We start from the raw sequence: 121,896 nt of genomic DNA, 5'->3' as shown, positions 1-121,896 counted from the left end.
CCTGTGAGAGCACAGTGCCATGGCAAAGTCATCCCAACTCTGCAGCCTGCCTTGCAGCCAGCCAAATGACTGCAGCCCCTGGACCCCACCTCTTGCTGGCCACCTTGCTCTATGTCGGAGCTGTGTCAGCCCCAGAGTAGCCCACTGCAGAGTAGCAGCTCTTGCTACAGACCCCTGAGCGAGAGCCAGAGACCATTGCCATTACCCACTCTGCACCCAGCCACATCCCCTGGGCACCTCCATGGCCCAGCAAAGAGAGGAGTGTGGCCCCAGCTCAGCCTTGAGCCCCTCCCCCCCAGCTCAGCACCAGACTGAGCCGCAGCAACTCCTGGAGACAAGTTCAATCAAGTTGTAATTGCAAGAACAGGGCAGCATGGGTGGCTCTGTGCCCACCCAGAGGAGTCCTGGCACTCCCAGGGACAGGCAGCCAGCAAAGAGAGTGGGTGCCGGGCCCCGTGGGGCTGCTGTCTGTGTCAGAGGAGTCCGGGCTGCCATCAGCATCAGCTGGTACAAATACTGTTGATGGAGGCCACGGCCGGGTCGACAAGCCCCAGCTCCTCCTGTTCGTTGACGCAGAGCTGGTACCCGCAGCCCTTGCGCCGGGGCAGCGGCCCCAGGCGCCCACTGGGCTTGGCACGGGGTGGCAGCAAGAAGCCGACGCTGCCAGCGATGAGCAAGTGCCAGATGCTGTGGATGTAGAAGTAGTTCTCCTCCGTCTCCACAAAGGCGTAGAGCAGCACAGCAGCCGCCGCGATCAGCGCTCCCGGGCACAGGTAGAAAGCCCAGCGCTTCCAGGTCGGTGGGTAGCAGTGGCGGCGTCGGATGGTGCGAGCTGTCTGTGGTGGGGAAAGGGGGGGCTGGAAGAGGCATCCCCGGCAGGGACGGGCACGGGCCCTGTGCCATGGTGCCGCATCCCCCCAGGAGCCAGGGAGGGGGGTCCATGGAGAAGGGGAGATGCTGGCAGGGGAGTGGGACTAGACAGCTGGGCAGGATGCTGAGCACAGCCAGGGTGGAGACATAAGAGGACAGGGACAGCATCTCCTTACCCAGGCGATGGCCATGATCCCTAAGGCGAAGAGGCTGGGGCCCAGCAGGTTCCAGAGCCCGTGGCGGTCCATCTGCAGAGCCATGGAGAGCAGCATGGCCCCCAGCAGGTAGAGCACCTGTGGGGCACCCATCAGGATCAGTACCCTCTATGTACACCTTGCACACCCCCTCCCCGCACTTGCCTGCTTGACCACAGGCTGGAGCCGGGCCATGGCAATGACAGTGACCCAGACGGACATGAGGGAGCCCAGGAAGTCACAGAACTGCAGAACATCATACTCCATGATGCAGAACACCACGATGCCTGGCTGGTCGCAGGCGTGGTAAAACTGGGGTCGGAGGAAAAGGATGTGAGAACCACCCCACAGAGCCCCAGCCCCTCGTCTGCCCCCCCATCTGCCCCTACTCCATCCTCACAGTGGAGAAGAACATGGTGAAGATGTAGACAGCAGCTTCCATGAGGTAGTGGCTGCGGACAGCGATGGCCACGGGAGGCACGAACATGACATTGCTGAGGCACAGCAGCAGGGTGGAGAGGAGCTGGAAGCCATAGGAGAAAGCCTCGGCGTTGTCTGTGCAGCCCCAGCCGTTCCAGCCTGTGACCACGGAGAGCCACCGTCACCCCTGCAGCACTTGCAGGGGCTGGGCAGGGACTGGGGAAGCCCCTTTCCAGCACCCTGCAGAGAGCTGGCACAGGGGGACTCATGGGGTGCACAACCCCCGGGGAGGAGGGGAGGATGCTGGGGAAATCCCTGGACGCAGTGGGCACCGTAAGTGCCCGGGGCAGCTCTCACCAGCTTTGCACTCGCAGGCAGCATACAGGTAGTTGTTGGTACGCAGCAGCTTGCACTGGCCATAGATGCCACAGTCGTTGATGCAGGGCGAGAGGTAGGCACGCAGGTACACCTCAGCCGTCACGTTGGTGCAGGGCTCAAAACTGCAGCACAGGAGAAGGGGCTCAGCCCTTACCCTGTGCCCCTCGAGCAGCTCCTGCCTCCAGCACAGGCAGCCATCGCACCCAGACTTGGCACGTGATGGGAGACCCAGGGACTGGGCAAGCACGGAAATGAGCTGCTTTGGTGATACATATGGCAGCTGAGAGCGGGTCCCCAAGGATCTTGTGGGCTACAATTGTCTGTGCCAGGCTGGGTGAGCAGGAGGAAGGGGGCCACACTTAGAGCCACTTTGCCTTGAGCAACACACTCCGCTGGCTCCTATTTCGTTTGGATTTTGCTGTGCAAACACCGTGCCCTGCAATGCCTGCATGTGACCCTGTTGGGGAAGGACCGACTGCAACTGGCAATTCAGTGTGAACTAGAAATGCAGCAGAAGAGCCAGAGCAGGCACAGCACCCCGCTGCCCCACGCCACCCACACGCAGGGCTCCAGGCACACCCAGCATGTGGGGGCACAGACCGGCCCACGTCCCGACAGCACACACCAACTGCTGCACCCCAGCATGCACAAACACGCACACAGCCCTGTCTGCACACACGCACAGGGTGTGTCTGCACGTGTGTCTGCTGCCCCTGCATGTTCTCCACTCTCAAATCCCCACACGTGCATGCAGAACACACACAGCGCTGTCCGACTGCACAAACCCAAACACGTACACAGAGCTGTCTGCATGGGTACCCCCAAACATGCATGCAGTGCCATCTGCATGCATGCACCAAATGTGCATGTGCATGCAGCACCATCCGCATGCATGCACGGGACACCCAGTGCTGTCTGTGTGCATGCGCTCAACACGCACAGAGCACCGCCTGCACTGCCCAGAGCCCCACAGACACAGGCACACAACAGTCCTTCTCCTCCACAGGGCTCTCAGGCAGACACAAGGGCCAGGAGCTGAGCTGCAGACACAGGACTGGTCCTGGCAGATGCTGAGCAGAGCAGGGGCACAGCAGCCTGACCAGCGCTGTCCCCTCATACGAACAGCCAAGCCCCATCCTCGCAGTGACTGCCCAATCTCCTCCCGGGCACGGGTACAGATGGCCACTGCTGCGGAGACGGGCAGGCACCAACAGACGCCTGGCGTTCGCACGCTGACAAGCACTTCCTAACCACAAGACAGAGGGAAGAGCCGCGGGGACCCACAGATGGCCAGGCAGGCACAAGATAGAGCCGTCCGTGCCCACGCAGGCACTTACACGGTGACACACAGCTTGTGAAGCCGCGTGCACACACGTGAGCGCTGACACGCAGCACAGGGCCCAGGCACACCCACGGACACACAGCGCACGTGGATGCAGGCCACAGTGGGGACATCTCCTCTGGGCATGCAGGGAGGGGACTTGCCGGGGCTCTTACCCGTGGTCTGTGGCACAGAGCGAGCGCAGGCTCAGGTACCAGCTGCCCGTCTGGGGGTAGGGGATCCGCAGGCGGCTGAGGCTGGCCGTGGCATTGACAGAGAGCAGGAAGCCTGCCAGGGACTCTGTGGGCCGGGAGAGCTCCGGGTGAGCTGGGCAGGGGGCAGCCCTGTCCCCTGGACACAGCTGGGACAGGGACAGAGCACCCTGTGCCAGGCTCCAGGGCCAGATGCCCCCACAGTCTCTGCCATGTTCCACCCAGCCTCTCACTAGACACGTGGAGGGGTGTGACCCCCACAGCCACGGCACAATGGACACGCACAGCCCAGCCTACCTGTCTCACAGGTGACTGATGTGTTGTCACCAGACGTCAGCGGGACTTCATGGTTCAGACATCCAAACACCGTCACATTCTCGCCACACAGGGAGCTCTGACGGCAGAGGAGGAGATGGCCCTAAACCATTGCGGGGGACCTCCCCCACTTTGACAGCACCCGGATCACGGCACACCACCTAGCAGTGCCCTAACCCACTGCCCATCACCCAAGAACACCCCAACTCCAGGTCATCATCCTGCCCTTGGAGCACCCTAATCTGTTCTCCATCACCCAAGAGCTCCCAAACCATGGCCCATGACCCAAGAGCACCCCAAATCCTGTCCCGTGCCCTGCTGCAGCCTTGACATTGCCCATCTCCAAGCCAGTGCCCCACCCCCAGGCTGCCCTGCCCTCTCTGGGATGCAGCGTGGTCACCTTACCACATTAAGCCGCAGCTCCAGGTTGAGCACCCCACCACTGTCCAGCACCGGTAGGAGGTTGATGACGAAGACAGCGGGGCGGTCGGGCGGCACCGACACGTTGGGCCCGAAGAAGATGTAGAAGTGGACGGAGAAGGTGTCCAGCTCATTGCGCAGCGTGGGGCGGACCGGCCAGCACCGCTCACCAGCAGATGAGGCGGTGGGGATGGGGTCCGGGTGCTTCGTGCCATTGGGGCTGGCAGGTGGAGGGCTGTCCCCCAGTGCCAACCCACCCAGGGCGCCGAAGGAGTGGGGCATGTTCATGGAGGCGCTGGAGGGCAGGAAGGGTGGCCGGGCCAGGCTGGGTCGGGAGCAGTCTGGGGGGCAGAGCCATCAGCCTGGGCACCACACAGCCCTTCCAGTCCCCTCTTAGGTCCCACCTCCCCTTCTTGCTCACCGCTCACCTCCACCTGCAACCCAGCCACAACACCTCCCAGTGTTCCCATCCCAGCAGAGCTCCCAGCTGGGGCCAGATCCCGTGGGCATCCTTTACCCCCCAACCCAAGCAGAGTCAAGATCATGCCACCCACCCATACCTCCCTGTGCGCCCTCACCTGTGAGCTGCACGGTGACCTGGAAGGAGACTGTGCCCAGCACGCCGGGGTGTTTCTCCACCAGCACGTAGTACCAGTGCTGCCAGAAGGGCAGGTCCAGCACCAGCTGGCAGGGAGTGTGCTCCCGGCAGTCCAGCGCTGTGGAGTTGTGCAGGGGGGGAGCCTTGGCTCGCACACGCAGCCAGAGCGGGCAGCCCTCAACCCCGCGGCACCGCAGTACCTCCACCAACACTCGCGACGTGTAGCTGGGCACAAACACCCTGCGGGACAGTGATGTCAGGTCCTGCCCCCCCAGCATGGACCAACGGGATGGGACACCCTCAGCTCCCCACCCTGAGGGTGCCCTCTCCTTAGGAGACCCTCCCACACTCACTTGTAGAGGCAGGAGCGGTTGTGGGGGGCCATGCTCTGCTCGGTGATGTAACCAGGGTACAGCACGGCAATGTTCACCAAGCGCTGCACGATGAGCTGTGGCTGGAAGAGATACTGGCACTCCTCATAGAGCCCCTGCACCAGCAGGACAGTCAGCACGGGGCAGGGGGCACAGGGCACTGTCCCCACCTGGGACACCTGCCCCAGGCACTGCCAGCCCAGGACAGTCAGAGCCCAGCAGAGCCCTGCAGCGAGCCCTACCAACCCACGGTCCCCCCAAGCCCTTCACCTTGACGGAGATCTTGCCTTCATCTTTGGGCAGGTGGGCAGCCAGGAACCAGTCCCCGGGCAGTGGGCTGGTGACATTGAACACCCCCGTGGTGCGGTTGGGCAGAGTCCAGGTGAGGGTCAGTGCGAAGGAGCCAGGGACTGCCGTGTCCCTGGGGAAGTGTGTGTGCAGCGGGTTAATGACGGAGGGAGCCCCTGAGCGGAAATACCTGCAGGAGAGACAGCAGTTAGCAGATAGCAGAGACAGGGGGTCTGTCCTCCGTGCTATTAGGACGCTCAAAGACATCAGGGGAAGCCATCTGTAAGCTGGGACCTTGCTGGAGACTATGAGCTTCCCCAAGTGGGTGTTCAAGCAAAACTGTTCATGTATGAGATGCACAAAAGAGTGGAGCCTGCAACGGTCCTGGGGAGATGAATCATGGGGAGTGAGCATGCATGTCTATGTGTGTGTGTGTATATGCACATATGCATGTGGGTGCACGCATCTGTGCACATGTGTGTACCTGCATATGCATGTGTGTGCATGAGTGCTCCTCTGTATGTCTGCATGCCTATACACACGTGCACACGTGCAGGTGCAAGCAAGAAGCAGACAAGAGCAGGCAGGCTCCAAGGCAAGTCCAGGCAGGGGGCAGCAGGGGCAGGCAGAGGCAGGCAGAAAAGAAACAGACAGGGCAGGCTGCTTACTCACACGGTGATGCTACGGTCTGGACATTGATCCCCAAATGTGCCACCCTGCTCCTTGAAGGTGATAAGGTTCCAGACGGCGATGACCGTGTCCTCGGGGATGTGGAAATGGAAGAGCTCAATGCTGGCAAAGGAGCGGAAAGGGCTGAGCTTGCGTGGCGTGCGGGTGAAGTAGTCTGTCACAAAGAGCCCATCTGCAGAGGAGACCCAAGGGACTCTCAGCAGGGTGGAGGACTGGGGTGGATGGTGTAGCACCCCTCCCAGAGCAGGCTCACCCACCCAGGCTTTGAACATGTCCCAAAACCAGCAGGAGGGGCTGGGTCAGTGCCGTTTCAGTGAGTCCCCAGAGCTGATATCAGCTGTGCCCAGCTCCATTTCCCAGCCCTGGCACAGCATTGCCTTAAGCCCAGTTCCTCAGGCTGTGGGCACTCATCCTGTGGAGCCCTCGGAGCCCTCAGCCCTGGCTGCTCAGGCTCTGCCCAGGTGCAGCCCACCTCTTTCAACTCATCGTCCGCTTCAGTGAGGACCTGCTGCCTGCATTTTACCAGTAATAAAGGGCCATTCCTCACGGCTCCAGCCCAGCCCCAACAAGTCAGCTCCCACAGGGACATAGATTCCCCCCTTCTCTGCCTGCTGAGGCGGCTCAGCGCAGAGCCCATCATAAACCAGAGTCCCACCCTAGAGCAAAGAGTAGAAGCAGCGAGCAGCACACTTTCTGCACAGGCTCTCAGCTCTCCCATGGTTTGTGGAGGAGGAATGGTGCACATATGTGTGCACATATGCACACGTGGGTGCTGTCTGCGTACACGGCAAAGTGGAGGCTTGCACACCCACGTGCATGGGTGTGCAGGGCTGTGCACAGCCCCATGTCTGCAAGACACTTCCTGCAAGCCCACAGCATGCACTGGGGCCACCTCCCCCTGCCCAGCTGTCTGAGAGTTTGACTTTCATGGATTTCCAGGAGCCCCGGCAGCAGAAGGGCAGCCACTTCCTTGTCACAGTAGAGGAAAGGGAGACCTGGTATCCAGACAGCAGCTGTAAGTTCACCCTAACATTGCCACACTTCCCCAGTGCCAGCCTGGGAGACCCATCCATCACGCCCCAGAGACGCACCAAGGATGAGATGCCCCTCTGCACAAGCTGCCAGCAAGAGGGATGCCAGCAGAGGAGGGGCTGGGAGAGGGCTGTGCCCAGGAGAACTCGTCCAGTGGAGAGTGGGATAGCTGAAAAGAAGGGCAGCTTTGCACAGCACGCGCCTGGCTGGGAGTATGTGCATGTGCTTGTGTGCACGTGTGTTTGTGCTGCGTGTGTGCAGCCCCAGCCGGCTGTACACTGACATGCATCTGCTCCCTTGCCTGGAACAAAGGCAGCTCCCCCTCCCCTTCACTTCCAGCCGACACAAGCCAGGCATGAAATACCTGTCTCAGTGCAAGAGCACCCAATCCTAATTTCCCTGCCATGAATCACCAATCCACTCCACAGCTCCCCTCCCCACGTGCGGGCGATGACCTGGCAGGGGACCCCGGGGAGGAAGAGATGTTGAACGCAACTCTAGGAGGTGGCATGGGGGAAAGCTCTCGGAGCTTCCCGGTCCCAGCGCGGTTTCCCCTCTGCCCACTCGCCCAGGGCAAGGCAGGGAGAGCCAGCTGCAGGCAGAGGGTGAGTCTGAAGCCCCGTGGCGGTGTGACCAGAGCACGGGAGAGTCGCTGGAGGACGGAGAGGGATTCCCTATCCATGGAATCGGGGGGAGAAGGAGGAAAGCAAGCGCCCCTCTGCCTCAGGACAGTGGACGGAGACGCGGGACCGCCCACCCCGGCCCCACAGCCCCGGGTCGCGCCGGGCGCTCAGCACCGCGGACAGCTCCCGGAGGGCGGCCAGCACCGCGGACAGCTCCCGCGGCCGCCCCACCGCTGCCCCACGGCGGCCCCGGCAGCCCGCGGGCAGCTGCCCCCCTCCCCGGGGGACCCCCCCTCCACCCCAGGGGGTGCCCTTCCGCATCCCCGCCACCAAGCCATCTTCCCCTGCCCCACAGCACGCCCATCGCCTCGCACAGTCCCACCGGTGTGTCCCCCCCGCGCCCCCGCGCATCCCCAAGCCTCGCTGCGCGCACATCCCCCTCTCTGCAGGCTGTCCATCGCCGCTGCCCCACGGCACGCACGCAGCTCTCTGCCCTGCCTCTGCAGCCCCCCCGGGCCCACGGACATGCCCCCCCCCGCCCCCAGGGTGTTCTACTGCGTGTGCACCGCCTGTGTCCTCCAGGCACGCACACCCCTTCGCCCCACTGCACGTTTACCTCCATGCCCCACTGCAGGGGTACCCCACGCCCCACGGCATGCTCATCGTCATGACCCACTGCACGCACATCCTCGCGCCCCATTGCGTTGGCATCTGGTACCCTCTGCACATGCCACCCCGTGCCCCGTTACGCCAGTACCCCACCGCACACGCATCCCTGCGCCCCATCGCGCTGTCCACGTGCATCTCCTGCCCCACCGCGCACACCCCCACAGCCCGCTGGGCGCACCTCTGTGCCCCGCTGAACACCCAGACCCCCGCTCCGTGCGCTCCCCATCCCTGGCTGCACAGACTCACCGTGTCCCACCGCACGTGCATCCCGCACCCCGCAGCAGGCGGACGCTGCGCCCCCCTGCACACACCCCCCGCGCCCCACTCTCACCCACCCCCGCGCCCCGCTGCCCGCACACCCCCCCCGTCCCCATCGCTCTTGTACCTCGCCCCCACCGCAAGCTCATGCCCCCGCCCCGCGCCACGAGCACCCCGCACCCCACCGCCCCCACGCCCCCCCCGCGCCCCACAGCGCGCAGACCTCCTACCCTCGCACACACCCACCCCGCGGCACACGCACCCCGCGCCCCGCTCCGCACGCACCCACTCCCGCTCCGCACGTACCCCTTCCCGCGCATCCCGGCGCCCCACGGCGGCACACGCACCCCGCGCCCGCGCCCTCCGGCGCCCCATCCCGTCCCCGCCCCCCCCCGGCCCCGTCGCGCGTGTGCCACACACCCGGTGCACGCACATCCCCGGCCCCGCGGCACTCACCGGCGGGGGGCGGCGGGAGGAGGAGCGGCAGGAGCAGCAGGGGCAGGGGCAGGGGCAGGGGGAGGAGGCGGAGGGGGGGGGCGAGCGGCCGCCGCTGCCCGCCGCCCCCGCCGCCCCGCCGGCCCATGCCGCCGCGCCGGCTGCCGTGGGGCGCGCGCCGCCAGCAGCCCCGCCGCGCACCGGCGCCCATGACGTCACCCGCCCCGCCCCCCGCGGGGCCGCCCCCGCACCACCATTGGCCCCCACGCGTGTCACTCACTGGCGGCAGCGACCCGCCCCCCCCCGCGACTCGACCCTCACACACCGCCCCCCCCGTCGGGATGGTCCCGCCGCTGCTCGGGGCACCGCGGGGCAGGGACACGGGTGGGCACGGGGGACAAGGGGCTGGGGACGGGGAGAGTGACTGGGGCAGGGGACACGGTCTGGGGAGAGGGACACAGGCTGGAGACAGAGATACAAGGCTGGGGACAGGGACGTGGGCTGGGAACAGGGATATGGGGCTGGGGAAAGAGCTGTGAGGCTGGGGGACAGGGATATTGGGGCTGGAGACAGGGACGTGGTCTGCGGACAGTGGCTTGGGATGGGGACAGGGACACAAGGCTGGGGGACAGGGGACATGGAGCCGGGATGCAGGTGGCCATGGGGTCCACAGGCTACAAGGGTGTCCTGGGTTTGGCTGCAATAGAGATAATTGGGGGTTTTTTTCCTTCCCTCTTACTAGCTAGAACAGTGCTGTGTTCTGGATTCGGTCTGGGATTCGCTGTGAGAACATTGACAATGTACTGATGGGTTTAGTTGTTGCTCAGAAATCCAGGACTTTTCAACTTCTCACGTCCCGCAAGTGCGCAGGTACACAAGAAGCTGGGGGGGAACACAGCCAAAACAAGACCCCAGCTGGCCAGTGGAATATTCCACATCACCTAACGTCATGCTCAGCGTATAGAGAAGGGTTGGTTGGGAAGCTCCACTCAGGTGTTCAGGACGGTGGTTTCACGATTCTCTCCTCTCTGGGATCACAAGCCAGGAATGGGCTGGGCATCGGTCAGCGGGTGGTGAGCAATCACATTGTGCATCACCCATTTGTATTTTCTATTATTATTATTGGCATTCTTACCATAACTTTATTTCAATTATTACATTGGTTTTAATCTCAGCCTCTGAGTCTCCTCATGGATACCCCTCCAAGTCCCTCCCCCATTCCCCGGGGGCAGGGCAGGGGAGCGAGTGGCTGCGTGGTGTCTTGTCTGGTGGCAGACAGGATGGCCCTTTCTGGCACCCAACTGGGACAGAGGGATGCAAGATAAGGATAGTAATTGGGAGAGGTAACAGGCGATATACAGCCTGACTCTGTTAGCAGATTAACCATGGGAATCTTCTGTTGTAACTGTGGTGAAGGAACAAGGGGTGGATTGTGTTGCGGTACTGTGATGATGTTATTTTTATTTTAATGTGTCATGTCCTGCTCAAACGAGGGACACAAGTGACTTAGATTTGTAAATCCCCAACGGAATGGACAACGGTGAGATAGGTCCAGACATTCATTAACTTCCCGCAATGTACTAACTGGATACAGGATTAATTGGCTATGTATAGAACAAGTTATGACAAGCAGTACAGTATGCCTTGCATTACTTAATGGTAGTGAGGGAAAAGGGGAAAAAGGAAAGAAGAGAGATAGAGAGAATAGAGACATAGAGATCAGTGGTCCATGTTCCTGTGTTGGTCCCATCGAGTTCGTCAGGGATGTATCCATCTTCTCTACTTCTTCATGTCTTCTTTTTTCTTTCTATCTTTCACTCCTTGCCCCCCCTCAATTTATACACAATTTCCTTGGGTCCATCCCCCAGGTCAACCCACATACCTGCTTATCCCATGTATGGGGAGGGGTAAGGTGCTTCATGGGATGATGTAATTAGCATGATCTCATTAACTTCATTAGCATATTCAGGGTGTTAACTTTAATAGGCATTTCATAGATAATGAAGCAAAGGTCATGCACTAGACAGATGGTCCTTGAAACTTGACCAGATGCACCAGAGCAGAGACGTCCTGTGTCCTCAGGGCTCCCTCCTCCTGTGCTATCCAGGCAGCCTTATCAGCTCCAAACTCCACACGATCCACCCCGTGACTATAGTTCCGCTACTTGCGAGTGTTTGAGACATTCCTCGGCTTGAAGGGCCTCTGCTCACCCCACATCCCCAATCTCTTTCCCAGGCTGGTTTTCTCAAGCTTTCTTTCAGGAAGCTACAAGTCAGCTCTCACATAATGTGAGGAAGTTTTTGCTTTAGTTTGGGTTTTGGTTGTAGTTTTTTGGGTTGCTTTTTTGTTTTGTGATGATGTGAGCGAAGTCTATGACCACCGGTGAGGGTCCTGCCCCATGGCACAGCAGGGGCCACCAACTCACCGAGCCGGTAGCCATCAGCCAACCCCTCTGCCTGCGCCGTCTGTGCCGCCACCACCAGCAAGTGGCCCAGGAGCTGCGGGGAGGGGGGGGGGCGACAGGGTCAGCACCGTGTGTGTCAGTGTCCCTCCATGTCCCAGGGACCCCCCAGGACTCACCTCGCTGTCCTGGGGACCCACGCGGCTGAGCCGGGGGATGGGGCGCTTGGGGATCACCAGGAAGTGGACGGGGGCTTGGGGGGCCACATCGCGGAAAACCAGGCACTGCCGGGGAGGAGGGGGGGAGCAGGGTGAGCCCCGCGCCCGGGGGCGCTGCCACCCGCCCCGCCCCGGGAGGGGACACGCGCGCTGCTGTCCCCGCTACCTTGTCGTCTTCATAGAGGATGGCGGCGGGCACGCTGCGGGCGATGATCTTGCTGAAGATGGTGGGGGCCCCGCCCGCCCCCTCGCCGGCCGCCGCTGCCCGCCGCGCCTCGCCCACCTCCCCGTCCTGCCCGCCGGCCGCCGCCACGCACCGCTGGGGGGGACACACGGGGCCTTAGGGGACCGCGGGGACGGCGCGGCGGGGGGGACACGCGTGGAGGGGGGTGTGCGGGCGCGGGGCAGGCGGTGGGGACGGAGGGGGCAACCCGGAGCGGGGGGGGATGCACACGGTGCTGTGCCGAGCCGTGGGGGTGCGCTCGGGGGGGGCTCACGGCCCCCGCGGACCTTGCCCGGGGTGGGGGAAGCAGCAGCGAGGGCGGCCCAGGGCGAAGGCCCGGCCGGGCCCCCCCGTCTGCCCCCCCATTCTCCCGCCGCCGGCCCGTGTCCCGCCCCCGGACCCGTCCCATTGGCGCCGGCCCCCGCGTCACCACCGCCGCCATGGCCGCCGCGTCGGCCTCGCCCCGCCGCCCCATTGGCTGTCTCTACCGTCACTCCCGCCCGACACACCCACCTCCTTCACGGCGCGTTAAAGCGCCCGCACGCGGAGCCCCAAGACGGGGAGTCGGGGGGTGCCGTGACCTCGCCCCGGCCGCCGCCGCGCCCCTTCCCCCGCTCCCGAGGCCGCCGGGGGGGGTCGTTGGGCGCTCAGGAGCTGGCTCTGGGAGGGGGGCGCAGAGCGGGAGGGCCGGGGGGGCTCGGCCCGCAGCCCCAGGTGGTCCCGCAGCGGGGCTGCCGTCCCGTGCCGAGCTCTCCCGTGGGAGCGCGGGGGGGCAGCGGGGGGCCCGCACGGCTCAGCCCCGACGGCTCGGAGCGGCGGCTGCGGGAGCAGATGGAGCGGCCGAAAGGCTGCCCCGGCCCCGGGTCGCTTGTGCCGCCGCTCCCGCGGCCGCTGCGCCATGCTGAAGCTCGTCCTCCCTCCCACCGCCGGGCCCGGTCCCGGACCAGGCCGCCATGAGGCGGCTGCTCGGGGGGTCCCCGGGACACCCCGCCGGCTCCGGGGGCTGCGGTGGGGCCGGGGGGTCCCGGCGCTGGGTGCGGCCCCTTCCCGCATGGCCCGGCGCAGCCGCTGCCGTGCCCGCCCGTGCAGGGCGCTGGGGCCCGCCGGCGCCTCCGGCTCTTTGCGGGTGCAGAGGCGATTCCGGCTGGGGAGGGGGCACCGGGCGTGCCGGGGGGGCTCCCCGCAGCCCTCGGGAAGACCCTTCAGCCAGCGGCGGGACCGCAGGGCCACGGCAGGGCCGGGCACCGCTGCGGAGGGCCGGCGGCTGGGCCAGCGCTCCCGGGGCGGTTCCGCTTCCTCCGGGGCCGCTGCCGTGCCCGCTGCCTCCTCCGCCTCCTCCTCTTCCTCCTCCTCCTCGCCTTCATAATTGGCTCACGGTCGGACGGCTGGAAATTTTGTTCTTCCTCCTCCTCCCCTTTGATAATTACCCACGGTCGGAGATAAAATACTTGTTTTGCGTGCTCCGCTTAGATAATTACCTCACGGCCAAACAAAAGATATGTTTTGCCTACTCCTACTCCTGCTCTTCTTTCCCTTCTCCCTCGCTGCCCGGGACCAGCCGGCCGCTGGCTGCAGCCTCGAAGAAGGGGAAGAGCCGGGGGCTGCCGTGGCCTCGTCCCCCACCGCGGGCGCAGGGGGCTGTGCTGCCTCGTGGCTCGGCCTCTGGCAGAAACATCCCCGGCCTCGGAGAGCTGGAAAACCAGCAGGGACTCCTGCAGCCCGTCCTCCTGCAGTGCGGCGGCCAGCCCTGCGGGGACAGGGGAGACATTGCCACCGTGGGCCCTGCCCTGGGGCCTGGCCAGCAGTGGGGGATCCCTCCACCCCCAGGTGCACTCACTGCTGGCTCCCACCCCCTTGTCGTTTTCTGGGCCATGAATCTCTTGCACAGGGTTGTTCAGGGCTTGGCCTTTGCTGTTGCAACCACCAACCCACCAGGGCACAGCAAGAGCTGTACCCACCCCACCCCCCCTCCCCAGGACCTGCTGCACCCCAGGGTGACAGGGGACATGGCTCAGAGGGGCTCACCCCAACATGCCGGGGCAGCCCCACTCAGTCCCCCACAGTTGCTGGCAACTAGCACTGTGCCAGGGTGTCCCTCCTGGCCCTGGCTGTCCCCCAAGGTGTGTTGAGACTCCCCTGGGTTGTGACAAGGTGCTGGGAGAAGTGAGCCTGTTACTGATTTATTATTACTTTGACCTGATTCTAATGATGGTGATTTGGATTTAAATAAGGAATGATTTAGAGTAACCATACAACCAGTTATGCTGCTACAAAGCCCTTTGTAAAGTCCTAGGCTAAGGCCGCGTAGGCTGGTAATAATCATTAACCAGATTTCTATTCAAAGAATAAGACTCATGAGAGGTACTATTGTTAGGCTGTATTGCATTTAGGGTGAGAATAAATTTGGTAAAAGCTAAATCCCCTTGTGTTCAAGCCAGTGCTCAGAGATTAGAGGCGCTAGGGGCGGCTGGACTTATCTCTTAATAGGTATGCCAGTTGGGGCCGTAACTATAGGTCTGACCCGGATCCCTGAACAGCCCATATGCTGTAGGTGCAGTTGCATTCAAAAGAAGCCGTCAGATTCACGAATAGTGCGGATTAGTGGCCGTCGCTATAGGTCTGACCCAGCCCAAACAGCCCATACACTGTAAGTCTGGTTGCATTCAAGAGAAGCAGTCAGATTCACGAATAGTACAGTTTGTTTTTATGCAACATCTACAGATTCTTTAAGACTGCCTACGATAAATGCACAAACTGCAGGTTGGCTATAGAGCACTGCACAAAAAAACCCCGATTGCAATCACACACACTTAGTGTTAGTACACACTTGGCGTGGCCGAGGAAATCTTACCAAAAGGCGTCCCTTCTGGGGGGGGGTGAGAGCACAAACCCGTCGATCTGTCCCTCTGATTTGGTGTTGGATTATCATCCCTCCAAGTTAGGTACAAACTTGGGGTAGTACTTATCTTAGTTTGTATGTGTGAGTGGGTGGGACTGTAGTCAAGCCATTATCTTTTGAGTAACGACACAGCACATTCTTTGGTACCAGGGGTACAGCTGGGTTTTTGGGGAAAAAAGGGAGGATGAGAAATAAGGTCAGCTTGATGCAAGGGGTGCAGCTGGTTTTTGTGAGAAAAAAGAGAGGATGAGGAACAAGGCTGGCAGGCTACTGCAAAGAGCAGGAGATAAATCTGTCCTTGAAATGAAAGAATGGGACCACGCGGCCTACACCCCGCTTCGCATTCCTCCTTGGTGCCACGACAAACACAAATCACTGGACCTCCATCCCGTCCTGTGCTTGCTCTGGGCACCCTGTGTCAAGGAAATACGTGTTTGACAGATTTCTCACTGTTTTGCTTTTCTCACGTTTCCAACACCTAACAGGCTGTTCAGGTAAGGACGATTTATTGCCCTGTAGACCAGGTGTTCTAAAAGATACAATGTGAAAGGGCCCCGAAGCATGTTAAAATTGTAATGTGAGCCAAAGTCCTTGAGACAAAGACATTGGAGGGCCTTTCTCAAAAGTCAGTAGTCTGTAGTGGTCACAAAAGCAGTCCCCCAACTCAATTCAGGACTCAAGTGCGCATGACTGGAAAGGGGTGGGAATAAGAAAATGAGTCATGGGAATTATCATATTTATGTATGAGAACTTGTTTATTATGTATTACTGTATCCTTTATAATCAGCACGCCACATGAGTTAGATGTGCGCTGTTGGTGAGATGACTCCCCTACGCACCCCGGACGTTAATGAGGAGTGTCTGCTTATCTACATCACATTGGTGTCGATAAGCTCTTTTGTCCCGAGTGGTGACAAGCCCTGCCCAGGTACATTGGCAGCACCACACGCTCGCCCTGCTGACAGCCGGCTTCCTCGCCCACCTTGAACAACTCCAAGTGGTATCTCTTGGGGGCCTGCAGCGGCAAATTGGGGTGCCGTCAGCACCCCGGGCTGGGGGACCCTCTCCCCTGCCTGCCGTCAGCCCTGTGGTTGGCACAGCTTAGCATCTGTGGGCGGGCGGTGAAGTGACTTCACATTTACTAGTGGCCATGGTTAATAACTGTGCTAGTAGCCATAGTTACCACGCATATGGGAACAATTGTGAGGTTTTGAAGTCTGGCAGAGCAGGGCTTTGAAGCGTGGTCAAGTTGACCTTGATCAGTGATAAGAAGTTTTTTAAGAACAAGCTTTGATCTCCAAACCCTAGAAAATAAGCAGAACATCCTGGACCATAATAGAGAATATCTGGGATTGTGTTGATGATGAGTTATTTGACAATCTGGCAAAGCTACTATCCGATCACTTATCTTAGCAATGAAACTAACTTCTGAGTATCCTGGAAGTGAACTACGTTCATTAGAATACTAAAAAACACACCCGCAGGTCAAAAAAGCCCCTGCCCAGGTTAAGACCGTTCCCCTGAGCATGCATAGTAGTAGAAGCATTAGTATTATAACTGTATGTTCATCATTAACCAAATGCTATCTCATAGGTATGCTTGCAAAAGTACTACCCTCTGATTTTTGTGTATAAAAGGAGCATGAGAACCTGCTGTTGGTGTGCTTGACCAGTGGAAAAGTCCACTGAGCACCCAGGCCTAAATAAAGGACAGGCTGAACAGGGACATGGACTGGGGACAGAGATAGGAGGCTGGGGGCCTGGGGCATGGTAGCTGGGGACAGACACACGGGCCTGGGGGCAGCAATATGAGGCTGGGGGCCAGGGGCCAGGGACAGTGATAGGGGTCTCAGGAAAGAGATATGAGGCTGGGGGACAGGGATATGGGGGCTGGAGACAGGGACATGGTCTGCGGACAGGGGCCTTGGGATGGGGACAGGGACACAAGGCTGAGGACAAGGATACAGTCTGGGGCAGGGATAAGGGCTGGGGTCCGGGACACAAGGCTGGGGGACAGGGGACATGGAGCCAGGATGCAGGTGGCCATGGGGTCCACAGGCTACAAGGGTGTCCTGGGTTTGGCTGCAATACAGATAATTGGGGGGTTTTTTCCTTCCCTCTTACTAGCTAGAACAGTGCTGTGTTCTGGATTCGGTCTGGGATTCGCTGTGAGAACATTGACAATGTACTGATGGGTTTAGTTGTTGCTCAGAAATCCAGGACTTTTCAACTTCTCACGTCCCGCAAGTGCGCAGGTACACAAGAAGCTGGGGGGGAACACAGCCAAAACAAGACCCCAGCTGGCCAGTGGAATATTCCACATCACCTAACGTCATGCTCAGCGTATAGAGAAGGGTTGGTTGGGAAGCTCCACTCAGGTGTTCAGGACGGTGGTTTCACGATTCTCTCCTCTCTGGGATCACAAGCCAGGAATGGGCTGGGCATCGGTCAGCGGGTGATGAGCAATCACATTGTGCATCACCCATTTGTATTTTCTATTATTACTATTGGCATTATTACCGTAACTTTATTTCAATTATTACATTGTTCTTATCTCAACCTCCGAGTCTCCTTACCCTTACCCTTACCCCTCCCCTCCCCTACCTTACTCCCTTCCCCATTCCCAGGGGGCAGGGGAGGGGAGCGAGCGGCTGCGTGTGCTCAGTTGCCCTCTGGGCTCACACTGGGACAGCTCTGCGGGGCCGAGTTTTGCCCAGTGGTGCGGGCACAAGGGGGGGCCTAGGAAAAAGTTAAACAATTTAGTTACTATACAAACAAGAAGCCCCTGTGTATAATTGTATAAACTTTGTCTCAGCTTTGAAGGCAAGGCAGTCTGCGTGCCAAACAGACAAGGTGCAAACCAAACCGTAACAGGCCCCACTGTATAAACTTCATATAAACAAGGTCAGTGAGGCTGCGTGCCTAACGGTGATCCAAACCAGGAATTACCATATATGGGTAAACTGAGTTAGGGTCTTTACCTAAAAAAGTCCACCAGAGACTACCAGAGACCCTTCCCCAATTTTAGTATGCTTGTGCAATGTCTTTACATATGCATTAGACTTAGGCTGCTACTTCCCAAAAATTACATGAATCAGTATTTCTTTTAATGTCTATAGCGAATGTGCCTTTGTCTTTCAGTGTGCATGTTAGGAGGAACAATCCCCTGTGTACCTGGTGCCCACCAAATAAAGTAATGCCTACTTTCTAATGCTAAAGTGAGTGCTGGAGAGTTCTACATTTACCAGGATTTCTAACAGTTCTGGCAACCCAGATGGGACTCTGCATCTGAGACTACGTGGATCGACAGGACAGTGAGATCTCCAGTGCGCACCGAACGATTTTCAGGGAGATCCCCCACTCTGTATAACCCCTGGGAATGGGTAAGGCATTACTTGGGTGATTTAAAGGGGAAGACATTTCTCAAGAAGATAAAGAACAGGAGGAAATATAGGAAATAGAATCCCTCTGGGAAGGGATCAGTGTGCAATCTGCAAGGAAAAGGGACTTTGGAAAAATAAATGCCCAAAGAGACAATCAGTTAATTGGGTACCCCTGTCTGCACCCGTACCGGAGGCAGACTTCCTTATGATTGGTACGGAAGACTTGGACTGACGGGGACTGGGGGTTGAGCAATTAAAACTCCCCAGCCGAACCCCTGGTTTCAGTTAAACTGGGGAATGAGACAGTTGAATTCCTAGTTGATACAGGGACAACATACTCTGTACTAAACAGTTGTAAAAGACCCAGGAGCAAATTCTCTGACAGTGATGGGTGCCACAGGGCAGAAAAAAAAATCAGCCTTTTTACAACCTTTGAAGTTTGGAATTGGGAAAAGGGTGTTAACCCATCAATTTCTCTACACACCAGATTGCCCTATGCTGCTATTAGGACAGAATATATATATCTTAAGTAAACTGAATGCACAAATCACTTTTGAAAAAGGGAAAATCCAAATCCATGTTCCTGAAAATAAAGCTTTGGATGCCCAAGTCTTTATGTTACAGAAGGAAGCTGAGTTACAGGAGATACCAGAAGAATTTGAAAACACTGTAACACCTCTCGATTGGGCTTCAGGAAGACCAGGACAATCCCAAGCCGCAGAACCAGTAATCATCCAGTTGAAACCAGATGCTAAACCAGTAAGACAAAAGCAGTATCCAATTAAACTAGAAGCAAGAAAAGGACTAGAACCATTAAGAGAACAATTTATAAATTTGGGTTATTAAGAGAATGCCAATCAGAATACAGTACCCCTACACTGCCAGTTAGTTAAAAAGCCACATTTAGAAGAATATAGATTGGTTCAGCCCTTAAGGGCTATAAATCAAGTTGTGTAGGATGTCCACCTGGTAGTGGCAAACCCGTATATTCTCTTGACCACCCTGAAAGAAACAGATAAATGGTTTACTGTATTGGATCTGAAAGGTGCCTTCTTTTGCCTCCCACTAGCAAATGAGAGGCAGGAGTTGTCTGCTTTCGAATGGGAAAGCCCTAAGACTGGTGGAAAAACTCAATTGTGCTGGACAGTATTACCGCAAGGGTTTAAGAATAGCCCTACAATCTTTGGAAATCTGTTGGCCACAGAATTAGAAAACTGGCAAAACATGCATGAGAATACCACCCTGCTGCGAACATAGATGGCGTAACTGCTAGCAGCAAGTAAAAAGCAGGATTCCACACAAAGGACAATAGACCTCCTAAACTTTTTGGGGCTGGCGGGGTACAAGATGTCCCAGAAAAGGCACAGATCACCCAGCAGGAAGTGACATATTTGGGGTTCACAATTTCCCAGGGCCAGCGTAGTCCTGGAATAAAAGGAATGAGGCTGTTTGTCAAATCCCCCAACCCCAATCAAAACAAGAGCTTAGAGCATTTCTCGGAATGGCCGGATGGTGTCGTCTCTGGGTAACGAATTGGGGACGCACGGCCAAACCCCCGTATGAACCTCCTCGTTTGGACTCAGGAGTGCAGAAATGCGTTTACAAAACAGGCCTTGATGAGTGCCCCGGCTCCAGGCCTCCCGAATTTAGAAAAGCCACTTGAACTAGTTGTACATGAGACACTGCATATTGCCTTTGGAGCGTTGACCCAGAGACTGGGATGGTGGAAAAGACCCGTGGGGCACTTTTCAAAACAGCTAGACAATGTCAGCGAAGGATGGCCAGCATGTTTCTGAGCAGTGGTGGCTACAGTACCACTGATCCCAGAGGCTCAAAAATTGATCCTCGGGCAAAAGCTAACTGTATTTGTGTCCCATGCAGTTACAGCAGTTCTAGAACAAAAAGGAGGACACCGGTTGTCACTCAGCTGGATGCTGAAATATCAAGCTGTTCTTTTGGAACAAGACGACGTGAAGCTGAAAGTAACCACGATCCTGAATCCACCGACCTTTCTAACCACTGATCTGGTGTGGTGGTGCAATTCCCACCCCCCTTCCCCACTCCTGGGCCACATACCAACCTGCAGAGATAATGACTGCTGATGGCAGTACTCAGAGCGTTAAGATGCCCTTTTGAGGAGCCTGGCTCTGCCCTCCTTGTCACTTGGAAACTGTAACAGCCCATCACCTTGGAGAACAATAACAGAACTGCACACCCATCAAGTTCTTGGCAACTGGTCAGAACACCTCATTGTCTGTGCTGGGCCAGAGTGATAAGTATATAACAAAAGTGAATTATGGCCCCAAGCGAGACCCTTTGAAGCTCTCCTGCACCTCAGGGCTTGTGACCAGTATCGCCCCTGAGCTGGGACGCCTCTCAGGCATTAACTCCTCGAGGGACCGTCCACTGATAGAGCCAAAGGAAGGGCAGGGCAAAGTCGACCCGTTTGAGTCTCAACTTTGAGGAATGCCGATGCATTGTGAGTATTTAAACTCGAGGAGAGGGAAATTTTTACTTTGCCATAGCTTCTCTTTCACCCATCCGCTCTCTGCTTACCGATGTGTTTAGGTATGCACAGGTATTTTTACGAGTGTGGGGACATACATATTTTACTGGACCCAAATACTTTTGTCTGTGTGTTTGTACATTTTGTATTTGTGAACACGCACGTATATATGTATAAAGTACCATATAGTAAGTTAGTGTGAATCTTGTCATCTTTGAATCTGTAGTTAAGTCGCTATTTCAATCATAACATATTTTACCAAATTATTTTGTAAATCTTTAAACTGGTTAATGATTAAGTGTTGCTAGTCATTAATAAATCTTGATTTGCTGCTAAATCATTACCCTGTTGATACTTTCATCTGCGACATCTGGGTGGAGAATTAACTCACAACTCTTTGCAAACGATGGAGCAGATATACTCCAGCAGAGCAGCCTTGAAAGACATGCCAATGGAACATGCAGACTGGGACCTGTTTAAAGATGGTAACAGCTTTATGCGGGACAGAACATGGAAAGCAGGATACGCAGTGGTAACCATTGAGGAAGAAATTGAGGCCAAAGCTCTGTCCTCTAACACTTCGGCCCAGAAAACAGAGCTCATAGCCTTGCTGAGAGCATTAGAGCTGTCAAAGGACAAAACTTAATGTATGGACAGATGTTAATGTATGGACAGATTCAAAGTTTGCCTTTGGGGCAGTCCATGCTCATGGGGCCATTTGGAAAGAAACGGGATCCTTAACATCTCAAGGATCCCCAGTCAAATATGGGCCATGACTCATTACAAGCAATTAATCTACCTAGACTATTGGCAAACAGACGTCTCCGAATTACCACGGCAAAATGGATACCAGTATCCTTTAGTAACGATAGATACATTTTCAGGCTGTCCCACCAACAAGGCAAAAGGACTATCAAAACTGTTACTTAAGGAAATAACACCGAGACTTGGGGTACCTATAGGACTATCTTCGGATAGGCATCCACACTTCATAGCAGAAGACGTTCAAAGTTTTGCTAAAGCATTAGTGGTAAAATGGGATCCCCACACCCCATGGAGACCTCCATCAAGTGGAAAAGTAGAAAGAACGAATCAAAGCCTAAAAAGACAGATAAGTAAAATTTGCCAAGAGGCTCAGATAAAGTGGCCAGATGCTTTGCCCTTAGCTTTGCTATGAATACGCATCCAGCCTAGAAATAAAGAAAAAGTTGGTCCCTTTGAAATCATATATGGTAAGCCTTATCAGGTGATGGAAACCTACTTAATCCTGAAATCCTAGAGAAACATTACCTGAAAGAGTATGTTATCTCTCCAGGAAAGGTTCTGTCCTCTCTCCACAGGTATGTCACTGGGAGCTCACCACTATGCCTGGATGTGCCTGTGCATCCAGACCAACCTGGAGACTGGGTGTATCTGAGGATGTGGTCAGACAAACTGTTGAAAGAGAAACGGAAAGGACCTTTCCAGGTTTTACTTACCACCTACAGAACTGTTAGCTCAAAGGAGTCACTCCATGGACACATCAGAGCAGGATCAAGCCAGGCACCAGAATGAATTGTCCAACAAGAAGGACCTTTACACTTAAAATTAATCCGAGAATCATGAAGTTCTGGGTTGTATCTCTTGTGGTGATCTCGGGAGGTGCAGAAGTTGATACAGACGGAGGGGCCGACACAGACTTAGATGGAAGCTTGATTCTAACTGTAATACAAGGGTTTGGTAGAATGTGTAATCTTACCAGTCTTACAGCATGTATCCCAATTCCTCATTCAGCAGGTCAGCCTGTCCCGTGGGGTATTATACCAATGAATTCACCTTTGTTAGGGGAATAAGATAACATCACAGCAGCCTTTAAACAGGCTAACGTTTTCTATTATTTAGACAAAGAGAAATTTGACGTGGCAAGTAGAAACTTTTGTCAAGAGCCACTCAAAAGGGGTTCCAAATTCTTAATAAACAGGTCTAAGCTAACACTAAAATGACTTTACAAAATGGGCCAGCCTTAGACTTGCTACGAGTTCAAGAACAAGGGGGGTGTGGGTATCTTAAACTAGACAAGGAACACTGCTGTATTCACATTCCAACATCACTGGTAACCTGCAAGAACAATTAGACAGAATGAGAAAAGTAGCAGAACATAGCAGAGCAGAGAGGCAGTGGAAAATAATTGGCTCAGCAAAATCCTCCAAGGATTAGGTGGATGGTCTCTAAAACGATGGTCAGCCACATTGTTGGAAGGAATAATTTATGTGGTGGTATAGTCGTTATAGGAATCTGCTAGGTTCTGCTAAAAGAATCACTGAGAAAGATATATGGAAGTAGTAAGAAAATCTAACAATTTCCAAAGGGGGGATCGACACCAAAAACTTAGACAATGTACTTAGTATACAAACAAGTAGCCCCTGTGTATAATCGTATAAACTTTGTCTAAACTTCAAAGGTAAGGCAGTCTGTGTGCCAAACAGACAAGTGTCAAGGAGCAAACCAAACCATAACAGGCCCCGTTGTATGAACTTTGAAGGTCAGTGAGGCTGCGAGCCAAAGGGTGATCCAACCCAGGAGGTACCAGGGATGAGTAAACTGAGTTAGGGTCTTTACCTCGGAATGACCCCCAGAGGCCACCAAGACCCTTCCCCAGTTTTAGTATGTGCATTTGATTTCCTGGAAACAGGTGGGTAAATCTCAGGAATTACATTAATCTTCACTTTTTTCCTGTACACAGTGAGCACCCTTGTCCCTCGGTTGGGCATCAAGGGAAATCCCCCACACGCCCGGCGCTGTAAAAAAACAAGGTCGGATTTCTAAACGCTCCTTGGTTTTGGGGAGATTCCCTGGGGACAATTTTCGGTAACGTCCGCGCGAAGGCCCGGCCCGGTCCCGCCCCCAACTCTGACCCCCACCCTCCCCTCTCTCTCCTCCGGTTCGTGTCCCGTCACCGGCCCAGCCCCATTCCCTGCTCCCCCCCCCCGCCCCGTCACTCCCATCCCTGACACACCCGCCCACCACCCGGCGCCTCAAAGCCGCGCAGTTATTTTTTTAAAGGCGATGCTTTCGAATCTCGGGAATGGGAAACAGCGAAGCCACCTGCACGCGAGCGGTACAGGTTATGTTTCCAGAGAGGTTCCCCGCGAAGGGACAGACAGGATAAAGGGACTGTTGGAAAAGTGAGAGAGCGGCGGCGGCAGCGGCGGGGGACCCGCACGGCTCAGCCCCGACGGCTCGGAGCGGCGGCTGCGGGAGCAGATGGAGCGGCCGAAAGGCTGCCCCGGCCCCGGGTCGCTTGTGCCGCCGCTCCCGCGGCCGCTGCGCCATGCTGAAGCTCGTCCTCCCTCCCACCGCCGGGCCCGGTCCCGGACCAGGCCGCCATGAGGCGGCTGCTCGGGGGGTCCCCGGGACACCCCGCCGGCTCCGGGGGCTGCGGTGGGGCCGGGGGGTCCCGGCGCTGGGTGCGGCCCCTTCCCGCATGGCCCGGCGCAGCCGCTGCCGTGCCCGCCCGTGCAGGGCGCTGGGGCCCGCCGGCGCCTCCGGCTCTTTGCGGGTGCAGAGGCGATTCCGGCTGGGGAGGGGGCACCGGGCGTGCCGGGGGGGCTCCCCGCAGCCCTCGGGAAGACCCTTCAGCCAGCGGCGGGACCGCAGGGCCACGGCAGGGCCGGGCACCGCTGCGGAGGGCCGGCGGCTGGGCCAGCGCTCCCGGGGCGGTTCCGCTTCCTCCGGGGCCGCTGCCGTGCCCGCTGCCTCCTCCGCCTCCTCCTCTTCCTCCTCCTCCTCGCCTTCATAATTGGCTCACGGTCGGACGGCTGGAAATTTTGTTCTTCCTCCTCCTCCCCTTTGATAATTACCCACGGTCGGACCAATGGGAGACTTGTTTTGGCTAGTCCACTTAGATAATTACCCACGGACAAAGATAAAAATGGGTTTTTTGCCTACTGTGCTTAGATAATTACCTCGCAGTCGGACAAACAAAAGTTTTGTTTTGCGTACTCCTAATTACCTCACGGTCAAGCAAACAAAAGATATGTTTTGCCTACTCCTACTCCTGCTCTTCTTTCCCTTCTCCCTCGCTGCCCGGGACCAGCCGGCCGCTGGCTGCAGCCTCGAAGAAGGGGAAGAGCCGGGGGCTGCCGTGGCCTTGTCCCCCACCGCGGGCGCAGGGGGCTGTGCTGCCTCGTGGCTCGGCCTCTGGCAGAAACATCCCCGGCCTCGGAGAGCTGGAAAACCAGCAGGGACTCCTGCAGCCCGTCCTCCTGCAGTGTGGCGGCCAGCCCTGCGGGGACAGGGGAGACATTGCCACCGTGGGCCCTGCCCTGGGGCCTGGCCAGCAGTGGGGGATCCCTCCACCCCCAGGTGCACTCACTGCTGGCTCCCACCCCCTTGTCATTTTCTGGGCCATGAATCTCTTGCACAGGGTTGTTCAGGGCTTGGCCTTTGCTGTTGCAACCACCAACCCACCAGGGCACAGCAAGAGCTGTACCCACCTCCCCCTCCTCCCCAGGACCTGCTACACCCTAGGGTGACAGGGGACATGATGCCATGTCAGCCCCCCTCAGCCCCCCATGGGCGCTGGGAGCCAGGGCTGTGCCAGGGTGTCCCCCCCGGCCCCTTGCTGTCCCCTCACTGAGACTCACCTGGGTGGTGATGAGGTGCTGGGAGGGATGAGCCCTGCCCAGGTACATTGGCAGCACCACACGCTCACCCTGCTGGCAGCCAGCTTCTTTGCCCACCTTGAACAAGTCGAAGTGGCATCTCTCGGGGGCCTGCAGCAGCAAATTGGGGTGCTGTCAGCACCCCGGGCTGGGGGACCCTCTCCCCTGCCCGCCGTTGGCCCTGTGCCCACCCTCCCAGGCTCACCCGGCCGTCCAGGCACCGCAGGCCGGTGCGGTCAGCACAGCTCAGCACCCGCGGGTGGGCGGTGAAGTCGCTCCAGCGCCAGGGCGAATGGTCCCGAAAAAACATGGTCTGGGGGTCATGGCGGAGCCGCTGCAGCCTGTGGGGAGAAGGCAGCGCTGACACAGTGCAGAGCTGCCCCTCTTGCCTGGGCCCCACCCAAACCAAGACCCAGGGGTCTGCGTGAGCCCCCTCCTGGCCCCGAGTGCCCCTTCTCACCCCGTCTCGACGTTCCAGAGGTAGACGGCTCCGCTCTGGGTGCAGACTGCCAGCTCCCCGGGGAGGTGAGGGCTGTGGGAAGGGGGCACAGCCTCACTGCGGGGGCGAGAGCATCCTCCGCAGCGGGGAGAGCTGCAGAGGCAGCAGAGCTCCCTCCTCGCAAAGCTCCGTTCCCTCAGCGCCTACCTGACGGTGAGGCAGGAGGCTGGCACGTCAGTGCGGATAACCTGCAGCGGCGTGGGGGCCGCCCCCGTCCTGCCAGGCACCCTCCAAACACCACAGTGATAGTCCGAGCGCACGCCGACGAAATCTGGCAGGGGACAGGAGGCTGCATGTGAGTTGGCAGCACCCCAGGGGCTCCCTGCTGCCCTTCCACCCCACACCCTGCCCACCCCACGGTGCGGATCCCGGGGTACGGATCCCGCGGCTGCCTCACCTTCCCCAGCCACCCGGGCGGCAGCCACTTGCCAGACGCGCCCGTTGAGCTCAAACTGCACCGGGGGGCCCTGGGCGCGAGGCAGCTCCTCCAGCACCACGTCCTGGAAATCTGGGGTGCTGGCTAAGGGCAGTGCAACACGAACCCCCCCTTCCCTCCCCAGGGCCACCCCGTGGGGAAGGATACAGAGGTGGTTCATGGCCTGCCCTCCGGGGCACCCCCATGTCTTCAGGGGGCAGCCAGGCCAACAAAGACAGTGGGGAGGCTGAGGATGTGCAGATGTTGGTCCCAAAAGGGAATCAGGTAAATGTAGAACGAAAGGATGGAAAAAACAAATCACAGGATGGTAGCGATAGTGAAGATGAAGGCCAGCTCACTTCCAGCTCAAAAGCAAGAAGTGAGACCTTTAATGTGTACAAAATTAATAGCTTCTATGCTGATTAACCACAGGCAATGTGCAACACAGATTGCACAGGTGGGAGGAATGTCTGTATCATGGTTGATATAAAATAGCTTCAAGGTTTACAATAACAGAGATGAGAGAGAAAAGAGGGGAGAAGCATAAAGGACTAGAATTACAAGCCTGGCGGCTGGCAGCAACAATCACTGGGAGCCCCAACAGAGGCGGAGGATGCGGCCGAGTTGGAGGGAGAGGTAAATGGAATGGAGAAGGAGGATGGTTACCTCCTAAAACTGTATGCTTGTGCGTGATAATCTGTGGACTTTTTGCAGGAAAAAAGGCATGGAAAACATGGATGCCCACAGAGAAAAAAAATGATTTACTGAATCCTCAGGAAAAGGGGAGCCAGAATCAGATATTAAACTGATTATGCTAGGGACATCTGATACCGAATGAAGGGGATGGGGGGAGAGTATCAAGATCTCCACATCTGATCCCCTGGTTCCCTGGGGAACAAAGTTACAGATTTCCTAGTAGATAGTGGGCAACCCATTCAGTGGTAACTACCTGCAAGGGACCTTTAAGTAAAACATCTATGCCAACTGCAGTCACAGGGAAGCGAGCTTTAAGGCCATTTTTAAAACTTATCGAATGTACAGTTGTAAGTACTACATTAATTCATGAATTTCTACATGTGCCAGAATGCCCCCTCCCATTGCTGGGACATGACGACTTACAAAAATTGAGAGTGCAACTAACATTTTCTGATGAGTCTATTCAGCTACACGTGCTGGAGGAGACAGCATGCAGAGGCCGCAGGCCAATGTCTGCTCCTCTGGTGACCTCCGTGGGTGGCAGGGGGGCAGCCCTGCCATCTCACCATGGGATACAGGGGAGGTCTCTGCTCTGACACAGCTCCCGCCCCTTCCTCCCACTGACCTTGGCGTTCGCATAGATGCCCTTCTCCTAACGCCTCCTCACAAGTCCCACACCCCTCTCAGGTTGCCCTTCTTAAATATGGAATCAAAGAGGCGCAGTCACTGTCGCTAATTGGTGTGGTCTTGGCCAGAGGCAGGTCCAATGTGGAGCTGGGGGAGGTTTCAAGAAGCTTCTCACAGGGGGCTCATCGCTGTAGCCCCCTCCCCCACTACCAAAAACCCAGCCATACAAACCCAGCATGATTGGTGAGGCAGATTGTAAAGACGCTCAAGTGACTTGCAGCTGAGGGACCAAAAAACACGTATGTCACACTAACTGTAGCTTAGCCCTGTGTGCTTGATGGGTAGAACATCTGCGTTTAGAGAACACAGACCTGTGAGAGACTCACAGGCACCTTACTGAACATCCTTGAGATTCCTGAGCTGCCATGGGAAAAATCAAAGCACAGCGGAAAAGTATGCCTGCAAAAAACCCTGATGCACACAAGCAAAAGCAGCAGGTTCAAGATCTTTCTCCTTCTTGCCTTTCTGGCTGGCAAGGACCGAGCTCCATGGTGCCTGCGTCCCCGCTTGTGCACCTCTGCTCAGGTGCTGCTGCGGAGATCCCCCAGGTTGTGAGGTAATGGGACTAAATTTACTCTGAATTTCATCCACGGTTTTGCAGTTGTTCCAGCATCCTGCCTGTGCCAGCTCACACACCCAGAAACTAACCTTGGGACAATCTATCAGTTTTTGTACCACGGCAATGACAGCCATTAAGTCATATTCTGATTTAGATTACATTCAAGGACTGGTTCCTCTGGTTTGTATACTGTTCACAATATTGATTCCTTTTGTGAGATGTATGTTTAGAAATGTCTATCAAGAACAAAGCGGGATTAGTCTGGGTGATACAGTACTGTATGGTAATTTTTCTGACTTTTCAATAGGAACCAGGAAATCAGTGGGATCAGAATTTACATTTCGATCTGATTCAGAGGACCTTACAATTGCAAACTGATCTGATTGCTGGGTTTGTGCTCATTTTCCAGAGCATGGCCAAAAGCGGATTCCTTTAATAGGAGTACCCATTCCTGCAGATATGTCATGGCAAAATCTGTGGAGTAATATTTCAGCTGCAATTGATAAAACTGGAAATGAGACTTCCAATGCTCTAAAGGCCCTGCAAGAAGAAGAGTCTGAGTTAGCTAAAACTGCTTTACAGAACAGGATGGCTCTCGATACCATGCTGACCTCTCAAGGAGTATGGACAGTTTTAGATACAAGCTGCCGAGTAGACGTAGCTCAAAGTGGAAGGATTTCCACTGATTTAAATGAAATTTGGAAACAGACTAATAGGCTTCATGAGATACAAAAGGTTAATACTTCTCATGGATTCGAAGAAACATTCAAATGGTTAATTTCCCAGTTCCCTGATTCAGGTCTGTGTGTAAAGAAACACTTAGGAACTTTAGTTACAATAATAACTGTGTTTGTATGCCTTTATGTACTCACCCAATGTACACGGAGATGTTACCTGTGTTTGGGTGGACAAACTGTGGGAAAGATGAGACTTACCCAGATGAATTTAAGTTCTCTAGATGGTCTCAGAGGGGGGAATTGCAGCTCATACAAATATTCCTCATCAAGCACAAGGACCGCTAATCACTGGTTCTATTGCGGAAGCCTGATCCTATCTAGGCCTTGCTAACGACTTCAGCAGTGAAGAAGAGCCAAGAGATTGGTAAGAGGAGAACCGCCTGCCCCAGAAGGCCACAGAGGCTAGATGATTGCCCAAGAGGTGTGAAGTCATCAAAAATCTGTGGTGAGTGGGGGAGCAGTAAAGGCGGCAGGGGGAGATTGTGACCACCAACTCAAGACCGAAAAAACTTGCCCACATCAACTTTAAAGCATCCAAACATGTCTGCGCCCCCATGTGACACATGGGTGACACCTCCAGGTCCTCTGCAGGCATCCACATGCAGAGCCCACTCTGGGGTGGGGGTGGTGCGTGACCCGGTGGGGGTTACGGGCGCTCAGAAGCCCACGCGCGGGCGTTTGCGGTGGGGCTGAGAGGCGGAGGAGAGCTGGCTCTGGGAGGAGGGGGTGCAGAGCTGGCTGGCCTGGCTGCCAGGGGGCTCTGAGGGGTCAGGGGGGGCCTCAGTCCACAGCCCCAGGTAGTCCCGCAGCGTCTTCCGCCGCTCCTTGGGGATGCCGCGGCGGCGCAGGCTCTGGGAGGAGAGCAGGGCTTCGTCGGTCACTGGTGCTGCCGGAGGGCTGCTGTCCCGTGGGGAGTTCTCCCATGGGAGCACGGAGGGGCTGCTGGGGGAAAGCGGCGGCGGCGGTGGGGGGGCCACATCGCTCAGCTCTGACAGCTCAGACTGATAGGTGAGGGAGGAGATGAAGCTGGACGAAAGGCTGCACCGGCCCCGGGCTCGCTTGTGCCGCCGCCGCCGCTCCCGCAGCCGCTGTGCCATGTTGAAGCTCGTCCTCTCCTCCCACCACTGCCCCCAGTCCCCAGACCAGGCTGCCATCAGGCGGCTGCTCAGAGGGTCCTCGGGACACCCCGCCGGCTCCGGGGGCTGCGGTGGGGCCGGGGGCTCCCAGTGCTGGATGCGGCCCCCTTCCCGCATGGCCCGGCACAGCCACTGCCGTGCCCGCCCGTGCAGGGCGCTGGGGCCCACCGGTGCCTCCGGCTCTTTGCGGGTGAAAAGGCGATTCTGGCTCAGGAGGGGGCACCAGACTTGCCGGGGGTGCTCCCCGCAGCCCTCGGGAAGAGCCTTCAGCCAGTCGTGTGACCGCAGGGCCACGGCAGGGCCGGGCACCGCTGGGGAGGGCCGGGGGCTGGGCCAGCGCTCCCGGGGCGGTTCCGCTTCCTCCGGGGCAGCTGCCGTGCCCGCTGCCTCCTCCGCCTGCACCTCCTCCTCGACCTCCTTCTCCTCCTCGACCTCCTCCTCCTCCTCCTCCTCGACCACCACCTCCTCCACCTGCTCCTCCTCATCGATAATCACCTCGAGGTTGGACAAATAGAAGGTTTGTTCTTCCTCCTGCTCCTCTTCATTTTCTTCTCCCTCGCTGCCCGGGACCAGCCGGCCGCTGGCTGCAGCCTCAAAGAGAGGGGAAGAGCTGGGGGCTGCCGTGGCCTCATCCCCCACCACGGGCACAGGGGGCTGTGCTGCCTCGTGGCTCAGCCTCTGGCAGAAGACATCCCCGGCCTCGGAGAGCTGGAAAACCAGCAGGGACTCCTGCAGCCCGTCCTCCTGCAGTGTGGCGGCCAGCCCTGCGGGGACAGGGGAGACATTGCCACCGGGGGCCCTGCCCTGGGGCCCCTCCCGGGGCCTGGCCAGCAGTGGGGGGCTGCCTCCGCCCCCCAGGTGCACTCACTGCTGGCTCCCACCCCCTTGTTGTTTTCTGGGTCATGAATCTCTTGCACATGGTTGTTCGGGGCTTGGTTTTTACTCTTTCAACCACCAGCCCACCCAGGGCACGGCAAGGGCTATACCCCCTGCCCCTCCTCCCCAGGACCTGCACCCCAGGGTGGCAAGGGACACTCACCAGCAGACGGGGTGCCGAGGTGCTGCCAGAGCAGGCGGTGGCGGTGTGGGAGCTGGGTGGGCAGGTGCTGCAGGCAGCCAGTGACGCTGTGCAGCTTCTCCGGAGGCCCTGCCAGCTGGCAGGCCGACTGGCTGCCCCCTGCAAAAGGACACGCCAACAATCGGGCAGTGAGCACCAATGCTGGGGCGGCAGCTGGTCCCAGTGGTGAGGAGACGCGGGCACAGAGGAGATCTGACCCCGCAGCACCCCCAAAGCCACATCTCTCACCCCGGTATTGCAGCAGCAGCAGCTCCTGGGTGCAGGATGTGCCAAGCAGCACCTTATGGCTCCTTCCAGGGCCACCCGGCAACAGGTGGGCAAAGAGAGGTGGGGCCTTCATCATGTGCGGCCACTTCAGCATGGGCACCAGCGGCAACCGCTCGTCCAGCACGTACACTGAGAACTGGGATGGAGGGACACAGCTCAGGGGTCTCAGCCCAACATGATGCCATGTCAGCCCCCCTCAGCCCCCCATGGGCGCTGGGAGCCAGGGCTGTGCCAGGGTGTCCCCCCTGGCCCCTGGCTGTCCCCTCACTGAGACTCACCTGGGTGGTGATGAGGTGCTGGGAGGGATGAGCCCTGCCCAGGTACATTGGCAGCACCACACGCTCACCCTGCTGGCAGCCGGCTTCCTCGCCCACCTTGAACAAGTCAAAGTGGCATCTCTCGGGGGCCTGCAGCAGCAAACTGGGGTGCCGTCAGCACCCCGGGCTGGGGGACCCTCTCCCCTGCCCGCCGTTGGCCCTGTGCCCACCCTCCCAGGCTCACCCGGCCGTCCAGGCACCGCAGGCCGGTGCGGTCAGCACAGCTCAGCACCCGCGGGTGGGCGGTGAAGTCGCTCCAGCGCCAGGGCGAATGGTCCCGAAAAAACATGGTCTGGGGGTCATGGCGGAGCCGCTGCAGCCTGTGGGGAGAAGGCAGCGCTGACACAGTGCAGAGCTGCCCCTCTTGCCTGGGCCCCACCCAAACCAAGACCCAGGGGTCTGCGTGAGCCCCCTCCTGGCCCCGAGTGCCCCTTCTCACCCCGTCTCGACGTTCCAGAGGTAGACGGCTCCGCTCTGGGTGCAGACTGCCAGCTCCCCGGGGAGGTGAGGGCTGTGGGAAGGGGGCAGAGCCTCACTGCGGGGGCAAGAGCATCCTCCGCAGCGGGGAGAGCTGCAGAGGCAGCAGAGCTCCCTCCTCGCAAAGCTCCGTTCCCTCAGCGCCTACCTGACGGTGAGGCAGGAGGCTGGCACGTCAGTGCGGATAACCTGCAGCGGCGTGGGGGCCGCCCCCGTCCTGCCAGGCACCCTCCAAACACCACAGTGATAGTCCGAGCGCACGCCGACGAAATCTGGCAGGGGACAGGAGGCTGCATGTGAGTTGGCAGCACCCCAGGGGCTCCCTGCTGCCCTTCCACCCCACACCCTGCCCACCCCACGGTGCGGATCCCGGGGTACGGATCCCGCGGCTGCCTCACCTTCCCCATCCACCCGGGCGGCAGCCACTTGCCAGACGCGCCCGTTGAGCTCAAACTGCACCGGGGGGCCCTGGGCGCGAGGCAGCTCCTCCAGCACCACGTCCTGGAAATCTGGGGTGCTGGCTAAGGGCAGTGCAACACGAACCCCCCCTTCCCTCCCCAGGGCCACCCCGTGGGGAAGGATACAGAGGTGGTTCATGGCCTGCCCTCCAGGGTACACCAGGCGGCCTGTGTGTGCCCCCATGTCTTCGAGGGGCAGCCAGGCCAGCGCCCCCCCCGTGGGGCTGTCATCAAATAGCAGGTCGGCCCACTGCAGCAGCAGCTCCTCGTGCACGCAGTCCGCCAGCAGCCCCAATGGCACCTCAAAAAGCCAGTTGCGGCAGAGGTGGGAGATCCAGCGCATGTGGCAGGTGTGGTGCTGCCAGGGGCAGCTGCTGTGGGGGTACAGACAGTGTCAGGCTGGGGGGAGCGAGCAGGAGCCTCCCTCAGCCCTCTCTATGGCAGGGAACATAGGGACACTTACCATCTGATCTGCAGACCGTTGACTTTCTCCTTCAGGGCTGTCATCCGAATGGTGCTGTCCTGGCCCTGTCTCTGCTGGGACAGGAGGGAGCAGAGGTTGGGGCTGGCAGCTGCAAGGGGAGGGGTGGGGGACAGCATTGTCACCCCTGAACAGACACTGACCCTCAGCCTGGAGTTGCCCAGGTAGATGTTCTTGTGCAGCAGCTGCCCCAGGGCGCCAAACGCATCTTCGGGGTGATCCACAAAGAAGTGGCCCAGCTGTGCGGAAAGGACAGGGAGGGGCTGGGACGTGCAGGGATCCCATGCCATCCCCCAGGTCCTCGGCGGGACACAGCGCTCCAGGCCCTACCTGTCTGGTGAAATTCAGAGCAGCCCCGGACTTGCCTGCCCGGAGCTTCATCCGCAGGGCACCGTGGTAGAGGATGTCCTCAGGTGCGAGCGAGGGGACCCAGCAGCCTGTGGGGAGAGGGCAGGGGCCGGCCGGTACCGCACACGTCCACCGCTGCAGCACCGCGGGGCAGCGGCTGGCCCATCCCGCTCCCTCCTGCGGGAGCACCCCCGGGGGGAGCCATGCCAGCGCGGTGCGGAGGTGTGTGTCCCCTCCCGGGGCAGCGTACCCCCCTCCCGCCCCCCGCAGCCCTCACTCGCGCTGGGAGGCAGGAAGGGCACGGCAGCCCCGTCGGCGGCTTCCCAGCTCTCGCCCGTCCCGCCGCGCCGGAGCACGAACGTCGACGCGGCCTGCAGGGAGAGGAAGGGGGGGGGCGGGGGTGAGCGGGGCCCCCGCTCGGGCTCCCGGTGCCCAGCCCAATCTTCCCCCTGCCCCCCGGGCCCGGGCAGGGCGTGCTGCGCCAGGGACTCACCTGGCGGCGACTGGGGCCGGCTCCCAGCACCTGCCTCTGCTCGCCCCAGCCGGCGGCCCGAGAGGGACCCCCCTCCTCCCGGGGGGGGCCAGCGCTGAAATAGGAGGGGAAGAGAGAAGCCGGGAACTCCATGGCCCCAGGGGGGCGCTGGTCCCGCGTGGGGCGGGACAAGCCGGGTCCGGGGGGGTCCGGGGGGTCCCGGAGCAGCCGCTGACCGGTTGCCACTCGGGACCGGCGTCACCACGCGGCCGGGCCACGGGAGCCGCGAACGAATCAGCGCCCGGAAGGGATCGGGACAGAGCGGCGCCGCGGCAGGGGTGGGGGGGGGGTGGGGGTGGGGGGGTTGGGGCACTACCGCCCCCTGGCGGCCGGAGGGACCGGGCGGGGGGGGCGGGGAGCGGTGGCGGCGGGGCAGGGGACACCCCGGGTCCCGCTGCGGGCACACCCCGGCCTGCAGTGGCTGCTGTCCCTCACACAGCGCTCGCCACCCGCTGTGCAAGAGCCAGGCTCGGCGCAGAGCAGAGAGAGCAGTTTGTTCCATGGCTGTGCAGAGGTGGGGGCTCGGTGGTAATTCCACAAAGCTGGCACAACACACAAGGGAACTGCAGCCATTTTTATTATGTGAATAGTAAAAACCTAAGTTTACGCTCATTGGTCCGTAATTACCGTTCCATCTGCCATTGGTTGGTTCTATTTAAATTCGCCTCGCTTGCTGTGTAAATCAGCACGCAGGCACCTTGCAAGTGTTGAGGGACAAGTTTTTTTGGTCTTGAATCAAGTCGGTGGTCGGGATGTCTCCCTGCTGCCTTTACTTCTCTCCCAGTTTCCACACATTTTTGCTGACTTCACGCTTCTGTGGCAATCATCCAGCCTCTGGCACCTTCTGGGGCAGGATGCTCTAACCTTATCAGTCCTTTATCAACGCAAGGCCTGGATCGTATGAGGCTTACACAACAGAGCCAGCGATTAGCGGTCTTTGTACTTGAGCAGAAACATTTTTACAGGCTACAAGGCTGCGTGGCCGTGGGGCACCCCCAATCTGTGGGATGTGGGGCAAGGGGCAACCCTGTCCCCGCAGGGCTGGCCGCCACACTGCAGGAGGACGGGCTGCAGGAGTCCCTGCTGGTTTTCCAGCTCTCCGAGGCCGGGGATGTTTCTGCCAGAGGCCGAGCCACGAGGCAGCGCAGCCCCCTGCGCCCGCGGTGGGGGACGAGGCCACGGCAGCCCCCGGCTCTTCCCCTTCTTCGAGGCTGCAGCCAGCGGCCGGCTGGTCCCGGGCAGCGAGGGAGAAGGGAAAGAAGAGCAGGAGTAGGAGTAGGCAAAACATATCTTTTGTTTGCTTGACCGTGAGGTAATTAGGAGTACGCAAAACAAAACTTTTGTTTGTCCGACTGCGAGGTAATTATCTAAGCACAGTAGGCAAAAAACCCATTTTTATCTTTGTCGTGGGTAATTATCTAAGTGGACTAGCCAAAACAGGTCTCCCATTGGTCCGACCGTGGGTAATTATCAAAGGGGAGGAGGAGGAAGAACAAAATTTCCAGCCGTCCGACCGTGAGCCAATTATGAAGGCGAGGAGGAGGAGGAAGAGGAGGAGGCGGAGGAGGCAGCGGGCACGGCAGCGGCCCCGGAGGAAGCGGAACCGCCCCGGGAGCGCTGGCCCAGCCGCCGGCCCTCCGCAGCGGTGCCCGGCCCTGCCGTGGCCCTGCGGTCCCGCCGCTGGCTGAAGGGTCTTCCCGAGGGCTGCGGGGAGCCCCCCCGGCACGCCCGGTGCCCCCTCCCCAGCCGGAATCGCCTCTGCACCCGCAAAGAGCCGGAGGCGCCGGCGGGCCCCAGCGCCCTGCACGGGCGGGCACGGCAGCGGCTGCGCCGGGCCATGCGGGAAGGGGCCGCACCCAGCGCCGGGACCCCCCGGCCCCACCGCAGCCCCCGGAGCCGGCGGGGTGTCCCGGGGACCCCCCGAGCAGCCGCCTCATGGCGGCCTGGTCCGGGACCGGGCCCGGCGGTGGGAGGGAGGACGAGCTTCAGCATGGCGCAGCGGCCGCGGGAGCGGCGGCACAAGCGACCCGGGGCCGGGGCAGCCTTTCGGCCGCTCCATCTGCTCCCGCAGCCGCCGCTCCGAGCCGTCGGGGCTGAGCCGTGCGGGCCCCCCGCTGCCCCCCCGCGCTCCCACGGGAGAGCTCGGCACGGGACGGCAGCCCCGCTGCGGGACCACCTGGGGCTGCGGGCCGAGCCCCCCCGGCCCTCCCGCTCTGCGCCCCCCTCCCAGAGCCAGCTCCGCGCCGACCCCCGGCCCCGCCGCCCGCGCGTGAGCTCCTGAGCGCCCAGCGACCCCCCCCGGCGGCCTCGGGAGCGGGGGAAGGGGCGCGGCGGCGGCCGGGGCGGGGTCACGGCACCCCCCGACTCCCCCCCCCAGCCCCGGCGGGGCCAATGGGGCGGCGGGGCGGGGCCTGCGCGGCGGCCATGGCGGCGGTGGTGACGCGGGGGCTGGCGCGGGGCTGGGCGGCGCGGGGCGTTCTGCGCGTGGGGCAGGTGGGCACGGGGGGGGGGGGGGGGGTGTTACGCGTGGGGGGGGACAGGGATGGACACGGGCCAGCGGCGGGAGAATGGGGGGGCAGACGGGGGGGCCCGGCCGGGCCTTCGCCCTGGGCCGCGCTCGCTGCTGCTTCCCCCACCCCGGGCAAGGTCCGCGGGGGCCGTGAGCCCCCCCCGAGCGCACCCCCACGGCTCGGCACAGCACCGTGTGCATCCCCCCCCGCTCCGGGTTGCCCCCTCCGTCCCCACCGCCTGCCCCGCGCCCGCACACCCCCCTCCACGCGTGTCCCCCCCGCCGCGCCGTCCCCGCGGTCCCCTAAGGCCCCGTGTGTCCCCCCCAGCGGTGCGTGGCGGCGGCCGGCGGGCAGGACGGGGAGGTGGGCGAGGCGCGGCGGGCAGCGGCGGCCGGCGAGGGGGCGGGCGGGGCCCCCACCATCTTCAGCAAGATCATCGCCCGCAGCGTGCCCGCCGCCATCCTCTATGAAGACGACAAGGTAGCGGGGACAGCAGCGCGCGTGTCCCCTCCCGGGGCGGGGCGGGTGGCAGCGCCCCCGGGCGCGGGGCTCACCCTGCTCCCCCCCTCCTCCCCGGCAGTGCCTGGTTTTCCGCGATGTGGCCCCCCAAGCCCCCGTCCACTTCCTGGTGATCCCCAAGCGCCCCATCCCCCGGCTCAGCCGCGTGGGTCCCCAGGACAGCGAGGTGAGTCCTGGGGGGTCCCTGGGACATGGAGGGACACTGACACACACGGTGCTGACCCTGTCGCCCCCCCCCCCCCCCCTCCCCGCAGCTCCTGGGCCACTTGCTGGTGGTGGCGGCACAGACGGCGCAGGCAGAGGGGTTGGCTGATGGCTACCGGCTCGGTGAGTTGGTGGCCCCTGCTGTGCCATGGGGCAGGACCCTCACCGGTGCTCCCAGGGGTGTGGGGGTATTTCCTGACCCCTTGTCCCTCTCCCGGCAGTGATCAACGACGGGAAGCACGGCGCCCAGTCCGTCTATCACCTGCACCTCCACGTGCTGGGGGGGCGGCAGCTGAGCTGGCCCCCAGGCTGAGCACCCCCATTCACCTCCCCCTCAATAAAGCATCTCCCTGGCGGTGTCTTTGGTGGCTGTGTGTCATGGTGGCCCTCCTGGGGGTGGGGGTAGCCATCCTGGGCAGGGGTGGCCTCATGTGTCACAGCAGCAGGGGGACACATGTGGGACTTGGTGCCCTGCTACTTGGATGCTAGGGGGGGGCTCTGGGCTGCCCACTTCCCAACCTGCCCATGCTGGAGATACTCTGGACCCCCCCAGTTGGAGCAAGAGGTTTTTGGCAGGCTCCAACATCCCACAAACAAAAGGCCCATGCTGGTGCCAGGTGGGGGGAGCAGGCTGGATGCCGCAAGGAACATCTCAGAATTGCCAGCAGCACCCCATGCCCCGGCTGCCCACCCAGCCCCACTGCCACCACACAGACCCAGCACCCCGGCTGCCCCCCAAGCACCCCTGTGTTGCTGCCAGAGCCCCACGCTGGGCACTGCTGTGTTTCTGCCTTGGGAAAGCCAGCTAATGGCACTAAATTGAACTACAAGCACTAGTTGCACTCTTATTGCTCCCCACCCCAAACAGCACCCCACAACTCACTTCCCACACCACCGGCGCATGCATGCGTGCAAAATGCACTGCGCTGCACAGCCCAGGCCCCCCGCGCTTGCACCACTGTGCAAAACACTGTGCTGGGCTGAGCAGGGTGGCTCAGGTGGTCACGGGCAAAAGACAGACTCCTTAGGGGAAGTAAAAACTTCAATTTAATTCAAACACCACCACTTAACAGAGTAGGAGAGTGAGAAGCATTCCCACATCTTGGAAACACCTTCCCCCCACCCCTCCCTTCTTCCCTGGCTCCGCTTTGCCTCCCCATTTCTCCACCTCCCCATTTCTCCACCTCCTCACCCCCAGAGGCAACAGGGGGCAGGGAATGAGGGTTATGGTTAGTCCCACTGCTCCTTCCTCCTCGGGGGAGGGCTCTGCATTCTTTCCCTGCTCCAGTGTGGGGTCTCTCCCACAGCAGACAGACCTCCATGAACTTTCTCCGACGTCTTTCCAATGGGCTGCGGCTCTTCCCGAACTGCTCCAGGATGGGTCCCTCCCATATGTTACAGTCCTCCCAGCACTGAACTACAACAGCAGGGCTTCCCACAGAGTCCTGACCTTCTTGGGCACAGCCCCCTGCTCCAGCGTGGGGTCCTCCACGGGCTGCAGGTGGGCATCTGCTCCACCGGTGATGTCCATGGGCTGCAGGGACACAGCCTGCCCTCTCACCATGGGCTGCAGGGGGGTCTCTGCTCTGGCACACCTCCCCCCCTACTCTCCTTTCTTCACTGACCTGCACAGGTATCTCCCTCACAACTCCTCCTTACAACTCCCACTCCTCCCAGGCTCCCCTTCTTAAATAAGTTATCACAGAGGTGCAGCCACCCTTGCTAATTGGCTCAGCTGTGGCCAGAGGTGGGTCTGACTTGGAGACAGGAGAGCTTCAAGAATTATCATTCAAATCTATATTCATTATTGTTACGGAGGCTCCCAAATAAACAACAATCAAAAATTAAAAATTTATTATCAACACAATTAACTGGCCCCCTGCAACCATTCAACAGCAGGTTCGAATGCCTGTAAAAGGAGAACAAAACACCACTCCCTAGGGTTTAACAATCCCAAAACTCTCTTATCACTCGCCTAACAATGAGGACTCTCAACCTCGAGGAACTTCTCAGGGCAGCATCCCGACCCATAGAAACCTCAAGGAGCTTCCTTGGGCAGCATCCCAACCCAAGGGGAGAGTCCTTGACTGCAGCATCCCACTCCAGGGGGGAACTAGCTCAAAATGGTTCCCCCAGGGGACTCCATTTATACCCATCCAGATCTGATCTGTGGTCAGTAGCGGCTCCCATTAGCCAAAGGCCCCAACTACCGTGAAGCCCCGAGAACAAGGACAATCAAGTAGCTGCTACACTTCAGCAGCCAAGAAGCCCTGTTTTCACTGGGGGGGTGCACCTGCCATACGATCCACCTCATGACCACAGTCATGATTTGGTTGGTTTCCTTGAAGTGGTGGTGCAGTCACCTCTTGCCTCCAAGGCTAAAAGGGAGCACAGTCCAGTGAGTTTCAATACTCCTTGTGGATCCTCATTCCTAGATAATTATAGAAACAAATCTCAGATAAACCCATACTCTAATAGGACTCTACTACTTACACACTGATACAATCTATTACAATCAAAACTGTAGGAAGCTAATTAACCATTCTAACAAGGAAGATTCAAATATATCTAATCAACCAATTAATGCTTAATACAGTAACAATCGCCTCAAGTCTTTTGCCACTTCTTCATTTGTTGACCTAAAGTGGCATTAACATAACCCAAACATAAATACACTTTCCTCCCCCAATAGCACCAATAGTTCTGAAAGGTGCTAAGTTCACGAGATTCATTCACCACCACGTTGTCATCCAATCTTGGTTGTCCATCACCAGTACCAATCACGATACCAAAGTCATCTGTTTCTCCAAGATCAAAAAAAACCCAAGAAACCACTAGGCCTCAGATTAGAACCCGGGCATCAAGTTAAAAGTCAGGGATCATACTCTTTGTGTGCCCACTCTTGGACCACCCCAAGAAGTAAAGTGACTCCCCTAATCCAATTGAATTGTTTTGGGTGTGAGCAGGTAGCTAAATCATCGGTTTAACCCCTTCACCATATTTTCCCCAGTAAAGAACAAAACAGGGCTAGTAAGACAATACACATAATGACCCACTCAACAACCAAAACATAAGTCCTATGGTGAGCTTCTGAAAACCTGCAAAATACTGCTATAAACACAAACAGCGGGACAATTCACCAGGTATGAATTCGGTGATCCTTCCCGTGTGTGTCACTGGCTTTCCACGGTTGAATGAGCTTTTCCAAGGCCATAGCAGGCATACAGTCTATTAAATCCTGGGAAATCTCTTTTTCAATTCCCTCAGCCCATAAGAAATTCCTTAAGTGTAGGGGTTGATCCTTAAGAGGGTTGTGCTCTCCTAATTGAGTGTGATATAAGCCACATGCTGAAATAATGGTGCTGCACAATCCCCTGGTTACAGACCATCCTCTGCTCGCTGCCTCTTTAAATAAATCTTTGCTCCCTGAGTGACCTCCCTTACCACTCTAGTAAGTGCTCCCATTTCTCTGCTTCCTTTGTACTAACTCCCCCACCCCAGCACTTCCCTCCCCTTCCGTCACCATTCCATCTCCTGCATTTCCACACCTTCCCCTCTCTCCTAGAGGACGCACCAGTGAACCACCTGGTTTTAAGGTGGGGCTCGAACGGAGCAGCAAGTTTTATGCATGAGGGAGGAGGCTCTCTGTCTGGGCGAGCAGAGGGCAGATCTTCTATTTGGAGCACTTCGGGTGTTCCCTCCCCATCTGCCCCGTGTGGCAATAATGATATAATAATGATATAATTGTGCATTCACTGCCTGACTCCCACAGGAGGGGGGTTTCAGGTATCTTAACCCCTTCTCCGGGCATGGTTTTGGGGAGCTCTTGAGCCAGTGCCTAGTGAGCAATTGTTGGCAAGTGCCGATATCCCTGGGGGAGACGTGTGACTGTAAACTGCACGCCTTCCCATGGCAGAGCAAAGTCATCTCTGTTTGCTTCCTGCAAAGGGGACCCCAAAGAACTCATCCCCCCATCCCAGGCCTGGTGGGCACGCTCCTGCAGAGCTGCACCCAGCCCAGCCACGCCAGGCCCCTCGGCGGCCAAAGGGCCTGGATGGGCATTCAGCCACCAATAAACAACTGGTAATCACCACCTTTGGTTTGGTTTGCCAACTGGCCACACTGGAGAATTATAAGGGGAATGTGTATTATTCATAATCTCTCTTTTTTCAAGATCATTAATCACCTCTACAACACCTCCTTTGGCAGCAGTTGGCAATGGATAGCAAGAGACACAGGTCACTTTAGATTGTGGTATTAAAGGAGCAACCTGCAAAATTCTTACCTGAGTAAGCCCTGTCCCCCTACCTCCAAAATTCCACACTCCGCTTTCTGGTAAACACCACTGTTTACCTGCCAGAACATCAAACCCTAATATATTTCATTTTTAAGGACTTAAAGTCACCTCCACCGTTGTCATCCTCTTTTTCCCTGGTAACCAAAACTGCATTCACACTATGTGACATTTTTCTACCACCCTTGTCTCATACATCACCCAATGCAAGCCACCTTTTGCACTCCCTCCACCAATTCCAACAACCCCTTCACCTTAATGGTAACAGGTTCCTCCCCCTCCTTAGGGTACACACCCCCAGCCCAGTAAGCCACTTGAGATGTCACCAACTGACTACCCGCTGGTCTGTCACTCCGGGACCCCAGAACCCTCCTGCTTCATCATCACTCAACAGAATTCAGTCCCCCCCCCATTAAAGAAACCCTCCACAAACACTTGGTTTCAGTTTCACCTGGCTTACGTGAAAACAACCTGAAGTTCGCTAAGCTTGGGTCCTGTCCAGAGGGTCGTACAGACAGTGGTCTGGGGGTTCTCATCTTGTGGGCCCGTATGCCTTTCTGTTTTAAAGAGAGGTCCCACATTTCCTTCCTCCAGTTCCTCGATTTCCTCCAAAATACTTTCATCAGAATCTCCCCAGATGACTCATGCCATTCCTCAAAGCCCGCACTCATAATTAACTTTAGAATCTGAACAATACTAGGAGGCCTTTTGCTCGTGTCAACATAATTTCAACTTTTTTTTTTTTTCAATAACCACCTTCTCTCACTTTCTTGTAACAATTCTATCTTCAATCAATTTCCAACCACTTCTCTAAATTATCTTTCTTCACTACTACAAAGTAATCCTGCGCCTGAATCAAACAGCACCTGAGATGGCACACATTTTTCCTTCAGTTCGCCATCCCAAAAACTTCTGTGGCTCTGTTCCAAGTTCCTCACAACTGTCACCAGATCCAGCCACTTCTTCTTCACCCATCGCACATCTGGGGGAGAATTGACACAACTATGCTTCTGTAATAACTCCTCTATCAGCATCAACATATGACTATGCCAATTAGTATGTTACAGAGGCTCCCAAATAAACAAACAACAACCAAAAATTAAGTATTTATTATCAACACAAATAACTAGCTCTCTGCAACCATTCAGCAGCAGGTTCAAATGCCCGTGAGAGGAGAACAAAGCACCACCAGTCCCTAGGGTTTAAGGACAACCCCAAAACTCTCTATCACTCACCTAACAATGAGGACTCTCAACCTCGAGGAACTTCTCAGGGCAGCTTCCCGACCCATAGGAACCTCAAGGAGCTTCCTTGGGCAGTGTCCCAACCCAAGGGGAGAGTCCTCAACCACAGCATCCTGCTCCAGGGGGGAACTAGCTCAAAATGGTTCCCCCAGGGGACTCCATTTGTACCCATCCGGATCTGATCTGTGGTCAATAGCGGCTCCCATTGGCCAAAGGCCCCAACTACCGTGAAGCCCCGAGAACAAGCACAATCAGTAGCTGCTACACTTCGGCAGCCAAGAAACCCTATTGTCATCGGGTGGGTGCACTTGCTGCACACCTACACGTGTTGGGGGGGCAGCATCTGGGCTGGCCCCCAGGCTGAGCCCCCCCTACCCACCCACCCCCCAATAAAGCATCTCCTTGGTGGTGGCTTTGTTTTAAGGGGCCTCAGACAAGAATGCACCCAACTGTGATAGGTACATCCTGGGGAGGGCAGATAAACCATCAGACACCTGTTGAAATCAAGATAAGGAATTTGAGAAACTCTACAAACAAAGCGATGAGCCAAGACAAGATTTTATATGAAAGAAAGACTTAAGAGTTCATGGAAAGCATACTAACAGACACCTCTTCAACAACCACTAGGGACCACCAGAGACCACTGAAGACCCCCATGGAAGACCCTTCAGAGACCCTTCCCCAAAGTTTAGTACTTTTGTGCAATGTATTAACATATGCATTAGATTCCTTGGAAATAGGTGGGTACTTCTTGGAAATTACATAAATATTAATTTTTTAAATTGTATATAATGAGTGTGCTTTTGTCTTTCGGTATGCACGTTAGAAGGAGCGATCCCCCCTGCATCCAGCGCGGCAATAAATAGAATGCCTGCTTCTGAATGGTACGTTGGTGTTAAGATGTTAATTCCTGATTTCAGTGACAGCTTTGGTGGCTGTGTGTCGGGGTGGCCCTCCTGGGGGTGGGAGTAGCCATCCTGGGCAGGAGTGGCCTCATGTGTCACAGCAGCAGGGGGACACAGGTGGGACTTGGTGCCCTGCTACTTGGATGCTAGGGGGGGGCTCTGGGCTGCCCACTTCCCAACCTGCCCATGCTGGAGATACTCTGGACCCCCCCAGTTGGAGCAAGAGGTTTTTGGAGGGCGCCCACATCCCACAAACAAAAGGCCCATGCTGGTGCCGAGCAGGGGGGAGCAGGCTGGGTGCCACAAGGGTGTCCCTGAGCTGGGGAATGTCCCAGGATTGACAGCAGCACCCCATGCCCCGGCTGCCCACCCAGCCCCACTGCCACCACACAGACCCAGCACCCCGCGTGCCCCCCAAGCACCCCCATGTTGCTGCCAGAGCCCCACGCTGGGCACTGATGTGTTTCCGCCTTGGGAAAGCCAGCTAATGGCACTAAATTGAACTACAAGCACTAGTTGCACTCATTGCTCCCCACCCCAGTGGGCCCTGCACACCCACATACCACTGTAGCACCCACAACTCACTTTGTTAAAGGCTTTCACCAGACTGTGGGTACCTCTAGGCTGGCTTTATTAACAACTGAGTTGGGCCATCACCTCGGTGAGCGGCAACAGCTAACAAAAAGCGCCCTCTCTATACATGAACTAACATACAATACAAAGAGTCTTTGGTGATTTTCCAGGAACTTTCAGCTCTCGATTCATCATCAATTTCAAAAGTCCATTGTATTCCACAGTTTTGACTAATTCTTATCGTTCCATTCTAATTTCTCTTCGGACACCACTGGTCATTGATGCAGTCTTTGGTCATCGTGGTTACTTATCTTCTGAACAATCTTCATCATAATTCACTTCTAGACTTCTGAGAAAAGACTCAAAATGTTCTATTTAACATATACTTAATCTATGTCTAGCTTTTCATTACCTAGCCTTTCTAAGTTGCTTAAACTGTCAGTATTGTTCCTAGAGCACCTGTGCTCTATTAATTAAGCCTATAAAACTATATCTATTTATTGATTATTCCTGCTATTAATAATATCCTAAGAGAAAAGAGTTTTCTAAAGCTTGGTCCTTTTACAACTTGCCACACCGCTGGCGCATGCACCCCCGTGCAAAATATGCTGTGCTGCACAGCCCAGACCCCCCATGCTTGCACCACTGTGCGAAACATTGTCCTGCACTGAGCAGAGCCCTTGTGTGTGCACCACTGTGTCAGACAGTGCTGCAGACACCAGAGTCCCTGTGCATGCACCCCTGTGCAAAACACGCTGCGCTGCACAGTCCAGGCCCTGTGTGCTCGCACTGCTGTGCAAAACGTTACACTGCCTACAGCAGAGCCCCACGCGTGCACTGCTACACAAAAAGCATTGCACATCCCAGGCCCCCCCTTGTGCCCGCACCACTGGGCAAAACTCGGCCCTGCAGAGCTGTCCCAGTGTGAGCCCAGAGGGCAACTGAGCACATGCAGCCACTCGTTCCCCTCCCCTGCCCCCCGGGAATGGGGAAGGGAGTAAGGTAGGGGAGGGGAGGGGTAAGGGTAAGGGTAAGGAGACTCGGAGGTTGAGATAAGAACAATGTAATAATTGAAATAAAGTTACGGTAATAATGCCAATAGTAATAATAGAAAATACAAATGGGTGATGCACAATGTGATTGCTCACCACCCGCTGACCGATGCCCAGCCCATTCCTGGCTTGTGATCCCAGAGAGGAGAGAATCGTGAAACCACCGTCCTGAACACCTGAGTGGAGCTTCCCAACCAACCCTTCTCTATACGCTGAGCATGACGTTAGGTGATGTGGAATATTCCACTGGCCAGCTGGGGTCTTGTTTTGGCTGTGTTCCCCCCCAGCTTCTTGTGTACCTGCGCACTTGCGGGACGTGAGAAGTTGAAAAGTCCTGGATTTCTGAGCAACAACTAAACCCATCAGTACATTGTCAATGTTCTCACAGCGAATCCCAGACCGAATCCAGAACACAGCACTGTTCTAGCTAGTAAGAGGGAAGGAAAAAAAATCCCCAATTAGCTCTATCTCAATGGAAACCAGGACAAAACACCAGACCACCCGGGCATGCACCACTGTGGAAAACATTGCTGCTGCACACCCCAGACCCTTTGTGCACGCACTGCCGTGCAAAACACATTGTGTGGCGCACCGCAGACCTCCCCCCGCCCCGTGCGTGCAAAACACGGGCAGCGCTGACCACACGCAGCAGCACTCACACACACACACACACACACACACACTCTCTCTCTTGTTTACACATGTGGACCGCAGACACGTGCCTGCACGTGGCCATGTCCACCCCGTGAGGGGTGCACACACACACACACGGGGGCTCACAGGCACGCAACCGCGCGCTCGCTGCCGGCGCACAGCCATCCTGCTCGCTCCCTGCCCCGTGCCCCTTGTCTCTGCCGGTGCGCTGGGCCGTGGCCGAGAGCTGTGGCTATATTTAGCGGCGGGGGCTGGTGTTGGCGCTGTGCACGTCCCACCTGGCACCGCCGGCGGGGCCACCTGGGCCCCCGCCAGCCGCGCAGGGGACCGCAGCCCGCCGGGGAGAATGGTGGCTCTGTTTAGCCTCCGGCTCGGTGGCGCTGGCGGCGGGGGCCCCCCGGGAGCAGCGTGGGGCTGTGGCAGAGCCCTGTCGCTTTCCCCCCCGCCGCCAACACCCAGGATAGCATGGGGAATGTTTTTGAGGTGCAAATGAAGCTTAAAAATGTTGGATGATGCTGCTTCCCGCCTCTGAGACCTGCTTGAGCCTCAGCATGGGATGGAGCCACTCTTGGACATGGGACAGACTTGCCTCGGGGTTGGGGGCCCCAAAGAAGGGCTGAGGGTCCCTGGGGAGGTGAGGACTCCGAAGAAGGGCCAGGGTTTCCCAGCCCATCATCCCCCAGGGCTCACCTGGAGCAGACCCCCAGGGATGCCGTGCTCAGCGGAGGGCAAGTGTCAGCACATGAGATCAGGGGATGGACGTCTGCAATCACATTTCCTCCTGAGCCAGGTTTATTTTGTCAGTCCCCGAGCAGCCCCGGGACAGCACAGCGCTCACAGCCCCACGGGGTTGGGCTGGGGTGGGGGGGACGACAGGGGCCAACGGCTGTTTTCATTCCTCAGCCAAAGACTATCACAAATGACGCAAGTTCCCAAAAGAGCCGGGCAGGGGCGCGGCGGGGGATGCGTCAGCTGGTGAGAGGCAGCCAGATGTGCTCCAGCAGCTCCAGGGCTGCTGCCCCACGGTGATACTGCCAGGTTGCAGCCCCACAGCAATGGCCTGTGGTTGCCCTACAGTGAGTGCACACCCCAGGGCTGTCATTGCCAAGATCCCTGTCCTACTTGTGGTGCCTTCAGTGTCCCTTCGGTGTCACCCAGACACCCATGCTGGCTGCCCTGGGGACAACTCCACTCGTGTCTGGCGGGGAATCTGGGGATGCTCCTGTTCGGCAGCAGGGCTGCTGCGGGCCCACCATGGAGGGGCCCCTCTTTGCAGAGCCTGCGCTCTGCGGCACGTCTCTCCCTTCTCCCCGCAGCTGCGTGGCAGATGGGCTCAGAGGATCCCCTGCTTGGCGTGGGGCCGAGCGCCCGGAGGGAGGAGCAGTCCCCACTGGGGGCCCCAGCTGGCCGAGGCCAGAGGGGCCGGGCACATCCCCAGCCAGAAAAAACAAGAGGCCCCCAGGGCCGAGCACGCAGTGGCCCCGGCGGCACGCACCGCAGAGCTCTGGAATAACAGCCCTCGCGCCGGAGCATGCCGCGCGTTATCAAAGGGCCCTTCTTCTGCCCGGCCTCCGCGGGGATGGGGCCGGGGGCCCAGCGAGGGCGGGCGGCAGGGGAGCGGCTCCACACCTGCGGGGGAACCGACTGTGCGCAGCCAGGCACCGGGCCCGCCCCGCCCCGTCCCAGCCGTGGGGGTCCCTGGGGCAGGGGGCACACCCGAGGGGGCGTCACTCGGGTCGAGTCACGGGGAGCGGCGTGTCCCCAGGTGCCCAGTGCAGGGCACGTCCCTCCTGCCGCCCCAGGCGGAGAGCCTCTGGGGCCACCCCTGCCCCCAGGCCAGGCCCTGCGACCTCTCGCTGGGCTCAGAGCTCCTCCCCGGCCCCCGCCGGTGGCGGCTCCAAGGCAGCCCGGGGCGAGGGGGGGACACGGACCGCCCAAGAGCGGGGACACACGACCCACGGCCCCCCCGCCCCCGATCCCATCCTGGGCGCAGCCCCGCGCCATGCGCCTTCCCCACTTCCTGCCTTGGCCACGCCCCCTGCCACGCCCCGCCACGCTAATCCTCCCATTGGCCCCGCCCCGGGGTGGGCCATGACACGCCCCTTCAGGCTCTCCGCCAATGGGAGGTGCGCACGCACCCGGCGCCACCAATGAGCTTGCGGCCGAGGGCGGGACGCGGGCGGTGTTTACCGTCACCATGGAGACGGAGCAGGGTCAGCCCCGCTCAGGCGCCGTGGAGCCGTGAGTGCGGCGCCGGGGTGCCGAGACCCCCCGAGGGTGGGGGATTAAGGGGTGTAGGGCCTCAGGGTGACCCCCGAGGGAGACATTTGCCGGGCAGGGGGCTGGGGGGGTTGGGGGCAGAGCCTGGGGAGCATTGAGCGGACAGGGGGGCATTAGAAGATGGGGTTCGAGGTCATGGCGTGGTGGGGGGGGTCGCACCTGGGGAGGAGGTAAGGGGCAGAGCCAAGGTAAGGGGTGCTGGGGGTGCAGGGCCCCGGGGGGGGGGCACGGGGCGGGGGGGTGGCACTGGGGGGCAGAGCCTGGGCTGGGGACACTGGGGGGAGGATGTTGCTGGGGAGGGGGGCGAGCAAGGGGGGAGCCGGGAGTTATGGAGGGGGAGACCCCTCTGGAGCACAGACCCAGCAGCAGGCACTGCGTCTGCCCCCCAAAGGGAGAGGAGTCACTTGTCCCCCACCACGGGGTGGGGGTGACACTGCAAGGGACCTGGGATCCCCAGCCTCAGCCTTGCCCACACTGACGAGGGCTGAGGACATGGTGGGCAAGGTGGGGGGTGTGTGAAGGATGTTCCCCACCCCCTTTCCTCAGGGACTGTCCCCACCTGCAGGGTGGCTCTGACCAGGCCATACATGTCCCATGTGCCCTGGGGAGACACCACCGTGCATGTTCAGGAGCAACATCCTCCTGCCTGAGGTGCTCAGGGAGAAGCTCCCGTGCCACAGGGAGACACTGACAGCCACGACCGAGGTACCCCAGGAGATGTCAGCCACAGCTGAGGTGCCCCAGGAGATGCTGTCAGCCACAGCCAAGCTGCCCGCTGAGGTCCTGACAGCCATGCCCAGCACAGTGCCACCCACTGAGGATGGGAAGGATCCCTGTGGGGTTGAGCAGCCGCCCTGCCCTGGAAAGTCGGGGACTTGCCCCAGCGAGGTGCCCCCCATCGTGGTGCCAGTGCTGCCTGCCTCCCTGCAGACACCAGCAGAGCAGCACAGCCAGATGGTGCCTCGGGGGAGCTGCTTGATCCACAACTGGCAGGAGGAGGTAACTCCCCACGACTGCCTAGGGAGCCATAAAGGGAAATGCCCCTCCAGACCTGCCCCATCATATCCCACGTGCTGATCCTGTGAAGACCCTCCACTCCTAGGCAGCCCTCTCTCTTTAAATAGCTGCCCTTGGCTTAGCTAGCGCTTGCTGGATGACCTTGAGCCCAACAGGATGGAAAAGGGATGAAATTCAATAGCATAAGAGCATGAGCAGGCATGTGGGGAGTGACGGCAAGGCTTTGGGAGGGGAGTGGGGAGCTTGCTGCTAGGGCAGCGGGAGCTGGGTGTCACAGCCCATTGCAGGGATGTGGGGATGCCTGCTTGGGCAAGCCAGGCTGGGGGGAACATGAGCCAAACCATGCCACAGCCTGGGGAACACGGTTTGTTCAAGTGCTGTAAGGGTGCTTGCCCAGCTGTAGGGCAGCCTGGGCACTCAGGGGTTGGGGCAGACGTATGAGGCTGGCTGACCCTGGGCAGGCAGGAGAGGTCAGCCCTGCCCAAGCTGTAGGTACCCCAGCTCCAGCTTTCCCGGGGAGTTGGCTGGTAGCACTGTCCCCTTCTTTTTGCAGCTTGTGCCTCCGCAGCTGCTCCCAGGGCTTGTGTCAGGCACCTGCCTGTGTGACATGTCCTTAGGTATGGGGCAGTGCCCCTAATTTGCGGATGCTCATCAGGAGGGGGTGACTCACCATCACCTCCCAACCCTGCCCAGAGCCCCATGGGACTATCAGAAGCCTAAAAGCCAGGAGTGGGCAGAGGCCACTGCAGGATGGGCTCCTGCCCCCTTCCCGCAGCTCCCACTGTTCATCCCCAGAGAGCCACGAACCACCTGGACTCCATACCAGGGTGGGAGCCGGGCAGCGAGGGCTTCACCTACCGGCATGGCCACCATGGGCTGCTGGTCCACCAGCTCCTCTCCTGGCCCACCGACAGCAGCACCACGAAGGACACCTACCGCCTGCCACACAGGGCCCTGCTGCTGGGGCGAGGTGAGGCTGAGCCCCCTCACCCCTCCGAGCTGTGTGACCCCCCCCAAAAGGCAGCAAGGGGATCCTAGCTGCGGGGCTGATGGCACCTTCCTCCCTGCAGGGCAGCGGAAGGCCATGCTGGAGTCCATGCTCTACCAGAAATACAGGCAAGCCCGCACCCCTGCGTGCCACCCACCTCTGGAGCCATGCCCCGGACAAGGGGACCCTGCTGCGGGTGCCTGCCCGGGGTGGGGGGAGACTCTAGCACTGAGGGGTGCAGGGTCTGTTCTGGCAGGAAGGAGATGCTGGAGAAGATCTGTCCCCAACGGATGCCCATGGAGTCGGTCTCCACCACACACCAGGACTACCACGCTGGGGGCTGCCAGTTCATGCCACTGCCCACCACCCAGGTACAGGCAGGGGACAGCACCCCCCTGCCCCCAGCTTGCAGCAGCCCTCAGGGAGCCTGCAAGGCTCCTGTGTCCCCCCTGGCCATGCTGTCCCCCCTGCCCACTGTCACATTGCTTCCACCTGCAGCCCCACAACTACTGCACGGAGCAGCCCTGCAGCTTCTGGCTGGAGCAAGCCCACCGACTGCCTGTAAGCACCCTGGCACCCTGCCCTGGCAGCACCCAGGGGACTGGGCTGCCGACAGGGACCTCTCCGCTTCCCTCCCCTCCAGGGTGTCACCAGCATCCGCAGCGGGGACAGTCCCTTTCGGAGGAATGCAGCCTTCTCTACTCCCATCACCGAGTACCTAGAGCAGCCCCTGCCCTGTGTTCCCCTGAGCAGCCAGCTCAGGCCCCAAAAGCAATAAAAAGCAGGGGGGCTCAGGTGGTCCCAGCGTCTTTGCCGTCCTAGGGTTGTCCTCAGGCTGGGTGTTGGGAGGGGGAACACCATGTCCCTGGCATCCTGATCCCTGTAGGGCCATGCAGCTCAGGCGTGGGGACACCCTCCAGCCCCTCTGCAAGTCACTGCTGCCCCAAAACATGCCATGGCCCCAAGCCTCCCTCCTTGGGCAGGGAGGGAGAACAGCTGGCACAGCCCCATCCCCCAGGCCGTGTCCTCTCCCGGTACCCGAAGCGGGTGACTTGTGGCCCCCTGTAGCCAGGCACAGGTGGCTTCCAGTAAGAGGCAGCAGCATGGCCAGAGCATGAGCTCAGAGGAACGCACCGCAGTCCTCACGCCAAAGCAAACCCCGCCGCGGCGGTGCCTTCCCAGCACCGCCCCGAGCCCTCACCAGCCGCTGCTGGCTCCCCGTCCCCGCACCCCCACCCCACGCCGCAGCTGGACCCCTGGGGTACAATGCTCTGGGATGCTCCAGGCAGCCGTCCCCCACCCAGGCTGAGCTCGATGTTGGGGTCCTCCCCCACAGCTCCCCACCCCGCTTGGCGCTCCAGGGCAGAGCAAAGCAGAGGTCGGGGGACAGAGGGATTTGGGGAAGTTTGTATTTCAACAAAATAGTTTGCAGCGACTCCTATATTTACACCTGGGGGAGGGGGGGTATTTACATGACCCGGTGGGGCTATATACAGGGGAGGGGGAGACTGGGGAGGGGGGGAGCCGCGGCACTGAAGCCTGTCCTGGCCAAGGGGTCAGTCCTGGCAGGAGCCCCCATTTCCCCCCTGCCCCGGGGAGGGGGTGACACAGGCACAACTTCTGCCAGGGGCCAGGTACTGAGAAGAGACGGCAAAGTGCCCTGCGGGGCAGCCAGGCCCCGGGGAGTGGCTCAGAGCCAGCTGAGCCGCGGGGGAAGAGGGCAGGGGTGGCAGGACCCCAAAGAGTTGGGGGATAGGGGGTCCTCCCCGGGCTGGATCGGGGCCAGATTTCCCCCCCTCCAGCAGAGGCTGCGGGGGGAGGTGGGCTTTGCTGGTGCCGATGGAGGGGGTCAGGCGGTGCCATGGCCGCCGGCCCCCCATGCCCAAGCCCTGCTGAAGCAGGGGGGCTGTGGTGGTGGTGGGGGGCTGCAGTGACAGGGGAGGTGCCGGTGCATCCCAGGGGGCCAGGCGCTGGGAAGCATGGTGGCCCCATTGGGGTTGGGGATTCTGCCACTGCCGCCGGGCTCAGATGACTTTGGGGTCTTTCCTCTCACCCAGCAGCCAGTATGTCCGCATCTTCCCCTTGCCCTGGGGGGTGGAGGGGGGCGTTGAGACCCTCCCCACCCCTGGTGCTGCTTCTTGAGTGCCATCCCCAGCACCAAGGGGGACAAGGGTTCCCAGCCCCAACACACCCACCCATCATGTGCCTGCCCCTGCGGCAGGAAGGGCTGGCACTCCACCAGGGTCCCCATGCTCTCACCTTCATCTCCACATCCCCGCGCAGCTCCAGCTCAAAGCAGCCAAACTCATCCAGGACCTCCTTGGTGGTGGATGAGACGTGGATCTTCAGGGCTGGGTGGCACAGAGGAGCAAAAAGGACATGGGTGGGTCCAGGAGTGGGGCATGACCCATGGCACTGGAGCAGACCCCAGCTGCCAGCCCCATGGCTCACCCTGGCCATTGGACTCCATGCGGGACGCGGTGTTCACCGTGTCCCCGAACAGGCAGTACCGCGGCATCTTCAGACCCACGACTCCGGCACACACAGGACCTGCGGGCACAGAGATGCCCAGAGCTGCTGTAGGGTGGGTGGGCAGGCGAGCATCCCCCAGCCACAGTGCCGGCTGGCGCCAGGGCTCACCAGTGTGTATGCCGATGCGCAGGTGGAGCTGGTCATTGGGCCGGTGCCGGATCTTGAAGGTTTTGACGGCCTCGAGCAGGGCCAGGGCCATACGGACGATCTCACGGGCATGCAGCTTCCCGTTGCGCACCGGCAGCCCCGACACCACCATGTAGGCATCCCCAATGGTCTCCACCTGCAGGGTCAGGGGAGCGGGTACACCCCAGGCTCCTCGCTGTCCGCCCTCACTTCGGGGGGCTGCACTTGCTCACGCCCCCCCCCTCACCTTGTAGACATCAAAGTTGTCGATGATGGCATCGAAGCAAGTGTAGAGATCATTCAGCAGCGTCACAACCTGGATGAAGGAAGGGTGTGTGTGGGGCTGGGAGTAGGCATGTCCCCCCAGCCCGAGGGACGGCACTGCCGGGGTATGAACCCTGCTGCCAGCCCCACAGAGGGGGTGGCCTCCCAGCCCTGCTCTCACCTGCATGGGCGTGCTCTCTGCCGAGAGGGCGGTGAAGCCCACAATGTCGCTGAAGTAGATGGTGACGCTGTCAAAAGCCTCGGCCCGCACTGTCTCCCCACGCTTCAGCTGCTCCGCCACGGAGCTGGTGAGGACAGGGGGGATGGTGGTGGGCTCCCACCCCAAACCTCCTGCTCCCCCTGTGTCCCATGCCCTACACCAGCATGGAGAGCTGGCAAGGGACCCCATGCTTGCACAGCAGCGGGTGCACGCTGACCCCATGCCAACCCCCAGACCCACACGCTCCCATCTCTCCCCCTCTCACTGGGGCAGAATCTGGTAGAGGAGGTTCTCTGCCTTGCGCTTCTCCTCCAGGTAGGCCTGTGTCCGCTCTTCCACTAGCTTCTCCAGGTTGTTGGCATACTGCTCCATGCGTGACAGCAGGTTGTCCAGAATGCTGGTGCTGCCCTCCCTGCAGGGGTGCAGGCAGCTGACACCGTGGGAAGAGATGCCCTCCAACCACTGCCCCCATGGCTGTCCCTGCTCCTGCCCAGGGCCATCTTCCCCACCCGCCAGCCACTCACTTGTTGAATCTGCGGATGAAGATCTTGATCTGGCTGAAGTCGGGGCGCTCGGCCGGCTCCTGCGCCCAGCAGCGCTCCATCAGCACTGCCAGCTCCTCGCTGTGCACCCCGATGTCGATGGAGGGGCGGAAGAAGGGCTTCTGGCTATTACGCACCTTCTGCACTATCTCTGCCAGGGGTGGCCAATGGTGAGCACTGGACCACCCCTGTGGGGACAGGACCACCCTCCCTGCCCTCCACCCTCACCTTTGGGGCTCAGGTCCATGCCCTCGATGTAGAACGGTCCGTTGCGCAGGGCGACCTCCTGCACGATGATGCCGAAGCTGTAGACATCAGCTTTCTGCATGCCGGGGGTGGGCAGCCGCCCCTTCTGCAGCAGCTCCGGGGCTGTCCACAGCTTCTCTGGTGGGACACAGCCATGGGGTGGTGAGGCAGAGCCACCCCATCCCCCAGTGCCCCTGAGCAGGCACTCACTGGCATAGAGGGCATGCGTGTCCTCGCCATCGCAGGGTGAGCGGAAGCTGGCCAGCCCATAGTCGGTGATCTTCAGCACAAAGCGGCTGTCCACCACGCAGTTGGATGACTTGAGGCTGCCGTGGTGGCCGATGATGCTGTTGTGCAGGAAGGCCATTCCCTGGGACGGATGGACATGGTGAAGCTGGACATCTCTCAGGCACCTCCCCCAGCCCCTCATCCCCCTCGCTTGGGTACCTTGACAATGTCGTTGATGAGGGAGTAGCGAAACATCCAGTCCAGGTTGATGCTCTCATTCTCCAGGACATCCTGAGGCAGGATATTGAGTGGATCCCGCCAAGCACCCAGGGAATGGTGGCACCAGCACCAGCCTCACCAAGCACCCAGCTGCGGGGGGGCTCTGCAGCACCCACCCCCTCCCCTCCACCAGTCTCTGATGCCTGTTTGGGCAGCTCTGCTGTGAGTCATCTGGGGTTTGGGTGGCCACCAGCATCTACAGTCCTGTCCTCAACACCCAGCCCAGCAGGGTCACCAGGAATGTCTAAGTGTCACCCCTGGTGCCCCCAAGCCCCCCTACCTGCAGACTGCCCCGTGGGCAGTACTCGGTGATGATGCAGATGTTGGGGGGGTCGATGCATGCTCCAATGAAGCGGGTCAGGTGGTTGAACTGGATGTCCCGCATCTGGAGGTGGAAGTGGAGCCAAGATGGGCTTGAGCTCAGAGGGGACAGGCTGCTGCTCTCACCAGCCCCCCCCACTGCTAGGACCAGTCCCTGCACCCCCAAGAAGGGTGCCCACCCCGGCCCAGACCCCAAACCTACATGTTTCAGCTCGAAGAGCACCTGTCGCGTCAGCTCGATGCGCTTCTTGTTGATGTGCTTGATGGCCACGACGTTGCCCTGGGGTACCAGGAAGAGAGAAGAAGTGGTCAGCACACATCGGGCAGATTTGGGGAGGGGAGGAAGGTCCCAGCATTCTGTAGGGCTGGGGTGCAGCCAAGGGGGAGCACTCCAACAGAGCGGGGGGATTTCAGGAAGAGAGCTCAGCTCCCTGCCTGCTGCACTAACCTTGAAGTGGCCTGTGTTGGCAAAGATCTGGTACTTGCCATGGGTGGTCATCAGGGAGCCGTAGCTGGAGCCACGCTGCGGGGAAGGAAGGGGTTAGGGATGGGGACCCTCGGGCGGGGGGGTGACAGACACCAATGGAGCAGGGCAGGGATATCCAGGGCTGTGCAGGGGATGGTGCAGGACAAGCTCTGAAGGGTCAGGACAAGCTCTGCATGCTTGTAGGGAGGGTGAAGACTATAGGATGAGGTATGGTGTGCTGCAGGGGAGGTAGGGGATGGATAAGGTGTGGCTGTGTAGGGGATGGAGAGCCACGTAGAGGCTCGATGAGGTATGGTGCTCTGTAGGGTATTCAGGGCTGTGTAGGGGATGGATCAAGAGTGGCCCTGCAGGGGATGGAGACTCACGCAGGGGACGGATGAAGCGTGGCTCTACTGGGGATGGGGAACTGTGTGGTGCTGTGTGGGGCTGTGGCTCTGTAGGGGATGGAGGGACACATAGGGGATCAACAGGGGAGGAGTGTCATGCAGCGCAGGGGCACGGGCAGGAGGAGGGTGGTGCCCCCAGGCTGGCAGTTCTCACCAGGGACAAGGTGAGCCGGCTGCCTGCTGCCTTATGGTACCGTTCAGGACTCCCGAATTGCAGCTCATCCCAGCGGATCCTCCAGAGCATGCTGGCAAGCTCCTTCTCCAGCATCAGCTTCCTGGGGGGCACATGGGGGTCAGGCCCCCATGCCCCTTGCACTGTCTGCCCCCGCACCTGGCTGAGGGCACCAGGCAGAGGCTCCCCCAGCCCCAACTGACCTGAAGATGAGGAAGCTGGAGATGCCAAACATAACGAAGGTGAGGCCGGTGCCCAAAGCCACGATGGCCAGCATGGAGAGGGGGGCTGCAGGCAGGAGGGGATGTCAGCGTGGCCAGCTAGCCACAGGTACCAGGCTGCCATGCACCCACATGGAAAGGTGCTGGGGACCAAGGGATGTGGGGACCAGAACACCCACTTTTATCACAGGAGGGGTCATCCACATCAAAGACGCAGGGTGGGTTGTCCAAGGGGGGGGCCCCCTTCACCCAGGGGATGGGTCGTCCCAGCCAGTGGATCTGCTTCTCCACACCCGAATAGTGTCCCACCACCTACGGCAGAGAGAGCTCAGCCACCCCAGCCCCCAGCATCCCATCTCCCACCCCCAGCTGCCAGAAGGATCCCAGTGCCGGCCCCCACCTCATATTGTCCGCTCTCAGGGTCGCCCATGGCCCATAGGTTGAAGTCGGTGTCCCGGTCATTGTTGCTGTCCATGCTCACCAGCCCCGTCACCCCTGCGGGAAGAAACAAGACCCAGGTGGGACAGGGACCGGCTTCCACTGTCCCTGCAGCACCCAGCTGTCCCTGTCCCACCATTACCTTGGAACTTGCGGTCCCGCATCTTCTCGATGATGTGGGTGGCATTTTTCTTGGAGCCGCCCTCCCGCAGGGTCTCATTCAGCACCATGGCATACAGCAGCATCCCATCATAGAAACACCCCGCCACCAGGTTCATCTGCCGGGGGGAACATCAGCACCCCCACAGCCATGTGCACAGGAGCAACCCAGCCCCAGGACTCCCCCACCAGGGCCAAGCACCCACCCATGGGCCCATAACCCCACTCCGAGGCCAACACACACTCTACGGGGATGGCAGTGCCTGTGGCTGTTCCCACCAGAGACAGCCCCTCTGGCATTGCCTGTGGCCATGTCCCACCCTCTGCATCCTGGTGAGGTGCCACAGCCCGGTGGAGAGGGTCCCCACCACCCCATCACACAGAGGGACTCACTCACCAGAGAGTAGTTGAGCTGCACCCCAAATTTCTGCTTCGCTCGCAGGATGAGCTGGGTTTGGAAGTGCTGGTACTCAGGGTTTTGGGGCTCATAGTAGGTGATCACCAGTACCATCTGCAAACCGAGCACAACACCTCGGATCACACAACGGGGTCAGGCCAAGGAGGTCCCCATCGCCAGGCAGGCAGGCACAGCTCACCTGGAAAGCCTCGCGCAGCCCTGAGTCCTGTCCTGGGCTCTGCTGCCAGGGCTTGAATGGGTCATGGGAAGAGTCACCCCGCAGGCTCTCCCCGAAGACGTCCAGGTAGAAGAAGACATAGTCGCCGTTGGTGAGGTTCTCCCGCTGTGCCAGCTGCATGATCTGCTGCAGCATCTCCGGCGGCCCGCAGAGATACACCACTGCCGGCGAGACGTGGGGCGTCAGGTGGGCAATGCCACCCCACCCCAGGGCACCCCACGCAGGTGTGGGGAGGGCTGCTTTCCCTTGGGGTGATGGGGCAGAGCAACTCCAGGGGCACAGTTGGTGGCTGAGGGGAGGATGGAGCAGGCGGATGGGGCAGTGCTTGGCTCACCACCTTCTCGTGCCACATGCCCCAGGGACACAGAGCCCACTCAGCCCCATTGCCCTCGCTGTCCCTGACCTGCTCTTGCCACATCAACCACCTTGGGGTGAAGGGGTAAAGGAGAACAGGGGAACCCTTGCTCAAAAATATGAGGCAGACACCCCACGCACAGACCCCACGCGCCCTGCTCCAGCATCCATGCGCACCCTGCTCCAGCAAAAGCCACCCATGGGATGTCTTCCCCATCATCTTCCCCAGCTGCTCCCCATCAGCCCAAGCCAGGGGCCGGGGGGGGCCGGGAGAGGCGTCGGGGCTGTGCTCCAGAGGCCCCTGGGGAACTCAGGCTGGGGAATGGGACAAACCCATGTTTGGGTTCGCAGCCGGCCAGCCCTGCGGCAGGAATGCGCAGGTTCCCGGATTCCAGCACCTTCGGCGGCCGCCGGCGTTAATTGGAAACAGAGCATCTCGCTGGTGCGACCCACACGGCAAGGGGGTGCCCGGGCCCCGTCTGGCCGTCCCGCATGCCCCCAACTGCTGCTGGGAGCTCATCCAGCTCTGATGGGATGCCCACCCGGCGTGCTGCGTGGGGCTGGTGTGGGGCTGGCACAGAGCACCACAGGCCGTGGGGACGGGTGCCTGAGAGTGTCCGAAACCCCCCCGAGCAGGGGCCCTCCTTGCCCTTGCTGAGGATCCTGCCACTGCCTCCTCCCTCCCCCCGGAAAACCAGGGCCCCTGCTCCAGCCAGCCTGGCTGGGAACCCAGGATTGAGCAACGGAGGAGGCGGCGGCGGCGGCGGCGGGTGCTGGAGGAATGTCACGCTCGGGCGCTGGCCCCAGCACACAGCCCTTCTGCATGGGGCCCAGCACCCCAGCCAGATATGGAGCACGGGGAGAGGGCTGGGGACAGCAAGGAAGCTCCTGCCCTGGGATGGGGTCTCTGCTGCTGGAGGGCACCCAGCCATGCAGGCAGGAGGGCTGACAGGGTCACCCACAGGGGCAGAGAGGCAGCCCGTGGGTGGGAGAAGAAACACAGCAGAGCCACCTTGGGCACGGGGAACCCACAGTGATGTGGGGAGCTGCTCCTGGGCATGGGGGAGAGGGAAATCACAGCAGCTTGGGCTGTGCATGAGCAAAAGCCCGTTTCAGGGTCTGAAATGGTTTCCCTCTGAGTGCTGCAATACCTCAAATAAACACTCTTGGCTTCCTCACTTTGCTAGTCCCACACCCAGAAATGTGCCGTCCCCAAATTTCTTGGCCAGGATGGGCAGCTCAGCATCTCCCCGGCACGCAGAAGCTGAGGGTCCCTCCATGGGAACACAGCACAGGACCCTCCCCATCCCATCGCAGGCGCCAGGAAAAGGCAGCCCGTGGCACCACACGAGCTGGAGAGCCACAACAGCTGGTGACAGATGGTGGGACACCCCGTGCAGTCGGCCCCCGTGGCGGCGGCGGCAAAAGCCCGCCTGGTCAAAGGCCACTGAGCAAGGGGATCGATGGCGCCTGGACGGCTCCCCGGGGACACGTTGCAGGAGCTGTGCAGAAGGAAAGGGTCAAAGCTCTCCATGACACTGGCAGCTGCCTCCAGCTGGCAGCCTCCTGCCTGGCCAGCAGCACCCCTGCCTGTTCATGCACCCCCCAGGGGGTCAGCGAATGGCCAAAGGCAGCCTCAGCGTCACCAAGCCAAGGGGAATGCGGTCCTGCGAGGCTGGGGTGCATGCAACCCCCAGGCATTTATTTAGGGGGTGCCTGTGATGCAGGAGGCAGAGTGCACAGCCCCAGGGGATGGGCAGGACCCTGCGCCTGCAGATGGGATGGCAGGACACTGCCTGAGCCCTGCGTGATGAAAGATAACCCTAAACTGAGAGCGAATCCTGATTTCAGGCAGCAAATCCCTGCAAATCCCAGTTTTGAGCAGCCCCACCAGCACAGGGCACTGCAGTGCAGAGACCCTTGCCCTGGCCAAGCAGCTGTCCCACGCCCAGGGGTATTGTGGGGGTGAGGACCAAACACACTCCCCTCCCAGCGGCAGCACCCAGCCATCTCCCCAGGCAGGGGACCTGGGCTTTGCAGGCAGATGCTCTGGTAATTCCCTCAACCACAGCTCTAATTATATCAGTGCTTTTGCAAGTGGCAGGAGAAACGTGGGCCTCTGCACGTCACCCAGACACCGGTGAGAGGGGCAATGAGAAGTGCGAGGTGGACGTACACATGACAGGGCGATGCACCCACATCCCCCTGTGCCCACTCTTTAGAGCCATGAACATTGGGGATCGGCAGCGTTGGGGTCACATGGTGGGGCAGGGAAGCAGCTTCCCCCAGGGAAAGTTTACCAAACCCTTGACTATCACCTGGGAGAAGGGAGGTGATGCCAAGAGTGATGACATGTGGTGTCATTGTAGGGCATGGACATGGACGTGGCTGTGACTGAAGCTCCTGCTTCCCTCTCCATGCCATGCCAGGCAGGGGTGGGCACCCCTGGCACAGACTTGCAGGGTCCCCACTCCCTGCCCCATACCCCCGTGTTAGGAAAGCACCTAACATCAGCATCACAGCCCTGAGCACCCATCCCTGTGGGGCCAAGCACTCAGCCCCACACCCTGCCCCCATCTCTGGGCTGTCACCAGAGGGGCCCAGATCCCCCTGCATCCCGGCTCAGAGGGCTCCCAGGTCTCTGCCCACGCCTGGCTGCCTCCCCCAGCGGTCATGACCCCCTGCCTGCACTAGGAGGGATTGATTCCCATCGGGGTGATTTACGGCACCAGGCCGGAAATGTTGACGGGACTCGCTGATTTTAGCCTTTTTCCCTGCACAGCCCTTTGCCCCTGCCCCACGCAAATCTCTACACCCCACGGCTGGTGACAGCACACACAAGGGACCTTCCATCCCAGCCCCTCAGCCAAGCAAATGAGAGGGTCAGCCACAAGCTTCTCAGCTCCTGCAGCCCACCATGGGATGGCCAACCCCGTGGACGCAGCCCCACTGGCATCAGCCCAGCCTCAGTGACTCCAGTCCAGCACCCTAAGGCGCCCCAGCCATGTGCCCCCAGCCTGGTCCCACACAGCCTTGGCTATGTCTCCCGTTGGCCCATCTGGCTCCACTCGCCCCAGCTCGATGTCCTTCTTAATGACACAGCATCTCAGGATCCATTAAGAAGCATCGTGGAGCGGCTGGCTCCGGGATCGATACATCCCTCTCATCAATAATGAAAAAGCATCAGGCTGCCCTTGCTCTCCAGCTGCCTCCGTAAGCCCCTCCATTTCCTCCCACTCCCAATATAGCTGCTCTCCTGGGGCACTCACAAGGCACCAGATTGATTTATCCCTCCATCGGCAGGGTGGGGCCATCCCCAGCCCCGTCCCTGGGGCACAGCAGGGACGGGCACAGCCTGGGGCACCCAGGTGCCAGGCTGGGGGGCTCTGCCTGAGCATGGCACGGCCGCCTCGGCATGTCAGCACCAGGCTGCTTGGGGCACGTAACCACAGCCAGTGCTGCCCTTCAGACGGCCACGTCCACACCATCACCTTCACCCTCCAAGGAGGCGGCTGGGTCCTGCCTGCCCCCGGGGAGGCCCCAATCCTGCTAATGCAGATGGTGGGGTGGCCCCAGTGCCGCTCACACCACACGTCCGACCAAGATGAGGGCCCACCCTGGCTCTCCCCCAGCACAGGGTGACTAGGCTGGGCAGCAGGGAGGGGGACCCTGTGCCCTCCCCGGCTCTGGACCCCCCCACTGGCACTGGGGTGGCCTGGGGTTCTCAGGTCCTGCCTTGTCCCCTGTGCACCCACTTCCCCGTGCCGGTCCCACTGCTCCCCCAGCCCCACTGTGACAAAATGTGCCCACCCCTCGCTGTGCCCTACATCCAACCTGTTTTGCCCACCCCTCCCCATGCCCCACAAGTCTCATGGTGCCCTCTGCCCATCCTCATGCCCCACACGGGTCCCACTGTGTCCCCGGCCCCTCCTTGTGCCCCACACGGGTCCCGCTGTGTCCCCGGCCCCTTGCCGTGCCCCACACGGGTCTTACTCTGCCCGCCCCCTGCTGCACCCCACATGGGTCCCACCATGTCCTTGGCCCCTTGCTGTGCCCCACACGGGTCCCACTGTGTCCTTGGCCCCTCACTACATCCCACACAGGTCCCAGCCGTGTCCTCAGACCCTCACAGTGCCCCACAAAGGTGCCACTGTCTCCCTGGCCTGGTGCTGTGCCTCACAGGGATCCCACTGTGTCCCACCTTGCTGTGCCCCACACGGATCTCACTGCCCTCTTAGCCCCTTTCTGTGCCCTGCATGGATCTCAGTGGCCCCCTAAACCCTTGCTGTGCCTCAGACAGGTCTCACTGCCCCCCTGACCCCTTGCTGTGCCCCACATGGGTGCCACTGTGCTCTTGGTCCCTCGCTGCGTGGGTCTCATTGTGACCCCATCCCCTTGCTGCACCCCAGATGGGTGCCACTGCACCTTCAACCCCTTGCTGTATCCTACGTGTGATCCACAGCACCCCAGTCCCCTCACTGCACCCCAGACAGGTCCCACCGCACCCCCAGCCCCTTGCTGTACCCTACGTGTGCCAAACAGCACCCCCGCCCCCCCACTGTGCCCCACACGGATCCCACCGCATCCTCCGCCCCTCGCTGTGCCCCGCGGAGGATCTTACCTCCTCCCCGAGCCCTGCGCGGTTCCCCCGCAGGAAGCCCGCTCCGCGACCCCCCTCCCCCTCTCCGCGGGCGCTCAGCCTTGTCCCACGCCCCCCCCCCCCACCCCCACCCCCGCCCCACGCCGCGCCGCCCCACGCACCGCGCCCGTTGGCCTTGATGAAGTGCACGGCGGTGTCGGGGCCGCCCTCGTCGGGGGAGTAGATGTGGTGGCGCACGGTGAGGTTGCTGCCGTCCTGCAGCTCCTGGTAGACCCCCTCGACGGTGAAGTAGTAGGGTCGGTCGTCGGTCTTGCGGTCCACGTAGAGGAGGACGGCGCGGGCGCTCCAGTTGAAGTGGGCGTGGAGGTGGGAGACGAAGGCGCCCAGTTTAGGGGCCGAGGGTCCGGTACGCACCGTCGTGCTGTAGTGCTCCCGTTTGCGGCTGAAACCCGCCGCCACCGCCCCGCCGGTGATGAGCGGCAGCCGCCAGTGCGAGGCGAAGCGCCCCACGGAAGCGGCGGGGTAAACGCATCCCGGCCCGAAAAGGACGTCGGGGTCGTGGTAGAGCTTCAGGTCCACGGCGTTGAGCGGTGCCACGTACTCGGAGCAAGCGCCCTCCAGCTCCGAGCTCATGAACTCGACGCGCACCGAGAAGGGCCGCGGCAGCAGCGGCGGCTCGCCCCGCTCCAGCGCTTCCAGCGCCAGGCTCAGCGCCGGCCCCACGCGCGGCCAAGCCCACGCGTAGCTCACGTTGCGCTCCGGCAGGACCACCGCCACCGTCAAATTGGCGACCGTCCCGTCGGGGGTCACCGCTCGTCGCCGCCCCCCTCCCGCCGCCGCCGGCACCGGCAGCACCGGCAGCAGCAGCAGCAGCGGCAGCAGCGGCGGAGCCATGGGCCGCGCTGGCTCCTCCGCCCGGCCGCCGCCCGCGGCTCCTGCGCCCCGCCGCGCCCCCCGCCCCGCCGCTCCCCGCCCTCCCCCCGGCGGCACCGCCCCGGGCCGGCCAGCGCCCTCTGCCGCCGTTCGCCGCCCGACCGGACGGCACGGGGATGGGCGGCACCGCGGGGCGGGGGCGGTGTCCCCAAAGAACGGGGCTGGGGAGGGGTGCGCCGGTGCGGAGGGAGGGGAGGGGGGCGGGGGTGTCCCCGGTAGAGGGGAAGGGCTCTGGGGTTCCCCGGGGCGAGGGGAGGGCTCTGCGGGTCTCGTGCCCCCCCCCTCCCCCAGCTGGGAGGGATTGAGGAGGGGGTGCCCCGGTACCGGGGGGTCCGGGAGGGGGAGCTGGGGAGGGAGCATCCGGGTTCGGGGTGTGCCCAGTGGGTGGGGGGTTCAGGAAGGGGTACCTCGGTTCTGGGGAGGGGAGACCCAGGTTCTAGGGGGCCCCACTGGCTTGGGGGATGGGGAGGGGATGCCCCATTCTGAGGGTCTCTGCCAGGGGTTGGGGAAGGCCCTGGGCAGTGGGGCGCAGGGGGTGTGTGAGATGGGGTCTTGGCAAAGGGGTGCCCTGGAGAGGGGTGTCCCCATGGCGGGGGGATCTGAGGAGGTACACGGCTGTGGGGTGCAGCCGACTGACAGGGGAGGGGCCATCCTGGGTGCGAGTGTCCCCACCAGGGATTTCGGGGGAGGTCTTGGCTCTAGGGGTGCCCTCTTTGGGGGGACATCCAGTGCCCTGGGTGTGGGTATCCCCACTGAGGCCGGAGGGGGAGGTCCCTGGTGATTTGGGATGCAGGGGGGGCAACTGGGGAGCTGGGCCCTGAGAAGCGGGGTGCCCTGGGGATCCAGATGTCCCTGACACCCAGGACGTCCCCCCAGCAGCGGAGGGTGCGAGTGGGGACTCCCGTCCCACAGGGATCTGGTGTCCCTGCTGCCTGTCCCTGCTCGACACATGGCTTGGCAGGGGTGGGCAAGCAGGGGGGGCTGAGGGCAGGGGATGCCGGGAGGCTGGAGGCAGCGGGCATGTCACCACGGTGGGTTCTAATGCTCCAACCCCTGTTCTATGGGACATAGGCCAGTGGGGTGGTGGGGTAGGAGGGTGGGGGGCTGCGAGGGGAGCAGAGGGGGTGGGGGGACAGCCCGTGGAGCACAGGGGAGCGCTTTGGGAGGCAAGGGCTGGTTCTGGGGCAGGGAACCCTGTGCAACCCCCCCTCCTAGGACGCCGTGGGGGTGTGATAACCTGGGCAAAGGGGACTGCCAGTCCTCCCCGGGCATTTGGGGAAGGACCCGAGGGGATGCCTGCCCTGGCTGCCATGGGGGGCTGCCATGTGGGGCTGCCATGTGGGGCTGCCATGTGGGGCTGCCCCAGCCCTGGGGAAAACAGAGATGCCCTGTATTTGCAGAGGGGGCCTCGGTGGGGCGGGGGGGGGGGGGGGCTCGGTGGGGGCAGCATGCCTGTGGTGCATTCCTCGCATTCCCAGTCTGCTGCCTGCTCCCATCGGGCCGGGCGGGGGGGGGGGGGAGTGGGGCGGGGGAAGTGGGAGTAGGGGTGTGGGTGTGTGTTGACTGTCCCTGCCCCACGTCTCGGAGCTATGGGGGGACAACTTGCACGTGTGGGACACAGAGGGGAGAACAGGGGGGAGTCCAGTGGCTGCACGGGCACCCCGTGGGTCTTGCAGGTACTGCTGGTCCTGTCAGGTCCTGCGGGGATGGGATGTAGGAGGGACAGTGCACTGAGCAGCGGGCAGGGGGTCCCTGTCCCCTCCTGGGTTTTGGGGCAGGCCCCCAGAGCAGAGCAGAGCTGCAGACATGGCACCCCAGGGTGCCCCGGCACGGGTCCCTCCGCAGCTGGGGCTGCCGGCAATCACGGCTCCTCTCGCTGCAGTGTCCCTGCCACAAGTGACACGTCCTTCCCGTTGTGGGGTCGCGGAGCTCAGCTGACCCAGCCCAGCACACCCGAGCTGGGGGGATTGGGTTGCCGGCTATAAATACCCCGGCCTGGTTGCGGCACGGAGCCGTCAGCGGTGCCTGAGCTGGAGGACGGTGCTGCCGCAGGACGGTGAAATCCCACCAGCAGCGAGTATAGGCGGGAAAGGAGAAGCTGGAGGGGTCTGGAAAGGCTTCCCTGTGGGTTGCGGGGCTGGGCATGGTGATGGTCCCATCAGGGACCACAGCCTCTGTGAAGCGGCCCCTGCTGCCGGGAGCTCACAGGGTGCTGCTGATGGTGCCAGGTCCTGTGCCCTCCACGTGCCCCCACGCCATGCAGCCCAGCCCCGGGGCTTGTGTCCTGAGCCGCAGTGGCATCGCCAAACCTTGGGCTGGGCTCACCTGGTGGCACAGGCCAGGGTGCAGCGGGGGGCAAAGGGGCTGGCAGCAGCCTGGGTGGGGAAAAGCCTTTTCCGACCTGTCCTCTCCATGCCTGCAGTGGGCAGGGAGCAGGCACCGAGTCACTCATCTGGGAGGCGGTGATGCTCTTGCAGGATGTGCTGCAGGCAGGATGCAGCCAGCGGAGAAAACGACCCTGGAAAATTAAAAAAAAAAAAAAAAAAGAGATGAGGGGGAAAAAAAGCGGAGAAAGCTGGAGGGAGTGTGGGGTCAACCCAGGGAGGACTCACTGCAGGCAGGATGGGGAGCCCTTGGGGGGGGGGGCGTGGGTGCTGGGGCACCTCGTGTGTGCGTGTGTGTGCCAGCAGAGGGGGCCCGGTCACCGCTGCCTGTACACCCTGCACCCTGCACCCTGCACCCCCACAGTCGGGGGACACCGGCTGCAAGCTACCGGGCTGTACCGGCTGCCACTCGGACACCCAGGCAGCCGGAGAGCACATAGTGCGGCTGTCCCGGCTCTGCGACCCTTGTCGGACCAGGGCACCCCCCCACAAGTGCGATGCGGGGAGAGGGGCCAAGGTGGGGATGGGGTCTCATGGGGCTTGGCAGGCTTGCTCAGCCTGCTCCCTGGGGCACATGGGGCGGGGGGTCACCGTGCTTTAGGGTTTCTGTAACCCCATATCACCTTCCCCGTCCCCCAGTCTCACGATGAGTTTTAGCCTCTCTGCGCTTGGCATCCCGCATCTTGGAGCTGACAAGTTTTCTTCGCACGTGGCTGTGCCCAGCACCCTGGTCTTGGTGGTCTGCAGTGGTCCATGGCAGTCTGTGGCAGTCTGTGGTGGTCCATGGAGCCTATGGGGGTCTGTGTGGCAGTCCATGGAGGTCCATGATGGTCTATGGTGGATTGTGGTGGTCCATGGTGGCCCATGACAGTCCCTGGCTGTCTGTGGTGGTTTGTGGCAGTCCACTGCAGTCCACAGAGGTCTATGGTGAACTGTGGTGGTCCATGGTGATCCATGGTGATCTGTGGGGATCCATGACAGTCTATGGTGGTCCATGACAGTTTGTGATGGTCCATGGTGGACTGTGGTGGTCCATGACAGTCCACAGAGGTCCATGATCGTCTATGGTGAGCTGTGGTGGTTCATGGTGATCTGTGGTGATCCATGACAATCTGTGGTGGTCTGTGATGGTCCATGACAGTTTGTGGTGGACTGTGGTGGTCCATGGCAGTCCACAGAGGTCCATGATAGTCTATGGTGAACTGTGGTGGTCCATGGTGGTCTGTGGTGATCCATGACAATCTGTGGTGGTCCTTGGTGATCCATGTCAGTTTGTGGTGGTCCATGGTGGTCTGTGGTGGTCCATGGCAGTCCACAGCCGTCCATGATGGTCTATGGTAAACTGTGGTGGTCCATGGTGGTCTGTGGCAGTCCGCAGCAGTCCATGGGGCCCATGGTAGCCCTGGTGGTCCTCACACTGCACCAGAGCATGGTGGGCACCAAGGGCACAGCCATGCCCATCTGTCCCAGGGAGCTCATGCCCATGAGGTTACCATCTTGTTTTCCATGTTCCCAGCAAGTGAAACCAAGCCCCAGGTCTCCAAAGCTGACGATTGTTTAATTGCTAAAAAATGTTTTTCACCTCCTGGGATGCAGCAACACAAGCTAGTGAGCTGCAGAGCCCTGCCAAGCGCATTCACCTCTGCACTGAGAGTGGGACCAGGAACCTGTCAGCCTCAGGAGGTGGCTGTAAAGAGCGTGGCAGGCACCACAAGTACCCAGCCTGTGACATGGTCAGCTTTGCCAGGGCCAGGTGAAGGAGTCATCCAGGCACTGCCATGACAGGGCATGTATGCCACTGGGTCATGGGGACATCTAGCATGGATGGGCAGCAGCTCCATCCTGCTGGAGGCTGGGGGCTGTACATGGAGTTGCGAAGGTGGGGCACAGGAAGAGGACAGGGATGGAGAAGGCACCACTGAGGGTCCCCATCTCTATCCAAGTGGGAGCCAGTGTCCTGATGGGCTCTCCATTCCCAGTGCTGGAGGAGCCACCCCATACCAAATTGGAGAGGAACATCTCCAGAAGGTCTGGGTAGTTTTGGCCAGGTGGGTGCAAAACACACAGGGATGGGTGCAGGCACGCAGGATGACCTTTGCACGTCCTGTGCTCCTGCTGTCTGGGAAACCTGAAGGGCTCCTTGTTTGGGTTTGGGGTTTGTGTGCCAATAGTGGAAAAAATGGAGCAGAGGCAAATATTTTAAAGGAAGAAACATGGTTAATGTGGCAGCTATGTCATCTCCCTGGTTCAGGGCAAGGACTGTTCCAGTGTGTCTGTGGGGAAATCCCCAGCACCCACACCTCTCTGTGCCCCAGACCCATGGTGGGATCCTATGAGTATCCTTGCAAGGCACCAGGACAGGACACATCACCCATGACCCCCTTCAGGCGGGTGCTGCCTGAGTCGAGCTGGCGGCACCTGCTGTGTTGCTTTCCTCTCCGTCTGCTCCAGGACTCCCAGGCCAGGTATGAGGCATCCTGGCCCCATATCCAGGTGTTCTCTTCCACCATTAAGCCACCAGCCTTACATGACTTTTACTGTAGGGTGGCCCTAAAGCAGGGTAGCACCCAAGGATGCTCCCATGGGTGCCAGCCAACAATGTGGGTGCCAGGATGGTGTAGGGTGCAGGGGGGATCTGTTTTTCTGATTGCAGAGGAAGGCCAGAAAAGATCTGTGGGATCTATCCAGGACCCAGAAAGTCCCAGTATCTCCTGGGGCTCTCCCTGTTCCTGCATCCCACTGAAGCATGGTGCCCAGGACAGGTCTGGGAGTCCCCAGGGGCTCCCAGCACATCCCAGAGCAGGGTCAACACCAGTGGCACAGCACTGCCGTGGCAGTCCCCTCCATCGCGGGGTGCCTGGACCCCTGACCTCCCCAGCAGGTCCCCAGGCCCAACAGGCTCATGGTGCTTTTTTGGCTGGTGCAGCTCCTGCATGGCCCAGGAATGATCTCCCAGGGTTATTTCTGACTCACAGGACAGGAAACGTTTCGGGGTTTAAGCCGAGCTGAATAATGTGCTCATTTCCTTGTGCCGACTACAAAGCACCTGCTCCGGGGGATTTATGGAGTGCCGGCCTCTCGCACTCGCTGCGTGGCTGCCCGCCCGGATGTTTTTATTTTCCCGGGATGGCCAGCAAGTGCCAAGGCCTGTTTTCCTAAACACCCTGCACCCTCCCGGCACGTTTCCTTGAGGGGAGCCTGGGCAGAGCCACGGGCTGCAACACACCTAGAGTGCTGGGGTACCTGGGGTGCTGGGGTCGGTGCCAGCACCCTGCCAGGGCTGAGAGCAGTGGGGATGGGTGGCTAACCCACTAGTGCCAAAACCTGGCCTGGGATAAATGGCCAGGGAGAGTGCCAAAGGGTGATGGAGAGGTATGGAGCATGGGGGCGAGCGAGGGAAGATGAGACTGTGAGAGAGGGCAAGAGGGCAAGGGAGCCTGAGGGAGCCATGGCGTGGGGCTGCCTGGGCTGTGGAGCCCTGCCTGCCACCAGCTGCGGGGAGGAGACACCCAGCCTGGGGTGGGCAGAGCCTGTCCCATAGCTGGGGATCCACGGACACCATCCCACAACAGAGCCCATCCCACGGCTGGGGACCCACAAACACCATCCAACCCAGGCTTGTAGAGCCCCTGCAAAACACTGCGCTCAGCTCATGGGGTGGAAACAGTTCTCCCCTGTGAGGAGGGTCAGCGTGTGGGTGCTAAGGCACCTGTGGGACACCCGTGGGAGATGCAGGGCATGCCAGCACGCCTCCCAGCCCATGCTCTGCCGGTGGCACCAAGCTCCATCCAGCAGGTAGCCAGCCTGCAGGGTAAGGTGACATGAAGGTTTTCATCATGTCCCCTCTGCTTGGTCCACTTTTTGGAGCAACAGTCTCATTGCTTTAGTCCTGGTGGGGTCATCTCTGATCCCACCTGTGTTTCCAGCCTCTGGGAGCTATCTCATTTTGCTTACCAGCTGTGGGACGAAGGATGGAGTGAGCTGACTGTCATTCCCTGGGTAGCCCTTTGTCCACTCTTGTCCCCCTTCCCAGCTTCTGGTTGCCCAGCTCTCTCTGACCCTCCTTGCTCGTCCTTCCCCAGGGTCTGACCATTACAGTGAGTGTTCAGGTGAGCAGACATAACTCAGAGCTGGCATCTACCTGCCCGCTGCCTGCACCCTGCCTGCACCTTGCCTGCACTCTGCCCTGGTGCCCTGGGGGCTCTGGGACTTGAAGCATCTTTAAGGCTCTGGGCAAGGAGAGATGCCCACATCCTACAGCTACCCCAGGGCCTGAGGCAGCACCAGGGCAGCTCAGATCAGTGATAAGTTGGGGTTGGTGGTGTGGTTTTTTTTTTTTTTTTCTGTTTAGAGAGAAAATAAAGCACTTGTGGGGAGCAGGAGCCAAGCTCCCCAGTGCCTAAAACAGCAATCGCAGCACTTCCTTGGATTTATGGTGTTTGCTTTCACAATGCCAGCCGGGATCCTGTTTGCTTCCTGCTCTGCAGCTGCAGTCCCAGCTGAAGGCTCAGGAGATTCAGGTTTTATAACTCTCCTGGATCCTGCTGATGGCAACTTGTCCAGCATCGTTTATTACCCCCACGTCTGCTGTGGGGCTGGGGTGGGCTGTTGTCACCCCATCCCAGCACCCACTGGTGTGGCTGCTCGCCCCTGCCCACCCCCAGGGTGCCATCCTCTGGCACCGGGAGCTTGAACAGCAACTCTGCAGAGGAAGCACCCAACCTTTGCTGGAGAGGAAGCCAGCAATGCTGTGCCCTCGGTGCAGTGCAGCACCCAGCTCTTCTCAGGCACAGCTACAATCCGACAGCCAGGCCAGGCAGGAACAGCTGTGTCCTGCTAGGGGGATGCTGAGACATGGATGTAACCTTCTATGGGGTCCCGGGATGCTCAGGGGTGGTGACTGTTCCTCACCAGCATGCTTGGACATGCAGTCAGTCCCTGCTGTTGGCCTCTGCCTGACAAATCAGTGACTGAACTTACAGCGAGGCGCTTCTTCCCTGGGTCTCAGTTGCCTCTCCAAGACCTGAGCACCAAAACCTGTTGCCCTCTTTCACTCTCCAAGGCAAAACCTCCTCTGGGATGCACTGGTTAGTGCAGCCAGAGAGGGTGTCAGCTCCTCCAGCCATGGAATCTCTTGGGTACCTAAGCTCTTGAGCACCGAGACCAACTTCAGCTGCTGCTTTCCAAGCTACAAGGACCCTCCTATATGAGCCAGACCGAAATGCTCCAGACCCTCCATGGGGCATGTGCTGGGGCCAGGCGAGTACCCAGTGATGCAAAAGTGGGGAAAGAAGAACAACCAGGAGAGGGAAGAGTGGGACCGACAGGCTGTGGGTGACCACCAGCCTGTCCCATGCACAGCCACAGCATGGAGGGTGCTGCACTGCCCAGGTCTCTCTGCAACGTGCTGGTGGGTTTCCTGACCCCCTTTGCTCCTCCTCTGCATTTACCCAGGGAACTGCTTCGATGAAATACCCAAAGGTCATGAGTGGGCTGGTAGCCTTAACCCACTTTCTGGGAAACCAGAATGGCTACAGAAATCCTGTGAAGGCCTTCCCATGTCCCCGACGGAGCAGGGGCAGTGCCCCTCCACAAGGCCAAGAGATGGTCTCCCCCTAGATTTTTAGCACTCTTCTGGAAGCCTGGCCAAATCATGCAGGCCTCCAGATAAAACCCACCACTTTTGTTTAACATTTGCTGTACTCAGTGATGAAACCATGATGGATTATTTCATTGTGGTTACTAGCGCGCCAGACTTCTTTTTCCAAACACACAATAGGAATGCTCATTTACTGCTCTGGCTACAAATGCTTTTATCCTCCTTATATAGTAAGAACTCTGCACCAGAGGGTGAGTTTTGTTTGTCACTGATACACTTCACCATCCCAGCTCACAGCCCTGCGGTCAGCAGGTTATTCATGGGTGCCCCAAACTTCTCTGATTTATTATCAGCCTTTTCCAACTGATCCCACCCTCACTGCCACCTGGACACGCCACCCAGAGGGGCATAACATCATCCAGGGTGCTGTGAGAGGGCTGGGGTAACTCGCCAAGAGGGAGAGGGGATGCAAAGCTGGGGCTGCTCTCTCAGAGGTGAGAACACAAGATGCAGGATGAGGATGCAACAGAATGGCGAGGGGGCCCAGAGCACCAGCGTGAAGGGACTATGCCTTCAAATCTGAAGGTGGTGAATTCAAAGCGGATAAAAGGAAGCGTTTATTTTTATTTTTTTTTTTCACTGCCTGCTTAATTAGGCTGCCACAGGAAAATGCTCGGGCCAAAATTTAGCGGGATTGAAGGAGGGATTGGGCATTTATGAGGATAACAAAAATATTCAGCTATAATAGCGGATGCCAACACAAATTCTGGAAGGGATATTAAGCCTCACGCGTCAGGGTGTAAACCTATCCCAAACTCTCAGAAAGCAGGGAGCTTAACGCAGGGGCAGATGACCCACATATGCTACTGCTACCGCCACCGCCTCATTGCCGGCACGGCCCCATGCTGGCCAAGCCACTGGCTGGACCGTCCCCGGAGCCCCGTTTCCTGCTGCCGGCAGCACCTCTGACAAGGGCTGTGAATTTCTCTTGGCAATTCAGCCCTTTGCTTGTAGCTCTCAGGGGCCGTGTGGCTCCCAGGGCTCTGACCTCCTCCATCTCGCCCATCCCCTTGCTTTGCCAGCTGATAACAGTCTTATCACTTCAACCCAGAGGCAGTCCCTCTGGGTAAGGGTCTGTGTGGACTACAGGCATGTCCCTGGGTGGTGTGGCATCTTCCCACGGCTTCTTGCTTCCAGCCAAGCCTCTCATTTCCCTCCTAGGTCATTTGTTGTGCAAATGCACCTTCACCTCCTGATTTCATCCCTCCTATTCCCTATTTCTGCTGGGGCCGGTCTCCAGCCTGTGGAAGGTGCTGCTCTGCATTTTGTGGGTGCTGCACATACACTGGCACAGCCCCGCTTTTATAGGCACTGCTCAGGGGAGCTGTGGGTCATGCCTCACGCAGAGCCTTTGTCACCTGCTCTGCATCAGTGGCAATTGCCAAACTGCCTGCTCTTGGCCAAAAAACCTGCTGTCACCCCCAGCCCATGCATGGCCACAAGCTTGGCATGGCTGCAACCTGGGCTGGGGTGAAACAGCTGTGTTGTGTTACCCAGGCTGGTGCGAACATCTCCATCCCCACCGAGGACAGTGCCATTGCATCCCTCACTGGTTGTTAACAGGATGCCTGTGCCTCTCTGGTCCCTGCAAGATGGGATGCTCCCAAAACCTTGGCTGCTGTGAAGGATCAAAGCCGGCTCAGTGCGACCAGAGGAGAGCCTGGAGCTCTCCTGGTCAGGGGCCAGGGGCTCCTGTGCTCGCTCTGTGCGTGCTCACCACCCTGCCGAGGGCAACCCCACTGGGGTCCCTTGGATCTCCCCTTGGTGCGGAGCCTTGCACCCACAGGGGCTTCCAACTGGAGACATTTCTGGAGGGCATGAATCAGCTTTTCACAGCTTGTTAAAAATCTTGATCCTACCTCTTGTTTTCATGCCTTTCAAATCAGGAAATGAGTTTTACAACTTTTCCAGTGGGGCACAGCTGGTGGCCAGGGTCGTAAAGCTGAACTTTATAAATATCTCTTGTTGGGATCAGGGGAAGAGCATTAAAAAGGCAGAGAGAGAGAGAGAGAGAGAGAGAGAAAGAGAAGGGAAAGGAGTAAAGGCAATAGAGAAGCAAGGCAACCTCGGCAAAGAAGCCCAGCTCAACGCCGGCCATGGCCATGCGAGCGCAGAAGATGGGGTGTGCTTGGGGCAGGCTTTGCCTGCTGCTCTCCCTCCTCCTCCAGCTGCCGGTCTCCCAGGCCAAATGTTACTTCCAGGCTAAAGGTAAGTGAGGAGGTGAGATGGGAAGAGGCCAATGGGAAGAGGAGGCCTCAACTTTCCCCGGACCAGTGGGGCTCTGCCCTGTGTGCCTGCGAAGTGCAGAAGGGACTGTGCCGAGCTCAGGAGTGCGATTGTGGGCCAGTGATGAGTGGAAGGAGCAGTCTATAAACCACAGAACAGCTCCCCAGGGCTCTGGCTGAGAAACAGCTCACTGGGCCATGAAGAGCTCCTGGCAGGAGCCCGGCTGGGGCCGAACACGCAGGACTAGCAGCAAAGGGAGGAGGGCTGCCCATCTTTCTTCTGCTGCCTCCTTCCAGGGCTGCAGAGAGGCTCAGACCCCAAGGGGCATTGGATATGCCCACTCCAGGGAAGCAAGAGCAATCTGCCTCTGCTCTAGGCTCCTGGGGTAGTGGGGAGAGCTGCAGGGCATGGCCAGTAGAGGATGGATGGGAGCATTGCCCTTGGCAGATGCCTGGGCAACCCATACCTGCAGGGTGGCAGAGAGGCCACCAAGTATCTTCTGTACCACAGGGTGGGTGGGAGGTCATGACATCTCCCCTGTCCCCTCTTTCAGGGCACAGGGGTGCCAAGGAGGCTCCCACATGCCTGGCGCATGCCCATGTGTGCTCATCATTACCATTTTCTTTACAGCTCCCTGCGAGTACGAGGGGAAGCAGTTCTCCCTCGGGGAGTCGTGGCTGAGCGCCAACTGCCTGCTCTGCACCTGCCTGCACCCCATTGGCGTGGGCTGCTGCGAGACGTGAGTGAGGGGCTGAGGAGTGCTGGGGGTGGGCTACCGCCTGCAGTGGCGAGGAGGTCGTGTGGGTCTGGTGGCTGCAAACACAGCCAAGCAAATCTCAGAGCCCTGGGGGGCTGTGTGGTGCCAGGTCCTGGGGGACAAGGGCCAGAGGTGGGCAGGAGCCCACCAGCATGTTGAGGGTGGTGGGGTGAGTTGGGGAGACAAAGCAGGGGCTGGGGGTGTCTCAGCACAGAGAGATGCACAGATGTGCTGGGAGCTGTGGCCCAGCCTGCCCAAACTGGCCTGGGAGACACTCCTGCTGGGGGGCTGGCAGCAGAGGAAGCCACCCGGCCCTGCCAACAGCCCCCCGGCACAAACCAGGGGAAGCTGATGGCGCCGTGCCCTCTCCTGCAGCACCCAGCACCCCATCGACTTCCCTGACTGGTGTGAGGCCCACTACGACTCGCAGACCTGCCAGATCTCAGTGGTGCAGAAGGCCAACCCCAGCCTGCCCTGCGTGAAGAGCATGGAGCACGAGTGGGGCTCAGCCGGCACCCCTGAGCCGCTGAGTAACAAGGTGCTGGGCGCGGGGCTGAGCAGATAAAGGCTTGGCAGCGCCCCGTGCCCCCCGGCATCATCCTCCCTCCTCCAGAGCACACCTCCCGCATGCTCCAGACCTGCCCTATCCCGTAGAGATGTCACTGCCGCCACCTTCGAGGGAAACCACTATCCACACCAATGTGTTAACATTTACACCCTAGCGCTGCCACGGTACGGCTTTGCTTCTGCCTTCAGCTTCCTGAATTGAACTGGGGCCCCCTCCCTGTGAGATGCCCTGCACACCATGGGAATGCAGATCCTCTGGGATCTCCTCCCAGAGGGTAGTGGATAGGAAGCCTCCAGCTACTAAAGAAAGGGCTACAGGACCGCATCAGCCACATCACAACAGTCTTGTAGTCCCGCATCCAGCCTCAAGCTAAGCAGCTCCTCCCTCCCTCCCAGACCCCCATCCATCCCCCTGCACGGCAGCCCCTGGGAGCTCGCTGGGGAGCACCACGGCCCTTCCTGCAGGAGCCAGGCAGCCCGGCCAGCCTCTTCTCTGCCCCGGAGCGCGAGGGGCACAACCCACCTCTGGAACCACTAACGCCCCTGTTCCTGCAGCTCCCCGTGCCAGAGGGGGTCCCTGGCACTGCAAGCCAGCCCTGGGCAACACTGCAACAGAGCCAGCCCGGGGTGGGCGGCAGAGGAGGGGGAACCACTAGAGATGTCCCCAGGGGAGGTCCCCCCCACCCCAGCTGCAGGGGAGCGGGGCAGGGAGCTGGGCATCCTGCCAGGGTTCAGGGAGCTGAAGCGATCCACATGTGTCAGGGCAGAGCTGGCTGCCCTGGCAGCCTGCCCCAGCTGGTGCCATGCCTGTGCTGTGCAGAGCTTTGTGTAGATGTTTCTGTTCTTGCAATAAAGATATTAAACAAAGAGGTCTCCAGCCTGTGACTGGCATGCAGGGTGGGCTCCATCCACCGCCGGGAACGGTGTAGGAATAAGGCTCTTGGGAAGGCTGAGTTTTTCACTTTCAGATGTTTATTAGATTTCCATGCAAAGAGGAAGTCTTTGGAAGGTACGGTAGCAATGGAGAGCTGGCTGTTGAGCAGGGAGACCTCCATCCCAGCTCCTGAATACGCAGCAGGCATCCACTCCAGCTCCCCAAGGATCCCAAGACCAGCAGGATGCCCTCACACCCAGGAGCGCAGGCAAACAGCCCAGGCGCTGAGTGCTTCTCAGTTTTGGATCATCGCAGTTGTGCTGCCGCAGCATGCGGCCACATCCAGGACACCAGCACATGCCGGCCTGCCAGGACCTGCCTCCTTTGGGTGAGGGTAGTGGGGGGCATGGGGGGGCTGTGCACAGGAGACACTCCTCACAAGAGGCAGGACGCGTGCCAGGGCAGGAGGGCAGGCTCCCATCCAGCCCAGGTGACTCACCTGGATGCCAGACCTCTGCTTGTGGGGTCTTCTCTCTGGGGGGGGACGGCCTTCAACCAAGGTTGGTACCAGGCTTCACTGAAAGAGCTTCCCTCTCCTTTCCCTAGGCTGGGCTTTTCCCTCTTGGAAGCCCCTCGTGGGGTAAAGGCACATCGGGCTGTTCCCTGGGAAGCAGATTTCTTTTTGGTGAGTGCTGGGACTTGCACCTTCGCCCAGGCAGGAAGGGTCCAGCTCCCAGCCGAGGGCTGCAGCACCAGACACCGCAGCAAGCACAGTGCTCCTCCGCCCGCAGGTGGGACCGACCTGCCCAGTGCCCGCCTGGGTGTGGCAGATGAACCCAAGGGGACAGGGGGATGCGTGCCCCGCAGCATGCTGGTGACAGTCCCGCCTGCCATGCCCACCGGCGGCACACGCTTGCAGCACCACTGGCCCCTACAAGCTCTCCCCACTTCAGATGGTGATGGAGTTAGTGCTGGAGAACTGAGATACGTAGGAAGCCAGGATGGGGTTGGTGGGAAGGACTTTGATGGGCAAGTCCCAGCTGAAAGTGTCCACTTCCATCTGCTCCACCCCAGTCCAGGTGACGGCCTCCGACTGGCTCCCACGAACCAAGCATGTCCCTGCCGACTCCCCCGAAGTCACAAACTCAAAGTGCAGCCTCCACTTCAGGGACACTGTGGGCAAGAGGGGGGGTCAGCAGCCAACACCACAAGGGACGGGGACAGCAGCTGCCTCAGCACCGGCTGTCCTGGCAAGGGGACATGAAAATAAGCCCACTCACGCAGGCCAGCTCTCCCTCCCACAGGACACAGCCCCGCTGAACAAGGGCAGGGCTGGGGACATCGCAGTGCCCCTGCGGTGACAAGCAGGGGTGGGTCCCCTCCCCAATGGCCACTAACCGATGTTGGTGGTGAATCCTGGGGTAGAGCTGAGCGGGATGGGCAGGCTGAAGCTGCTCTGGGCCGTGTGTAGGCAGGCCTCCTGATGGCGGGCATGTGTGGTGAAGGAGACCGGCTGCCCCCGCCGGCGCTGGAACTCCTCCTGGATGCTCTCCTCCGTCTGCAGGCTCACGGAGAACTGCAGGGCCATCGGCAGGGTGCTCGCTCTCATAACCTCACACAGCGCCAGTCCAAAGTCCCAGGGCCTCCATTTCCCAAACAAGCTCAGAACTGGAGCCCTTCCCCACCTCACACCCCAAGTGGAGCTCAGCTGGGTCCCACTAGAAACCCTCAGTAGAAACCCCACAGCAGCCCAGTGCCACCTCAATCCCTCCTCCCTCTCCCCCACCCAAAGCCTCTGCCTCTCCCCGCAGTGACGCCAAAGCCAGCACTGACCTGCAGACACGGGATGTCTCCTTCTGAGAAGTTAAAGGTCCCAATGACATCCTCTCCGATCTTATACACGGTCTTAAAGATGCAGAACGATCCCACTTTCCCACGAGTGTTGCTGATGTTATACAGGTCTATGGAGCAAGAATAAGAGGGGAAAGAGCTGCAGCAGGATGAGGCTCTGCTCCATACAGTGCTCTGGGTTAATCACAGAGACCAGCAGACATGACCCCACACTTGCTGCTTGGGTGTGAAGGACAGTGCCTGGAGGCAGCATTCCCTTTGGGAAACGCCTGCGGTGAGCAAGAGCAAACCACAGGCTGGCTACGATCTGCTGGGGAGAGGGTGTCTCTAGCTGAAGAAGGAAGAGCCTGAGACTGGCTGGGAGGAGTCCATGGGAAACTAACCCTGACAGAGCTGTCCACAGCCCCAGTCGGAGCTTTGCTTTGTCAGTGAGAGATTTTCACAGCGAGCCCTGAGCCCTTCGCACCCAGGTTAGGACAGCAGGTTCAAGCAGGGGATATGACCTACGCAGGCTGCGTCGGGAAGTGGCCACCATGAGCAGTTCCGTCGCCAGGTCTGCCAGGCGAGAGTCTTTCTTCAAGCCCTCCTCCTCCTCCAGGAAGGGGTTTGAGGGTGCAACGGCCTCATCCTGTGGGAACTGGTAGTCCTTGAGCCCTGGGGAGAAGGCCAGAGAGTCACCAGGGCAGGGTGCAGCCAGGCCTGCGTCCACAGGCACGCATCTGCAGGCATGGCCTTACCGTGCAGCACGAGGACACGGAAAGGTACACGCAGGAGCTTGATGGGGGAGTTGACACGCTGGCAGCCGATGGTCAGCTTGTACACGTACTTCACTGACTGTCCCCGGAAAGAGGGAGGGCCGTCTATGGGCAGCGTCTCACTGTACGAATCTGCAAGGAGCACAAAAAAGATTGCTTTCCAAGGCCAAAAGGAAGCTCCCGGAGCTGTTGCTCACAGGCTCCCTGCACCAGGGGCTAGGACCAGCAGTGGTGCTGAGGTACGGACAGTGCCTGGTGCTTTCCCTGTCTCCTCTTTCCCCCAGCGGGCCAAGTGCATCCCTAGCTTCCCTGCACCAGCACACTGATCCTCACATCACATGCGCCATCATCCAGACATTGCTTCCAGCACATACAACCACACACACAAACTCTGCCTCAAAAGAATGTGCAAGATGTAAAATCCAGGAACACAAACACTTGAGAGCTAAACTTACTCATCACGAGTTCAACCTGAATTTGCCTCTCCGCACTTCCTTTGCATGCCGCTTTCACGATGCAGTCACACGCTGCAGCCTCTTCAGGGCTCATGCGGCAGAGAGGTGCCGATCAATACCTCATGCCTCTTTTGATATTTGCTTTACGCAAACCCCAAACTCAGCAACAAAAATTAGTTTCTTCCTGTGTTTTCCTCTGAAGCACTGGGTCTAAATGGCCAAGAAACAATTAGGAGACCTTCACAACAACCTGTGGCGTATGCCCCTTGACAGACTGATGACAGACCACAAAGCCTCTGACTCTGAGACCTCTGAGATGCCGGGGCCTGGCTTTACACCACATTCAGCCCTCTCAAAGCCCCTTGGCCACCACACAAACCCCAATGCTTCCCGACCCAGCATGAACGCTTCTGCAGCTTTCCCAAACCGCATGCTGTATAATAAGGCGCAAACATTGAACTGTGGAAAGTCTCCACCTCTCTGGCTGGCCCACCATAACGCAGATACACCCTGCCAGAGGAAGGGAAGCATCCTGCTGTGAAACCACAGATCCTTCCCCATGTCTGGCACATCCTAAACATTGAGGCTTAGATTAAAAGCTAGGGCTACATTTTAAATATATTTTCTAGATTTAAAATAACAGGACTGGCAGGAAGAAAAAAGTCCGTGCTAGTGTGTAGCATCCACAGGCTGTCACACCTTAAAACACAAGGCTGTCCTGCTGGACCAGGGTGCAGATAAAGCTGAGAACTGTCCTGACAGGTAGGAAGATTATGTATTTCCAAGGAAGCATGCAGACTGTTTTAACACTCTGTACCAGGCTTAACAAGAGTGCTCACAAAGACCTGGATGCCCAGTGAGGATAATCTGAGCAGAGACCACCACTGTCTGAGGAGGATGAGCAGTTTGCTACCTGGCACAGGAATGCCGAGACTCAGGAAGTCCCAGCTTCCATGCACATCCCAGAAGGAAGCACATTCCTGGTGCTATGGATGCCTTCCTTACCCACCCGCTGTACCCTCTGGCTGGGATCCCGGCCTGTGTCCAGGCTGCTTCCATTTCCTCCCCTCTCTGTGATCTACCAAATATTTAAAGGTATTACAAAACTGGAGAGGAGGCAAAAACAGCCACAGAAATGACTTGAGGGCTTGAGAAAATGTTTTATGGTGACAAATTTAAAGAGCTCAGTCTGGGCATCATGTCAAAGGGATGGGAGACGAGTCAACTTCAACATATAGGCACCATAACAAGAGGAAGATATTGGGGAATAAGCTGGTCAGCAACTGAAAACAAGGTCTTTTATCAAGAGACAGCCTGACACAACCGTAGCTGCATGTGCCAGCTCTGGCTACAGTTTAATAACATAGTACTTTGCTGAAGCAGAATTAAGATTTCTTGGGGGTTTTTTTTGCCTTTCCAAACTGTGCAGAAAAACTCAAAACTTCTGAAAAACAGGAAATGAAGAATTAAGATACACACCCACACAGCCTTAACTCTGCCTCCACAGAGCTGGCAGGAGCCCCCAGGAATGATCTGCAAGTGTGCCAGCTGCAGTCTCGCAGGAGGAGCAGCTCCGCAGGCCGACGAGATTGGTGTGAGCAGCCTGGCAGAGATGGAGCTGTGACACGGGGGCTTCAGTGCTAGAAATCCCAGTGCCACACTCAGCGGCATCGCACGTGACGGATGCAGTGGATGTCTGCATCACACAACCAAGGGGAAAGGCTGTAACATGCAGCTGAGGAACTTCAAAGCGTAGAAGAGTTTGTGTCCTTCCCATGGAGCTGCATCCAAGTGCAAAGCAGAGGCAGGCTGCTTGTGCCAGTGTCACACAGTGGCAGAGCGGACACGCACACACACACACAACATCACTGGGAAGGACAGACTATCGCTAGCTTAGCTGGGGGCTGAACAGCTTCTGCCTGCAAAGCCAGCAGACGGGGAAATCCTCTCAATCCATCCCAGCCACCTGGAGGTGACCATGTGTCCACCTTTAGAAAGCACAGAAGACATGTGGCAGGGCCAGCTCCTTCCCCCTGCATGCTGCTGTAGAATAGGAAGTAAATAGCAGCTCCTTGGTCTCACTTGCAGCTCTCCTCATGCCTTACCAGAGCTCAATGCTCCAGCAGAGCTCCTTCCACCACAGGCACTGCCCCTCCGCTCCCTCTGCTCTGTGACTCAAGAGGTCCTTGTCAACCATTCCCAGCAGATCCCTAGGACAATCCAAGGGAGGTCCCCACGTGCAGGCTGCAACACCTAACATTACGCTGCCGCTAGCCCGCGGGCCACTGGAACACAAAGGAGATCCGACATGAACTGACGGGCTGGGTCACGCAGCCACTGACCAAGAGACAACAGCACATAGCTGTATTTTCACAGCTGTCTAATCAGGTAGAAGCTGCCTGGAACAATGAAGAGGTATTGCTGCAAATTCCCTGTGAAAAGGATGAAATTTTCTCTGAACTACGAAAGGGAAAATAGTGATGGAGAGCTTAGAGGACCCACTGGAAGGACACTGTTTGACAGCTCTGGAGATGTGGAGAGCTTTGCACAGAAGAGAAGTGCTCAGTTTTACAGTAGGAAAATTAGAACAGGCAGACGACTGCAATCTCCAGGACAGTCACAACCTGAAGAGGAAGCTTAGACCTTCGGAAGATGCCAGCCTAAATCCCAAGAATACTCTAGTGTGGCTGAAGAAATAAAGGCAGGGAAACACAGGTGTGTCTAAATGTTCCTTCAGCGGCAGCCAGGTTTTTAAAAACGTTTTATGCCTTGCAGCTATGCAACGGACCTGCGGCAAAGGATGCGGGCCAGGGGCAGGACTGAGGGACACGTTGCAGAACACAGCCCTCATACGGTGGAGAACAGACTCTGGATGATGCAGCAGTTCCTTAGCACTCACGCTCCCACCAAAGCACCTTGCCTTCTGCGAGCACCAGGGTCTCCCACTCGCAGCACTCAGGTCTGCAAAGCCAGCTTCGAGAGCGGCGCTCCCCAGAGGCAAGTTCTCTGAGCAGGGGAAGAGAAGACAGGACTCACAGGACTTTGACTCCCCGGGATCCAGTCGCAAGTCACAGAAGAGAATCTTTGGTGGGGTGGACAGGATACACTGACCCCGCTCTCCTGGAAGAGAAGAAGAACCACGTGAATGCTGCCCAGCCTCGGTGCCCAGGCTGAGGGGGACACTCACTGTGCCCAGGCCAGCCAGGCCTTATCCTCAGGGAGTGTAATGGGGAGGAGAAGAGGCTGAGGAGGAAACAACTCATGCCCTGGTCAGATCATAAGACATTCCCAGAACAGCTGGACAGACAACCCTCACATTTTGCTCCAAGCTAGTGCCACTCTGATCTCAACATGAACAGGGTCCTGCAGCAGCCATGACCAGGGACTCATACAAGGAAAGCAACACAGACCTCCCACTCCCTTCTAAGCTTGCTGCCCTCAAGACAGACATTATAGTCTGCTTGATTCCTGCTCACTGTGCTCTCACCGTCCCTACCCGGGGTTACAGGAGTAGCACTCACCTCTGTTGGGGACGAAGACAGTCTCATTCTCTGCCTGCACGTCATGCTTGCTGCCATCAGAGGGAGGGAGCACCACCCGGTTCTCGCTGGCATGAAACTGGCAGTGGATCTGGGCGCTGGCCCACGCCAGCATCTCACTGAGAGCAAAGAAGAGCAACACTCATGTCTGTGCTTTAAACCTGGATTACAGCAAGCACAAAGAGGGACAAAGCAGCTCTTGCTGCTCAGATCCAGGCAGCACTGCTTGTCTGGAAGGATGAAGGCCTTGCTTCACTGTCACTGAAGCCACTCTCACAGCCCACTGTCAAACAAGTCTTCGGAGTCAGCTTGAGCTGGGGTACTGACCCGAAGCCACTTCCACCCCAGATGCCGACAGCAGTTTCACCCAAGGCCTGGCTCTGTGGCCTGAGGGCTCTTGTTTAACAGCAGTATTTGCAGTCTGAGCCACACCACCTTGGGCACAGCACAGACACGGAGCGAAGAAACACCCCTGCCCCGAGATGCCCGCTGTACACACATGGCTGAAGACAGCAAGGAGCGCAGGTCAGCAGCCACCCCTTCCACGGGGACAGAGACAAGGTGGCCTGTGCAGAACCTCACAGGGACCTTCCAGCAAGCACACTGAGGTCAAGCGTCCCAAGATCCCATCCAAAGCCTCACTCACTTGGTCATCTCTCAGCTCTCATCACCCACAGCTTGGGGCTGGCCCCAGAGAGGACACCTTTAGCTGTCATGCACAGGCCAGGCCTGGCAGAGGACTTTTAGCCATGAAGAGCTAAGTCCCAAGCCAGAAATGACACGCAGAGCAGCACTCTGAGGCACCTTGGATAATAACACAACCATCAGGGAAGTGGGCAAATTCAAAAGCAACAGATATCTACAACCTTGGTTCAGCTGCCCCTGCCCACAGCTCCCAAGCTGGACACTCCTTAAGGCAGGCAGGGCACAGATCACAGCACATCCCCCTCAAGAACATCAACTTCTGGTTGTGTCAGATCAGAGAGGGGTGTTGCTAGGTCCTTCATAAGGATCTATTTTCTCCTCCTGATGTAAGGGATTGTGTCTATAGGGGAGGCGAAGGTGTCATTTTGCCCCCTCTCTGTACAGCCACAAGAATTGGTTGCATCCATCATGAAAAATAGTCTCAAGTTTTGGACTCTGCTAGGACCTCAGCCATTCCACAGGGCATTTCCCATGGCATTACTGACACCTTTCAGTTTACAAAACAACTATTTTTCTTTCAATAGTGGTCTCGTTAACTTACCCAGTGCATGATTCCTCTGACGTTTTCTAACATCATGATCTGATTAGTAAGCACTGATACCAGAGTTTTAGGTGGCACAGGAATTTTTTGTGGCGCACAGGTATCTCTTGATGTGACACATCAGAGATATGTCTAGACGTCTTAAACATCTAGACAAACCAGAGAAAAAGGCGTGCTGCATTCGTTTCAGCTGACTAACCGCCTCTTTTGCATGTGCTGGCTGTCTTTACCCAAACACGTGTTGGTTACTCTACGCAGTTACCTCTAACCCCACAATTGCAATTCTGTATCTTCAGAAGTACCAGCATGGATTTGCCATAAGGGCTGCCATAAAGTTTCCCGTTGTAAGGTATCCGCTATATGGAAACAGAGAAATGCTCTTGCTTTAGAGACAATGTTTTCTAATTTTATATAAGCTTAGTATGATTACACTACCTTCAAACACTGTATTTTAAATCTTTTTTTTTTCCTTTTTTCCAGTATTGTCCAACAATATGCCACTGGATTGTTTTCATTTTTTTAACCAATGCCCAAACAAAATTTGCATGTGCCTTCCTACCGACAGACCTGGCTTGTCCAGGTGGCAGGACGCAGAAGGATCCTGCGCAGCTGCTGAGGTCACTTCCCTCCTCTCTCACCTTCCCCTACAACTCCTGTAGCCCACACAGGCTGTTCTCCACACAGCTTTTGGGCAGAAAAGCTTTGTTTCTTGTACGCCTCGTACACCACAATCAAATTCACTTTCTGCCATTTCTCTACTGTCCTTCAGTCCTGTCCCTGTGCTTGCAATGCGTGCCTCTCAGTTCCTCCACCGGTGCTGCAGCTTTTGCCAGCCCTGAAAGCTTCTAGTCTCTGACAGGTCTATCTGCCTGTTGCAGTCACTGTGCTTTGATCTGGCTCCTGCCTTTACGCAACCCACAGCTTCTATTTCCAAACCACCAATCTATCTGGTGTTGCCACTCATATGACTTAGCTAGGTCTTGTCAGTTTGGTTACCTGCTTTTTTATTTTAAAAACTTTCCTTGTTCCAAGAGGCAGTTTTCTATGGACCACGATACACCTGATGTTCCCAAATGAAGCTCCTGTAACTGTGCTGCAAATCTCCAAAACTGCTCCACTGGGTACACTTGCAGTCCCACATGTTTCAGAACCCAGAAGAACAGCACTGGCACTGCACAAGACAAAACTCTGGAAAGCCAGCTGCTTATGCCACAGCTTAATTTGAAAACTGAATTCAGCAGGCAAGAGGAATCAGGAAGAAAAGATGGAAAGTTAAGTAAGGCAATAAACAAAGAAGCCCTACAGCAGTAATACAAGAGACCGTTTTGCTGCTGCTGAGACTGCAAGCACTGGAAGTGGGCCTACCAAAACAATCACGTGTGAAATGCATACTGGTGATGAAAAGATGCTGAACCTGACAGGGCTGGAAATGGACACTTCCCAGGAAGGACTCAAGATGAGAAAGCACCCTCCACCCTCTGGAGACTCAGACAAAGCCACAGACTCAGCAGAGACAGAGGCTTCAGGTGACTACTTATGATGTAGAGTCACCCTCTGTGAGCCAATATAGGAAGCTCCCACCATCTCACATTTCCTCAACACCTATTTCAGGCACAGTAACGATAAGGGGACATGCAGCGCACAAAGGCTGGGCCACAGAAAATGCAGCCACAAAAGGCTGCCTCCTTCTGCCTCTGGGCTGTGCTTACCCCCTTGCCTGCCAGCTCTGCAGGCAGGAATCACACTGATATGTCAGCGCACTGCTGGACAGAGAGAGCTCCTTCCACAAACATAGGAAATAATGACGTCTGGATGTTGCCCTGTGAGACTGTCACCCTGGTGTAACTAGATATCCTGCTCTGACAGCCAGTTTGGCTTCATTTTCTGTCGGTAACTGTGTCGCTGAGGGCTCACCTGAGAGGCAGTTAAGAGCATCTCTAACTGCATACTTTTTTTCTCGTCTCTTTCTTGGGGGCAGACAAGCAGAATAATTACCTCAGTTTCAGCCCTGAAATGGAGATGGCGCAAAGCACCATTTAAGGGAGTACCTCGGGCAGGGAAGTCACCAGTGGCTGAGTTGGCACCATTGCCCCACAACCCAGCCATGACTACATCTGGCTGCTCAGGAGGGAGGGAGAGCTGCTCCCTGTGGAGGGACCCAGACAGCTCTGCCACTTCCAGGCTTCATGCACAGAAGGGCCCACCGGCACAGGCCGCCGTACCTGCTGGCAGATGTAGACGAGGCCGATAACGGGTTGGTGAAAGTGATCACGCACTCAAGCACCTCTCCTGCCAGGAAGACGGGCCCGCGGCCCAGCTTGGCCAACACCTCGATCATGGCTTGGACAGCCCTGCTGCACACCTGCCAAAAAAAACCCCAACGGTGGGCACAGAGAGAGGTCTGGGCGCTGTAACAGAGGGGGGACAGCAACAGCCAGGCCGGGCATATGCACGGGGTGGGTCAGAGAGAGCCCCATCTCTAGGGGCAGCACACGGACACATACAGGGGTCAGGGACAGCCCTGGCCTTGTGCACACACACGGAGACACACACACGGGCGGGGGGGGGCAGAGGCAGCCCCAGCCACACACACACACACACACACAGAGGTGTGCAGGGAACACACGCCCAGCCCTGGCCACACACACACATACACCCCCCACCTCCCTCGGCCCGACACAGACATCGCGGCGGTCAGGACATACCGCGGGGGGTGAGGGACAACCCTGCCACCCCCAACCCGGGGGACTCAGGGGCAAACACACAAACGTCAGCGCCCACCAGGGACACAGGCCCGCACGCCCCGCGCAGCGCCCGCCCCAGGCCGCCCCGGCCCCACTCACCGCCCCGCACAGGCCCCGCTCGCCGCCCCGCGCCACTCCGGGCCCGGCTTCCCCTCGGCCGCTCAGCGGCTCTCCCGACGGGCTCGGCGGGACTCGGGGTCTGCTCGGGAGCGCTCGGGTCTCGCTCGGGAACTCTCGGGCAGCGCTCGGCAGCGCTCGGGAGCTCTCGGCAGCTCACGGGCAGCGCTCGGCAGCGCTCGGGAGCTCTCGGGCAGCGCTCGGGCAGCGCTCGGCAGCGCTCGGGTAGCGCTCGGCAGTTCTCGGCCACCGCTCGGGAGCTCTCGGGCAGCGCTCGGGCAGCGCTCGGGCAGCGCTCGGCAGCGCTCGGCAGCGCTCGGCAGCGCTCGGGTCTCGCTCGGCAGCTCTCGGCCGGCGCTCGGGCGCCGCTCGGTCGGTCGCCCCGGGGATCGCCGGTGTGGCCGGCGGCGGGGCGGGCCCGGGTTTCCGGACGCGCTCGGCGGCGCGCGGGGCGCCGTGCCCCGGGGGCGCGGGCGGGGCGGGGCGGGGCGTGGCGCGGCGGCGCGCGCGGTGAAGAGGGCGCGCGCGGGGCAGGGGTGGCGATGGCGGCGGCGGCAGCGGCGGAGGCGGCGGCGTCGGGGCCGCTGGTGCGGCGGTACGAGGGGGCGGCGCGGGGCCGCGGCGTGGCGGCGGCCGGCTGGCGCGTCTGCCTGGCGCACCGCTTCGAGGAGCCGCGGCAGCCCTACGGCGCCGCCGACGTGCCGCTCCGCGACGTCCTGCGGCATATCGGCCTCGGCTTGCGGTACGGGGGGGGTGGGGGGGGGGTGGGAAACGGGGTCCGGGAACGCCCCGGGAGCGGGGAGGAAGGGGCAGGGGGTGTCGCGGGGGGCGGTGTGGGAGCGCCGCGCCGCAGGCGAGCCCCTCGGTGCTGCGGGCGGCTTGTACCGGGCAGGCAGCGGCGATGCCCCGGTGCACGGAAGGCAGAGTCCGGCGGATCACGGAAGGCCCCGGGCTGGCGGGAGCCGCTGTCCTCCCGCCCCGAGCTGCCGGCACCCACCCGCCTGCCTGGTGCCAGCACTGGGAGCACTGGTGCAGACTGGGCAAAGCCGGCTTAGGGGCAGCACCCAGCGCTCGGGCTCCCCAAAACCGAGCAGCGGCTGGGAGGGGTTGGGGCATCGCTTCTGGGGGCGAGGGGGAGGGGGGGAGCACCCCGAGGCTTGTTGCCGGTGCCCATCATTGCCACATCTTCCCTGGCCAGTGTCAGGAGCTCAGCCCCTTGCATAAGGTGCCTTTCAGCAGATGGAGATTAAACTTGAGGTTAATTGGGAGGATTTTGCAATGCTGTGCACTATAGCAGGTTTGGGAATGGGGACTTCTCCTGACTTTGTGTTGGGGTGAGCTGGAAGTAACCAGGAAAAACGCATGTGAGAAACAACAGTGTTATTTTAACCTTTAGAACTGCTGCCCGGGTGCTGGCGGTGTTTGTGTACCCATCAGGCTGAACATTGAAACCGATGACAGTGTGATTTATTTCCTTGTGCTTGCTTTATATCTCCTGCCTCCATTTTCTGAGCTTTTTTCCTGCTCAGTGTCCTTGGAGGTTGCTGCTTGCAAAGCTGGTTCCTGCAAAGCCTGATGAAGGGGCAGATAGCCAACTGCTTCGGGGTGCATGGCATGCAGGTCTGACCTAAGACATCCTGGCTTGTGCCTGGACATCCGGGGTGGGAAAGCATGGATCCTGAACAGGAGATAAAAGCTGCTGGAAAAGCCACCGTGGCCGGTTGGGGATGAGTGTGAAGTCCTGGTGGGGTGAGCGGGGTGGAGAGGTGACCGCCTCTATGCCAGCCTGGGGAGGCCACTCCCGGCCTGTTCCCATTGGGGTCTTGGAATGGAAGTGGCTTGTATCAGTCCTAGAAAAAGGTTTTAAGGTTCAAAACCAACAGCTAAAAGTCAAACTACTGCCTCTTCCCCTGTACAAATTCTAGGAGGTAGAATGGTTGTCACTTCAAAATACTTGTGCAGGGCAAAGCTTTCTGATAAGGAGACTCCAACCTAGAGAGTGAAGGAGAGGAAGGGCATGGTGACAAGAAATACCCATGTGGGTTTGAATTAAACATGAGGGCAGCAGTGTTGGTTGATGAAGGGCAGCTAATGCAGGGATGCGAGGAAGTGTGGGAGGCTGCATGCTCCTGGCATTGGTGGGCACCCGTGTGTCTGCGTGGTGGAGGCAGCCAGCTGATGGAAACCTGGGTGCCTGTACTGCAAGAGGAGCCAGGAGCTCAGTCCTGTGGCATGGCTCGTGGAACTGGACCTCTGGAGCCCTGCAGGTTGGCGTGCTCTCTCCCAAATGACCCATGATGAACAGCACCCCTCTCTCGGCACCCATCCTAGGGGCGCTCTCAAAATCTGGTATGGCTTGGTGCATCAAGTGAAACGTCATCTGGTGCAGGCGCTCGTACCTCCTGAGACGGCTGGGAGCGCCTTGGGGTTGCTGCATATCTTCAGCAGAGGAAGTCTAGGACCCACAGAGGAGCCACCACATCCTGGGCTGATCTGGTGTCCTGCTGAGTTAGACCTCTGGCTGATGATGGTTGTCCTCTCCTGCAGCCCCAGCCCCTGCTGCAGGTGACGTGGCTGGGGGTGTTGACAGCCCTGGGGTGGGATTTTTGTTAATCGGGGCTCGTCAGGGAAAATCCTTCGTGGGAACAACCACAGCTGCAAATCTGGAAAGAAAAGGTTGTGTGAATGTCTGGACTGGGGCTGGAGGAGAGGTGCAGGCAGGTTTTCGCAGAGGTGGCTGGCGTGCCCCGGGAGGGGGTCATGGCACGGATCTGGCACAGCTGGGTGATGCCTGGACAGGTTTTCATTCCACTGCCAATTTGAAGGGAAAGAAATGCCCTCCAGCCCTGGCAGAGCTTTTGGTGCTGCAGAACGTGAAGACTTTCTCCTGGTTATTCTGCAACGCTGGCAAAGCTGTTAACAGCCAGCAACTGGGCATCGACCACCTTCTCCTCTTGGTTTGTGTGATTTTTTGGGAGAAGCTGTCAGGGGAAGAGTTTGCTATTGAGATGGCAAACAGCTCAGGCAGTGGCTGGCTGTAAATCCCAAACCTTTCCTACTGCATGCTCCTGGAAAAACTGCTTTTTGAAATCCCTCCATCACTTCCTTTCCAAGGAGCCAGGATGTCCCGACGTGCCATGCCACAGCCGCTCTGCCTGGGCACCTTATTTTCCATCACTGGAAACCTGCTGGGGAAGCAGCTGGGTTGGTTCCCTGACGCTGGGTTGAAAAGAAAATAATTTCCTTGAGAGAGAGAGAGAGTGCGCACACTGCCAAAACCTTGTCTCGGCAGCATAACGCCAGGGCTGTCTCGACTGGGAGAAGAGCAGTCACAGCAGATGTAGCTTGAAGATAGAGGCAGGCCCTGATTCAGGGCGGTCGTGCAGGACGGGCTGGTTCTTGTGGTGCTCTGGACCTCTGCAGGCAAAATGTCCTTAAACAGTCAAATGTGAAGGTGAGTACGTAGGAATGGAGAGTGGGCTGCAGTCAGGTCCTGTGAGACTGCAACCTGGAAAATCTTACACTGAGAAGGATCTGGGGACCTCAGATATTGGTGAATGAAGGTGAACGTCCAGTGACCACGCAGCCAAAAAGGCAAATGTGGGTTGTTTTTGTTAGGGAGGAGTGTGTAGGAGCAGGGGGTGTCATGGAGGAGCCTCTCCCCCTTGCTTCTGGGGGTACATGTCCCAGGGAATTAGTGCTCACCCATTGTCCATTGCCTGGGCTCTGCATCCCATGCGCCCTCGGAGCAGGACAGGCTGTGTGCTCCTGGCTGGGGTGGCTTTCTCTGCTCGGCAGTACGGCGTCGGTGCCTGCAGATAGCTCAGGGACATTGCCCACCCCAGGGGCTCCTGTGCCCCTGCCACCCACCTGGCACCCAGGTTGGGTCTTGCCTGTCTGTTCGCTGGGGGAAGTTCAGCAGCTTATTCTGGTCTGGTAACTGGTTTCCATATGCTAATTGTCTCTGTATGGAAGATTTAACTTGGGGCGGTTCATTAGCAAAAGCCAGTCCTTTACGAGCGCTGACTCGGAGCCCAGCCCTGCTCCTCTTGCCCGGAGTGGTGCTGGCACACCCAGGTGCAGGTGTGACCCTGTTTGGGTGTCTCTTGATTCCCAGGCCTTTGGGTGAGAAATTATCTGATGGGCAGTGCCTAGCTGCACAGCTGGCATGCGAGTGGAGGTGAGTCCCCAGGATCCTGCCAGCTGCAGACAGCATCACCTCCTCCAGGGCAAGGCTGCCCCATGCCATCTGTCCCCAGCGATGTGGCACTGGGATGGGGCAGGGCTGTGTGTGACAATGAGGATGTGGAGGTGGAAGAGCAAGGCTCATGTCCCTGGAGCAGCGTATGGCTTCTCTGGGTTCGTGCCTCTGCTCCCAGACCTTAGCAGGACATGCCCTACCAGTCATGGAGGTGGTGGTGGTGGTGGTGGTGGTCCTTGTGTGCATTCCCACTTCTCCATGGGCATCTGGAAGAGCCTCCCGCCCCTGCACGAGCTTGGAGCCCTGCTCTCGGGTATTGGAGTGCTCTGTTTTCACACTGTGCCCTTGCAGGCCGCCCTGAGCTGCCAGAACTCTGCCTGCTTGTGTCTGCTGACTGACAATGTGCGCCCTGGGACACAGGTTCCTGTTGTACATCTCTACAAGAGAGGCAACTGCAACATGTGCTGGTCACGTCCTACCCAGTTACACTGAAGGGACAGTGACACCTACTTTCATCTTCTTTCATACCTCTCCTTCCCTTGCAGATACTTCAGGTGGTGGTACAAGAAGACCCGCATAGAGAAGAAATCTGCATTCATTGACCTCTTGTGTGCCGTTCCTCTGCAGCAGATCTATGGTCAGCCTCCAGTTTGGGCACTGGGGTGGTGCAATGGCCAATGTGCTGGGTGGGCAGGGATTCACATGGGGCCATCAAGGTGCTAGACCAGGGAGTGGGTCAAGGAGCTGCTGCGGTATGGGCAGTGCTGAGGGGTCCTCAGGGCTGCATGGGGGGTCCTTGAGATAGATCCCACCATGGGGAGGAACAGGAGTGCTAATTTCTGGTGTTTTTGCCAGGGTGCCCGCTGGGCGGGATCGGAGGAGGCACCATCACCCGTGGCTGGCGGGGCGAGTTCTGCCGCTGGCAGCTGAACCCTGGCATTTATCACTACGAAACGGTCATCGCTGACCAGGTAGGTGCGGCAGGGTCTGCAAGGGCTGCAGGTGGCACTGCAGCAGCCCGGGTGGCTGAGGCATCTGCTCTTGGGCTCATCTCACCCCCTCCACATGCTCCTCTTTTCCCCAGTTCACTGTGTGCCTGCGTTGCAAGGGACAGACGGTTTACCAGCAGGTCTTGTCCGTGGAGAGACCCAGCACTCTGCAGGGATGGAACTGGGGCTACTGTGGCCACTATGCCTTCTACCATGCCCTGTACCCCCGTGCCTGGATGGTCTACGAGCTGCCGGGGCAAAACGTGGTGCTCACTTGCCGCCAGGTCTCTCCCGTCATCCCCCACGACTATAAGGTAAGGAGGTGGTGGCTCCTCGCTGGTTGCAGCCTGTCCCCATGGGAGCACCGGGCCACGCTACCTCGCAGCAGCACGGCTCTTATGGAGCAGGTTGGCAGGGATGCGGCAGAGCTGCCTGCATGGAAAGGGGGAAAGGTTTGGCACAGCAGAAACAGGGCTGTACTGTGTGATGCTCGATGTGTACCGTTTTGGTAGCAGAGGCTTGGAGCTGGTGAATTTTTGACCCCAGAGCATGGCCTGTGCCTCTGGGGATGCTGCAGTAGAGGAGTTCCTTGTCCTTCCTGCCCAGCTCAGCATTGCCTGAAGACAATCAGGCTTGCCAACTTGTTCTTTCCCAGCCTGGTCTCTTCCATCCTAAGACCCTGTCCCTAGTGCTAGCTACCAGGTGTATAGCAGAGGGACCCTGGAAGGCTTTACCCCTCCTGGGACAGTTGGTGCTGGAAGAGTTATCCCTTTTTCCTTCTGCTTAGCTCTGGGAGCTGCTCCTTTCTCCTCTGACTTGTGCTTTGACTATTTGTATTGCTTGTTCCCTGCTTTTGGTTTTGTCCTGTGACTATCCCAGCACCTGTCCACCTGGAATGGCAGGTCCAGAGCTGTGGCCTTACCACCCAGAGGATCCGGTGGTAGCATTCTGGGAAACCCTCAGCCTGTACTTGTGGGTTGGTTTGTCAGCTGAGTGTTCCTGAGAGTGTTTTTGCTGGCTTTTGCCTGCCATCCCCAAAGGAAGAGCTGCTTATTAGCTGGGCTTTCCCAGCTGGGCTTTCCCAACATTTTTAACATGTCTCAGCTCAGCAATGCTCCCAGGCAGGAGGAACCCCCGCAGCAATGCGGAAGCTCGGAATGGCAGCAAGGGATGCCTCGCTGCTCCTGCATGCTGCTCCTGCTTGCTCCCAGCCCTGGGCAAGGGCGTCAGGCTGCACTGCTGACAAGGCTGACCTTCCTCTTACCCCAGCAAAGCACGTGAGCCTGTATCAACCTGTTGAGCAGATGGGTGGTGAGACACCTGTCTGAGCCTTAAACATTGCTTTCCATGTGTGTTGCGCTTTGTGGGGTTTGCTAGGCCAGGGCTTGTGATCTGATTTTTGTATTGCCTGCCCCCTAAATTCCTCTGATTCGGCTGCTGCTTCCCAGCTTGGCAATGGACTCCAAGACTGAGTTGTTCCTGGTGCTCTTGTTCCCGCTGCATCCTGAGTGGTCTCCCCAGCAGCGGGAGAAGTGATGCTCTGATAAGTAACCATGGAGCACCAGCCCTATACACAGCATTGTCTGTCTCTGCCAGGACTCCAGTCTGCCGGTGGGAGTATTCATCTGGGAGGTGGAGAATGAGAGGGATGAGGATGTGGACGTTTCCATCATGTTCAGCCTGCAGAATGGCACGGGAACAAAGGAGGACAGGAGCGGAGGGCACTGGAACGAGCCCTTTGCCTTTGAGAAGGAGGGCGAGCGGGTTGCTGGAGTCCTGCTGCACCACTGCACACGCGTGAACCCCTTCACCCTCGCCATCTCCGCCCGGGAGAAGGTAAAGGTCTGGCACCGCTGATGTGGCTCCTGTTGGAGGAGGTTGTACAGCCCTGCTGAATGTGGCAGAGCTGCTTCCAGGCAGCTGGTAAAGGATGGATGTGTGATGGGTTGGGGTCAGCATCGGTCCTCAGCGCTTGCCTGACTGCAGGAGCAGGAGTGGGGTCATTCCCTGAGGGCACCCTTTTTGGGGGTGGGTGCCAGGAGAGAAGCTATGGGTGAAGCTTTCAGGACAGCAGGTGAGTAGGTTTGGAGTTAACATTGCTGGACAGAACGTGGGGAGTGAGTGTGGGGTCCCAGAGTTGTTGGGGGTGGGACCTGCCTCTGCCCCTCAAAACTACTGGCCCCTGATGATGCTCTTCCCTTCCCCAGGCTGGCACAGGAGTCACCCACCTCACGGCATTCAATCCCATGGGATCAGGTAGAGAGGTGTGGCAGGACCTCCTGCAGGATGGCAGGCTGGATTCCCCTGCCGGTGAGTCCCTCTGTCCTCCGTGGGACGGTTGGAGGGGGAACTGGTGGCCACGCTGGTCACGGGGCACAGGGCACCCAAGCAAGAGTGGATTTCCCTTCCTCTAGCCACCTCGGTGCCATTGCAAAAAGCTCTCACTGATGCTGCGGCTTGTTTCCAGCTTTGGGCTGTATCCAGATTTGCCATTGCTTGTCACACTGTCCTTGTTGTGGTTCTCCATTAGCTGTTTGCATCACCTAAGGGCTGTTCTCGGCCATCTTAATTGCACATGCCAGTATCTTCTTAGTCTGTGTAGGGTTGCACACTGGGTTGAGATTTCTACTGAGTAGCCAGGGTGATGCTCAGCCACCTTCCCTGAGTTCCCATTGCCAGATCTGCGAGCTGGGCCCGTCAGATTTGTTCTAGTGGCCATCTAGCACTCCTTGGGGTTTGGTGATGCCATCACTTGCTGTCCTCTTGTTACTGTATCAGTTCCCTGAAAGTCTCTCATATTACCTTGATACTTCTGCGTCATCCTCAGTTGTCTGCTCGCTCCCTTGGCAGAAGCCTTGAAGCAGGGTGGCATCTCCCAGCCCTTGCTGCTAACCTCTTACTGCGATAAAGGGTGACCATTTGCGTAACGTCTCTGCCAGCTTTTGAGCAAGGATGATGCTGGCACTGGGCCTTTGAAAGATTTCTTGAAGCTTAAATCATGTCAATAAAGCGTTTACATAAATATTTCCGGAAAACTAAGTTTCCTGCCTAGATGCATTCAGCTCTCCAGGCTATTGGGATGTGGTTTTCCTTCATGCGTGCCAGGCATTATCATAGTCAGGATCAGTGCTTCTGTTAAAATTGTTGCTTTAATGAGTTTACCTGGTACACATGTCAGAACTAGCATATAATTATCCAGCTGCCTCAGGGCCTTTCTTAAATACGGGCACAGTTCAAGCACCCTGCAAAAAACTGGAAACGATGACTGTCACTAGAAAGTCACAGTGTCTCTGTGTAACTGCAGTGCAGTTACGAAGTCATGGGATGCTGTCCCTTCCACTCGTGCCTGGTGGCTTTTCCTGCCTGATTTGTTCCTGTGCTTTGATGACTTACTTTTTTAACCCCTCCACCCATGGCAGGTATTTTTTCCTGCTTGCAAAAAGCAGTTACTCACGTGCGGTAATGTCATCCCTTAAAACCCTGGGGATGTACCCTCCAGGTGGCAAGGGGGCTGGGGCATGCCCAAATAGTCTTGTCCCCCTCAGGGTGTGTGGGAGCATCAGTCATCCCACCATAAGGCTTCCTTCGTCACTTGTGAATATTTTTTTTTTTTTCCTGACAGGTAAAAGCAGCCTGACAGAGAAGGGGGAGGTGACGGCGGCAGCAGTGTGTGCCAGCTGCAGGGTGCCCGCCCGGGGGCACAGGACGCTGGAGCTGGCCCTGGCTTGGGACATGCCCCGTGTTCACTTTGGCTCCAAGGAGAAGCTGCACGTCAGGTGGGTGGGTTGTCTCCTGTGGGACTTGGCTCATGTCCCCAAAGCCCCCTTCTCCCTGCCTCTGGGCTTGACTAACTGCCTGGGGAGCCTTGTGCCACCCGCTCGCTGTGGCTGTGGCTCTGCCAGCTCACGGAGGGGACCCTCTCCCCAGCCCCTGTGCCTCAGTGCCCCTGCTCGAGCAGTCGAGTTTTTCTGGTGTTCACTATAGTCCAGCCCTCTCCTGTGGCTGGTGGGCCCAGCCTGAGCCCACAGCGTACTCACCAAACCCCCACTTGGCAGGCGGTACACCCGTTTTTTTGGCAGTGGAGGTGATGCTGCTCCTGCCCTGTCGCATCACGCCCTGACGTGCTATGAGGAGTGGGAGAGGAAGATCGAAGCGTGGCAGAAGCCCATCCTGGAGAACAGGTAGGGTAGACGGGAGCACCTTCCCGGTGGCCTCCCAGGGCTGGTCAGAGCAGGAGCATCATCACCTCGGCTGCAGTGGTTGAGTTTCCCTGTTGCCCACAGCCAGCTGCCTTCCTGGTACAAGTCAGCCCTCTTCAATGAGCTGTACTTCATGACGGATGGGGGGACCATCTGGGTGGAGCTGCCCCCGGACTGCCGTGCTGAGGACCTGCAGGGGCCGGAGGGGGCTGGCCTCTCCCACCTCCTCCCTGTCCTGCGGGAGTACGGAAGGTTTGCTTATTTGGAAGGTAACTTGCAGGGATGTGATGGATGGTCCCAACTCAACCCCTCCCCGTTGCTGTCACCAGGTGCTTGTAACCTGCCATGGGGATGCTTTTCACACCCTGATGGGTGGGGAGCAGCTCTGTTCACAGCAAAACCCCTTGCAGGACCAAGTCCTGTAGGATATGTCATGAGATCTTCTCCAGACCCCTGGGTGCTATATATAGAGAATAAAACCCACTTTGCGCGGGAGCCCCTGCCTGTGGTGGGAAAGAGCTCACCCTCCTGGGCTGTGTGGGAGGGAGGACTCCCCCTCCTTTCCCTTCCCTGTGGCAGGTCTCCCATCCCTCACTGTCTGTCCGGTCCTTCAGGCCAGGAGTACCGGATGTACAACACCTACGATGTCCACTTCTACGCCTCCTTTGCTCTCGTCATGCTGTGGCCCAAGCTGCAGATCAGCCTGCAGTATGACATTGGTGAGTGACCCAGGAGACCCTGGCCCTGGAGACCCTGGCTTGATGCCTGCTGATGCCTTCACCTAAGGAAAAGACGGAGGATTTGGGACAGCATCGTCCATAGAAATCTGTGACATGGAGCCAGTGTCCCCTTCCAGCTCCTCTGCTGGGCCCAGGACTTGCAAATCCCCAACATGCTTCTCAGCATCTCTCTGTCCAGCACTGGGATGCCTTCTTGCCGCATTGGGGGTGCACAGCTGGCTCTACCTGTCCTGGGGGAGTCCCTGGTTTTACCAGCTCTCTCCATGCCCCTTGCAGAGAAGCATGAAGCTGTTTGCAAGACCCTGGTGCTTTGGGCGGGCTTGGAGGCTGCTCAGTGGTGGAGCACAGCCCTTCGCTGAGCTGTGGGAGGGCTGAGCCCACTGAGGTTCCCTCCCAGCCCGGGGTGCTGCCACCACCTGGCTTAAAGGCGTGGTGACACTTGCATGTCCCCTGCTGAGGGGAGACGGGTAGCAGCCTGGTGTCCCCTCAGCCCTTTGCAGAGGGCTGTGATCTTGCAGCCGGAGCCCCAAAGGGCAGCCTGGCATGCTGGTGCAGGTGGTCCTGCCTGTGCTTGGATCTTGCTTCTGCAGTGCCTGCTGCCTTTCTAATGTCTTTTGCTCTGTGTCCTCTCCAGCTGTCACAGTGGTGAATGAGGATGTCCAGCCCCGGCAGTACTTGATGTGTGGGCAGACAGCCCAGGTGAAGCTGAAGAATGTGGTGCCACATGACATTGGGGATCCAGGTGAGGGGTCTGGCCAGGCCTGCTGAGGGGCAGAGGGGGTGCAGGACTGCTCACACAACTTTTTCAGGGTAGTTAACTCCCAAGCTGTGGGAATGAGGTATGGTGCATGGAATACACTGTTTTCTGGGAATGAAAAGCTTGGATGGTTTGGAATGGTGATGAAGACCATGCTGCATGGAGCTTGTGCAAGGCAGACAGCAGGAAGCTGAGCCGTAGTGGGAAGGCTGCTCTCACTAGAGATGGCACAGGGCGCACATATTACTGTAGTGCTGTTTGATCATAACACTCTTGGGACCTTGCTCCTGGGTAGGAGAGGGGATGTTCATTGCTTGCAGCCCTGCTGCATCCGCTCTGTCCTTGCTTAGGTGACGAGCCGTGGCAGCGTGTCAATGCCTACCTGATGCATGACACTGCTGACTGGAAGGACCTCAACCTGAAGTTTGTGCTGCAGGTGTACCGCGACTACTACTTGACACACGACTCCCTCTACTTGCGGGACATGTGGCCAGTTTGCCAGGTACTGGGAGGAGATCAGACCATGGGGCATCCCCCTTCTCCACTTCCCCGGGAGACATGGGACATCCTGAGAGGATGGATGCTCCCCAGCAGAGTGTGAGGGGGTGCCAGGATGCAGGGGCTGCATCACCATCTCCTGCCTCTCCCACAGGCTGTGATGGAGTCAGAGCTGAAGTTTGACACAGATAATGATGGACTCATTGAAAATGGTGGCTTTGCTGACCAGACGTATGATGCATGGGTGGTAAATGGAGCCAGGTGGGCAAGAGAGGCAGGTGGGGGTTGGAGATGGGGGGTGTGGGGTGGAGAGGTAGCTCAGAACTGGGACCATGGTCCCCATCTGTTGTGGGAGGTCTGTGCAACCCGTGGGGTATCCCGTGTTGCCAATGCTTCTCTCCTTTGGCTCTGGCAGTGCCTACTGTGGTGGGCTGTGGCTGGCAGCTGTCTGCATGATGTGCAAGATGGCAGAGGTGCTCGGGGATGCAGAGATCCAGCAGAAATACACGGACATCCTGAGCAAGGGCAAGGAGGCGTTTGAGAGGATGCTCTGGAACGGTGGGTCCTAAGTGGTGGGGAACCACGCTTGGCTGACCACATGTCCCTTGGGAAGGGGATGGCTCCTCCTTGGGTCATGGAGCCTGGCAGAGGATGGGGGAAGGAGGAGAGATGCCATCCCTCCAAGCAGAGGGGAAGGAGCAGATACCAGGGAGGGAACAGAAGGGGTGTGATGGTCTGGGAAAGGAAGAAGAGAGCCTTCTGGGAAAAACTGCTGTGCTCCTGCCTCACAGGGAGGAGTGTAGGGATAACACACATGAGTTGGGGTCCTAAACTATCAATTTCATACTGTTTCCTGCCTTTTCCAGGAAAATACTACAACTATGACAGCAGTGGGAGTGAAACTTCCAGCAGCATCATGTCAGACCAGTGTGCTGGACAGTGGTTTCTTGGGGCTTGTGGCCTGGACCAAGGGGAGTTTGAGGTAAGAGAAGGGCCAGCCTGGTGTGGGTTGGGGTAAGACAAGACCCGCAACAGGAGGAGAGCAGCAGCAGGGCTTGCATGTGGTGTGGGCTGTGTGCTGGGGACTGGTGCGGGGGTCACCCACCTGTTCCCTCACAGCAGTGTGTGCTTGGGTGGAGGCTGTTGGATGCACATTGATGCAACCTGCCTTAAACCAAACTCTGCTCGTGGAGAGGCCGTGCAGCAGGGGTGTGTAACCGCGGTCAGCTCTGGCACGCTTGGAGGAAAGTCCCACTGGGGTTGCTTTCATCAAGGAGCTATTTGTTTGAAATAAGGAAGGAGGAAAAAGGTGTATGAAACTTTCCATGTGCTATTTACTGCCCAGTTTAAATTCCTGAATGAGTATATGAGGGAAATAAGGCTTATTTGGGGCCCTAAAGTCTTGCTCTTCAGTTGCAAGAGAGGAATTGTGTGAAGACTCCTCTTGTCTGATGGGATGGTAAGAGCAGATGCTGGTGGTGCAATACCTGGAACAGAGCTGGCAAGTGGAGAGCCATCGTATGGATTATTTCTGACCCATAGACAGTTGTCAGGCCAAAGTTGCCAGACCGTAGATAGTTGTCTGCGGTGGTAATGGAGATGCAAATGCTTTGGGTGACTGAAGGAAGGAATGACTTTTGGCTGTGTGAGAGTCATGGACTGTTTCACCATCTGTTGGTATCAGAGGGAAGCTTCAAGCAACCTTTCCTGGGAGCAGCTTGTGGTGAACACTGCAGGATTTAATGAGAAATGGGTGCCTGGTCTTGCCCTCCTGCATTTATCCCAGGGTGGATCCTGGGGGACTGGGGCTGTGCCTGGGGGTCCAGGCAGGATCTGTCCCAGACCTTATGCAGTAATACCCATAGATCCTGTTTTGGGGGAAAACAGTAAACCTGGTGCAGTCCAAAAATCTCACTTGCCTTTCCATAGCCTTGGACTTTTGTTGCTGAAGGTGGCACTTGTCTCTGCTGCCTGGTGAGCTTTGAACTTGCTGGAGATGGGGCTGGTGAACTTCTGCTAGTCTGACCATGGAAGGGTTTTTCCATGTATTTTGATCCCTTGCCTGCCTGGCAGCATTCGTGTTTGCAACCTCATTAATGCCCTCCTGCTGTGTGCACAGGTCAGTAATGAAACACAAAGTAAGAAAAGCCTGTGACTCCAGTCCTGAAGAAACTGCGCCCTGAAACCTTCTGCCAGAGATGGCTGCTTCACACCACCCCTCTGCTGACACCTGCTCCCTAACAGCACTTGGGCTTATCTGCAGAGCCACACCAGGAAAAATGACTCAGACACATGGCTTTAGGGTAGATTAAAGGGATCTGCTGCCTTTCCTTAGAGTCTACCAAAGCTGTCTGGTTGGACCGCCCAGCCTCCCTTGGCAAGTTTCTGCCTGGTGTCACCGCACACTTTGTTTCCCCTGGCCCTGGTGGCACCAGACTGGCAAGAAAGGTCTGGCACGTCCCCAGGCTGCGCTGATGAGCTGGGAGCTCTTCCCATTCTTGCAAGTAGGTGTCACGGTTACTCTGTGACATGGCTCCTGATCTCGGTCACCCTGCAAATTTATTGTTAAGGCTTTTTCACTATTAGGTGTGTGTGGGATGGAGAGGAGCCAGCACTCCCTTTGCCACATCACTGAGTTTTGAGCTTTGCTTTTCTGACCAAGGCAGTGACTTCTGCATTGACATTTCCTAGTTTTATTGCCAATAATGAAAGCAGTGCAAAAGCTTTATTTACTTTCAGCTGTGCACAGAGGCTTTTCATCTTAATGCAGTCCTAGCTGTGTTGCTGCTCCACTGCTTTTTGTTTGGTCAGCAGGTGTTTTTGTGCTCAGGTGGGGTTGGTTGGGATTTTTTTTTGTTTGTGGGGTTTCTTTTTTTTTTTTCTCTTTTTCAGTAAGAGCTTACTCAGCATGATACTTCAGTCTGTTCTCGTAACTGTTTTGAGCTCATAACCTTAGTTTGCTGAACAACTTTTTTTCCCTTATTGAAGGGGGAAGGTTTTTACTTCCTCCTAATAATTTCCTGAATTGGCTGTTTATCCAGCGAGCACTTTTGACCTTTCATGAGTCTTTAACTTTCACTTGGGTTAAAAGTCAAATCCCTCCTGCCAGACATGGAAAACCATTAGGCACCCTGTGCATCTCAGTCTAACCTCTTCATCCCCAGGCTCCCCCTCCTCTGACCCTGAAGTCCCCTTAGTCCAGGCCACAAATTCTTGCATCACCGCCTGATTACAAAACTGAAAAGATTAAAGTGCTTTTGAAATCACTCAAAGCTAAGCCCTGTTCTTGTTTTTCCCCTGAGATGAAGCTGAATTTTTTTTCCCCTTTTTTCTTCTTTTTTTCAAGATTCCCAGCATTTACTCAAACAAACATACCAGTATCCACAACATTCACTTTGCAGCTGCAATGTGTGTTCTGATGTCATCAGACCAGCTTTGCCATGATCTTTCCCTTTGGCAGGAAGGTACCTCCAGCCTCACTGATCCCAGACCTTTCCTTGGCCACCTCTGGCCAGTGTCCCATCTCTTGTAGGCATTGCAACGCCTCTTGTAGCTGGTACAGATGGGCTGAGAGAACAGTACAGTGGTCTTACCAGGAGAAATTCTGGGCCTTATAGTCGTTAGCCTGAGAAATGAGCAGTGGTGACCATAAACCAAAATGAGGATGGTGTGGTTGTCCAGGTCCCCAAAGCAAACTCCAAAGAGATGTGGGGGTTTGACCAGTGACTGAAAGTGAGAGGCTGTTTATGGAGACGCGGTGGTTGGATGAACTATCAGCCTCCCCAGGAGAGAGGTGGCATGAAGTTCAGCATCTTTTCTGTTGAGCAACTGCTTTTTTTTTTTTTGTCTTCTGGGAAACAGGCTTTTTCACTTCCTCCTGTTATTTTTCTGAGGTAGCTATTTACCCAACGAGCAGTGTTGACTTCTCTTTCATGGAAAACTTAACCCTGCTCCATGGAGACCTGAGGGGTCTGCATGAGCACTGAGCCCAAAGCCCTCCCTCTCTTGCTTTCTCTCCACACAGGTATTCCGCAAGAGTCATGTTGTCAGTGCGCTCAAGACCATCTTTGAGAAGAATGTCATGAGTTTCGCTGGTGGCACCATGGGAGCGGTGAATGGCATGAGACCTGATGGTGTGCCCGACACCTCCAGTGTGCAGTCCAATGAGGTGTGGATCGGTGTGGTCTATGCCTTGGCTGCCACCATGATCCAGGAGGTGAGTGGTGATGCTGCACCCCTCAACACTTGCCATCTCCTTGCACTCTGTGGATGTGCTGATGGTAGTCTTCACTCTGCTGCAGGGGCTGGTGGAGGAAGGCTTTCATACAGCGGAGGGCTGCTACCGAACGGTTTGGGAGCGGCTGGGCATGGCTTTTCAGACACCAGAGGCCTATAGGGAGAAGAAAGTCTACCGCTCGTTGGCTTACATGCGGCCCCTTAGCATCTGGAGCATGCAGCTAGCCCTGGAGCGCAGAGCTGCCCGGGCACCAGCACCTGCACCACCCCCACAGGTCCCCATCCACCCTTGAGCCTGGTGGGTAGTGAGCAGGGCTGGGGGGCTTCAGCTGGCGGGCAGGGACTCTTCCCTCCCCCTCTTTGATAATATTCACATTGCTGTTTTCCTTCCCTACCTCCACTACATGCGCTTCACCTCAGGGGGCTTCCAGCCAATGATGCTGAGCATGAGGGGGAACCAGAGGTGCAGGTGATGTCTCCTCGGAGAGGAGTGGGATAAGGAGGTGCTGCTGGAGCCTGTGCCTCCCCTTCCCTGTCACTCAGGGCTTTGACAGCCTGCAGGACCCCCAGCCATCCTCCACCGGAGCTGGTACCTTGCCCAGGAGCCCCCCCTCCTGTGGTCACCAGACTGAGGAAAGTGGGAGCTGGTCTGCAGGGCAAAAAGTTGTGTGGGTGTATGTGTGTGTGAGGACATTGGACTCGTGCGTGCAGGCACATGGATGCTGCAGTTGTTGCTCCCTTGTGTGACACTGCAAATACAGACTGGCTCTACCCCAAGGCACCAGCCCCAGGAGAGCCTGAGGCAGATACAATCCCCAGGGGAACTTCAGCTTCCCAGATGGTGACAATCGGAGCCCAAGCAGCAGGTCCTGGTCTGGTACCGTGGCATGCCTCCCTGCTGGCGCTGGGGGCGGACAGTGGAGCATGGTTTAGAGGATGAATCATTTTAATATCTTAATAAATTTGTCCAGCTGTCTATCCTTCTTGTGTGTCTTCTCTGCCATGGGGGCAAGCTGAAGGAGGGAGCCCCTCTTGCTCCCCCTTTTCTTCCTGGGCTGGGGATGCAGGGAGGGGGCAGTTGCTAATTGCAGGCTCCTCTGGTAGGGTTTTGCTAATGGGAGCAAGAGTACCTTCCCCCTACATGGGATGGCAGGTGAGACCTACACCTTTTCTCTCTCTTGCCTGCAAGGCAGGGGAAGGCAAGGAGGGGAGCATTCCTCCTGAAAATGCCTCTGTGGGGAGAGGCAGTGCCCCAGCCCTGGCCTTTGACCGAATCGTGTCCCTTCCCAGACAGGCTTGAGTGCCTTGCTTCCTTTTCCTCCTTTTTCTGCCAGTACAGCATTTGAAGGCTGTTCCTGCCTGGTGGTGTGGTGGGGGGAGGAAGCCCAGCCCCCAGGTTTAGCTACAAGGTCTTTCTGCCGCTTCACAGCTTTTTGCTCTAAAGCCCATCCTTAAACCCCCTCAGGGCTGGTGTGGGAAGGAGCCTGTCCTCCCCCCTGTGACCTATCTGTGTCATGTTTCCCTCCCCCGCCTGCCCCAGCCCTCGCCTGCCCTGGGAGCTGGTGCACAGGTAGGGCATCGCTGCGGTGGCCTGATGCTGCCAGCGGGTGATAAATGGCCTTTTCTTTGCTCCCTGGGGGAGTGTTCCTGCATCCGGCTGGGCAGAAGAATAATGCTATCCGGGAAGGGCAGGTTGTCCCGGATGCGACCCCTGCCCGGAGGAGCTGGTGCCAGGTTCCCATGGCAGAGCCCACAGCTGATGGAGAGGGACTGAGGTGCTCTCCCTTAGGGTCACTGTGGTGAGGCTGGAGAGGGAGATGGGAGTGCCAGGACACCAGCACAGCTCGCCTGGGCTGCCCACCTCCATTTGTTTTGTGTTGGCAGCCACTGGGGACAGCAACGTCCCAATCCAGCTGGCAAGGGACAAAAGCAGGTACTAAAGCCAGCACAACCTCTGACCAGGCTGGATTTTATTGCTGCAACCTGTCAGCATCGCTCCTTAACCCCAGGCGCTAGGCTGCCTGCAGACTTTCTGTCAAAGGTTGGGGCGTTCAGTCTGTACCAAGGGATATTTCTGCTCTTTTGTCCTGTTTTGATTGTATCACTTCAATAAAACTTGTATCTGATACACTCAACTTTCAGCAGCTTCTGCACGGGCACAGCTGTGGGCTGGAAGGACAATCCTTGGTTAGAGATATTATTTTCTGTAACATTTGCCTGTGCTACTGTTTTTCAAGGCTGACTCAATCCCAGCTTAAGCAGCAAGTTTAATTATTCATTAACCCTTTCTTCTTATTATTCATTAACCCTTTTCTGACCCCTGATGTACATGGCTTTAAACCAACTTTTGACTTTTTCCCTGCCTGCCCATTCCCCCTTGTACGCTCCCTGCTGTGACAGGACTCAGGCATGGCATCTCAGGGTGTAGCTGTGGTAATTATTGCCAGCCCCAAGCCACTTCACTGGCTGCCCTTTGGAGGGTGCAAACCCCTCAGAGATACCCCAGCTCTTGGCTTGTTTTATATTTGACTCGTCTGACACTGGTCGAGAAATCTGCCTCCTTGAGCACTGAGCTGATCCCTGCACCTGCAAGATATGCCGCTGGAACAGGGATTATTAAATGCAAGACAAATAAAGATTATAAGCAGGTAGCACTAATACTGGTTGTGTGATGCTAAAATAAATCTATGTCTGTAAATGAGCTATGGGTTGCCATCAGCAGTGGTGCCAGCATGGAGACCTTGGGTTGCCCCTCCCAGTGCCCACCAACGGCCACAGTGTCCCTGCAGAAGATCCCTGAACCAAGGTGATGTCAAGGGGGTGATGGCTGCCCCTCCTGCTCCCTACAAACTTCCTAGACAGACCTTACTCATTATCACAAACCTTGAGCATGCTTCAGGCAGTACGTACTTGCAGCCAAAACAGCCAAAGCAAACAGGAGCTGTGTGGGAAAACATACCTTGATGTGCAGTTAATTTCTAAGACAGAGGGAAGCAAACATTGGGGCAAGAATTTCCCAAGGGCAACCAGCTCTCTGGATGGGGAGCTCTTGCAGGCAGTGGTGCGAGAGGGCTGTAGGGCTCCTGCAGAGAGGAAAGGGGGGTGTTGAAATGGCGTCTGCAGAAATGCAATGCTGCCCAGCTTGGGCAGAGATGAATTTTACTGTCAGAGAGAAACTGGGGTTCAAATGTGAAATAAAAAGGAAAGCAAAATTTGGGAAGTATTTCTAAAGTATTTGGGAAGTATGTTGCAAAAAATTGCCTTGTCTCCATTTTAAGAAAAGGAGCATTTTCTGATGAATAGGTCTCCATCAGCTCTTGCTGTGATGACTGGGGGAATTAAACCACACATATTTAAGGAGACTGCCCTGGAAATCACTGAGGAATGGGTGAGAAAAATATGGTGTGAACTGAGTTGCTTCAGCCTCTCTGGCCAACAACAACTATAATATAAGGGGAATTACATAAATACATACTTAAATTTATTTAAGAATCACTGTGTAAATACAATTTTTGACAGCATTAAAATGCGACATTCAAGATATTTGAAGAATGTCTGTTTTTCATAAACAAAACAATTTCCCTCCAACAAAAGCCAGCTTGTAAAAACAGCAGCAAACTTCATGCCAGCCCTGGGCAAGAGGAGACTGGGTGCTTTATAGCCCAACCTGCAGCTGCTTCAGTACCAGGGCGGGGGGGGATAAAGCAAAGCCCCTAAAAGAGCTTGGTGCTGGGTGGGTGTGCAAAAGGATACCTCGTGAGGAGTAGGGTGAGGCTGTGTGCTGCAGCTGATCCTGGGGTGCACTGGGGTTAAGGTTCCTTGGCACCCCTATGCACCCCAGCCACAGCAGTGGGGTGACAAATGTGTGGCAGAAGGGACAACAGCCTCCAAGAGGGGTTTTCCCCAGCTGAACATCTGTCCTGGCCGTCACCAACCTGCGGGAGCCGGGGCCTCCCCACGAGGTGCCAGGGAAGTGTGAGTAAGGAGGGACAGTTTCAGCAGGCGCTTCTGGGAATATCTGCCTGCAAGCACCCTCTCATACAGCTGACAACTGCAAATTTGGAACCACCCAGATTGCACAATGTCCTGGCATGAGCTGTAACCCACAGCCCTGGCAGCAATAAAAAGGCGAGAGAGCAGGCACATCACCAGAGCCCTGCGAGGAGCACATCCCCAGGTACGCCAGCTGTCTGCCCGCTGCAGAGATGGTGCAAGTGACTCCCTTCCTCCTGGTGCTCAGCCTGGCCCTGATGGCTCATGGCCTCTCTGAAAGAAAGGTAACGGCAGGTCTGGGAGGCATGGGGCAGGGTGGGCAGGGGGACTGTGGCTCCGGGGATGCACCTGGGCTGTTCTGCAGCACCAACTCTAAGTCCCCTCCGCTCCAGTGCATGCTGTCCGGGCGCTGGATCAACGACCTGGGCTCCAACATGACCATCGGTGATTTGAACAGAAAAGGTGAATTTGCTGGCTCCTACCACACGGCCGTGACCGCCACCAATAATGAGATCCAGGTGTCACCACTGCAGGGGTCCCAGCACCGCACGAACCAGAAGAGCCAGCCCACCTTCGGCTTCACTGTCAACTGGAAATTTTCAGGTACTTCTCCTTTTGCAGCCTTTCTGCTGTGTCCCCAGAACTCCCCTGCCCTCCCTGTGCTGTACCTGATCCTCTTCTGCCCTTCCCTGCAGTACCCGTGATGATACCCTGCAGTGTCCCCAGTGCTCCCCCATCCCCTGGGCTGTCCCTGATGTTTCCTTCCCCCCTCCTTGACCCTGGAGCTCCTTGGCTGGTGTCACCTCCCAGTCCCAGGGCACAGAGGATGTGCTGGGGGCTGAAGCCTGCTGCTGCCTGCCCATCTCCAGGCGAGACTCCAGGCCCTCTGACCCCTCCTGCCTGCTTTCCCCATCACCGCTGTCCCCAGAGGGCAGGGACAGCCCGGGTCTCCTGTCCCCTGTGCTGGGGGCTTGACACTAACCTGCAGCCCTGGCCACGCTCCCCTCCACCTCCTGCCCTGTTCCCACAGACTCCATCACTGTCTTTACGGGCCAGTGCTTCGTGGATGACGAGGGAAAGGAGGTTTTGAAGACCATGTGGCTCCTTCGGTCACGTGTGGACAACATCAAGGATGACTGGAAAGCCACGAGGTGAGTCTCCTGTCCCTGCCCTGCACAGGTCCCCTGCGTGCCCACAGAGGGGTCGGGGCTCTCCCACTCCATGGTGCTCAGCACCCCGCAGAGCTGCTGCCAGGGTGGGGGTGACCGAGGATGGGGTGCTCGTACACGGCCTCCCCGGGGGTCCCAACAAGGTGTAAATGCTGTGGGGGGAGATGGGGCTGGGTGGGCATTCGGCCCCAGGAGCGTGTGTTTGCCCCGTCCAAGGCTGCATTTCCCACCCTTACGTCTCCTCCCTCTCTGTCCCCGCAGAGTCGGCATCAACATCTTCACCCGCCTGCACTCGCAGAAGGAGTGAGGGTGACAGCGTGGGGGTTCCCGGGCTGGTGGCAGCTCCGGGTGTGCTCCCCCCCTCCTGCCCCACACTTGCTTCTCCCAATAAAGCTTTGCTGCAAACACCCGCCCGGCTCCTGTCGTGTCACGGCTCAGCGCCCGCGTTGCCCCATCCCCCCCCCGGCATCCCATGGCCTCTCCTGTCCCCACCGCCGAGGCCCGGTGTGTGTCCGCTGCCGTGAGCCCCCCGTGGCCCGGGCTCCTCCGTGGTGGCCGCCACCCCCCCGCCGTGCGCCCTTGGCACCCCCGCCTGGCCCGGGGGAGCAGGATCCCGCTCAGTCCGGCGCGGTGGCTGGTGGCCCATCTCCCACCGGGCTGGACCTTGGCAGGAGGCCCGGCATGGGCGGCCGCTGCCCGGCTGCAGCCCCCTCCGCCATAAAAGGGGCCGAGCGGGCGCGGGGCGGCAGCAGAGGCAGAGTCCGGGCACCGCGCACAGCGCACGGCCGCCACGGCCATGGGGAGCCTGGGCTGCTGCCTCCTGCTCGGCCTGGCCCTGCTCGGCCCCCGCGCTGCTGCTGCCAGCAAGGTAAGGGCAGCCTGGGGGCAGCTGCCCGCTCCTGCCGGGCCGGGCCGGGCCGTGCCAGGGCGCAGGGTGACCGGAGGAGGGGCTGCACGCCCTGGGTGTGCCGTCTGTGCTCTGTCCTGATGTGCTGTGCTGTGCTGTACCATGATGTGCTGTGCCGTGCTGTACCATGATGTGCTGTGCCGTGCTGTTATGCGCTCTGCTGTTCTGTGCTGTGCTTTGCCGTTCCGTGCCATGCTTTGCCGCCCTGGGACACCGTGGCCATGGCTGAGGGGGTTACCTGCCGTCACTCCGCCATGCCGTGCTGTGCTCGGCCATCCCAGCACACGCTGTTTGTGCCTGAGGGGCTGCAGGCTCTTGCTGTGCTGTGCCGTGCCACGCCAGGCCATGCCAGGGTGCAGCATGCGTGACCAAGGGGGCTGTCAGCTCCAGCCGTGCTGTCCCTGGGGCTAGTGTTGGTCACCTCCCCCTGGTATGGGGGGTACGCAGCACCCCCAGATCTGCCCTGCCCAGGGAGGGAGAGGTGCTGGCACAGCCGGTGCCCATGGCACCAGTCCCAGCTGCTGTGCGGAGGGGCCGTGCCAGCCCCAGACACGCGGGGTACACGTCCCACTGCCCAGGCAGGCTGGAGTGGGGTTGTGACCTGGCACTGCCCAAGTTATCTCCCCTGGTCCCCAGTGTGACCTGCAGGGTCTGTGGAGGAACGAACTGGGCTCCAACATGACGCTCTGGGCCCTGGATGCAGCTGGGACCTTCTCGGGCTCCTACCACACTGCTGTGGCGGCCACCAACAAGCAGATCCTGGTGTCACCCCTGCAAGGGGCCCAGCAGCACCCCAGTGCCAAGGGGCAGCCCACCTTTGGCTTCACCGTGCAGTGGCTGTTTGCAGGTACAGCTGTACCCGGTGCAGCATCCTGGGGCAGCCGGCGATCCCTGCCCATGCTGGGGTCGAGGTGCTCCCCTGCCTGGTCACCCATACTCCCTGTGGCACCCAGAGAAACCCTGGCTGTGGCCACAGACTGGCCACATGCACTTGCTCCTGCCATGGGACATGGTGGGGGAGGGCTGACTGTCTGGCACGGGTGGCAGGGGTGTCTGAGTGTCTGGGAGAGGTGGCGGGGTGTCTATGTCTGTCCAAGGAACGTGGCAGGGGTGGTGCCCATCTGTCTCTGCAGGCAATGTGGAAGCGACTCCTCTGGCCAATCTGGCAGAGAGGTCCATCTGTCTGTCCAGGACATGTGGCGGGGGCATCTGTCTGTCTGTCTGCCAGGATCAGGTGGCCCAGGTTCCCCTGTCTGGTGGCACGGGCTCTGAGGTCCCTCTGCCCTGCTTGAACCCCACCAGACTCCACCACTGCCTTTGTGGGCCAGTGCTTCGTGGACAGCCGTGGGAAGGAGACACTGGAGACCACGTGGCTTCTGCGGGAAGAGGTCCCATCACGCAGGGACTCCTGGAAAGCCACCAGGTAGCCCTTACCCTGCCCTCTTCCCCCACAGCCCTCCCTCCCCTCCTGCTGATATGGCTTCCCCGCAGGGTTGGCACCTCTGTCTTCACCCGCATCAAGTGATGGGGATGGGGACCGGAGCTGCCTGCACCCTGCTGTCCTGCCTGCAACGCCGAGGCTCTCTGCTGCCCCGGTTCCCGGGCTGGGCTCCTGCCTGTTCCCAGCATCCTGGCTGGGCAATGCACCCTTGTCATGTTCTGCTTCCTCCCAGTGCCTTCCAGTGCCTCCCAGCAGCCTGCTGGCAGGGACCCCCCTTCCCATAACTTGCTGCCCCCACACATGGAACCAAATAAATCTTTCTCCACCTGGCAGAGAGCTATGACCAGTGTGTCCCTGGGGTGCCAGAAGCCACTCTGTTGCCGTGGGCAGAGTGAGGTGGGGTTGGGTCATGGCTGGAAGGGATGGGGCTGGGGGACAAGGAGGGGACAGCAGCTGGGTCATCCCATTTCCTGACCATGGCTTCAGGCCTCGGCAGGTGCCTTCTTGCCTGTGCACCAGTTTGGGGCATCCACAGGGCCCTGGGGGGTGGCCCCAGCAGCAGCCCTGGTGTGGAGCAGCAGGATGCCCCACGGCCAGGGGTTGGGGTGAAGGCTGTGTGCAGGCACGCAGCACGCTCGCCTGGCCTCACCCTGCATCTCTGCACCCCAGTCTGCCCCGTCTTCCCATTAAACGCCATTTCCAGCTACTGCTCCGGCTGGGGGCTCGGTCCTGGGTGCCCGTATGGGGGAGGGCTGAGCACCCACCCCCCACAGAGGGGACCATGGCCACGAGCTGGGAGCCTGGGGTGTTGGGGTGGTCCAAAGCCCAGGCCGGGTACTCCAAAGCCCAGGCAGCTGCTCTGTACCAGCAGCACAGTGCCGGTAGCTGCAGCACGTGCAGCCCCAAAACTCTTCCTAGGGAAATGTGTGTGATTTATTGGAAAGCAGACATCCAGAAAATCCAGCAAAAAGGACAGGGAGGGGTGTCGCACCCATTGTGGTCACAGGCAAAAGACAGGCTCTGTAGGGGAAGAAAAAAGACATCACTTTAATTCAAAACACTAAGGATAACAACACTTAACAGACAGAGTGGGACAGTGAGAAGTGTTACCATATCATAAAAACACCTCCCCCCACCCCTCCCTTCTTCCTGGACTCAGTTTTATTCCTGATATTTCCACCTCCTCACCGAGTTGTGCCGGGGTAGTGAATGGGGTGTGCAGTCACCCATCGCTTCTTCCTGCAAGGTGGGGGGAAGCACTCTTCTGCATTCTTCCCCCTGCTCCACGTGGCATGGCTCTCACGGAAGACAGTCCTCCATGAACTTTCTCTGTTGTGGGTCCTCCCTACGGGATGCATTATTCTCGAGATGCTCTGGTGAGGGTCACCACCACATGTTGCAGTCCTCCCAGTGTGAACTACAAGAGCAGGGGCTGCTTCTTCCCACAGTATCCTGGGGGTCCTCCACAGGTCACAGGCAAATCTCTGCTCCTCTGGTGACCTCCATGGGTGGCAGGGGGGCGGCCCTGCCAGCTCTCCACGGGATACAGGGAGGGTCTCTGCTCTGACACAGCTCCCCCCGTTCTTCCACCTGCCTTCCAATGACCTCGGTGTTCCACAGGTGTCCTTCTCCTAAACCCTCCTCACAAATCCCCCCAACCCCCTCTCAGGTTGCCCTTGTTAAATACATTATTACAGAGGCACAACCAATATTGCTAATTGGCTCGGCCTTGGCCGGGGTGAGTCTGACTTGGAGCCAGGGGAGCTTTGAGAAGCTTCTTACAAAGGCCACTGTAGCCTCCACCTGTGCACCAGAAACTCTGCCACACAAACCCAGCACAGCAGTGCTGGTGCTGCCTGAGTCACCACTTCCAGCCAAAATTAATGATTTTCAGGAAATTCAGCAGCAGGTCGGAATCTGAAACTTGGCTCTCAAGCTGTCCAGTTGCAAAATAACCCCAGATGGATCTGCACACCCCATGCTGGCACCGTGCCTGGGATTTGAGCAGCCTAAAGGGAGGAGTGGGCTGGTGGGACTGCCACCTCCTGCTGCTCCCCTTGTTTTCCTGCCCCGAATGCCATGGAAGAGCTTTGCTAATGGCATCCAGGGCTTTAGCAAGTTTTCCACCTGCTCTGTGTTTTAGCCCACCTTATTGCAGACTTGTATGTGGTTTGCTCTTCACATTTTAATCCCTTGGGTCCATATTCTGCTTCTGTAACGATGCTGCTGTTTCCCTCTCGGTGCCTCCCTGGAATTTCTGCAGCTTTGTTCAGATCCCTTACCACCTCTCTGAGCAAAATGCCTTTTCACCAGCCCTCTGCTATGGTGCCCTTTGGTCTGTGCAGCCTCCTACCTGCTTTAGAGGAATGTGAGAATTAGGAAAGAGGGTGGCAGGGGGACCACAGGACTCTGCTCTCACCCCAAAGCGTGGCCAGCTCAGCCACGGGGTGTCCTGCTGAGCCTTACTGCGTGCATCCTCCTGGCTTTGTCATTGCCTTCCTGTCAACATTTCCCCAGGACAGGGCTCCCCAAGGCTCTGCAGCGGTCCTGGGGTGCTCCAGCAAGGCAGCAATGCTGACCACAGTTTGAGCAGTCTGCAAAGCCCGGCAGGCAGCCACGGTGCTGCTGAGGAATGCGGCGGGCATGGGCTGGCAGAGCTGTTGGCAAGGCCAGTCCCTATATGAGGGCACCCAGCAATGCTGCGACTCATCCAGCATCTTGGTTTTGGGGTGGCGGGTGGTAGGATGTGGTGTGCCAGGGGTGCCCACAGCTGCCTGGGGGGGCTGTGGCTGAGGGTGCTTCCCCGTGGGCGTTGGGCATTCATCAGCTCTGGGTTTTACCCAGCTGCAGACCTGCTCGCAGTGCTTCGCGCACTGCTCGTGTCTGCTCTGCCTCTGAGCTGCAAAGGCGTTTCTATTTGCCTCCTTCCAGCTCGGGCTCAGCGGCAAGGCAAAGGTGAGCAGTGGGGGCACCTGCCTGCTCCTGCCGTGCCACCCCGTGTTGTGCTGTGCCCTGCTGTCCCCAGGGTGCAGGGTGACTGGATGTGGAGCTGCACAACCTGACTATGCCATGCTGATCTGTGCTGTTCTGTACCATGCCATGCTGTCCCATGCCGTGCCGTGCCGTGCCGTGCCGTGCTGTGCCATGCCGAGCTGTGCTGTGCTGAGCCGCCCTGGGACACAGTGGCCACGGCTGAGGGGGTTACCTGCTGTCACTCCGCCATGCTGTGCTTTGCTCGGCCATCCCAGCACACGCTGTTTGTGCCCGAGGGGCTGCAGGCTCTTGCTGTGCCCTGCTGTGTCGTGCCATGCCGTGCCAGGCCATGCCAGGGTGCAGTGTGCGTGACCAAGGGGGCTGCCAGCTCGGGCCGTGCTGTCCCTGGGGGTAGTGTCAGTCACCTCCCCCTGGTATGGGGGGTACCCAGCACCCCCAGATCTGCCCTGCCCTGCCCAGGCAGGGAGAGGTGCTGGCCCAGCCAGTGCCCATGACATGGTCCCAGCTGCCATGCCGAGGGGCCGTGCCAGCCCCAGACACGTGGGGCACACGTCCCACTGCCCAGGCAGGCTGGAGGGCTGTGGCACAGCACCTGTGCTGAGTCCCCTTCGCTCCAGCGCGTGCTGACTGGGCGCTGCATCAACAACCTGGGCTCCTACGTGGCCATCTCAGCCATGAATGGGAAAGGTGACTGCCGGCTCCTACCACACGGCTGTGACTGCCACCATGGATGAGATCCAGGGGTCACTGCTGCAGGGGTCCCAGCACTGCATGTACCAGAAGAGCCAGACCACCTTCAGCTTCACTGTCAACTGGAGTGGGGAATGGACAAGAGGACATAGAGACATGCACACACTTACTGGTGTGATGGAGACGTGGTGGGAGGGCCCGTATGACTGTAGTGTTGGAATGGAAGGATACAGGCTCTTTAGGAAGGACAGATGGGGGAGACGAGGAGGGGGTGTCACCCTCTGTGTCAGTGACCAGCTGGAGTGCAGGGAGCTCTGCCTGGGGATGGGTGAGGAGCCGACCAAGAGCTGATGGGTCAGGATTAAAGGGAGGGCAGGGACAGGAGACGTTATACTGGGGATTGGCTACAGGCCACCCCACCAGTAAGACCGAGCAGATGAGGCCTCTATAGACAGATAGGAGCAGCCTCATGTTCACAGGCCCTGGTTGGAGGGACAACAGTGCAGTGCACCAGCAATCCAGGAGGTGGAGCGCAAGATCCTTTGGGCAGTAAGGAGGATGCACAGCAAGCTCAATGCCCTGGACTTCAGGAGAGCAGACTTTGGCCTCTTCAGGATTCTTCTTGGCCGAGCAACATGAGATAAAGCCCTGGAGGGAAGAGGACCCCAAAAAAGCTGGTTAGTATTCAAGGATCACCTCCTCCAAGCTCAGGAGAGATGCATCCCAACAAAAATGAAGTCAGGCAAAAACACCAGGAGTCCTGCATGGGTGAACAAGGAGCTCCTGGACAAACTCAGGCACAAAAAGGAAGCCTAGAGAACATGGAAGCAAGGGCAGGTAGCCTGGGAGGAATACAGAGAAACTGTCTGGGTGTCCAGGGATCAGGTTAGGAAAGCCAAAGCCCTGATGGAATTAGATCTGGCCAGGGATGTCAACAAAGGCAACAAGAAAAGCTTCCATAGGTATGTCCAAGGAAGACTAGGGAAAAAGCAGGCCCTCTGCGGATGGAAACGGGAACCCTGCTTACCTGGGACATGGAGAACACTGAGGTACTTAATGACTTTTTTGCCTCAGTCTTCACCAGGAAGGGCTCCAGCCACACTGCCCAAGTTGCAGAAGGCAAAGGTGGGGACTGGGAGAATAAAGAACAGCCCGCTGTAGGAGAAGATCAGGTTTGAGACCATTTAAGCGACCTGAAGGTGACAAGTCCGTGGGACCTGACGAGATGCATCCATGCATCATGAGGGAACTGGCGGATGAAGTGGCTGAGCCACTACCCATCATATTTGAGAAGTCGTGGCAGTCTGGTGAAGTTCCCACTGACTGGAAAAGGGGAAACATAACCCCCATTTTTAAAAAAGGAAAAAAGGAAGAGCTGCGGAACAACAGGCCAGTCAGTCTCATCTCTGTTACCAACAGTATTATGGGACAGATTGTGCTGGAAACTATGCTAGGGCCTCTTGAAAGAACATTACTAATTTAATCAGCAAGGATTGTTTGGGCCATTTTATCTTGGAATGTACTCAAGAACACTTGTCAGAAGTAGATGAGTAATCAAGAACTGTAACAATCAGAACTAACAACCACTATTGAACACTAAGGACCCCCAAAGACCCCTTGGAAGCCCCTCAGCGACCCAAGCTGCACTTGTAATGACTATGTAGTTATGATAACTAGTTCCAGGAAATTCAATGCATATGTATGTAACAGAGTGATGTAGGTTTTGCCTCAGGCAACATATGGTGGACACGTTAGGTGGAACGATTCCCTCATGTCCCCAGCCTGCTCATTAATGTGAAACCCAACGTTAAGGAGTTTTATTCCTGATTTGGTGACAATTTGGTGCCACTGAAGGTTTTTTGGGGAGATCCTCCAATCCCCTGGTCCGGTGAGTTCACAGCAAGTTCCCTGGGATTTGTTAAAGTATTACTGAAAGATATACCTGGGAATGGTTTCCTGCTGGATCGGGCTATAAGGGATGTGAGGGGGTCAGGATGAAAAATAAAGGCTTGATTGCATGAGGAGTGACAGCCATAGAAACAAAGCTTGCCTGCAGAAGGGGTGCCAGCCAGAGTATTGGTTACTGTCAAGCTTGTAACTGTAATTTGTATGTTTGTTTTTGTTAGATATTGTAGTGTTTGTGTGTGTAACTTGTTTGATTTGTTCTAATATGGGGTCCAGTCAATTGTCTAAAGGGTCTGAGGATGGTATTTTAAAGTCACCTCTGGGACGTATATTAAAACATTGGAAAGATATAAGGAGCGATCCCCTTACCAGGAAACAATTATTTAAATACTGTAATCATTGGTGGCCAAAGAATGGGACCTTGAAGTATAATACTATGTTACAATCAATGTTGTTTTGCCAGCAGGAAGGGAAAAAGGATGAAGTTGCATATATTGATTTGTTTCTGTTTAAGATGTGATCATGAAACTTGTAAAAGAATGTAGGTTGTTGATGGATGACACTGATGGAATGTATGTATTGACAGAAAGTGTTACTGAAAAGAGAAAGAAAAAGGACTGTTGTAGAAGTTATTAAATTGGAAAAAGAATGTAAAAAGAAATGTGTTAAGGATGGTGGGGAGACTAAGGACGTGCAGATGTTGGTCCCAGAAGGGAATCCGGTAAATGTAGAATGAAAAAGAAAAAAAAAAGAAAAAAAAAAAAGAAAGAAAAAAAAAAAAGAAGAAAAAAAGAAGAAAAGAGAAATCACAGCGTAGTAGCAATAATGAGGATGAAGACCAGCCCACTTCCAGCTCAGGAGCAGGAAGTGAGAACTTTAACGTGTACATACTAACTAGCTTCTATGCTGATTAACTGCAGTCAATGTACTGAACTAACTGAAAAAGTGGAGGAATGTCCATATCACAGTTGAGAGAAATAACATACAAGGTTTGCAATAATGGAGATGAGAGAGAAAAAAGAGGGAAAGACTCAAGGAGAAGCATAAAGGAATAAAATTACAAGCCTCGCTGCTGGCAGCAATGATCCTCGGGAGCCCCAACGGAGGCGGAGAAAGGGGCTGAAGTAGAGGAAAGGACACTGGAAATGGGAATGTCTGAGAAGGGAGGGAGTTGGTGGAACCTTTGCTGAACATGCTGTGAGATTAATGACTCTGGAATGAGAAATTAGATTTCCTAGTAGACACTGGAGCTGCATATTCTGTCTTAAACACCTGTAGAGGAGCTTTTAGTCAAGATACTGTGAATGTAGTTGGTGCCACCAGGAAAGGGGAGAATAGGCCATTTTTCCAACCCCTGGAATTCAAAATAGGTAAAAAGTGTTTAACACATCAATTTCTTTACACGCCAGAGTGTCCGATGCCTCTACTAGACAGAGACGTACTAAGTAAATCAGATGCTTGAATAACTTCTGAGAATGGACAAATATGGGTACATATTCCAGAGAGTAAGGCTCTGGATGCCCAAGTTCTTATGTTACAGCAGATGGAGTTGGAGGAAGAGATTCCAGCGGAGGTTGAAAATGTAGTCACACTGTTAGTTTGGGCCACCGATATTCCAGGGAGATCAAGAGCAGCAGAACCAGTAAGAATACAACTGAAACCTAATGCCCGACCAGCAAGGCAGAAGCAATAATCTTTAAAATTAAAAGTAAGAAGGGGATTGGAGAATTTAATTAATAGGTTTATGCAATATAAATTGCTGCCATTCAATGTGTCAATCAATTTACAATACTCCCATTTTGCCAGCAAAGAAACCCCATTCGGAGGAGTACAGATTGGTACAAGATTTTAGGGCCGTTAATCAGATAGTGCAGGATACACACCCAGTAGTAGCTAACCCTTACACCCTATTAACAATGAGCAAAGAAAATGATAAATGGTTCACAGTATTGGATTTAAATGATGTTTTCTTCTGCATACCTCTGGAGCTGGACAGTCAGACACTTTTTGCGTTTGAATTGGAAAGACTGAGTACAGGCCAGAAGACACAACTCACTTGGACTGTATTGCCACAAGGGTTCAAAAATAGCCCTTCTTTGTTTGGAAAGCAACTAGCAAAGGAGTTAGAAAAGGAAAAAGGAGAAGGAAAAAGGAAAAAGGAGAATGAAAATATAACTCTCCTTCAATATTGGGATGACATTCTGATAGCTGCTCCCTCGCAGAATGAGTGCATTCAGATAACTATTAGTCTGTTAAACTTTCTAGGACAAGCCAACTATTGGGTATCCAAGAAGAAAGCACAGATAGCAAAGACCCAGGTCCTATATCTGGGATTCACCGTTTCATAAGGACAGCAGAGCCTAGGAACAGAAGGAAGCAATTTGCCAAACACCAGAACCGCAACTGATGAGGGAGTTACGTGCCTTCTTGGGAATGGCTGGGTGGTGCGAGCTGTGGATTCCTAATTATGGACTAATTGTGAGGCCATTGTATGAAACGCTCAAAGAATCGAAGAAGATATTGCACTAGATTCCTGAGTGCAGATTTGCCTTTCAGACCCCAAAGAAGGTTTTGAGGCCTGATTTAATCAAACGCTTCAAACTCTGTACACAAGAGATTCCATCAAGCTCCGGGAATATTAACTCAGAGATTGGGATCCTGGAAGAGAAGCATAGGATATTTTTATAAACTGCTTGATAATATTAGCAAAGGAGGGCCAGTGTATTTAAGGGCCATGGCTGTCACTGTTCTACTAATTCAAGAAGCCCAGAAATCAATAATGGGAAAGAAAATTACTTTTTACATGCCTCACATAGTGGTTTCTGTAGTGGAGCAACAGGGGGGCCACTGGTTGTCTGCAAGGAGGATGTTAAAGTACCAAGTGGTCCTCCTAGGGCAAGAAGATGTGGAACTGAAGACAACTACTGCCCTTAATCCTGCAATGTTTCTAGACCCTGTATCTGGAAAAGAAGAAGTGTTACTACATGATTGCCTCCAAACCATTGAACAGGTCTAATCAAGTCAAAAAGACCTAAAAGACACTCTGATAGAAGACCCTGAGGAGGAATTATTTACAGATGGTAGCAGGTATATTAGCAAACAGAAACGAAGAGCTGTCATAAACACATCAGCCCAAAAAACAGAACTAGTAGCACTACAGTGGGCATTAGAACTATCAAAAGGAAAAAGGGTTAACATCTGGACAGACTCCAAATATGCATTTGGAGTGGTACTCGCCCACGGAGCAATATGGAAGGAAAGAGGACTACTATCAGCATAGGGATCTCCAATCAAGTATGAGGATGTTATCAAGCAATTACCAGAAAGTGTGCAGTTACCAAGAGAAGTAACCATTACGCATTGTAAAGCCCATCAGTTTGGACATAGTCCAGTCAATACAGGAAATCAATTAGCAGATAAAGCAGAAAAGGAGGTGGCAGAGAAAAGCATCCTAGTTTTTATACCATCCAGACAAACAAACTTACCTAAAGGGGGACCTGAATATCAAAGCCAGGACAATCAATTGGATGAAATAGTAAAAGCTCATGGGAATCCTGAAGGGTGGTGGGTAACTACAGATAAGCAAGTCATACTACCGCAAGCCATAATGAAACAACTAGAAGAGGGATGTTCCCGGGCGCAGGCCACCCTCCTGTCTGAGAGGGGAGAGAGGAGAAGAGCCCATCACCCTCCTGTAAGCTCATTCTCACCCGGGTGGTGCTGAGGAGCCAGACAAGTGTCGCTTGACTAACAGTTGGACTAGATGATCTTCAAGGTCTTTTCCAACCTGGATGATTCTGTGATTCTGTGAGGACAAACATAACGCAACACATTGGGGGGACAGAAACTATTGTAGATAGTTTAAGAAACCAAGTGCTCACCATGAGGATGACAGGAATTGTTAAAATCGTGGTAAGTAAATGCAAGATCTGATTACAAAATAACCCCCATTCATATAGAAGACCCCCTTTAGGGACCACAAAAAGAGGCAATTGTCCTGGAGAGTACTGGCAAATAGATTTTTCAGAACTACCTTGGCAAGAGGGATATCGGTACCTGTTAGTTTTAGTCCGTACCTTTTCAGGATGGCCTGAAGCTTTTCCCTGTTGCACCAACAAAGATAGGAAGGTAGCAAAAGCCCTATTAAGAGAAATACTACCCAGATTTGGAGTTCCATTGGGAATGTCGTCAGAGAGAGTACTTCATTTTACAGCAGAGGTTGTGCAGAACTTATCCAAAATAACGGGAATCAAGTGGGACCTACATACCCCATGGAGACCACAGTTTAGCGGAAAGGTGGAAAGAATGAATCAGAGCCTAAAGAGACAAGTGAGTAAAATCTGCCAAGAAACATCACTTAAATGGCCGATGACTCTTTCTTTAGCTGTGAGAGATGAGAAACCAGGCTTGTGAGAAACTAAGAAAAACAGCCTGAGAAAGCAAAAGTTGAGGCTGATTGAAGAAATGCCTCAAACACTCCCAAGATAAAACTATGAGTCACAGGGTGGATGGTGTGGAGGGCGAAGCTGATAAGGCTGCCCCAATAACACAGGATGCAGCTGGAGGAGGGAGCCCTGTGGAGGCAGGACAGCTCTGCTGTGGGGCACCTGGACAAATTTCAAGGACCATCTGTCCTTTGCTTCATTATCCGTGAAATGCATATTAAAGTTAACACCCCTCAATATGCTAACGAGGGCTAACATGATCATGCTAATTACGTCATCCCATGAAACACCTTACCCCTCCCTGTACATGGGATACATAGGTATGTGGGTCGACCTTGGGGACGGACCCAAGGAAAGTGTGTATAAATCAAGGGGGGGAAGGAAGGGGGAGGGCGTTGGAGAGTACAGTGAAGCGAAGAAGACGGCTGCAAGCGAAAAAGACCGCTGCCTCCTGGAACCCTCACTGGCAGGATCAGTGCAGGAACCCAGACCGGTGATCTGTATTTCCCCATTCCCTCTATCTCCCTCTTTTCCCTTTCCTATTAAGCAATGCAAGGCATATTGTATTGCTTGCCACAACTTGCTATATACTTAGCCAATTATCGTGTGTTCAATTAGTACATTGTGGGTAGTTAATAAATGTTTGGACTTGGAGACCTGTTGTCTGCTCCATTGGGGATTTGCGAATCTGAGACACTTGTCTCCCTCGTCTGAGCAGGACGTGACATTAGCCTTATTAAGAACAAGAGTTCAACCAAATTCCGAAGAAAAGGTGAGCTCCTATGAAATCCTATACTTAAGGCACTACCAAATAACTGTTTTTCCAGGGGAGAGTCATATAATAGGAAACCATAGTTTAAGGGAATATGTAACATCTTTGGGGAAGGTACTCTCATCCTTATATAGATTTGTTGTTTTAGCTTCCCCAGTGACCCTAAACATTCCAGTGCATCCTTATCATTCAGGAGACTTGGTATACATCTGGACCTGGGGCAATCAACCTCTTAAAGAAAAGTGGAAAGAACCATTCCAAGTCTCTTGATCACCCATACAACAGTCAAAGTGAAAGGGATCAACTCGTGGATACATTTCACACGAGTAAAATCGGTCCCAATGCTGGAGGAAACTTAGTGGAGAGTGAAATTAGCAGAGTATCTACAGATAAGACTGACCAAAAGATGAGGACATTTTTCATGTTATGTATTTCAGAATGGGGTGTAGTGGGGAAAGATACCATAATCGACGGAGTTGGTCATGACAACACAAATGAGAACCTAAAACTCAGCTTTGCAAAGACAGTGAATGTGACTGATTTTGGATTTGTTCGCAGGTAATGACAGGGGGAACAAGGTTTCCCTGGAGGGTCATTCCTTTATGTTGGCCAGAGAGCTGAGCCAAATGGACCAATAATGGAAGTTGTATGTCAATAGAAGATGGTTTTAAAATCCAACAATTGGGAATATAATCTGTTGAAAAGGCAGTACAGGGTTGGGAAGAGACGAAAGAGAAATCCTGGTGGGAATGGCTTACTTCTTGGTTACCAAGTCAACAATGGTTTAAGGAACTATTTACAGTCATACTGGGAAGAGCAGTGATGTGCATATTATGTTGTATTGTGATTCAACGCATTCCGCTTATTACCCAATGTTTAGCAAAGATGAGTAGGGTTCCCAGACAAGATAAGCATTACTATTATGGGTAAATGTAGAATGAAACTCCCAAGAAAATTCTTGGAAGTCTCAAAGGGGAGAATTGTTGTTAGATCCTTACTAAGTCAATCAGCAAGGAAAGTTTGGGCCATTTTATCTTGGAATGTACATAAGAAAACTTGTCAGAAATAGGTAAGTAATCAAGAACTGTAACAAACAGAACTAACAACTGCTAATAATGCTAATAACTGCCAAAGACATGATGGAGAGAAGAGATGTCATCCAGAGGGATCTTGACAGGCTTGAGAGGTGGGCACATGCAAACCTCATGAAGTTCAACAAGGCCAAGTGCAAGGTCCTGCACATGGGTTGGGGTAATCAAGAATAACTGGAAAGCCACAAGGTGAGCCCCCTGTCCCTGCCCTGCACAGGTCCCCTGCGCATCCCCAGAGGGGTCGGGGCTCTCCCACCCC

At 57.7% G+C, this 121,896-nt stretch overlaps 12 protein-coding genes across 28 annotated transcripts; 6 read left to right on the top strand and 6 right to left on the bottom strand.

The window, feature by feature from the left end:
• Nucleotides 1-335: 335 nt before the first annotated feature.
• Nucleotides 336-9,217, bottom strand: TMEM8B (transmembrane protein 8B). 2 transcript variants are annotated; one of them, XM_074855417.1, is made up of 13 exons: nt 9,116-9,217; nt 6,056-6,249; nt 5,370-5,577; nt 5,082-5,215; nt 4,709-4,968; nt 4,116-4,471; nt 3,693-3,789; nt 3,360-3,483; nt 1,842-1,984; nt 1,465-1,643; nt 1,230-1,376; nt 1,047-1,163; nt 336-836 (listed from the first exon to the last, which is right to left on the bottom strand). In XM_074855417.1, the coding sequence occupies exons 4-13, from the start codon at nt 5,111-5,113 to the stop codon at nt 501-503; spliced, it is 1,791 nt and encodes a 596-aa protein (XP_074711518.1). In that variant the 5' UTR covers nt 5,114-5,215; nt 5,370-5,577; nt 6,056-6,249; nt 9,116-9,217; the 3' UTR covers nt 336-500. The 2 variants fall into 2 exon arrangements, with proteins under 2 accessions (XP_074711518.1, XP_074711517.1); XM_074855416.1 differs by lacking the exon at nt 9,116-9,217 and having other exon boundaries at nt 6,060-6,426.
• A 1,833-nt stretch (nt 9,218-11,050) lies between these two features.
• LOC141937670 (adenosine 5'-monophosphoramidase HINT2-like) lies at nt 11,051-12,381 on the bottom strand. The gene is made up of 4 exons (XM_074855700.1): nt 12,367-12,381; nt 11,880-12,032; nt 11,675-11,779; nt 11,051-11,592 (listed from the first exon to the last, which is right to left on the bottom strand). Exons 1-4 carry the CDS (start codon nt 12,376-12,378, stop codon nt 11,374-11,376), a joined length of 489 nt encoding a protein of 162 aa, XP_074711801.1. The 5' UTR covers nt 12,379-12,381; the 3' UTR covers nt 11,051-11,373.
• An 83-nt stretch (nt 12,382-12,464) lies between these two features.
• Nucleotides 12,465-26,461, bottom strand: LOC141938302 (uncharacterized). Its single transcript, XM_074856944.1, is given in 16 exon segments — nt 12,465-13,302; nt 13,420-13,609; nt 13,612-13,683; nt 13,774-13,847; nt 15,768-15,850; nt 19,821-19,932; nt 21,115-21,195; nt 21,574-21,691; nt 23,825-24,493; nt 24,586-24,602; nt 24,758-24,987; nt 25,349-25,477; nt 25,572-25,707; nt 25,827-25,898; nt 26,013-26,136; nt 26,263-26,461. Coding segments are annotated over 16 exon segments (3,144 nt in total).
• Nucleotides 26,462-26,618: 157 nt separating this feature from the next.
• Nucleotides 26,619-34,266, bottom strand: LOC141937651 (TATA box-binding protein-associated factor, RNA polymerase I, subunit C-like). Of its 8 annotated transcripts, none has more exons than XR_012627027.1 (14): nt 34,015-34,266; nt 33,799-33,892; nt 33,504-33,610; nt 33,317-33,412; nt 33,156-33,229; nt 32,633-33,066; nt 32,383-32,506; nt 32,197-32,268; nt 31,942-32,077; nt 31,719-31,847; nt 31,402-31,576; nt 31,135-31,272; nt 29,158-30,859; nt 26,619-28,762 (listed from the first exon to the last, which is right to left on the bottom strand). XR_012627027.1 is itself a non-coding variant. In XM_074855658.1 (14 exons), the coding sequence occupies exons 1-14, from the start codon at nt 34,144-34,146 to the stop codon at nt 29,616-29,618; spliced, it is 2,880 nt and encodes a 959-aa protein (XP_074711759.1). In that variant the 5' UTR covers nt 34,147-34,266; the 3' UTR covers nt 26,619-29,615. The 8 variants fall into 8 exon arrangements, 7 of the variants coding, with proteins under 7 accessions (XP_074711759.1, XP_074711760.1, XP_074711755.1 ...); XM_074855658.1 differs by having other exon boundaries at nt 26,619-30,859; nt 32,633-32,743; nt 32,819-33,066; XM_074855659.1 differs by having other exon boundaries at nt 26,619-30,859; nt 32,633-32,743; nt 32,819-33,066; nt 33,156-33,226.
• A 2,173-nt stretch (nt 34,267-36,439) lies between these two features.
• Nucleotides 36,440-37,647, top strand: HINT2 (histidine triad nucleotide binding protein 2). Of its 2 annotated transcripts, none has more exons than XM_074855662.1 (5): nt 36,440-36,546; nt 36,891-37,043; nt 37,144-37,248; nt 37,337-37,409; nt 37,508-37,647. In XM_074855662.1, the coding sequence occupies exons 1-5, from the start codon at nt 36,445-36,447 to the stop codon at nt 37,597-37,599; spliced, it is 525 nt and encodes a 174-aa protein (XP_074711763.1). In that variant the 5' UTR covers nt 36,440-36,444; the 3' UTR covers nt 37,600-37,647. The 2 variants fall into 2 exon arrangements, with proteins under 2 accessions (XP_074711763.1, XP_074711764.1); XM_074855663.1 differs by having other exon boundaries at nt 36,463-36,489.
• A 10,576-nt stretch (nt 37,648-48,223) lies between these two features.
• SPAG8 (sperm associated antigen 8) lies at nt 48,224-51,087 on the top strand. 4 transcript variants are annotated; one of them, XM_074856268.1, is made up of 8 exons: nt 48,224-48,249; nt 48,854-49,068; nt 49,219-49,287; nt 50,101-50,275; nt 50,376-50,421; nt 50,550-50,664; nt 50,792-50,854; nt 50,937-51,087. In XM_074856268.1, exons 2-8 carry the CDS (start codon nt 48,883-48,885, stop codon nt 51,069-51,071), a joined length of 789 nt encoding a protein of 262 aa, XP_074712369.1. In that variant the 5' UTR covers nt 48,224-48,249; nt 48,854-48,882; the 3' UTR covers nt 51,072-51,087. The 4 variants fall into 4 exon arrangements, with proteins under 4 accessions (XP_074712369.1, XP_074712365.1, XP_074712368.1 ...); XM_074856264.1 differs by having other exon boundaries at nt 48,854-49,287; XM_074856267.1 differs by having other exon boundaries at nt 48,244-48,285; nt 48,854-49,287.
• A 635-nt stretch (nt 51,088-51,722) lies between these two features.
• Nucleotides 51,723-63,397, bottom strand: NPR2 (natriuretic peptide receptor 2). The gene is made up of 22 exons (XM_074855320.1): nt 62,665-63,397; nt 57,511-57,710; nt 57,312-57,425; nt 56,898-57,033; nt 56,718-56,812; nt 56,497-56,629; nt 56,300-56,384; nt 56,079-56,199; nt 55,500-55,574; nt 55,254-55,331; nt 55,011-55,115; nt 54,671-54,742; nt 54,434-54,593; nt 54,206-54,361; nt 53,960-54,128; nt 53,701-53,847; nt 53,397-53,520; nt 53,199-53,267; nt 52,934-53,108; nt 52,745-52,843; nt 52,553-52,644; nt 51,723-52,380 (listed from the first exon to the last, which is right to left on the bottom strand). Exons 1-22 carry the CDS (start codon nt 63,395-63,397, stop codon nt 52,318-52,320), a joined length of 3,201 nt encoding a protein of 1,066 aa, XP_074711421.1. The 3' UTR covers nt 51,723-52,317.
• A 10,178-nt stretch (nt 63,398-73,575) lies between these two features.
• Nucleotides 73,576-75,027, top strand: MSMP (microseminoprotein, prostate associated). Its single transcript, XM_074856810.1, has 3 exons — nt 73,576-73,687; nt 74,336-74,444; nt 74,838-75,027. The coding sequence occupies exons 1-3, from the start codon at nt 73,576-73,578 to the stop codon at nt 75,025-75,027; spliced, it is 411 nt and encodes a 136-aa protein (XP_074712911.1).
• A 956-nt stretch (nt 75,028-75,983) lies between these two features.
• On the bottom strand, nt 75,984-86,908 carry RGP1 (RGP1 homolog, RAB6A GEF complex partner 1). 3 transcript variants are annotated; one of them, XR_012626954.1, is made up of 10 exons: nt 86,593-86,891; nt 85,972-86,111; nt 82,486-82,622; nt 82,001-82,084; nt 78,492-78,641; nt 78,262-78,408; nt 77,737-77,864; nt 77,302-77,479; nt 76,706-77,076; nt 75,984-76,566 (listed from the first exon to the last, which is right to left on the bottom strand). XR_012626954.1 is itself a non-coding variant. In XM_074854996.1 (9 exons), the coding sequence occupies exons 2-9, from the start codon at nt 86,085-86,087 to the stop codon at nt 76,853-76,855; spliced, it is 1,164 nt and encodes a 387-aa protein (XP_074711097.1). In that variant the 5' UTR covers nt 86,088-86,111; nt 86,593-86,891; the 3' UTR covers nt 75,984-76,852. The 3 variants fall into 3 exon arrangements, 2 of the variants coding, with proteins under 2 accessions (XP_074711097.1, XP_074711098.1); XM_074854996.1 differs by having other exon boundaries at nt 75,984-77,076; XM_074854997.1 differs by lacking the exon at nt 75,984-76,566 and having other exon boundaries at nt 76,935-77,150; nt 86,593-86,908.
• Nucleotides 86,909-87,150: 242 nt separating this feature from the next.
• Nucleotides 87,151-103,206, top strand: GBA2 (glucosylceramidase beta 2). Of its 2 annotated transcripts, XM_074854994.1 has the most exons (18): nt 87,793-88,877; nt 89,000-89,175; nt 91,357-91,448; nt 91,667-91,782; nt 91,896-92,114; nt 93,397-93,636; nt 94,008-94,110; nt 95,423-95,576; nt 95,856-95,981; nt 96,084-96,268; nt 96,614-96,718; nt 97,374-97,481; nt 97,847-97,998; nt 98,149-98,255; nt 98,410-98,552; nt 98,861-98,976; nt 102,019-102,210; nt 102,296-103,206. In XM_074854994.1, the coding sequence occupies exons 1-18, from the start codon at nt 88,710-88,712 to the stop codon at nt 102,521-102,523; spliced, it is 2,730 nt and encodes a 909-aa protein (XP_074711095.1). In that variant the 5' UTR covers nt 87,793-88,709; the 3' UTR covers nt 102,524-103,206. The 2 variants fall into 2 exon arrangements, with proteins under 2 accessions (XP_074711096.1, XP_074711095.1); XM_074854995.1 differs by lacking the exons at nt 87,793-88,877; nt 89,000-89,175 and adding an exon at nt 87,151-87,352.
• Nucleotides 103,207-106,349: 3,143 nt separating this feature from the next.
• Nucleotides 106,350-107,802, top strand: LOC141938005 (avidin-like). Of its 2 annotated transcripts, none has more exons than XM_074856422.1 (4): nt 106,350-106,507; nt 106,616-106,826; nt 107,254-107,374; nt 107,654-107,802. In XM_074856422.1, the coding sequence occupies exons 1-4, from the start codon at nt 106,436-106,438 to the stop codon at nt 107,697-107,699; spliced, it is 450 nt and encodes a 149-aa protein (XP_074712523.1). In that variant the 5' UTR covers nt 106,350-106,435; the 3' UTR covers nt 107,700-107,802. The 2 variants fall into 2 exon arrangements, with proteins under 2 accessions (XP_074712523.1, XP_074712522.1); XM_074856421.1 differs by having other exon boundaries at nt 106,403-106,507; nt 106,601-106,826.
• Nucleotides 107,803-108,164: 362 nt separating this feature from the next.
• On the top strand, nt 108,165-110,072 carry LOC141938006 (avidin-like). Its single transcript, XM_074856423.1, has 4 exons — nt 108,165-108,260; nt 108,936-109,146; nt 109,602-109,722; nt 109,791-110,072. The coding sequence occupies exons 1-4, from the start codon at nt 108,189-108,191 to the stop codon at nt 109,822-109,824; spliced, it is 438 nt and encodes a 145-aa protein (XP_074712524.1). The 5' UTR covers nt 108,165-108,188; the 3' UTR covers nt 109,825-110,072.
• The last annotated feature ends 11,824 nt before the right edge of the window (nt 110,073-121,896 follow it).

Source organism: Strix uralensis, chromosome Z, assembly GCF_047716275.1.
Source record: "Strix uralensis isolate ZFMK-TIS-50842 chromosome Z, bStrUra1, whole genome shotgun sequence".
NCBI classification, from domain to species: Eukaryota; Metazoa; Chordata; class Aves; order Strigiformes; family Strigidae; genus Strix; species Strix uralensis.
This window is presented reverse-complemented; position numbering and strand designations above follow the sequence as displayed.

Coding starts and splice junctions, on each gene's coding strand:
- TMEM8B (XM_074855416.1), bottom strand. CDS start 6,349: ATGTTCAAAGCCTGGGTGGGTGAGCCTGCTCTGGGAGGGGTGCTACAC. Junction 5,578..6,059: donor CCAGACCGTAGCATCACCGT/GTGAGTAAGCAG, acceptor TCTCTCCTGCAG/GTATTTCCGCTCAGGGGCTC. Junction 1,164..1,229: donor TCCAGCCTGTGGTCAAGCAG/GCAAGTGCGGGG, acceptor GGTGCCCCACAG/GTGCTCTACCTGCTGGGGGC.
- LOC141937670 (XM_074855700.1), bottom strand. Junction 11,780..11,879: donor TCCTCTATGAAGACGACAAG/GTAGCGGGGACA, acceptor CCTCCCCGGCAG/TGCCTGGTTTTCCGCGATGT. Junction 11,593..11,674: donor TGGGTCCCCAGGACAGCGAG/GTGAGTCCTGGG, acceptor CCCTCCCCGCAG/CTCCTGGGCCACTTGCTGGT.
- LOC141937651 (XM_074855654.1), bottom strand. CDS start 34,146: ATGGAGTTCCCGGCTTCTCTCTTCCCCTCCTATTTCAGCGCTGGCCCC. Junction 32,507..32,632: donor CGCCCGGGTGGATGGGGAAG/GTGAGGCAGCCG, acceptor GTCCCCTGCCAG/ATTTCGTCGGCGTGCGCTCG. Junction 31,273..31,401: donor GCTGCTGCTGCAATACCGGG/GTGAGAGATGTG, acceptor GTCCTTTTGCAG/GGGGCAGCCAGTCGGCCTGC.
- HINT2 (XM_074855662.1), top strand. CDS start 36,445: ATGGGGCGGCGGGGCGGGGCCTGCGCGGCGGCCATGGCGGCGGTGGTG. Junction 37,044..37,143: donor TCCTCTATGAAGACGACAAG/GTAGCGGGGACA, acceptor CCTCCCCGGCAG/TGCCTGGTTTTCCGCGATGT. Junction 37,249..37,336: donor TGGGTCCCCAGGACAGCGAG/GTGAGTCCTGGG, acceptor CCCTCCCCGCAG/CTCCTGGGCCACTTGCTGGT.
- SPAG8 (XM_074856264.1), top strand. CDS start 48,883: ATGTGCCCTGGGGAGACACCACCGTGCATGTTCAGGAGCAACATCCTC. Junction 50,276..50,375: donor GGCCCTGCTGCTGGGGCGAG/GTGAGGCTGAGC, acceptor TCCTCCCTGCAG/GGCAGCGGAAGGCCATGCTG. Junction 50,665..50,791: donor TGCCACTGCCCACCACCCAG/GTACAGGCAGGG, acceptor TTCCACCTGCAG/CCCCACAACTACTGCACGGA.
- NPR2 (XM_074855320.1), bottom strand. CDS start 63,397: ATGGCTCCGCCGCTGCTGCCGCTGCTGCTGCTGCTGCCGGTGCTGCCG. Junction 57,426..57,510: donor GGCTGCGCGAGGCTTTCCAG/GTGAGCTGTGCC, acceptor CTCGGTTTGCAG/ATGGTACTGGTGATCACCTA. Junction 54,743..55,010: donor GCCCACGGGGCAGTCTGCAG/GTAGGGGGGCTT, acceptor ATCCTGCCTCAG/GATGTCCTGGAGAATGAGAG.
- MSMP (XM_074856810.1), top strand. CDS start 73,576: ATGGCCATGCGAGCGCAGAAGATGGGGTGTGCTTGGGGCAGGCTTTGC. Junction 73,688..74,335: donor ATGTTACTTCCAGGCTAAAG/GTAAGTGAGGAG, acceptor TTTTCTTTACAG/CTCCCTGCGAGTACGAGGGG. Junction 74,445..74,837: donor GGCGTGGGCTGCTGCGAGAC/GTGAGTGAGGGG, acceptor CCTCTCCTGCAG/CACCCAGCACCCCATCGACT.
- RGP1 (XM_074854996.1), bottom strand. CDS start 86,087: ATGATCGAGGTGTTGGCCAAGCTGGGCCGCGGGCCCGTCTTCCTGGCA. Junction 82,085..82,485: donor TGTCTTCGTCCCCAACAGAG/GTGAGTGCTACT, acceptor CTTCTCTTCCAG/GAGAGCGGGGTCAGTGTATC. Junction 78,642..82,000: donor TCCCGGGGAGTCAAAGTCCT/GTGAGTCCTGTC, acceptor TGCTCCTTGCAG/ATTCGTACAGTGAGACGCTG.
- GBA2 (XM_074854994.1), top strand. CDS start 88,710: ATGCGAGGAAGTGTGGGAGGCTGCATGCTCCTGGCATTGGTGGGCACC. Junction 95,982..96,083: donor AAGCCCATCCTGGAGAACAG/GTAGGGTAGACG, acceptor TGTTGCCCACAG/CCAGCTGCCTTCCTGGTACA. Junction 96,719..97,373: donor CAGCCTGCAGTATGACATTG/GTGAGTGACCCA, acceptor TGTCCTCTCCAG/CTGTCACAGTGGTGAATGAG.
- LOC141938005 (XM_074856421.1), top strand. CDS start 106,436: ATGGTGCAAGTGACTCCCTTCCTCCTGGTGCTCAGCCTGGCCCTGATG. Junction 106,508..106,600: donor ATGGCCTCTCTGAAAGAAAG/GTAACGGCAGGT, acceptor ACCAACTCTAAG/TCCCCTCCGCTCCAGTGCAT. Junction 107,375..107,653: donor GATGACTGGAAAGCCACGAG/GTGAGTCTCCTG, acceptor CTGTCCCCGCAG/AGTCGGCATCAACATCTTCA.
- LOC141938006 (XM_074856423.1), top strand. CDS start 108,189: ATGGGGAGCCTGGGCTGCTGCCTCCTGCTCGGCCTGGCCCTGCTCGGC. Junction 109,147..109,601: donor CGTGCAGTGGCTGTTTGCAG/GTACAGCTGTAC, acceptor GAACCCCACCAG/ACTCCACCACTGCCTTTGTG. Junction 109,723..109,790: donor GACTCCTGGAAAGCCACCAG/GTAGCCCTTACC, acceptor GCTTCCCCGCAG/GGTTGGCACCTCTGTCTTCA.